This window comes from Sus scrofa, chromosome 4 (genome assembly GCF_000003025.6).
Source record: "Sus scrofa isolate TJ Tabasco breed Duroc chromosome 4, Sscrofa11.1, whole genome shotgun sequence".
Classification (NCBI taxonomy): domain Eukaryota; kingdom Metazoa; phylum Chordata; class Mammalia; order Artiodactyla; family Suidae; genus Sus; species Sus scrofa.
The window spans coordinates 89,353,413-89,494,365 of NC_010446.5; the positions used below are offsets into that span (position 1 = coordinate 89,353,413).

At 47.1% G+C, this 140,953-nt stretch overlaps 5 protein-coding genes, 1 long non-coding RNA gene and 1 pseudogene across 33 annotated transcripts; 6 read left to right on the forward strand and 1 right to left on the reverse strand.

The window, feature by feature from the left end:
• On the forward strand, positions 3,523-20,946 carry NECTIN4 (nectin cell adhesion molecule 4). Of its 5 annotated transcripts, none has more exons than XM_021089538.1 (9): positions 3,525-3,906; positions 12,971-13,330; positions 14,887-15,177; positions 16,132-16,252; positions 17,309-17,457; positions 17,704-17,863; positions 18,298-18,373; positions 18,755-18,829; positions 19,174-20,946. In XM_021089538.1, the coding sequence occupies exons 1-9, from the start codon at positions 3,831-3,833 to the stop codon at positions 19,396-19,398; spliced, it is 1,533 nt and encodes a 510-aa protein (XP_020945197.1). In that variant the 5' UTR covers positions 3,525-3,830; the 3' UTR covers positions 19,399-20,946. The 5 variants fall into 5 exon arrangements, with proteins under 5 accessions (XP_020945196.1, XP_020945195.1, XP_020945197.1 ...); XM_013996829.2 differs by having other exon boundaries at positions 3,526-3,906; positions 17,707-17,863; XM_021089536.1 differs by having other exon boundaries at positions 3,524-3,906; positions 17,309-17,863.
• Positions 22,074-40,778, forward strand: ARHGAP30 (Rho GTPase activating protein 30). 10 transcript variants are annotated; one of them, XM_021089539.1, is made up of 12 exons: positions 22,077-22,513; positions 28,618-28,720; positions 31,865-32,009; positions 33,957-34,039; positions 34,209-34,316; positions 34,853-34,980; positions 35,910-36,081; positions 36,161-36,264; positions 36,340-36,417; positions 36,709-37,110; positions 38,045-38,310; positions 38,404-40,778. In XM_021089539.1, the coding sequence occupies exons 1-12, from the start codon at positions 22,417-22,419 to the stop codon at positions 40,015-40,017; spliced, it is 3,300 nt and encodes a 1,099-aa protein (XP_020945198.1). In that variant the 5' UTR covers positions 22,077-22,416; the 3' UTR covers positions 40,018-40,778. The 10 variants fall into 10 exon arrangements, with proteins under 10 accessions (XP_020945204.1, XP_020945198.1, XP_020945203.1 ...); XM_021089544.1 differs by having other exon boundaries at positions 22,087-22,513; positions 31,869-32,009; XM_021089541.1 differs by having other exon boundaries at positions 22,088-22,513; positions 38,045-38,139.
• USF1 (upstream transcription factor 1) lies at positions 41,721-47,636 on the forward strand. 14 transcript variants are annotated; one of them, XM_013996844.2, is made up of 11 exons: positions 41,721-41,873; positions 43,892-43,999; positions 44,348-44,397; positions 44,555-44,670; positions 44,972-45,073; positions 45,315-45,510; positions 45,760-45,847; positions 45,983-46,041; positions 46,195-46,289; positions 46,539-46,667; positions 46,860-47,626. In XM_013996844.2, exons 5-11 carry the CDS (start codon positions 44,975-44,977, stop codon positions 46,947-46,949), a joined length of 756 nt encoding a protein of 251 aa, XP_013852298.1. In that variant the 5' UTR covers positions 41,721-41,873; positions 43,892-43,999; positions 44,348-44,397; positions 44,555-44,670; positions 44,972-44,974; the 3' UTR covers positions 46,950-47,626.
• Positions 47,804-58,234, reverse strand: LOC106510114. Its single transcript, XR_001308310.2, has 3 exons — positions 57,754-58,234; positions 52,992-53,105; positions 47,804-48,030 (listed from the first exon to the last, which is right to left on the reverse strand). It is a non-coding gene; the product is annotated as an uncharacterized LOC106510114 (long non-coding RNA).
• Positions 47,908-49,329, forward strand: TSTD1 (thiosulfate sulfurtransferase like domain containing 1). 2 transcript variants are annotated; one of them, XM_001928159.4, is made up of 4 exons: positions 47,908-48,026; positions 48,240-48,362; positions 48,880-49,042; positions 49,132-49,329. In XM_001928159.4, exons 1-4 carry the CDS (start codon positions 47,951-47,953, stop codon positions 49,181-49,183), a joined length of 414 nt encoding a protein of 137 aa, XP_001928194.1. In that variant the 5' UTR covers positions 47,908-47,950; the 3' UTR covers positions 49,184-49,329. The 2 variants fall into 2 exon arrangements, with proteins under 2 accessions (XP_001928194.1, XP_020945206.1); XM_021089547.1 differs by having other exon boundaries at positions 47,930-48,092.
• On the forward strand, positions 71,689-94,477 carry F11R (F11 receptor). The gene is made up of 10 exons (NM_001128444.1): positions 71,689-71,777; positions 91,968-92,036; positions 92,209-92,316; positions 92,532-92,678; positions 92,974-93,176; positions 93,353-93,455; positions 93,592-93,699; positions 93,917-93,929; positions 94,228-94,276; positions 94,416-94,477. The coding sequence occupies exons 1-10, from the start codon at positions 71,717-71,719 to the stop codon at positions 94,449-94,451; spliced, it is 897 nt and encodes a 298-aa protein (NP_001121916.1). The 5' UTR covers positions 71,689-71,716; the 3' UTR covers positions 94,452-94,477.
• Positions 109,007-126,902, forward strand: LOC102166082 (annotated as a pseudogene).

Sequence of the window (140,953 nt, forward strand, 5' to 3'; positions counted from 1 at the left end):
AGATACAGGATTGAGGGCACAAGAGGCCAGAGAGAGATATTTGCTAAATGCAGGCTAGAAAGATCCCTACCTCGGTCAGAGGTCTGGAGGGGTTGCCTGGCCCAAGTGCTCCCTTCCAGGCCCAGGGGTACCCTTAGCTCTCCCTTCAAGGCCACCTCTAGTGTTTACTAGGACATGAACATACTCGTGAAAAAGTATTTGGCACAGCCTGGCCTTAACACCTCTGGAAAGTCCAGCCTCCCTTCAGTGCTCCATATGTAGATAGGTGAGTGATGGTCCCAACCAGGGGCTCGAAGGTTTCCCAGTTGGCAGCACTGTGGATGTATTGGGAATAGAGAGACTGAAGGAGGAGTTCCCTGGTGGCCTAGCAGTTAAGGATCCAGCAGCATCACTGCTGTGGCTTGGGTCACTGCTGTGGCTTGGGTTTGCTCTCTGGCCCTGGGAATTTTTGAATGCCGAGGGTGCAACCCCCCAAAAAAGAGAAAGACTCAAAGAAAAATAAGAACTGGATACCCACCTGTGACTGAACTGTGCTCCCACTACCGTGCCTCAGTTTCTCCTATGGTTTCTTGGACCAGGAGGGGTAAATCCGTGGGAAGGAAAGGAGCTCCTCTGAAATCATGCGATAGGATCCAAGGTGTAATAATTATAATTATAACACAGGATGCTCCCCCCCTCCCATTCCCCCTGGCTCTACCCCACCCCTGCCGCAGTGGATCTCAAAGCAGCATCGGGGTGGGGCTGCTCCCCTGGCACAGGTGGGGATGTGAGTCCCTAAGAGGGGAAGGGGTTCCCCAAGGCGGAGGCGGAGAGAAATGGGAGTTCTGGCATTCTGCCTGACCCTCGAGGCTACTCCTGACCTGTGGGAAATAGCTCTCAAAAAGGAGGTTGATTCCATGGGCATGGCTGAGATTTGGGGATCTAGAGCCAGAGCTGGGGTCATTGTCCAGAGGAAGAGTTAAAGTCTGGGTCACTAACCAGGTCCAGGGGAGTCAGGATCTCCACTTTGCTGACCCTCCCTGGCCATCTTTTCTTTCTTTCTTTCTTTCTTTTCTTTCTTTTTTTTTTTTTTTTTTTTTTTTGCTTTTTAGGGCCTCACTCTTGGCATATGAGGTTCCCAGGCTAGGGGTCGAATGGGAACTACCACTGCCAGCCTATACCACAGCCACAGCAATATCAGATCCGAGCTGAGTCTGTGATCTACACCACAGCTCACGGCAATGCCCAATTCTTAATCCACTGAGGGAGGCCAGGGATCGAACCTGCGACCCCATGATTCCTAGTTGGATTCGTTTCTGCTGCACCACAACGGGAACTCCCTGACCACATTTTCCATTCATAACCTCGTGCCTTCAGTGAAAATGTATTCCCTCTCCATTAAGCTCTGTGGACTGTCCTAGCCCAGATGACAGAGACAAGATTGTAAAACAAGGAGTTCCTGTCGTGGCGCAGTGGTTAACGAATCTGACTAGTAACCATGAGGTTGCGGGTTCGATCCCTGGCCTTGCTCAGTGGGTTAAGGATCCAGCGTTGCCATGAGCTGTGGTTAGGTTGCAGACGTGGCTCGGATCCCGCATTGCTATGGCTCTGGCGTAGGCCGGTGGCTACAGCTCTGATTCGACCCCTAGCCTGGGAACCTCCATATGCCGCAGGAGTGGCCCAAGAAATGGCAAAAAGACAAAAAAAAAAAAAAAAAAAAAAAAAAAAAAAAAAAAAAAAAAAAAAAAGATTGTAAAACAAGCCCCACTTTCCAGAAGTTCACAGACTCCAGCTCTTGTTCTGTCCCTCAGCTGAACGCATTAACTGAATCCTTGGCACACAGCAGGATTCAATCGATGTCTCTCGAACTGAAGCTAACAATTTAGTTAAGGAGATAAGATGTGCACAAATTATGAGGACACAAGCTATAATAAAGGGACTAGCAGAGGCTGAGGAAGAACAGAAGGGAGAAAGATTAATTTTAGGTGGGAGGAGTTGGGAAGGCTTCATGGAATATGTGGCATGTGAGGTCAGCTTTGAAAGATGAGTAAGATTTTGACAAGCAGAGTAGGGGCGGGGGCGGGGGGGGCGGTGCGTGGAAAATATTCCATATGAAACGACCCCCTCTTACATACAGTTCTTAACCCTTCCTTCCTGACCCTCTCCAGACAAGAGGATCTTGCTGCAATATTTTAACCCTTATGTATTTTTTCTTCTCTCGTGTCGACCTGTGTATTTATTTATTTATTGCTTTTTAGGGCTCAACCGGTGGCATATAGAAGTTCCCAAGCTAGGGGATTCGACCTAGGGGATTCCTCGAATTGGAGCTACAGCTGCTGACCCACACCACAGCCACAGCAACACTGGATCTGAGCCACATCTGAGACCTACACCACAGCTCATGGCAACGCCAGACCCTTAACCCACTGAGCAAGGCCAGGGATCGAACCCGCAACCTCATGGTTCCTAGTCGGATTCATTTCTGCTGTGCCACAACAGGAACTCCTACCTGTGTATTTTTTTTAAGCTCCAGTGTCTCAGTGATCCTGTCCCTCTCCTTCCCTCGGTTCTCAGGGAGTTCAGAGTCTGCCTGCCTCCCCTGGCTCTCTCAGATAGGCTGGTAAGGTTTTGTGTAACTTGGTGGTTACATTATATGCATCCAACACAAAGTCTTCAGGTTTGGGTATACCTATAGGAATACAGGGACAGGCTATTTGAAATCAAGTTTGTCCTTGCAAAGTCCAGATATGTGGCCTTGTCCAATGACCATGAGATAGTGGAAAGGAACCCCTTTCTTCTCAAGTAGTGCTGATGCACTGTTGGGACTCCCGATCAGTAATGAGAATGTCGTTGACCCAGAGGGAGGGCCCTGCTGTTGAGGCCAGGAATCAGTGGGGTTAATTCCTTGGTCAGTCCCTTGGTGGCTTCTCTATAGAGGAGGGGGGGTGGTTGGGGAGTGGGTTGTTTTAAGCTCCTTCCCAGTCTTTGAGCTAACTCCCTGCCTCAGGGTTAGAGAGGTCTGAGCAAACCAGGACACTACCCAAGCTGTGTGTCCTCCAGCAAGCCCCTTCCCACTCTGGGCCTCTGTTTTGTCACCTGATGCATGAGGTGTTTGGACCAGTACTGACCTCAGTGTTGGCCTTCTCTGATTCGTGGCCCTGAAGCTGAGCCCCTCCAGGAGATTGAGGAGCTCAGCAAGGTCCCAGGGGAGGGGGGAAGGCAGCAAGGCTGGGCTGGGGTGTGAGATGTTTGGGTTCCTTTTCACCCACAAGGCCTTGCCCCTGTTCCTCCTGGCCTGAAGCCTCCCTCTTTGAGCCCCTGGGGGCCTTCTTCTACCCAGCCCCCACCCTGCTCTTGCCTCTCTCCATAGCGTCACAGCCCCTTCTACACACTGCCAGGTAAAGCCTGGAACTGACGATGGGATTCCCCCCCCCAACCCCCCAGGTCTTTCCCTCCTTCCCTCCCTCCCTGGCGCCTATTAGCCAGCCCAGGCCGTGGGGGCGGCGGCTGCCAAGTCTCCGTGCCAGGCCCAGCCCCCAGAGACGCACCTGTTCTGACCTGCTGAGCAGGTTCCCAAGTTTCTGCCGTCGTTGTTGGCCACGGCGTGGGAAGCAGCTCTGGGGGAGCTCGGAGCTCCCGAGCACGGCTTCTTGGGGGTAGCCACAGCTGGGTGGGTGGAACGGGGCCTGGTCCCCCCGTGGAGACCCCAGTGGGATAGGCAGGTGTGTCAGTGCCTGAGGACTCTGTGACTTCCTGCCTTCTGGGTCAGTTGCCCTATCCAGCTCTAAAGCCGGCTCCCAGGGAGAACTCAGCGGAACTTCAGAAACACGGGTAGCTCTGCCTTTTGACCAATGCCTCTGTCCCTGGGAGCCGAGATGTGGGGGCCTGAAGCCTGGCTGCTGCTACTGCTCCTGGCATCATTTACAGGTAGGACTTGCTTCATGAGCTTTGAAGCCCAAGCGGGCACACACACACACACACACACACACACACACTCATGCATTTACATTCCCTTTCCTTGAAACAGAGGAATGAATCTCTCTCTCCCACTTCCAGCTGCCAGCACTGTCCCCAGAACAGCCACTGTAGCTCTTCTGTTTCATTGCCCTTCCAGCTCTTGGCCAGGTTGCTAGGTCTGGGGTCCCCAACTACCTCAGCCAAAGCCTTGCCTGGGCTGGAGCAGCCTCTGGGGGAAGAGGTATGGTGACCCAATGTAGGTAGGCAGGGAGGTGGAACTGGTGGGGACCCAGGGTTTCCTGGAGGTTCTCTCACCTAGCCCCTGGGCTCCAGAATTGCTGACTGGGGCTGCGGCTGACTCAGGGCTGAGCTGGTTTCCATAGTCATCAGGGTGTAGGAAGCCTGATGCCCCAAGAGTGGACGGGGTCTTTCTATCTCCTTCTCTTCTCTCCACGATGTCCTAGAATACCAGGACTGGGGCACCTGTTAGGGGACTAGAGGGGAGCTGGAAGCTCTTTTCACCCTGGCCCCCTCTTTCCCTGGGCACACTGTGCGGTGCCACGGTGGAAATAAGGTGCCTACTTAGATGAGTGGGGGTCTTTTAGATATTGTGTGGTCCCCTTTTGTTTATACCCTGTCCCCCCATTTTCTCAACTAGATGCCTTGTATTACTCCTGTCTAATGTATAAATAGCAGATATAAATTATAGGAATCTATAATTTTTAGAGTGGGGGAGAGAACGTGTGTGTGTGTGTGTGTGCATGTGTGTGTGTGTGTGTGTGTGTGTGCACGCACTCGTGTTTGAGTGCACACGATGAGACCGTGGTCGATTCCATAGGCTGTTCCCAGGGTAATGGGCAACTGAGAAATCTTTCTCCTCAGAAAGATAGGACCTTATCTCCATAGGACAGTTTGATGCCCAGTCCCAGAGACTCAGTGGTCAAGCAGGCCCAGCAGAGCTTTCCCCCAAACTCCATCCCCAGCTGAAGCCATGAGGAGGAGAGTGAGGCTCAGATGTATGGACCTGTGGGGGCTGCTCTTCTCTGATCTTATAATGGAAGAATCATTGGCCCAGCCTCCAATCCCAGGATACTGAACTCCAACCCCGGCCATCTCCGCTTCCCCCTACATCTTAGTCCCCATCTTCCAGACAGCCCTTCTCACTTGTTTAGGCCAAGAGGGTGGGGCCTGGTTGCTGGGGCCAAGGAACTTGGGAGTCACTTTCCTGTAGGAACTACCCACACCTAAAGAATGGAGCCATGATGTCTCGGGACTCAGAAATGACCAAAGAGATCACCGTTCCAACTCCCTCATTTTACAGATGGGAAAATGGAAAGAAACAGATAGGTAAGGGAGATCTCAAGATTAGTCAGTATTAGAAGCATAACTGGGGTTAGCGTCTTGGTCTTCCAACTCCTGTTTCATGAAAGCATAGCACTTTTGAGTAGAGCCAGGGCACTAGATGTTGGAGAGGCAGTGGTGAACAAGACCCTGTCCCTGCCTTCTTTTTCCATGACACAAAGCTGTTCTTTCTCAAAGAAGCCCAGGGAAGGGGAGAGGAGACTAGCTCAAGTGAGACATCCCCCCCCCAACCTTGCCCAGGGCCTGATGAACAGCTGCTGTGGGGAGGCAGCCTGGCTGCAGAATGGCCCCAAGAAGCAGGTGCCCAGGGGGCCACAGTCTGCTGCTATAACCTGCACTGGGTGCTCTGAGGGCCGGAACTCAAACCCCAGGTTCCCAGACCAAGGATCAGAAGGGCCCATCTCACTGCCACCCCCTTTCTGGCTCCTCTGTGTGTAGGCATCTCCTCAGTGGCCCCCAGGAAGCTGGAATGTTTCTTGTCTCTGAAAAAGCCTTGAGCTGGGAAGTCAGGAGACTCGGGTTCTGGCCCCATTTCTACAATTAATTTGCTATGTGACCTTAGGCAACTAAGAAGCTAGACTTCAGTAGACCAAGAGGTAGCACCAGATGATCTCTAAAGGCCTTCCATCTCCAAAAGCTTGTGGCTGAGTGAAAGTCCATCCTCTGGCCAAAGGAGGGAGCTGGGTGCTGGAAGAGGTGGTCTGTCTGGCTGCAGTGACACAAGGAGGAAATGTCCTGACCACATACATCTCTCAGCGGGGCCAAGGGTAGCTTTACCCTGAATGCTGCCTTCTGCCCCTGCATTGCTGCAAATTAGGGCCCCCACCAAATCCTGGGCCATTAGAGCTCTGAGCCCCAGGGCCCTGCCCCACCCGTGACAGGGAGAGGAGCCCAGGCTGGGGAGGCACCTCAGCACCACAGCTCTTTGTCTCTCCCTAATGGGATGAGTTTCCGGGTGAGGTCCCTTCCCTTCTCCCTCCCATCTCCTGCCCTGGGGCTGAGGGCCCCAAATCTACAGACACCCCTTCAACAGGACCCCAGTTCCTCAATCTTTGCTTGGGTGCAACTGAGCCCCTGCAGGACCAGAGAGTGTGGGGTTCTTTGAATGTTGAGGTCTGTCCCTTGAGGGTTAGGACCAGCTTTCTGTCTGAAGTTAGTTTCCTAGAACGGGAGAGGCCCCATCCCTACTTTTCTAGTCCTGTTTACAGAGGGGGGGCAAACCCTTTCCTGTAGGACCTACCCAAAGCCAGGGAAGCCAGAAAGGGAGGCTAGCTTGGCCTCCCAAGCGAGGGAAAATAGGAGACTCTCAGGGGATCCCTGTGGCCCCAGTGACCTTGGTCCCACCCCAGTGTTTCAGGGAGCTGGGCTAAGGGACCCCAGCCACAAGGCTGTGAGAAGCTCATAGTAGAGACCAAGTCCCAGCCTCTAGACCCCAGCTTCAGGATCCTCCAGGGGTCCTCCAGACAAAGTGAAGAGGGCCTAGCCCCCATGGAGAACAGGCCTAGTGAGGAGAGATGCCTGGGCTTTCTGGCCTTCCAAACTTGCCCCAGTGCTGACCAAAATCTAGGCAGAGCAAAGGGATGGGGGTGGGGTGGGGAGCTGAGTCAGGAGGGAAGGGAGGAGAGCAGCCTAGAGATGGATCTGGGAACGGAATCAAAAATGCAAAGGTCAAGTTCAGACCCAGGGTCAGCCACCAAGCCTCTTGGGGGAGGGCTGTGCAGGGGATGGTCAGGATCACTCTCTCTCGCTGGACCAGGGAGCCTCTGACCTCAGAAGATTTCCCCTTGGTTTTCAAGCCACCCTCCTCCCCCCTTGCCTTTGAAACTGAATGGCGAGTCCTGAGAGCTGGGTTGAGGCTGTGATTTGGGGTGGGGCAAAGCTGGCCACACTTGCAGGGTTGTGAGGGGGTGGATGTGGGGGCTTGGTTGTCAGGACTGGAGGGGAGGGTTAGGATCTCAGGAGTTTGGGAGAAGCTGAATTCTGGGTCTCCCACCCACAGTGTGGCTGTTGTGGTGACTCAGCCAGGCTCAGACTCTGGCTCCGGGGGGTTTAGGGGACTTATCTGTGCTGGGAGCTGTGTCTGGGCCAGAGCTGGGGCTGCCTCAAGGCCTGTCCTCCCCCATTGTTCTCACCTCCTTTTGTGATTGGTGTGGCCCCCCTCCCCAGCCACTAATCTGTGGTGGGCGCTTTGCCCAGGGTTGGGAAGCTCTCACTAAGCTGGGGGGCTTAGGACAATGGGGGGTAAGCAAGGGAGGTGGATGAAGACAGAGGGAAAATCTGCCGGTTTTCAAAGTTCCTTAGCACTCCAAGACCAAGGTTACTAGGGGGAAGGATGGAAGAAAAAAATGTGCTGGGTTGTTTATGTCACCTGTCCTGAATGGTGGGGGCTTCAGGGCTCCCCTCCCCTCCTTTCTTACCCCAAGCTTGCCTGAGTATTCCAGCTCTCTCTGATGGAAGCTGTAGCTGTGGGGTGAGGGGAGGCAAGAGTTAATAAACAAAGGAGAATGAGACCCTAGACAGCTTGGACCCCTCCCTCTAGCCCCAGGCAGGCTTCCCCCCCACCCCAAACCTACACCAGACAACCCTCACCCCAGACCTGGAGCTAGAGCTGGTTTTTCTGGTGGTGGCAGCAGCAGAGGTCTGACAGAGATTCCCAGGGAGAGGCCTCCTTGGGGGGCCAAAGGAGTTGGGGGGCCCTAGGGCGTGGCTAGGGGGTGAAAAGGGTGGGGGTGGGGGTCCTTCTAGTAGGAACCTGAGGAGCAAGGATAGAGAGAGCTTTTGTTTTGTTCTGCTGGGGAGTCCTTGATGGCAATTTCCCATCACCCGGAGGGACAGTGACCTCATCTCTGGGTACCTCCACCTGAGATGAATCTGCCCTTAAGTCTGAGGTAGGGAAGGGGGGAGGGATGCCCGGGCGACACTCCAGACAGGCGCAGAGGCAAAGGCGCAGAGCCACACACCGCTGACCAAAGGCAGCTGAGGCAGACAGCCATGCGGAAGCCAAGAGAAACCGACATCAAAATATTTACTATGTGTGCACATTCGCGCACACACACCATTCCATAGCTCCTTCTGGATGCAGACGAGACACGCACGCTGCTGAAGATGAGACAGGAACACATATGTGTGCAAAACATCTGCAAGTTCATGCAAAGAGCCTCTCAAGCATGGCAACCAGCACTGAGACTCACCAGGCCCCCCCTCACCCAAAGATGTACATTCAGACACAAAAGGCTCATGCTTATTCCCTTCCTCCTCCTCAGAGGCCCGTCTCTAAGAACCCCTTCCTGTACCCCTATAGGCACTAATGCTGATGGAGAAAGACCCCTCAGAAAGAAAAGCCTCCTTCCCTGGAGTGTGTGTGTGTGTGTGGGGGGGTGTTTGTGTGTGTGCGCTTTTTAGGGCTGCACGTGCAGCATATGGAAGACATGGAAGTTCCCAGGCTAGGGGACAAATCGGAGCTGCAGCTGCCAGCCTACACCACAGCCACAGCAATGCCAGATCCTTAACCCACTGAGCGAGGCCAGGGATCGAACCTGCATCCTCATGTTTACTAGTCAGGTTCGTTACCACTGAGCCATAACCGGAACTCCCCGGAGAGGCTTTTATTGGCACCTGCCAGCCTCAGTTTCCCCTCCTGAGCTCAGAGGCTGGGCCTCATGCAGATAGGAAAGTTAGGACCCAGGCACAGGGCGGGGAGCAGGCAGCCAGCCCAAGCCAGAAACGGAGGGCCTGTCTGGGAGCAGGCGGGGTACACAGAGGGCAGGGCCCCAAAGAGGCCCATGGGGGCCTGGCCAGGGGTGGGGGAGGCTGAGGGCAGGGATCCCGTCCGGCCAGTTAGGCCTGTTCTCTCCCTTGCGCAAGGTGGTGGCTGGTGGCGGCTGTGGCTAGGCCTGCTGTGCAGCAGGGGCTGAATCACCAAGCCTCCTGACCAGCGTTCTGGTGCTCCCAGGAGGAGGGTTGGGGAGGGTCAGAGGGAGGAACACCCAGCCAGCCGAGTCCACCAGCCTCAGCAAACAATTTGCAGCAGAAGGGTCTGTGGGCCTGGCCTGGCCACTACATGCCCGCAGGGTGACCTCACCAGGCAGGCGGTGTGTCTCCTTGGCTCTGGTGACATCATCATGCTGACGCCGGGCGGGCACTGGGTGGGGGAGAGAAGGAGGAGGCAGTCCTGGCCTGCCCTACCCTGGGAGTCTGAGCTTCTGGGTCCAGGGAGCCCAGGACAGGGATTCTAGAGCCCAAGTTCTCTTTTCCTTCTCTTGCAGTGTGTGTGTGTGTGTGTGTGTGTGTGTGTGTGTGTGTGTGTGTGTAACTGAAGGAGGAGATTGCTCAAGCTGAGAAGCTCCCACTAAATAGTGGATTTAGGACAATGGGGGGCTGGGGGAGGGACCCAGGAGGGACTTTCCTGTTTTACTTGGGTTCCTCATCCTGCAAAGCTTGGCCTTATCATTTGGGACAACAGGGATCTTGGACCCACAGGTAGGGATGAGGAGGATTGGATGCCCTGAGAAGGTACATTTCGGGGGGCAATGTAGGCAATCAGTGGTGGGAAGGGGCCCGCTGGTTGGCCAGAGTAGGGATGGGGATGGAAACTATGCCATCTGACATTGTCCCAGAAGTAGTCTTTGGAAGGGTTTGAGTGTCCCAGGGGAGCAGGGCTTGGGCTCCCTCTGGCCTGCATGGATGCTAGTGTTTGAAGCAGAGGATCAACCAGGAAGCCCCTATCTCAAGCCCACCTACAGCCCTTCCTTGGCAGCCCTGCTCCCTCCAGTGCCAGGAGGAGGTGCCTGGGAGGGGTGCGGGTGGTTAGCTGGACTCCCAGGCTGGGCAGGGTGGGACCAACATCAGCTTAGGCAGGTCAGGGCCCTGGTATCTGGCCCTGCAGGTCTGTCCCGTCCTGTTTGGGCCCTCCCAGCTCTCAACAGCATCCTCCCTTCCTCCTCCCCTGCCAGCAGGGCCATGGGACCCCCTTCCTCTGCCTCATGCTCTGCCTCACTGGAACTACCTGGTCCACTCTAGTGGGGTTTGCTTTCTCCCCCCATGCCTGCCCCCCTTCATCCCCTTCCTTCTCCCTGTGTCCAGTCTGGAGGTACACACATTGGCAGAGAACCCTACTAGCCAGCCTATCCTGTTTCCACCCCTCCGGTTGCTATGCCAACCCCCTCCCTGCCCAGCCCAACTCGACTGCTTATTCCTCCTCGATCTACACTTTCTTTCTTCCGTCTGTCTCATTCATTCATTCACCCACTCATTCACAGATTTGGTCAGTCAATAAACATTAATTGAGTGTCGATTATATGCCAGGAAGGCACACACTGAGCACAACCCCAGAAACCATGTTTCGCTATGTGATGTGAGACCCAGTTTCTATACCTAAGGTTCTCAGTCTGGTGGAAGAGGCAGACAAGAAAACAGCAACTACAATCTGTGGTTGTAAATTCCTATGATGGGTCAAAGCAGGGTGCTAGAAGAGAGCAGATCCTGTGATGGGTCAAAGCAGGGTGCTAGAAGAGAACAGCGGACAGGCACCTAACCTTGCCTTAGGTGGGGGTGGGGAGAGGGAGGACTCCAGGAGGAACTGATGTCTAAGCGGAGTCTTCAGAGATGAGTAGGAGTTATCCAGACAGTGATGAGTAGGAGCTACCAGACATAGGGAGGAGGGTGTTCCGGGCAGGAGCACAGTGTGAGCGAGGGGAGGGCCAGCAGGGCGTGTGAAGTGCTGGTCTCAGGCAGGAGCTTTGAACTCTTGCGAGTTGCTGGATATGCCTTCCAAGGCAAGGAGCTCTCGCCATCCAAAAGAGCTTTCACTCTGTCCCCAGCCTCCCGCCGTCAGCCCTATGTTTCCCAGGCTTTTTTTCCCACAACTCCATATTTCTTTCTTCCTAGCTAGGAACTTCCCTGGCCCTGCTTCCCTCATCCTAGAAACCTAAGAGTTGTCTTGGGTCTTTCCTCTCTCTTTCTGGGCAAGGTCCAAATCCTGCCTAGTTTCCTGCAGGAACTGTCCCCTCCTCTCAGCCCCAGCAGCACCACAGGATGGCAGCTGCATGTTCCTCTTGAGTCTCCTGTCCCTAGTGTCACCACTTTCTAGTTGGAGGGCACATGCCTACTGGCTTCATGCTCTAGGGACTCCCTATTTTCTCTTGGCCAAATCTGAATTTCTTTCTTTTTTTTATTTGGTATTTTTAGGGCCGCACCTGTGGCATATGGAAGTTCCCAGGCTAGGGGTCAAATCAGAGCTGTAGCTGCCGGCCTATGCCACAGCCAGAGCAACGCGGGATCCAAGCTGTGTCTGCGACCTATACCACAGCTCATGGCAATGCAGGATCCTTAATCCACTGCGTGAAGGGATCAAACCAAAGTCCTCATGGATACTAGTTGGGTTCATTACATCGTGGGAGCCACAGCAGGAACTTCCCAAATTTGAATTCTTTTACCTGGTATGGAAGGTCGTGGGTGATTTCGCTCCAACCATATGTTCCACTCCTGCTTAACACACTTCCCCTGGCTTAGTTGTGTCCTCTCCTCTCTGCTTCCTGAACCAGCCTCTCCTCCTCCTTGGGGTTTGCCTACTCTGGTCCCTTATCGGGGACCCCTTTCCACATTTCACTCTTTCCTGACTCTACCCAATTCATGCAAGAGGCCCTCCCACATGACTTGGGACCACCGTGACTGTCCCATTCCACGACTAACTTGTCAGACACCAGCAAGCACTAAGTCAGCAACCATCACAGGTGTTTCCATATAAGTCTCCATATGCATCTCTTCCTCTAGAAGAGATCTCTACGAGTGCAGGAAGAGGGCTCTGAGTGCAGAAAATGCCTTCTTCTTTGCGGATAAGGCTACATGACAGGTCCCCCTGAGTGCTTCCTACTGTTCCCTGTCAGTGCACGTAACACTTGTCCTTCGTTGCTGGTCCCCATCTCTGGTCCTCTGATTGGTTCATGGTTCTCCCCCCTGTCACTGTCTGTACTGACCTCATCTCTCTGGGCCTCTGACCTGGGGCATTTCTGTCTCTAGTGACTTGCTTACTCCTGCCTCTGAGCCTCGGTTCGTGCCATTCCTCCCACATGGAATACCTTCTTCTCTCTGGGAATCTAGGTCTCTCATCTTCAAGCCATGAAAAGAATGTTCTGGATGGACCTTTCCTACTCTACATGCCCCTTCCCAGACACCAACTGTCCTCAACCCTTGCCTTGGCTCCCAGCCACACTTCCTGAAAGCCTTCACTTTCCCCTCCTTGGTAGGTTGAGCCTTCTGTGAAAGTTTGTCCACAGTTTTCCCTGTCTTTGTGCTCATAAAATTGATTTCCCTGAGCTCCCTGAGGGCAGAGACTGGGTCTCTCCTCCTGTTACAAGCCTCCCACCGCACAACTGCTCAGGATAAAATCCTGGGCTGGGAGAGGGTGTGACTCTTCCACATGCCATCTGTGTGGCCTTAGGCAAGTCACTTCCTTTCTCTGGGTCTCAGTTTCCTCATCTGCTAAATGGCAATAATCATGCCTACCTCTTGGGAATGTTTTGTGGATCTAATGAGGTAATGGACTGAACGCGCTTCGCAAGCACAAAATGCTCCAGGAGTTCCAGGCTGCCTTTGCTGTCATTATCATTATGAATAAGTGTTCCCGGCTCTGGCATCGACCCTGATCCTGGCTGCTTCTGTCTGCTCCCTGCAGGCCTGTACTCGGCAGGGGAGCTGGAAACCACGGACCTGGTGACAGTGGTGCTGGGCCAGGACGCAAAGCTGCCCTGCTTCTACCGAGGGGACCCTGGCGAGCAGGTGGAGCAGGTGGCATGGGCTCGCGTGGACATGAGCGAGGGTGCCCGGGAGCTGGCGCTGCTAAACTCCAAATACGGGCTGCACGTGAGCTCGGCCTATGAGGGCCGCGTGGAACAGCCACCACCCCCACGAAACCCCCTGGACGGCGCCGTGCTCCTGCGCAACGCGGTGCAGGCGGATGAAGGCGAGTACGAGTGTCGCGTCAGCACCTTTCCTGCCGGCAGCTTTCAGGCGCGCCTGCGGCTCCGAGTGCTGGGTAAGTGGGGCCCCGGCTGGGCATGGTTGGTTGCGGGTGTTGTGTGTGCAGACGCACCAGGTCCTCAGGCCCTGGGTTTTGGAGGGCAGAAGCCGGAGGCAGGGGGAGATGCAGAGATGGGGGACCGCAGCGACGATGGGGCGGAGGCAGAACAGGGAGAAGAGATGGGGTAGTGTAGGATGAGGGAGCCTCCTTCAGCCCATCCACCCACCCAATCCCGAAATTCTCTCCAGGTGTCTCCAAAAGCTGGATACAACTCGGTCAGCCTTGGGGCAGAATCAATTTATTACATAGTTCTTCCTTCTGCAGAACTGAAATCTCTCTCTCTGTTACTTTCACCCTCTCCAGCACCACCTCCTAGGCTTATTCTCTGGGTGTTGTACAGAAGCCTTTCAAAGAGCTGAGGACCTCTGTCAGGCCCCGCCGTAATTTCCTCTTCTTGAAGCTAAACTTAATGTTTTCTGCAACAGCTCTACCAAAGACATTCAGAGCCTCCCTTGCCACCCTGGGCTTCATGGGTTACAAAAGGTGGGGGCCTAGGGTGGACATGCAGGCCCAGCCATGACTAGTGGGGCTAATACCCTCCTTGACCTGGTTCTTCAGTGAATGTGGTTGAAAACCACAGTCACCTCCTAAACCACCCTTTTGCACTGTGGACACTCGTGGTCAACGGATGCCCTAGACTTATGGTCAAGTTAGGTCTTTTGGGGAGTTCCCGTCATAGCTCAGCAGAAACGAATCTGACTAGCATCCATGAGGAGGCAGGTTCGATCCCTGGCCTTGCTCGGTGGGTTAAGGATCCGGCATTGCCATGAGCTGTGGGGTAGGTTGCAGATGTGGCTCGGATCTGGCGTTGCTGTGGTTGTGGTGTAGGCCGGTGGCCACAGATCCATTTCAGCCCCTAGCCTAGGAATTTCCACATGCCATGGGTGTGGTCCTAAAAAGACCAAAAGAAAAAAAAAAAGTTAGATCTTTTCCATTCTGTGCTTGGACTGTTAATGTTATGAAGAGAAAAAGAAGTAAAGGCCTTTAGAGTTTCCTTTTATCTACACGGAGGTTAGTCAGTCTTGGTAGAAAAACCCAAGTGTGAATCTTGGCTTCACCACCTAATAGCTAATGATCTGGAACAAATCATTGAAACCCCCTGAGCTTCAGTTTCTTTAGCTCTAAAATAGGGATAATAATACCTCTTTCATGTTTGTTTTTAGGATTAAAAGAGATAATGTTTCTAAAGTGTTTAGTACAATACTTGGCACATAGTAAGTGCTTAATAAATGGTGGCTATTATTGTCATCTAGATGTTATCTGGTTAGTTTTTTAATTACTTCATTATTTTTATTAAAAAAATACCCATACTCATTATAAAAAATTCAAACAATAGAGAAAGGTATAAAGTCAGCTGAAATTCTGCCACGCATCTGGCATCTTTGTTGGTGAAATCCAAGAAGAAAAAGGGGCCTGAAACTTTGCACCTGTGCAAGACTGAACTGGAATGGGGCGGGGCCTCCTGACAGGGGTTGTAAAGATTGTGACCCCTCACCTCCCCCCATCTGCAGTGCCTCCCCTGCCCTCGCTGAATCCTGGTCCAGCGCTAGAAGAGGGCCAGGGCCTGACACTGGCAGCCTCCTGCACAGCAGAGGGCAGCCCGGCCCCCAGCGTGACCTGGGACACAGAGGTCAAGGGCACGACATCCAGCCGCTCCTTCACGCATTCCCGCTCATCCGCTGTCACTTCAGAGTTCCATCTGGTGCCCAGCCGCAGCATGAATGGGCAGCCACTTACCTGTGTGGTATCTCACCCTGGCCTGCTCCAGGACCAAAGGATCACCCACATCCTTCAAGTGGCCTGTGAGTACTCGGATCTTGTGCAGGGCTCCCCCATGGGCTCCAAGAGGTTTGGTGATATACTGAGCCATACCAGTCTGGCCAGCCTGGGTCCTGGAGGCCACCTCGTGTGGCCAAGACAGCCCTAGCCCAAAAGTAGAAGACCTGGAGCCCATCCCAGATGACCTTGGCCAATCGCTTAGACCTCTGACCTTCAGGGTCCTCTTGTTTACAAAGGTGCTTGCCCTGCCTCATGGCTGGTTGGGAGAATCAGTTATTAACATGGGATTGAAAGTATTTTGTAAAATAGTTTAGGATTTGAAGACAGACTTGGGATGAGCCCTAGCTCTGTTATTTACTTGCTGTTATTCAATCTTGTTAAGATTCGTTTGCTCCATCAGCAGAAGGAGTATAATTATATCAACTTTACAGGGTTCTGCCGGGAATTAGAAACCATGAATGCAAAGCCTCTCGCACACTGCTTAGTGCGTAGAAGGTGCTCGGTCTGCGGTGGATATTGTTTTCCCAGCATTAGACTTTGAGCCTCTGTGGGGGATGGGGATGTTTTCTACTCATACTAACAGAATTTGGCACAAAGTAGCTCCTCAGCCAATGTTGTGAAAGAAATGAATGAACTAGTAGGATGATTAAGCCTTTGAAGCATCAAGGAAGGTTTACTGAGCACCTGTCCTGTGGCTAACCCTATGTTAGGGACCACAGGGGATTCAGAAAAGGTATGACACATCGCTATGCGGAGGGACTTGTAGGCCCATTGCACAGGTAAACCAACGTGGACTCTTTGAGCTCAGAGAGGGGAGGGAGCTGTCAGCAAGGTGGGGCTGGGCTAGGTTTGGCCACAGATGAATAGGATGGAGGAAGACAGGGGAGGCTATTCCAGGCAGGGTGGAGCCTGGGGTGGGGGCCTTCAAGGAAGAGCACGATTGAGAGCATTCTTTCTCCTTCCACCTCCCATTCCAGTCCTTGCTGAGGCCTCTGTGAGGGGCCTTGAAGACCGAAAGCTGTGGCAAGTTGGCAGAGAAGGAGCTATGCTCAAGTGCCTGAGTGAAGGGCAGCCCCCTCCCTCGTTCAACTGGACACGGTAAGGGCCTGACTTGGGACCAGGCACCTTACCTCTCTGGACCAGCACATACTCATCATGGGATGAGACAATATATTCCGAACGCCCCCCAAATCGGGGCACACATTCAGATCAATACAAGAATATGCATGGTCAGCAAACTTTATTATTGGCTTATATCAGAGACTACAGGATACATGGTGATTGGTAGGGAATTAGCTAAGTCCCTGGCCTTTTCCCTTAACTTTATTTATTTATTCATTTATTTTGCTTTTTAGGGCCATACCCAAGGCATATGGAAGTTTTCAGGTCAGGGGTCAAATCAGAGCGACAGCTGCTGGCCTACACTATAGCCACAGCAATGCGGGATCCTAGCCGAGTCTATGACCTACGCCACAGCTCATGGCAACACCGGATCCCCGACCCACTGAGGGAGGCCAGGGTTCAAACCCGCATCTTCATGGATACTAGTCGGATTCATTTCTGCTGCGCCACAATGGGCTCTCCCTACCTTAACTTTAAAATTATGAAATGTAGGAGTTCCCACCGTGGCGCAGTGTGTTAAGTATCTGCAGTGGCTCAGGTCATTGCAGAGGTGCAGGTTTGGTCCCCAGCCCAGCACAGTGGGTTAAAGGATCTGGTGTTGCCGTGGCTGTGGCGTAGGTTGCAGCTGCAGCTTGGATTCAGTACCTGGCCCAGGGAACTTCCATATGCCACGGGTGTGGTCGTAAAAAAATTTGTGAAATATAATACAGTATTGAAATGTCAATACTTTACATATTTATGTAAGTGCCTAAAGTGGATAAGACAAAAAGATTCAGCTGACAGTGACTGTTGTTAAGATGGCATGCGTGCGAATCTTTCCTGAGTGTGTGTGGGGGTGCCCGGGTCAGGCTGGGCGGCAGGGAGAAGGGGCCTCTGCCTAGACCTGCCTAGGGGAGGGAGGGGCACCGTGGGAACAGCCGGTGGCTCTGGGTGACGTCATGGGGGAGGGAGGTGGAGAGCTGCCTGGGCACGTTGGGTGATGGCAGCCTCAGCCCGCCCCAGCCAGCACCCATCAGCTTTCCTGTCCTCCAGGCTGGACGGGCCTCTGCCCAGTGGGGTACGAGCAGAAGGAGACACCCTGGGCTTCCCCCCACTGACCACTGAGCACAGTGGCACCTACGTCTGCCACGTCAGCAATGAGCTCTCCTCGAGGGATTCTCAGGTGGTTGTGGATATTCTTGGTAAGCACTGGGGCAGGGACTGGGACCTGGGCCAAGGGCCTTGTGGGGGCAACAGGAAGCCAGGCAGAGAGGGTGAATTCAAAGAGTATTTATTTGGAGGAGGTTGGACTGCCTATATTTTGCAGAGGGTCTGGCTGATGGGGTGGTTTTGGACGTGTTTTGTGAGGGCAGTGGGGGGGGATGCTGTGGCATCTTGGAGCTGGTCAGGGATCTGGGGATCGGCCTCAGTCAGCGGCTTGTCTCCAGCAGACCCTCAGGATACCCCAGGGAAGCAGGTGGACCTGGTGTCGGCCTCCGTGGTGGTGGTGGGTGTGATCGCCGCGCTATTGTTCTGCCTTCTGGTGGTGGTGGTGGTGCTCATGTCCCGATACCATCGGCGCAAGGCCCAGCAGATGACCCAGAAATAGTGAGTACGGGCCACCCCTGGGTGGGTTGAGCTGAGTTGGGAACAAAGAGGAGGCGAGCGAGAGGTGGGCCAGGATGGAGGAGTGAGAGGTGACTGGGTGGCCTGACATCTGGGGTGCTGGTGGGCCAGAGGTAGGCAGCGTCTTTCAGGAGGTGAGAAGGGCCGTGGGGTCAGGACCATCGCTGGCTGATGGGTACCATGTTGCCTGAGTGAGGGTCAGACCCATAGGCTTGGGTATCACCAAGCTCACACATGCCACAAGGTGCTCACATGCTCTGTAGCCACACCGCCCCCCTGCAGCCACTCACGCACACTTGCAGGGCCAGCCCAGCACCCACACCCTCCAGCCCCGGCTCACATAGGCTCGGCCAGGCTAGGTTCACCTGGGGAGGCCACCACTACCCCCAGCTCCTGACAAGGGGGTGTCTTCCCAGTGAGGAGGAGCTGACCCTGACCAGGGAGAACTCTATCCGGAGGCTGCATTCCCATCACTCGGATCCCAGGAACCAGGTGGGTGCCAAGGTTGGGTGCATTTGTGGGGCCGGGGGTGGGGGGGGCCCTCTGCAGACGAGGAGTGCAGCCTGGTGGCTGACTCATAGCTGGAGGGTGGAGCTGGGGGTGGGGTTGCACTGGGCACAGTTATTCTGGGTCTCCTGGGCTCGTTCAGAAGCCTCCCTTCAGCACCAGCCTAGGGGTTGCTCAGGGAAGCCACTCTTAACACCGGTTTCAGGGTGGGCTTGGGGTGGGGTGGGGGAGATGAAGACGTTTACATCAAGGAGAGAATGGACACTCGGAGGTGGGGGAGAGGTAATTAGGGAGGAGGCCGGGGGAGGACAGTGGTGACCAGGCTGAGCCTTGTTCTGACTCCTCCCCCATGTCCGGGCCCTGCAGCCGGAGGAGAGTGTAGGGCTGAGAGCCGAGGGCCACCCTGATAGTCTCAAGGACAACAGTAGCTGCTCTGTGATGGTGAGGCCCCCGGCCCCACCGGTGTCCCCACCACTCTCCTCAGGCCCCTCTCCTGGTCCCAGATGTGGTGCGTCAGCAGCCCCCTCACCAGTCCCTCTTGCCTCAGACTCATGCTGCCCAGCCCTCCCCACCCCCTTTGCTGAGCCTGTGTTCTCCCGTCTCCCCTTCCCCACACCTAACATTCATTCCTGCCCCCTGATCTCTGAGCCCCACTGCCTCTGAGACGACCCGAACCCTCACCCCTGCTGGTGCCTGACCTCTGACCCCACCCTGCCCCACCCTGCCCCCTCATCCCTGGCTGCCCAGCCTCGGTTCCTGACTTGCCCTCTGCCCTTGGTCTCCAGAGCGAAGAGCCAGAGGGCCGCAGTTACTCCACGCTGACCACCGTGCGGGAGATTGAAACACAGACTGAACTGCTGTGTCCAGGTTCTGGGCGGGCTGAGGAGGAGGAAGATCGGGATGAAGGCATCAAACAGGCCATGAACCATTTTGTTCAGGAGAATGGGACCCTGCGGGCCAAGCCCACGGGCAACGGCATCTACATCAATGGGCGGGGGCACCTGGTCTGACCCAGGCTTGCCTCCCTCCCCTAAGCCTGGCTCCCTCTGCTGACGTGGAAGAGTTCAGCTTATCCCCAGGGGAGCCTCCCTAAACACTCCTTTCTCGAGTAAGATGCTCCCCATCCCACTGACTGCTCGACCTTTTCCTCCAGCCCTTCTGTTAGATGATGGAAGGGCTCTCCTGGTTGAGTCTCTCCCACAGTGCGTGCAGGTCACTGTGTGTGTGTCTGTGCTTGTGTGAATATTCTCTGACTGTGTATGTGAGTGTGCAGGAGGATATGTATGCCTGTGGTGTGCATCATGCTGTCACGTCAGAGTCCACGTGAACTGTGGTGTATGTGCCACAGGATTCCGTGGCTGCATGGAGAACGCCATAGGGGATTGGTTTGTGTGTCGTGTGGCTGTGTGACCTTTGCCTGTAAAACAGGTGTTCTCCTCAGACCCCAGAGCAGTATTAATGATGCAGAGGTTGGAGGCGGGAGGTGGAGACTGTGGGCCAGATCCAGGTGTGCGGGCATAGCTGGAGCTGGAATCTGGCCTCCTGAGTCAGGGAGCCGGGCTCCCATCACTTGGGAGCCGTTGGGGCAAGTGTGAAGCAGCAGGCCTAGGGGGTCTGCCAGGGGCTCAAACTGTTACAGAAGAAGGCCTCTGCCCTCTGGTGGCCTCTGGGTCTGCTGCATGTACATATTTTCTGTAAATAAACCTGCACAGGGGAGCTTCTTTAAGGAATACTGCCCCCAGTCCCCTAATAAGAGAAGAGACTTTAAAAAAAAAACAAAAACATTCGATTCACCTGGATGTTTATTATTACAAGAATCGCTTAAAGTGACATCAGCCTACACAGGAATTCAGCAAAGCTAGATCTTGCTCAGGCCTCACCTCAGGGGGTTAATTCCTGTGGTTCTGAACAGTGCCCCCTCTAAGGCATCTTAATCTAGGCAGACTCTTGGGAGGGAACTAAAGAGCTGGAGGGGTTTGAAGGAGGGGCGCGCGCCCCACTGTTATTGGCTGTGGGTGGGCAGGTAGTGTCCGTAGCCCTCGTGGCTCCTTGGCTCTTCCCCTAGCCTCAAGTTTTCTTAGTTGTAGCCATGGTTGTTTGCGGTCCCTTGTTGAGGGGGTGGCTGGGACTTGGTGACAGTCCCTGGTTCAGTCGCGGGAGAGGGGAGAGAGAATAGGGATTCTAGACCAAGGGAGGGTGGGAGGTCAGGTGAGGTGAAGGAGCTGCTGAGGCAAGGATGTCTCCTTTCCTTGGGGTCTCGGGCTCACTAACTTGGGGCTCTTCCAGCCGTTTCTCTGGGGAGCAGGCTGGGGTTAGAGAAGTCCCACCAAATACATTTAACCAGAATATCTAGATGTAGTGCCCAAACCCTGCTCGGCCTGAACACTGCTGGATTTCTGGACCAAAGGAGAGCCTCCCATCCCCTGCTCCCCAAGCCATCCCAGGATTTTGGATGTGGAACTAGAAGGTACAGAATTCTAGTATGTACATTTTGTGTAAATATGTGCATATGTGTACATAAAATGATATTCTGTTTTTAAATAAACAGATAAAACCTGTTCTTTCTGGTTCCTGTCTTGCTCCCTGAACTGTGCAAGTCCTGAAAGTCTGTACTCTCTGCCTCGGTACCATCCTTCCAGTGGTCCAAATAAGGGAGGAGTTAGGATGCCTGGAACAGGGATGAACAGGGGAGAGAAGGGGCCTCCACAAGACCTTCAGCCATCTCTCAGAGTCCCTAGGTAGGAGCTAGGACTCCTTCCAAGATAAGCAGTGCCTTAGTTGGCAGTATTTTACATCCTGTATTGCACTGGAGTCTGTGACAGGCCTGGAAAGTAGACAGCAGTATATACTTTTTTACAGGCAAAGAACCAGAAACTCAAATGAGTTCCACAGAAAGCTAGAATTGGGAACACATTTATTTATTTATTTTTGTTTCTGCTTGTCTCTCAGGGCTGCACCCAAGGCATATGGAAGTTCCCAGGCTAGGGGTCGAATTGGAGCTGCAGCTACACCACAGCCATCGCAATGCCAGATCTGAACCACATCTTCAACCTAGCTACACCACAGCTTATGGCAACGCTGGATGCTTTAACACACTAAGTGGGGCCAGGGATCGAACCCGAATCCTTGTGGATACTAGTCAAGTTTGTTACTGCTGAGCCACAACGGGAACTCCCAGAATTGGAAGGATTTAAAGATCATCTAGTTCACTCTCTTCATTTTTTACTTTTGGCCATGGCTGAGACATGCAGATGTTCCTGGGCCAGGGATCAAATCCTGCCACAGCTGCCACGCGAGCCACACCAGCGACAATGTTAGATCCTCAACCCACTGAGCCACCAGGGAATTCCACTGTCTTCCTATTTTAAATATGTGTGGAAACTGAGGCTCAGCGGAGTAACGTGACTTGACTGAGACTACAGGCCATCAGGTGCAGAGCCTGGGCATCCTGCCTCCTGGGTGTGCCCTGAACAGCCCTGTGTTGCTCTGCTCCTAAGCAAGTCTCTGGTCTCCACCTCAGACCCTAGAATTCTGATCTCCAAGGGTGTCAGTCACCTGCTCACGCTCCAGGCGCTACCACCCCACCCTAGGGCTCTGACATCACGTCCTCTTGACCAATGAGCGAAGGCCCAGCAATGGGTGAGGATGTGAATGTCAGCTACCTCCCCCACCCCAGCCCTGTGGTTGCAAAGATGCTCTAACAGGAAGTGGGTTTAAGGAGCTGCACAGCTTCCTGCCCCTCCAGGGCTGAGTGGGGCGAGAAGGGCGAGTGCCAGGCCCGGCCACGAGACACAGCTTTTTGCCAGGGTCCTGGCAGCTTCCTCTTCCACAGCTACTTCCGTGTGGCCGGGGCCCCAGAGGCAGGAGCTGCTGTCCGTTGCCCAGGCCACCCTCCACCCCCCAGTTCGGAGCCCTGCCCCCTGGGGCCGGGCCAAGCCCAGAGGCTGGCTTGGGATCCCATGGGGGACCAGTAGGGCAAAGGTCTTGGGGGACAGAGGTGGCTGGGCCAGAGCCCTGGGGCTCCGGCCATGAAGTCTCGGCAGAAAGGAAAGAAGAAGGGCAGCTCGAAGGAGCGGGTGTTTGGGTGTGACTTGCAGGAGCACCTGCAGAACTCAGGCCAGGAGGGTAAGGAGGCCAACCCGGAGCTGCTGTTGGGTGGATGGGGAGGCACGGAGCTTCTCCAGCCTGATCCAGTCTGAGGGTACAGAAACAGTGCCCAGAAGTTCACGGAGAAGGGGCAGGGGCTTGGGGTTACCCCCAGGAGACTGATTAACGGGCGAGGCAGGAAATGTGGCTCAGTGAAGAAGGCGCAGTAGCTCCCTTGTGTGACTAACTGGGGGTGAAGACTCTGAGGGACTCAGAGTGAGAACGGGGACACCAAGGCACCACTGAGAGGCGGGTATGGAGACACTGGAAACCCAGGAGAGGTCGAAGAAACGGAGGTGAGAGGGTGACAGCTGGGGACAGGAGAAGGAAGCTGAGATGACAGGGTCAGGAGATGAGAGGCGGAAGGGAGGGCAATGGAGGGTCCTTGGGTCTGAATGAAAGGAGGCGGGAGAAGGGCCTCTGGAGAGTCAGAGGATGGCACATGGGGACCACGGGGGTTTCTTGGTTAGAGGAGACGAAGTTAGGAGGCTCTGGTTCCTCTGCAGCCTTGCTGGGCCCCGGGTGAAGCTGTGGGGTGGGATAGTCCCCTCCCCCAGTCTCTCTGATTCTCTGGTTCTCCCTGAGCAAAGGAGAAACAGGTTCAAAGTGGAGGGTGAGGGAAGAAGCTGCTAAAATGGGGAAGAGCCGAAGAGTAGGAGAGACGGCCTGGGGCCCGGTTTGAAGGTGGGGGTGGAGGGCACAAGGAAAGGAGGATGGGTGTGGGGACTGCCTGTGGAGCTTGCCCAGCATCCTTCCTGAGTTACCTCGGAGGGGGCTTAGAAACCAGCAGGACCAGGGACATCTGCTCCACTGTGCTTGGTGTGGAGCAGACACTCAAAAACATTTCTTGATTTGATTTGGCACTGAACACAGGTATCCTGGCTGCCCACTCCAGCTTGTTTTTGGTACTTCGAGCTCCTCCCAAAGATGGGCACGATTTCCGCCCCCCCCACCGCACCCCCACCCCACCCCAATCTGTCATTTCCTCTTTGTCCTCTTCTCAGCTCTGGGCTGTGGCTCCCGGCAGTGGAGGGAGGGCGATGGTGGTTCCCAGCTCATTTCCTGCTCTTAGCCCCGCCCCTATGTCCCCAGACACCTCCTTCCCCTTTTCTCCCCCCCACCCCCAGAGGCCCCCATCCCCACTGGCCTCAGTTAAGGCAAAGGCCAGCCCCAACAAAGGGTGTTAGACAGCTGAAGTGGCTTCTCAGTGCCTTTCTTTTCTTCTGGGGCAGAGCCCAGCGGCTAGCCCAGGGCTGACACCTTTGCAAGGGATTCCTCTTGAAAGACAACTCTTGATCAAGGGCCACATGATTTAATTGGGGCTGATGTTCTTCCAGGTGTCTGCAAACCCTCAGTTCAGCCTCCTCATTCTGGTGTTGTCCTTTCCTGTGGCCCCCCTGCCAACCTCATTTTCAAACACTGAACTCATAGCTAGCCTAGATTCCAATCCTGCAACCCTTCCTGGGCTCTGTCCACATTCCTAGAAGGTGAAAGTCGTGTTCTCTGGAAGGGATAGACATCTGTTTCTGGGCCTGAATCCTGGTGAATCCCAGAGAGAGACAGAAGCACCTCCTACCCTTCACCAGAACCTCACTTGAGCCCAAGGGTGGAGGGGTATCCTGGGCAGCAGAGCAGCAGCGGCAGCCTTGCCCAGTTCCCCGTGACACAGACAGGTGGAAAGTGGAAGGACAGAGAGAGGCTGGTGATGGTTTCTCTCTTTAAGCCAAGACCCAGCAAAAATGAAAGCCCAGGAGTTCCCTCTGTGGGTTAAGGCTCTGACTGCAGTGGGTGGCTGTGAAGGTGCAGCGTGCAACAAAAAAAAAAAAAAAAAAAAGAAAGAGAAAGAAAGAAAGAAAGAAAGAAAGAAAGAAAACAAGTAAAGAGAAAAAAGAAGGAAGGATGGATGAGAGAAAGAAAGCAAGCCCAGGCCAGTGGGGAGTTGTATTTCTGGTTAATTCATCCTCCTTGATTTTTTTGGTTCCCCATCCCTGCAGCCCCACTCCATCTCAGCGCCTTCTCCTAGCTCTTTATCCTAGATGCGTCTTTTCTTCCCCAAGCACTTACATGTATGAAGTCCGTCTTTTTCCTAATCTTTGTCTCTTTGATACCTTGTTCAGGTTTCTGATTCTCTAGGTTCCTAAGCTTCAGGCCCTCCTCCGGAAATTACACTGATTTCCTTGTGTCTCTATCCCTTTGACTCTGCCACCCTAACTCTGTCTCTAACTTTTATCTCTGACCCCATTTCTCTGATCTCTATTTCCTTGACTTCTCCATCTCTCTGAGCCTGTTATCTCTTCTCCCATCTCTTTGATCCATTTCATCTCTGGCTCTGACTCCTTAGGCTCTCGAAGGCCTTTTTAAAAGGCATTCTGTGGAGATTCACAATCAACAGAGAAAGATGGGGTGAGGACTATCTGGTTTGGTTGCATTTCGTGTGAAAAGAACCTGGGGTTTAGGTGGCAGTGAACTATTTATGAATCAACAGAGTGGTGGCCTAAGGAGCTGGGGTAGCATTAGTCACTCAGAGAAGAGCAACAGCTTGAATGAGGAGAGTCTGCCCCATCTCTGCATTCAGTAGGGGGAACCCGAGGTCAGGGGGACCCTGGCAACTGGGCACAGGTCCTGAAGGGATAGATGGTGAACGTAAGGCTAGGACTAAAGTGAAGCAAGAGAGGTGACTAGGGTGCAAAATTTAAGGAAGATTTCCCTCTTAGGGCTGGTCAAGTAACCTAGGTGCTTCTTTCTTAAGGAGGCATTGACTCACAAGATCGTGCATGTGCTCAGCGGGCACTTGCGCAACCCTAAGAGTGAGTGTTTCCTTAAATTTTTGCACTATCGATGCTTTCCGTTTCTCACCCAAGTCTTGGCTTGGGGTGCAGGAGGGTAAAGGGTGTGGACATCAAGTCATATAAGGAGGGTTTAAAATAGTGGTTGATGGGTTTATTGACTTCCTTCAGTCTGTATTTCTATCTTACTTAATTCCACAAAGAGCTTGGGATGGATGACTCCCCAAACCCAAGCCTTTACACAAAGAACCAATAACTGGAGGAACTGAGTTGAAGGGAAAACAAGATGGGTAAGATCTGTACACAGTACCCAGAAATGCATCCTAGGTCGACTATATGGCTCCTATAGGGATGGGGGTCTGAGCTTTCCAGTAGTTAAGTAAAGAGGTAAACCTAATCAATTATAAAATCCAGAAAGCCATAGGAAAAAACAGGTGGCTTAAGAGAATCACAGCTTTCTCTGACACGATCTCATGACAGGGATTTCTCCGGTGAGTCTCAGTTAATTGGACTCAATGTTTTGTCTTAGGCAATATTCTCTATAAGATCTTCAGTTCATTGACTAATTCATTGAGTAATTTGATAAACATCTGTTGAGCACCTGTTCTGTTTCAACACTGTGCTAGATGCTGAAGAGGATGTTACTGTTTGTCAGAAGGTATAGATACGAAATACACTAATCATAACAAAATACACTAAGCGGTATAGTATAGATATAAACAAAGGACTGTGGGAACTATAACACACATAAAAGCACAGAGTTCAGAATTGGAGGTAATGTTTGAGGAATATATAGGAGTTCACCAAGCGGAGCCAGAGAGGAGTGCATTTCCAGGCAAGGGAATAACATGAGTGATGGTACCAAATCTTGTCCACGGAGTAACGAAGGATCATGGGATTTCTTGGGGGAACTGGCTGGAGCTAAGGCTGGAATGGCAGCTAGACTTGCATTGTGAAGAGTCTCATACAACATACCAGGTTGAGCAGTTAATATTTCATTCTGTGTCTGTAAAGTAAGCGTTGAAGATTAGGGTGTGGCAGAGCATGTTTGTAGCAAAGCATGGAAAGACTTTAGAAAGATGGGGCCTTGGGAGTTTTCTCATCATGGCACAGTGGAAATGAATCAGACTGGGAACCATGAGGTTGTGGGTTCGATCCCTGGCCTCGCCCTGCGGATTAAGGATCTGGTATTGCCGTAAGTTGTGGTGTAGGCTGAAGATGCAGCTCAGGTCTGGCGTTGCTGTGGCTCTGGCATAGGCCAGTGGCAACAGCTCCGATTAGACCCCTAGCCTGGGAACCTCCATATGCTGCGGGTGTGGCCCTAAAAAAGACAAAAGGCCGAAAAAAAAAAAAAAAAAAAAAAAACAGAGAAAGAAAAAAGAAATATGTGGCCTTATGGAGATGAGATTCAACACATGGTATCTGAGGATAAACCATGGCAGATAATAGAAGAAACAGTAAAATGGGTCATACTTTGTCCTTGTCCTTAAGGAGTTTACAATCTAGTAACTGGGGAGGGGTCTGAAGTAGGAAGAGATAATACAGCTTTTTGTATTTGAATCCTGGCTCTAGCTGGGTGACACCAGGCACTCATTACTTCTTCTTCTTCTTCTTCTTCTTTTTTTTTTTTTGTCTTTTTGTCTTTCTGTCTTTTCTAGGGCCACACCCAAGGCATATAGAGGTTCCCAGGCTAGAGGTCCAATCGGAGTTGTAGCTGCCTACACCAGAGCCACAGCAGTGCAGGATCTGAGCCACGTCTGCGACCTACACCACAGCTCACTGGCAACACCAGATCCTTAACCCACTGAGCGAGGCCAGGGATTGAACCCCAACCTCATGGTTCCTGGTCAGATTCGTTAACCACTGAACCATGGCGGGAACTGCTACTTCTTTGATCCTTACTTTTCTTGTCTAATGCACAGTGCTTGGCAACACCAGCACTTCTCTCCTGAACTGACCTGTCTGAAGGTCTGTCACAATTTTGTGTACCTTCCTATGACAGACCTAACATCTATGCACTTGCTTACTGGAGGAGGTGCTTCACAGTAGTGCCCATCAATTCTGTCTCATTTTGGTTGGAAAAGCTAATGTTCCTTTATCTTATGTAGAGTAAGAGTTAAAAGCAGTTTCAAGACCAATCCTTTACCCGGACTCCTCTTCCAAGCAGACTGGTGCCTCTTTAAAATTGCTGTAGTAGCAGCTAGTAATTACAGGGAGACACATTTCAGGTCAACAAAGGCAGAACTTTCTAACAGGAATGGGCAGTATGGAGGGGCAGGGGCAGGGGTTATGCCAAGACTCTAAACCCAGGGAGTTCCTATTGTGGCGCAGCAAAAACGAATCCCACTAGTATCCATGAGGATGCGGGTTCCATCCCTGGCCTCTCTCAATGGGTTGGGGATCCTGTGTTGCTGCGGCTGTGGCTGTCAGCTATAGCTCTGACTCTAATCCTAGCCTAGGAACTTCCATATGCTGTGGGTGCCACCCTAAAAAGCACACAAACAAACAAAACCCAAAAGACTCTAGACCCAATGGGCAGAGAGATTTTATTTTATTGTCTTTTTTTTTTTTTTTTTTTTTTTTGCTTTTTTCTCCATATGCTTCACCTGTGGCATATGGAGGTTCCCAGGCTAGGGGTCTAATTGGAGCTGTAGCCACCGGCCTACGCCAGAGCCACAGCAATTTGGGATCCAAGCCGCATCTGCAACCTATACCACAGGTCACGGCAATGTTGGATCCTTAATCCACTGAGCAAGGCCAAAACCTCATGGTTCCTAATTGGATTCGTTAACCACTGAGCCACAAGGGGAACTCCGGCAGAGAGATTTTAATAGGTTGGTAGGTTGGAGCTGATGTCCTGTAAAAATCTTTCTGACAAAAAAAAAAAAAAATCTTTCTGACAACTTTTTTTTTTTTTTTGCCTTTTTAGGGCCACACCCACAACATATGGGAGTTCCCAGGCTAGGGGTCAAATAGAAGCTGTAGCTGCCGGCCTGCACCACAGCCACAGCAACACCAGATTCGAGCCGCATCTGTGACCTACACCATAGCTCACGGCAATGCCAGATCCTTAAACCACTGAGTGAGGCCAGAGATCGAACCCACGTCCTCATGGATCCTAGTCAGGTTCATTACCTCTGAGCCACGATGGGAACTCCCTGACAACTTTTTGTTCCAAGAGGTTTGCCTTCAATCTCCCTTAATTCCCTTGCCTGATGTGTCCATTTCTCAGACGCCCATAGCTTCTGACCTTCCAGTCCTTCTGATTTTTCTTTATTTGCCTCCTCTGTGTCCCAGTACCCCAGGTGCTAAGGAGCTGTGCAGAGTTTGTGGAGGAATATGGAGTGGTGGATGGGATCTACCGCCTCTCAGGGGTCTCTTCCAACATCCAGAAGCTTCGGTGAGTCAGGCAGTGAGGGGAGGGCTCTATGACCAGGAGGCTAGGGAGCCAGAGGGGTGAGGGGAAGTGCGGAGAAGGAAACATAGATGAGAGGTCAGTACCAAGGGAGGAGCTCCAGTCTCCTCAGGAAAGGTTAAGACCATGCCCCACACTCCTCACAGGCTAGCCTGTGTGCATGCATGTGCACACATGTGCACACACACATATCTCCACTCCCACAGGCGTCCGCTCAGCTTTTAAAAAGAAAAAAATTAGATATGATTCACATGCCATAAAATGCATCATTTAAAAGTTACAATTCAAACTGAATCACTTTAGTTGTACAGCAGAAATTATCACAGTATTGTAAATCAACTATACTTCAATAAAACTTTAAAAATGTACAGTTCAGTGGTTTTCAGTATATTTACAAGGTTGTGCGACCACCATTACTATCTAATTGCAGAACATTTCATCAACCCCCAAAGAAACCTGTACCCATCAGCAAGTCACTCCACACTTCTCTCTCCCAGGCCCTGGCAACCATGAGTCCACCTTCTGTCTCTATGGATTTGCCTATTCTGGACATTTCATATAAATGGAATCATATAATTGTAATTTTCTGTACCTGGCTTTTTTTGCTTAGCATGTTTTCGGGGTTCACAAATATTGCATGTACCAATATTCATTTCTTCCCTCCTTCCATCCTCCCTCCCTTCCTTCCTTTCTTTTTGTCTTTTTAGGGCTGTACTCGCAGCATTTGGAGGTTCCCAGGCTAGAGGTTGAATCGGAGCTGTAGCTGCCAGCCTACACCACAGCCACTGCAACGCAGGATCCAAGCTGCAGCTGCAACCTACACAGCAGCTCACGGCAATGCCGGATCCTTAGCCCACTGAACGAGGCCAGGGATCAAACCTGAGTCCTCATGGATACCAGTCATATTCATTTCCACTGAGCCACAACAGGAACGCCTCATTTCTTTTTTGGCTGAATAATATTCCATTGTGTGGTGTTACCACATTTTGTTTATCCATTCATCCATTGGTAGCTATTTGGATTGTTTCCACCTTTTGGCTATTATGAATAATGCTGATATAAACGTTCATGAACACATATTTTGTATAAACATGGTTTCAATAATTTATATTCATATCAATACGGTGTCAATTCTCTTGAGTATATACCTAGGATTGAAATTGCTGGGTCATGTGGTAACTCTTATGTTGAATTTTTTAAACAACTGCCAAATTGTTTTCCATAGAAATTGCATCATTTAGAGTTCCCGTCGTGGCGCAGTGGTTAACGAATCTGACTAGGAACCATGAGGTTGCGGGTTCGATCCCTGGCCTTGCCCAGTGGGTTAAGGATCCGGCATTGCTGTGAGCTGTGGTGTAGGTTGCAGACGCGGCTCGGATCCCAAGTTGCTGTGGCTCTGGCGTAGGCCGGTGGCTACAGCTCCGATTGGACCCCTAGCCTGGGAACCTCCATATGCCGCGGGAGCGGCCCAAGAAATAGCAACAACAACAACAAAAAGACAAAAGACAAAAAAAAGAAAAAGAAATTGCATCATTTTACATTTCTACCAGCAATATAGGAGCGTTCCAATTTCTCCATATCCCTGCCAGTATTTGTAATTCTGTGTGGTTTTGACTATAGCTGCCCTAATGGGTATGAGGGGATATTTTATCTCTATTTGCATTTCTCTAGTAGCTAATGATGTTGAACACCTTCTGTGTGCTTAGTAGCTATTTGTGTATCTTCTTTGGGGAAATGTCTATTCAAAATTTTTGTGCATTTTAGGGATTTTCCTGCTGGCCTAGTGAGTTAAGAATCTGGCATTGTCACTGCTGTGGCTCTGGTTACAGCTGTGGAACTGGTTTGATCCCTGGCCAGGAAACTCCCACATGCCACGGCCGCAGCCAAAGAAAAAAAAAATAGTTTAGGAGTTCCTGTTGTGGCTCAGAGGAAAAGAATCCGACTAGGAATCATGAGGTTGCGGGTTGGATCCCTGGCCTTGCTCAGTGGCTTAAGGATCCGGCGTTGCCGTGAGTTGTGTTGTAGGTCGCAGACACCGCTCGGATCTGACATTGCTGTGGCTGCAGTGTAGGCCGGCAGCTACAGCTCCGATTGGACCCCTAGCCTGGGAACCTACATATGCCTTGGGTGCAGCCCTAGAAAATACAAAAAGACAAAAAAAAAAAAAAAATAGTTTAAATTTTTTAAAAAGAATAAAAATAAAATAAACCATAAAATTAGGTTATTTGTCTCTTTTGAGTTGTAAGAGTTGTTATATATCCTGAATATTAGCCACTTATTAAATCTATGATCTGTAAATATGTTCTCCCATTCTGTGGGTTGTCTTCATTTTCTCAAAACTGTCCTTTCTAACACAATAGTTTGTAATTTTGATATTAAATTTATCTTTTTTTCCTTTGGTTTCTGGTGCTTTTGGTGTCATATCCAAGAAACTGTTGCCTGATCCAAGGTCATGTAAATTTACACTTAGTTTCCTTCTAAGAGTTACACTCAGCAATCTTTTTTTATTATTACTATTTTTTTGTCTTTTGTCTATTTAGGGCTGCACCCCGGCACATGGAGGTTCCCAGGCTAGGGGTCAAAATGGAGCTATAGCTGCCAGCCTACACCACAGCCACAGCAAAGCAGGATCCGAGCCACATCTTCGGCCTACACCACAGCTCACGGCAACACCAGATCCTTAACCCACTGAGTGAGGCCAGGGATTGAACCTGCATTCTCACAGATGCTAGTCAGATTCATTTCTGCTGAGCCATGACGGGAACCCCTACACTCAGCCATCTTTACACAGACCCAGAAACACACATTTAGTCTTCCCCCACCCCACTTCTCCGACTCCTACAGACCCCTCCATTGCTACTCACACCTACAGCTACATCCTGACATTTACCCCTGTTCATGCATAAACCCACCTACCCATCCACTTACCCACCCTCACATCCACTTTGCATGTTGACAGATACAACGCCTTATACCTGCTTTCTCATGTATATACACAACCCAATGGCTTCGGTCCAAGTTTCATACATGTTGACCCTCGAGCATGCCTGGACTCCACCTCTATAGCTCCCCCCTCTCCCCACAACCCCCCATACCCCCACCACTCCTGACCACTCTCCACCTCCCCAGGCAGGAGTTTGAGGCTGAGCGGAAGCCAGACCTGCGGCGAGATGTTTACCTTCAGGACATTCACTGCGTCTCTTCGCTGTGCAAGGCCTATTTCAGAGAGCTGCCAGACCCCCTGCTGACTTATCGGCTCTATGACAAGTTTGCTGTGAGTTGAGAGGCAGCGGGGTGGAACAGAAGGCTGAGGGTGGCTGCTCTGGTTCTGACATCCCAGGTGCGTCCAATGCCAGACAGAGCCTAGGGATTCTGAATGACAGAGACCACAGGAAGATGAAAAGACCCCTCCCCTTCAAATCTCCTAGCCCTGCTATCTTCTTCACTGTCTTTCCTTTTCCTAAGGTCTGCAAACTGCACACAGTGCAGGGCAAGACTTGGGGAGAGTAGAGGCCAGGCAGAGAGTAGAAGCTGGAAAGTCCTTGGAAATCACCTAGACCGGAGCTTCCCTATATTTAAGAGAATGAGAAACCTTTTAGAAAGTCAAAAAATTTTTAAGCATGCCTCTCCATGAACTGTGATTATATGGTGAACATCTTTTTTGTTTTGTTTTGTTTTGTTTTGTTTGTTTTTGGCTGCACCTGCATGGCACATGGAAGTTCCCGGGCCGGGGGATCAAATCCAAGCCACATCTGTGACCTACACCACAGCTGTGGCAAAGCTGGATCCTTAACCCATTGTGCTAGGCCGAGATGGAATCTGGCAATGCCACAGAGACCAGCTGGATCATTACCCACTGCACCACAGCAGAAACTCTAGAGTTGAACACCTTTTGAATAAGAAAATATATGACAAAAGTGCTATCTTTTGGGAGTTCCTGTTGTGGCGCAGCGGAAAGGAATCCAAGTAGTATATAATGAAGATGTGGGTTTGATCCCTGGCCTTGTTCAGTGGATCGGGGATTCGGCATTGCCATGAGCTATGGTGTAGGTTGGAGACACAGCTCAGATCCCGTGTTGCTGTGGCTGTGGTGTAGGCCGGCAGCTGTAGCTCCAATTCTACCCCTAGCCTGGGAATTTCCATATGCTGCATGTGCGGCCCTAAAAAGAAAAAAGAAAAAAAAAAAAGTACTATCTTTTTTTTTTTAATGATTTTTATTTTTTCCATTATAGTTCATTTACAGTTTCTTTCTTTTTTTAAGCCTCACCTGGGGCATATGGAAGTTCCTGAGCCAGGGGTAGAATTGGGGCTGCAGCTGCCAGCCTACACCACAGCCACAGCAACACCAGATCCAAGCCACATCTGAGACCTGTGCAGCAGCTTGCAGCAACATGGGATCCTTAATCCACTGAGGGAGGCCAGGGATGGAAACTGTATCCTCACAGACACTGTGTTTTGCTCTTAACCCCCACTGAGCCACAAAGGAACTCCAAAAGTGCTGTCTTAATTGAGTAACACTTTTAAATTAAGTTGCATTTTATTGAACACAACATCATTTAATGGTTCCAAACAGCAGGGCATGCCATTCAGCCCATATAGGCCAGACTGGGTGGGCATAGGCCTTCCTGGACACCTTGAAGGAATTCCTTGGCTCCTGGGGCACCCGAAGGGTGGACCCACTGATGCATTCCAGTACCAGAACATTATAACTCTGTCTTTTTGTTTTTAGGGCTGCGTCTTCGGCATATGGAAGTTCCCAGGCTAGGGGTCAAATGGGAGCTCCAGCTGCCAGCCTACACCACAGCCACAGCAACGCCAGATCCAAGCCACACCTGCGACCTACACCACAGCTCACGGCAACGCTGGATCCTTAATCCACTGAGTGAGGCCAGGGAATCAAATTTGTGTCCTCATGGGTACTGGTCAGGTTCATTACTGCTGAGCCACAAGGGGAATGCCACCAGAGCATTATTGATAAGGATGCTAAAGCAGAGAGTGGCAGTGAATTACTCAAGGTCACGAAGCATAGCCAAGATTCAGCTGCAGGTCTTGTGGGTCCCATATTCTGTCTGCTACGTGACTGGGTTTTGAAGATCCAGGGCATGGGAGAGCGTGGGTACAGCACAGTTTGTTCTGAGAGTTTGGCTCAGAGCTCTGGGGAGTGAGCCAGGGCAGCCCTAGGTCCCTGACTCCTGCTTCTTGAACCCTTCCTCCCAACCAGGAAGCTGTGGCAGTGCAGTTGGAACCTGAGCGCTTGGTCAAGATTCTAGAAGTGCTTCGAGAACTCCCTGTCGCAAACTACAGGTGTGTGGAGCCCCTCCCCACCCAGAGTCTCAACTCCCCTCTCTCAGCCCAAGCTCTCTCTCCACCTGGGGCCTTGGCTTGTCACTTCTCTTTTCTCCCACACCTCAATCCTACCCCAGCCTGTGTGTTCCCCATGTGACCTCTGCCCCTTGCGGCCCCCTTTCTGCAGGACACTGGAGTTCCTCATGCGGCACTTGGTTCACATGGCCTCATTCAGTGCCCAGACCAACATGCATGCCCGCAACCTGGCCATCGTATGGGCCCCCAACCTGCTGAGGTGGGCACATGTGTGGGGATCTTGGCGTGGTGACCCGAGGTGGAGCCTAGGCTGCTCGAGGATGGGGTGTGGCTGTGTGGGTGCACTGGAGAGGGGTCTCACAGAAGCCAGTGAGAAACAGGAAGGTTCAGGATTACCCATGTGAGCTCCTTCTCTGAGCTTGAGTAAAGTCCCTAAGGGCAGGACCTTTGTATTTTCTTACAAAGTGTCACTGAGCTCAGGAACTGGAGCAGGACAGGGGTCCCCATTAAATGTTTGTTGAGCAGATGGAGAAATGGCCTGCATGTCACTCCGTGTGGTGCAAGGTAAATTATGAGAAGTCCTGAGATTTATTATACACCTGGCATCCTGGTGTGCAGAGGAGGTAGAGGTGAGGAGGGTGTCTAAGAAGGCTTCCTGGAGGAAGTGGTATTTGAAACTTGAATCATGCGTGTAGAACAATGACATGCAGGAGAAAGGGTATAAGGTAGTTCTAGGGAGAATTCAGATGGGGAAGTGTGGCGGGGCTAGGGAAGAATAACTCCACATCTCCACAGGTCTAAGGATATAGAGGCTTCAGGGTTCAACGGGACAGCAGCGTTCATGGAAGTGCGTGTGCAGTCCATTGTCGTGGAATTCATCCTCACGCATGTGGACCAGCTCTTTGGGGGTGCTGCTCTCTCTGGTCAGTGTCCTTCCTATCCACCTCATCACCATTCTCTATCTGGGAAGTCATGTCAGAGTATAGAGGGCTCTGAGATCATCTAATTCAGTCTCCCTGCTTTGCAGATGATAGAACTGAGTCTCATAAAGTGATGCTTCTCATGGTCATGGGGAGAAGGCTTTGGAGAGATAATGGCACAGTCAGGACCTGAGCAGGCCTCTTTTGCTCTCAAGCCAGGGCACACTTTCTTAATCATTATCTCAGTGTTTTTTTTGTTTTGTTTTGTTTTTGTTTTTTTTGTCTTTTTTTGTCATCATAGGGCCACACCCATGACATATGGAGGTTCCCAGGCTAGGGGTCTAATCTGTGCTGTTGCCGCTGGCCTATGCCACAGCCACAGCAACACTAGGTCCGAGCCATGTCTGCAACCTACACCACAGCTCATGGCAACGCCTGATCCTTAACCCATTGAGCGAGGCCAGGGATTGAATCCGCAACCTCATGATTCCTACTTGGATTCGTTTCTGCTGCGCCACGACAGGAACTCCAGTTTTTTGTTTTTGTTTTTTTAATTTTTGGGGGGCCATGCCCATGGCTTGTGAAATTTCCTGGGCCAGGGATCAAACCTGTGCCACAGCAGTAACCCAAGCCACAGTAGTGACAGCACCAGATCCCTAACTCACTAGGCCACCAGGGAACTCCAATTGTCCCAGTTCTTAAGGCTAGTGACTGATCATTTCTACCCCTGGCCCTATGGGACAATGTTCTGGGAGCTCCTGGCCCTCTTTGTCCCTGAGGACTCCCTCTTGAGGAGCTAGACACAGAGAGTCTGCCTCCAGGGGCCTGAGCGTACCCCTAGCCTGGTAGTTGATAAGTGGGAGGGTGCAGTGAGGAGTTGGTTACCCAAAGCTCCTCTGTTCCTGGCTGGCTGATTCCTCTTCTCTTCCTAGGTGGTGAGGTGGAAAGTGGATGGCGACCACTTCCTGGGGCCCGGGTGTTAGGCAGCCCTGAGGACCTTATGCCAAGATCCCTACCCTACCACCTGCCCAACATCCTGCAGGCTGGTGATGGACCTCCACAGATGCGGCCCTATCACACTATCATAGAGATTGCGGAGCACAAGTAAGGCCTCCTTCCTGGGCCCTTCTGCCCTGCACTGACCACCAGGCTCTGACCCCAGTGATTTCTCCACTCCCTCCAGGAGGAAGGGGTCTTTGAAGGTCAGGAAGTGGAGATCCATCTTCAATCTGGGTCGCTCTGGTCATGAAACCAAGCGTAAATTTCCACGGGGTGCTGAGGACAGGGGTAAGTCTGGGGAGATGTACAGGGAGCTCTGAGGGTGTGCTGGGCACTGGCTCTACACACATCACTGTCTTGCAGAAGACAAATCCGATAAGGGGACTCTGCGGCCAGCCAAGAGCATGGACTCACTGAGTGCTGTGGCTGGAGCCAATGATGGTGAGTATGGGTGTACACTACTGTGTGTGTGTCGGGGGGGTTATTTGGGGGAAGGTAGGTAGTGATGGCCAGTGACTGTGTCTGCAGGGAGAGAAGGGGGTTCCTAAGTATGTGCAGGTGGGGTGGCCTTTGATCTGCTGACTATGAAGAGTTTGCAGTAGTGGCTAAGGGAAGTTGGGCCTGGTGCTTTCCAGGTTAGAGAAAACAATGGGCACTCTTCAGAGCCTTTCTGAGGTGTCCAGGCCCCTTGCAGCCCAGGCTATTGCCTGCCTACTGCTGTCTCCTCCACAGAGCCAGAGGGATTGGTGGGATCCGGAAGTCCCCGGCCAAGCCCGCTGCTGCCAGAGAGCTTGGAGAATGATTCTGCAGAAGCAGCAGAGGGTGAACAGGAGCCTGAGGCAGAGGCGCTGGGTGGCACGAGCTCTGAGCCAGGCACACCACGAACGGGGCGGTCAGCAATCCGTGCTGGGGGCAACAGCCATGCAGAGCGCCGTGCTGGAGTCCACATCTCAGAGCCCTATGATGTCAACCTCCCACCACACATCAGCTCTATGCTCAACATATCCCCACACATCATCTCTAACATCTCCTTGGCTGGGTTCACCCGTGGCCTTGAGTACCCCGCCCTACAGCCCCGGCCAAGCCCTGCCTCCGGCCCTGGCCCTGGCCCTGGCCTGGGCCCTGGCCCCCCAGGTGAGAACTCAGGGATTGCCCAGGACTGGAACAGGGGACTAGAACTCTAGGCTGAGGCTCTGATGTTGCGGATCTGCCGTGGGCTTTGGGTGGTTAGCTTCACCTGCCTCTTTGGATTCAAGATTGGAGGAATCCGGTAATATTTTCAAGTTGTGTGAAATTCACATGGGGAGGATCCTTGGAAGCCTTAGATCACTGAAAGGTGCAAGAATGGGGATCTGTGCCAGATATATACAGCAGGAATTACTAAATACAAAGTGGGAATATAGACTAGATCACAGTAATAATAATAATATTAATACTAATAGCTAACATTTGTCAAGAGCTTACGATGTGCTTTGTTAAGGACTTTGAAGGCATTAGCTCATCTCCTTTTCTCATAATGTTGACACAGGTCTTGTTGTTATCCTTATGTTACAGCAGTGGGACCTGAGACTTAGGTTTAGCAGTTTGGTAAGAGGAGGCAGAGCCAGGATCTGATCTTTGCTCTGACTCCAGTTCCTGAAGTGTCGATGATGAGAAAGTACTGAAGCAGCATAGGATACTGCGTAAGGACAAGGTGTACAGAGTTAAGCAGCCTTGGATTCAAACTTTGGCTGTGCCACTTATTGCATGTGTGACCTCTGGACATATCTGTCTCAGTTTCCTCATATGTACAATGGGGATAAATACCCTACATTATGGGGTTGTTTTGTGGAGAAAATAGGATAATGCATCATAAAATGTACAGCACAGTGCTTGGCACCTGGCAGGAGCTCAATAAACATGGCTATAAGCCAAGAGTTGGGAATACTGGTCTGAGAGATCAGCCACATGGGGTATCTATGCTGGGAATGCTGGGCCCATACTGCAGCAATGCTGGGAAGACTCATACTGGAAAGGGTCAGGGCTGGTCTTGACCTTTGTACTCCTGCAACTATCTCTTTCCCAACAGATGAGAACTTGGAGGCAAGTCCAGCCCCAGGTCCCCTGGCTGACTCAAGCCCAGTGGATGTGGCCCCTGCCCTGGAGGACTGCCTGTCCCAGGAGGTGCAGGATTCCTTCTCCTTCCTAGAGGACTCAAGCAGCTCAGAGCCCGAGTGGGTGGGGGTGGAGGATGGGGAGGTGGCCAAGGCAGAACCAGCAGGAGCAGCCTTCTCCCCTGGGGAGGACGACCCTGGGATGGGCTACCTGGAGGAGCTCCTGGGAGTTGGGCCTCAGGTAAGGAGGCGCTGTGCTGCGTTTGGGGGTGGTAAGGAATCCCGAGGTTTGGACAGGGCCACCTGGTCCTGAGCCACAATACGGTGTTTACAGGTGGAGGAATTCTCTGTGGAACCACCCTTGGATGACCTGTCTCTGGATGAGGCGCAGTTTGTCCTGGCTCCCAGCTGCTGCTCCCTGGACTCTCCTGAACCCAGGCCTGAAGCAGAGGAAGAAAGTGGGGAAGAAGTCTTCCTGAGTGCCTATGATGACCTAAGTCCCCTTCTGGGGCCCAAACCCCTGACCTGGGAGGGTCCAGGCAGTCTAGAGGAAAAGGTAGCAGGGTGTGGAAGACAGGAGGCTCCAGGACAGGGTGACGGAGAGCAGGCATTCCAGGAAGATAGGGAGGGCAAGGAGGCTGAGCCTGGAAGCAGATGGGACATCAGGGAGGAGGCTGAGAGGAGACCAAAGACCGAGGTGGAGGGTGAAGAGGCCAGTGAGGAAGGAGTGGAGCCTGAGGGAAGCCAAAAGGTGATTGACAGTTTGAGGGAAGGAGGTGGAGAAGAGACAGAGGACACAGAGGCCAAGGAAGAAGAGTCCAAAGGTCAGGAGGAGGATGAGAGTAAGGAGGAAGTTAAAGGTGTGGAGGAAACAGGAGTAGAGCAGGGTAAGGACAAGGAGAAGGAAAGAAATACTGAGAGAGAGGACGAAGCTGAGGAAGGAGATGAAGCTCAAGTAGAAGCCAGAAGGGAGCCAGAGCATGGCGCCCAGGAAAAGCAAATTGCTGGGGAGAGCTGGGAGGTTGTACACAAAGAAGAGGCTGAAAGAGAAGATGAGGTCAAAGGACAGAGGGGGAATGAGGACCAAGAGACAAGAGAAGATCAAGGAGATGGTGAAGACAGCAGAATCCCAGAAGCAGCAGCTGAAGGAAGAGCAGGGGAGGTCAGTCAGGAACAGGAGACTGGAGATGGAGAAGCTGAGGGAGACCAGAGGGCTGCAAGTGACCATTTAGAAGAGGGCTCCCTCCCTGACGGGTCAGATATAGAGTCTTTGGAGGTTGACAGTGCCAGAGAGGGCAGTGCCCAGTCCACTGAGACAGACCAGGCAGCCCCACAGCCACCCCAGTCAGAGGAGATGGAGCCTGAGGGGCAGCCGAGTCCCCTTGGCGCGGCTGGTGGTGTGGGCATGCGCCTGGCTTCCACCCTGGTTCAGGTCCAACAGGTCCGCTCTGTGCCTGTGGTGCCTCCCAAACCACAGTTTGCCAGAATGCCCACTGCAATGTGTGGCAAGATCCACGTGGCACCAGCAAACCCATGCCCGAGGCCTGGCCGGCTTGATGGGACTCCTGGGGAAAGGGCCTGGGGTACCAGAGCTTCCCGCTCCTCTTGGAGGAATGGGGGCAGTCTTTCCTTTGATGCTGCTGTTGCCCTGGCCCGGGACCGCCAGAGGACTGAAGTTCAGAGCGTTCGGCGGACCCAGACCTGTACTGGGGCTGGGGACTACAGCCTCATCCCTAAAACCTCCCCCTATAGCACGATCCCTGCCCATTCTTCTAGGCCCCTTAGCTGCCTGGAGCTCCCAGCTGAAGGCACAGAAGGGTCTGGATCCCGGAGTCGGCTTAGTCTGCCCCCTAAAGAACCTCAGCTCCCTGACCCCCTTGCGCCTCCCCAGCGCCGATCATATGCATTTGAAACACAGGCTAACTCTGGGAAAGGGAAGGGACTGTGATTAGGACCAGACCACAGGGCAAAGAGGACAGTAGTTGTCTTGAAACTCCGTGGTTTCTGAAGCTGTCTCTTCTGCAGCCTGAGTAGCTGTAGTGCCCAACCCTATAGGTTTTGGCCCTCCAGTTTCTCTTTGACTGTGAGAGGCACTATCTCTGTTTACTTGAGCTTGTCTCAGACACAAAGCACTTATCCCTTAGGAGATTCCAGAAAGAGTCACCAAGATCCTGTTCCCAGAGAGTGGGGTCATTGGCCAAAGGGAACAAAGAGTAGGTAGAAAAACTTACAGGTTTCTCAAAGTGAAGAATGACGGGGGAACTCCAGCCAAGTTCCTGCCATCCTCTGAGGCAATGAACTTCTCTTCATGGAAGTCCAGGGTAAAGGCAGAGGTCAGGGCCATATCGGAGCTTATTATACACAAACACTTCTAGAGTTACCCATCCTTGTTCTACTTTGGGGCTGTTAAACGCCTCCTGCTCCTCAGCTTAGGAGGAACATGTCCAAGAAACTTTTTGAACCCTGTAGTATTTGTTGGAGGGACAGGCTCCCTTCCTAGCTCCCCTACTTTCTGCCTCCCTGCATCTCAAGACAGAGAGGTCTTGTACAGATCTCTCTGCCCTCTTCTTTTCCCTTCGGAATAACTTCCTATTTCAGGGAAGGGGAATGATGTCACTTACACCCTGGGACTACTTGTCTGGATAGGCTGGGGGCCACGAATCCCAAGGGGCAATGTCTCATAATAAAAGTTGTATTTTTACACGTAAATAGTGTGGAGTTTCATTACTCTTATTAAAGTCTTGAGTGACAGGTATCATATTTTCAAATATTTGACCATTCGTTGTCTTTTCTGCTTTTATTGTTTGGGTGCTCTTCCTCAGTTGTTGCCATAGAGACCTGCGGCTGGAAACTAGAGCTGGGTTCATGGTGGTCAGGAAATGCGGAAGAGAAACTTATATTTGCATAATGCTCATTATGTGCCAGTAAAGGCTAGGTATTCTATGTGCACATAGTCTATGCTCCTGATTTTTCTGAATCCACTTAATAATTCTAAAAGGTTGGTACAGGTAAATCCATTTCACAGATGAGGAAACTAAATTAAGTCAAAAGGTTTGCCAAAGGTTTCAGAGCCAAGAAGTGGCAGAGTTAGGTCTGAGACCCGAGTTTGTCTGGCTCCAGGCTCTGAACTCGTCTCATTACCGCCCCCGCAACTTGAGGGTAGGTCTTGACTGAAAAAGAATGGGAATCAAGATGCCTCTCCCAGAAACTGTGAGCCTCTCAAAAACTGGAAGCCCTGGAGGGTCTTTAGGTGCCTTCTAACCCTAATACAAATAAGTATATCCAGATCTATTTATACCAGCTATGTCCTAATGTCTAATAAGCAACCACAAACAGGTATACTGATCCAAGATGGCCTCCCAAAGAGCCCTTGTTAAAGATGGCGCCTCCATCCGATGTCCCTCGCTTGATCCAAGCTGGCCTCTCTCACGCCCTTCTCCTGGAGCTAAAAAGGCCCTGTCCAGCAGAAAAATAGTAGCACCAAGTTAGTCGTCTTTCTTCCGTCCTTGCTAGAGCGACTAGGACTTCAGTGTCATTCTCCAAGGATCCCCGGTCGTGGCTTCTTCCCCACCCCAGCAACACCTCCAACACGCTCGCATCCTTCAGCCCCCGGCAAGATGGAGCGAACGGAAGTGGGGCAGCACAGAGGCTGTGTAGGCTGGGCGGACGGGAGGAGACACTTCCGCCCCTCACCAACATGGCTGTGAGCCGGTAGTGCGCATGATCAGCTGTCCAAGGAGCTACCCGAGTCGAGAGAGGGAGAACTCGGTCCAGGGAAATAGGAGCCTGCGGCGGCCTTGGCTGGTGAGTGCAGGACCCGACGAGAGTCTGGAGACTGGGTGGGCAGGCGGGGGAGAGCAGCTTCGATTTTATTTCCGTTTTTTAGGTCCAGAAACTCCTGGGGCGGAAGCTTTTGTTTGGAGGGAGGGGGCCGTGCCTGATCTTTATCTCCTACCCCCTTTTGTGGGCCGAACTCACTCCCCGCCCCCGGGCGCGCTCTCCTTCGATGGCAGCCGCGGGCCGCGGGGCCAAGACCACGGGATCCGCTGAACCCCCGGCCTCAATTCCTGCCTCTGCGGAGCAGCGGGGTCTCGGGATGTGACGGGCCGGGCTGGACGGGTCACGGCGCGGGCTCCTGGGCTCGCGCCCGACCGGCGCTCAGCTCTTAAGCGCCTACTGCTTGATGGGCCTGCAGGGAGACGCCGCATTCTCAGGCAAGGTCTAGGCGCCAGCCTTCTTTGGGGACTTGATTATTTTCCCTTTGTGTCCAGACTTAGCCAGGGCTCTCCCCCCCCCCCCTTTGCCTGAGCGTGCACGCTACGACATCCTATCCCACTTTCCTGTCGCATACCCCTAACGCTCAGGAAATGCTTCTGGATGCCCTACTAAGATTTGAATAAGTATCTTGACCCCGTTGCTGGGCGTCCTCAGAGGCTGCCCCGGCTGACAGCTGTGGGCCATAGAGACGCCTCCTCTGCCCTGCCCTCTTGTTTCATTGCTTCCTTCTGCTGTCAGCGCAGCAAGCTTCAGAGGGGCACTTCCTCCGTACGTTCGAGGATGGAGAGGTAGGTGGTCCCGAAATACTGGTGCTACTTCCCCCTTAGGGACCGGATCTTAATTGCAGCGCTACTTGCTCCGGACAGTTTCATTTTCAGTTCCTTTTTTTTTCTTTTTTGTGAACACTTTGGATATGGGCTTTCCATGACTTAACCGCTGAAGATAAAGGTTTGGGAGACCCTTACAGGTAGAGAACTTAAAAAAATCTTACCCCTTTCCTGTCGGGATTACTTATTGCTTTGTACTATATTGCTATTTCTTTCTAGAGGCATCTGTCTTCTCAGCCCTTTGTTTTTCCTGCCGCCGCCACCCTCACTTACCCCCACTGGGTGTCAGGGTCTTTTTTTTTTTTTTTTTTTTTTTTCTTTTGGCCTAGCAGGGGGTGGGGGCGGGCATGTGGAAGTTCCCAGGACGGGAGTTGAACCCGCACCGCAGCAGCAGCCCAGGCCACTGCAGTGACAACTGCTGCTGGATCCTTACCGCTGTGCCGCAAGAGAACTTCAGTGTCAGGGTTGTAAGGCAGGCACCTCTTAGATGGATTCTTCCTCCATTATCTCTTCTTCCAAACCCTGAACCTGGAGTTTCCCTCTTCTTGCTGAGGCTTGGTTGATTTGGAGTTGTCATGGCAACATTTTAGCAACTGTGTTGTTCTACAGGAAGGCTTAGTGAATAAAATAGAAGGGGCTTGAAGAGGATACACTTGGGCTTTAGGGTCTTTAATGAATGAGGTAAATCTGGACTCCCAAAACAAGAGCCCTGTCAGTAGAATGATGCCCAAGGGCCAAATCTGGTCTTTTATGGTTCTGGAGGTTCTCCAGTGGGTTCAGGTTTCCCTTTCTTAGATTTGAGGACAGGAATTTCTTGATGTACAATATATGCTTGAGAAGTGGGAAGAAGCATCAACATCCAAGACCTTGTGTTTTTTGATAGCTGTGGTCTAAACATGGTCCTTCTAATCTCCATGTCATGGCAGATCATGATAGCTTTAATAATAATCCATCCAGAAATACGTTATTTCTTAGTCTTTCAGTATAATTATCTCTTCTCCATCAGGAGTTGGAGTGATAATTGGAGGGGCGAGAAACACTATTCATATAATTGCTCTTTCAGTCACTGTAGACAGTCTTCAGCATCAGAATGGAGAAAGCTGATTGTCCCCTGCAGATGATTGGTTTATGTTCCTGGATGTGTCTTCATGGAGCCTAGTTCTAGAAAGAGGAGACTTCCAGTTTCTTAGACTCACTAGACTTCCTGATTTCTACCAGGACTTAGCACTCAGGCCTGTGAGGCAGGAGATACGAAGACTTCCAAAGAAGGACCAGTTCCTCGGATGTGCCCCCTCACAGAGAGATGAAGGGGTGAGTGAAGAAGAGGTAGGGTCTGGTTTGGGAGGCCTGGGAGAATGCAAAATGGCTAAGAGCACTGATTCTGGAGTCAGGCAGACCTAGATTTAGGTCCCAGCTCCATCACCTAGCTATGTGATCTGGTTTCCTGTTTATAAAATGCAGGCAGTGCTACCTACCACACAGTGCTGTTCTTAGTACTAAGTAAGATATTGCCTGTTAAGTGCTTAGCTCAGCACTAAATAAATACTAGCTCTTGTTATTCTGACCTAACCGAGCATCTGCTGGGAGTGCCAGTGAGTTTGGGAGCCATATGTTATTGGGCCAGTGAGCTTTTCATTCACTTTTTCCCATATTTTTTTGTCCCCTCACAAACAGGCAGCAGAAAACAGCTGAAACGGAAGAGGGGACAGTGCAGATTCAGGAAGGTAAGTGGGAGAAACAGAACTGAGCTAAGACCAAGAGCCCACTGGGGCCTCTCCCCCACCCCATGGGCCCATCACTTGTGTAACCTTCTTCTAAATGACACGTAGGTGGAACAGAGAGGAAAAGGCAGTAACTCACAGACTTTTCCTTTTAATTCAGGTGCGGTGGCAACTGGGGAGGACCCAACCAGTGTGGCAATTGCCAGCATCCAGTCAGCTGCCACTTTCCCTGACCCCAACGTCAAGTACGTCTTCCGAACTGAAAATGGGGGCCAGGTAAGGGAGGGGGCCAGGTGGCTGCAGGTGTTATCTGGGATTGGGAATGGGGGAGGTAACTGAACCTGTCACATGGGGAGACCTGGATTGGAGGATGAGGTGAAGATGTGGACTGTCTGGAAGGTGGGGGGTGGAGTAGAGATTGGTGTGGGGTAGGGGTTATGCTGAAACCTCTATATGGGGAAAGGCAAGGGAATGGCTAACTGTATGTTTCTGAAGGATTCTTGTTTGGGGACCCTGTCCCTGGCACTTACTCTCTTGTTCTCCCTTCCCCTTCTTCCCTTTTCCTCCTTGCCTCTAGGTGATGTACAGGGTGATCCAGGTGTCTGAGGGGCAGCTGGATGGCCAGACTGAGGGGACTGGCGCCATCAGTGGCTACCCTGCCACTCAATCCATGACCCAGGTACAGGCGTATGGACTGGGGAGGGGACTGGAGCTCTGAGTATGGAGACGAAGAAGGGAACCAATAGGATGGGGGTGTGGCACGGGATGGTGAGGCAGCTATAGCTGCCTTGACCCAAAGCTCTAGGCTCTCCCTTTCTGGATGTTTCTACTTCCCTCCTCCCTAGGGATAGAAGTAGTAGAGTAATGCACTGAAAGTATCTGACTGTCACTTCTCTCTTTTCTTCTGCTCCCTTTCCCAGGCCGTGATCCAGGGTGCGTTCACGAGTGATGATGCAGTTGACACAGAGGGGACAGCTGCTGAGACGCACTATACTTACTTCCCCAGCACTGCAGTGGGAGATGGGGCAGGGGGTACCACATCGGGGAGTACAGCAGCTGTTGTTACTACCCAGGGCTCAGAGGCACTACTGGGGCAGGCGACCCCTCCTGGCACTGGTGAGATATTGTGTGAGGATGCTGGCTGGAGGGTCTAGGATAGACTGTGGGACACAACCGGTGGGCAGTGGGCCTTTATTCATGATCCCTTAATGATCACTAAGACCTGGGTAGGCAGTGAGTCCGGGGCTGCCCTTCCAGCAGGAGGAAGGATGTTCTTTTTAGAGGAGGGTCCCAGGGCTTTGGCCTTAGAGCTTGGTGAGGTTCCTAGTCCCATGTCCTGACAGCACCTCCCCTACATCTTCACAGGTCAGTTCTTTGTGATGATGTCACCACAAGAAGTGTTACAAGGTGGCAGCCAGCGCTCTATTGCTCCCAGGACCCACCCTTATTCCCCGTGAGTGACCCTTGTTTCATCTCAGTTACTGGGAATGGTCTTGATTCTTTCCAGATTTGATGTCCTCCCTTACCCAATCTCCAATCTTATTTCTTGACGTTCCCTCACTCTGGCTACCCTGGGCTCTGTTGTTAGGAAGTCAGAAGCTCCTCGGACAACTCGGGATGAGAAACGCAGGGCTCAGCATAATGAAGGTGGGTGTGATCTGAGTGTGAAGCTTGGAGCTGTCTGGTCGGGCTGGGGACAGCAGTGACACTGGGGGGAAAGGTTAAGAAATGTTACCACCTTGGGGCCTTTGGTGAGTTCTCTTCAAGTCACCTTGTCCTCTGCTCCCCCTGCCCCCACAGTGGAACGCCGCCGTCGAGACAAGATTAACAACTGGATTGTACAGCTGTCCAAGATCATCCCAGACTGCTCCATGGAGAGCACCAAGTCTGGCCAGGTCATGGAAAGACCCTGGTAGTGGGCAGGATGCCTGAATTCTGTCTCCTGGTATTGTTTCCAGAAATGGAAGAGAGTGGGCACACATGGCAGTAGTCTTTTCTTATCTTTCTCTGATGTTCCTGAATCCCTGGGAGATGTTATTCCAACACCCTGAAGGGAAAATGAGTTCCAAAGCCTGAACATGCTTTTGGAAAGCAACCTAAGTATCTCACCTCCTAGTCCTCATTGTGTTGGCTTTTTCTTACAGAGTAAAGGTGGAATTCTGTCCAAAGCCTGTGATTATATCCAGGAGCTTCGGCAGAGTAACCACCGGTTGTCTGAAGAACTGCAGGGGCTTGACCAACTGCAGTTGGATAATGATGTGCTTCGACAGCAGGTTAGACCCCCACCTTCAGTACAGCCGTCCTCAACCTCCATAGCACTAACCCAATTTGGGACTCCTTACTTTGCTTTCCAGAGAGAGGGCTTTATCTTTTTCTCCTCGCCAGTGGATGTCCCAGTAAGCCCAGGAACTTGGCTGTACCAACTTTTCTACTTAACTCCCCTTACTGCCTCTTTCCTATGTCAGGTGGAAGATCTTAAAAACAAGAATCTGCTGCTACGAGCTCAGTTGCGGCACCATGGAGTAGAGGTCGTCATCAAGAATGACAGCAACTAACTCTGGGGATTCAGGGGCTTTGGGCCCTACAGCCCCTTTCTGAGAACTGCAGATAGCCCAGGAGCAACAGGCTAACCCCGTGCCCCTTTCCCTCACTGCCCACTTCTGGCGTGGGACTGGGGGAAGTCCAGAAGGTGTGTCTCTGAACTGAGGCCCTGTGACACAGCAGCCTGCAGTGGTGTGAAACACACATGTGGATGTGCACTGACAGCCTTGCCCAACCCCACCATGCAGCCCCTGGGCCCTTGTGCTCCTCTCGCACAATGCATGTGCTGTCTCCATGCTGGATACGGGACACACTAAACTGGGGGGCTTGCCCTGTGCTTGCTTAGAGTGCCAGCAGAGGGTCTGCTGACAAGCAGTGCTCTGTCTTGCCCCAGGACTCTGGCGCTTCCACTGGTTCTTCCTTTCCTTGGAGCTCAGATGTGCACCTGAGGACTCTGGGGAACAGGCTTTAGCAAAAAGTGGGGATAGGATGCTTAGCAGTGGCTGCTGCCCCAGGAAGAGGGGATTGGCCAGTGAGCAGCTAAGGCCTATGCAGAAGTCTCTGGAACGAGGGAGAACAACAGGCAGGGGCCCACTGGGGGCCTAACCCCCTTGTGGGGATGGTTTTTTTTTTTTTTTTTTTTCCCTTTCCTTTCCTTCTTTTTTTTTTTTTTTTTTTTTAAGATAAAATGTTCAGAGCCACAATTGTCTCCTGTTCTTCCTTTTGTGGGCCCCAGGGTGGAAGGGAGGGAACACACTGCGCTTTGACCAATTAGGGTTGGGCCAAGATTAGGGTGGGGTACTGCTCCTATACTACTTACTCTTGAGTCCCACTACCTGGGACAGGGCAGTGCGTGGTTGCCCACCCATGCCTGGCAATCGCGAGGGTTTCTTTATCTGGTGTGTATTGAGGGCACCAGGAATAGGTGCCTCGGGGGCGGTGCGGGAGGCGGTGCCTTCGCTTCCGGTTCCGGTCTCGACTTGGCTCCGGCTCCAGCTTCGGGAGGGCGGGAGAGATGCTGCGGGCACCGAGGGGGCGGTCCGGGGCCACATTCCTGAAGCTCGCTTTTGCGGCGCGCACCATGGCTGGAGGTACCTGCAGGGGGAGACCTGGGATCTCCATGTGGCCCTCGGAGCACGTGAAGCCCCCGGGTGGAGGTGTCCGCGGCGGGAGGCGCGAAGGGGCGTGCGGAGGGGTCCTCACGCAACCCCCGCGGGGTTGGGGAACTGCCAGGTGAGGGGTCGCCGGGGTAGCCTGGCCTCGCGGTCCTGCGCCTCTCAAGGCTCTCGTGCCTCCTTCCTCAGAGCCCACGGTCTCGCTCTCTGAACTCCGTTCGCTGCTAGCCTCAGGCCGGGCCCGGCTCATCGACGTGCGATCTAGGGAGGAGGCGGCCGCTGGGACCATCCCTGGGGCGCTCAACATCCCGGGTATGGGATTGTGAGGGGATGCCCCTGTGGTGGAGTGAGACAGACCTGGAGGCTCCTAGCCGATGGGACCTCACTTAAGATAGTGTGGGAAAGACCCTGATTAGGGGGGCCCTGTATTCCCTGTAGCCCCACCAACCCGCACTTCCCTTTGATTGGAGGCGGATTCTGGCAGCAGAACTTGCCCTTCCAGTTTGAGGGAATAACAGGCAATGAGGAAGGGGCAGGTCAGCCTTTCTCTACATGCTGGACCTCCCCAAGGCTGGATTCCTGAGTCCGCCTGGTCCTTAAAACTAGGGAAGTGGCTTCCACTTAAAGCTTATTTGGCTGTCTTCATGTGCAAGTAGACTAATCTTGTTCTTGAGGTGGGGGTGGGGGTGGGGGTGTGGTCACCATGTGTTGTTTTGGAGCCCCCTGGAGATTTGTTCCACCACAGGACCGGTCCTTCCAGGCCCAACCTCTGATCTTGAGATTGCCTAACTGCCGGCTTTCCATTCTGTCCTCTGACGCGTCCTCCCAGTGTCAGAGTTGGAAAGTGCCCTGCAGATGGAGCCAGCTGCTTTCAAGGCTTTGTACTCTGCCGAGAAGCCAAAGCTGGAAGAAGAGAACCTCATTTTCTTCTGTCAGATGGGCAAGAGGGGCTTGCAGGCCACACAGTTGGCACAGGGCCTTGGATACAAAGGGTATGGGGACAATGTGGATTGCTACCGGGGGAGTGACTGGGGACTGCCTCCTGGGCACGTCCTTCCCTCACGCCTCTTTTTCTCCACAGGGCTCGGAACTACGAAGGGGCCTATAGAGAATGGTTCCAGAAAGAAGGCTAGGTAGAAGGTGGTTTACTGAATGCTCCCTCCCCCTGTCCATGGCCACCTTTACTAAGAGTGATGATGGCGCTGACTTGTTGGGTTGGGTAACTTCTTATAGTGCTGTGCACGCAAAAGCATCAAATAAAGAGCATTTAATTAAAGTACTGGAAGCGCTTAATTTGTCAGGTGGACTGAAAACAATTCTACATCTAGACCTCACTTCAGCCCTAGGTCCTTCTTCCAACATTCATCTACCTCCCCACCCTTCACACACACAAACAAAAACACTTAGCACTTTGTCAAGAGACTATAATTCTAGAACAGTTGTTTTAAGTCCAGGATTCACATCAGAATCTCTTGATACTTTATTAAAAAAAAAAAAAAAAAAAGCTTGGGCTCCATCTCAGATTTGGAATCTCGAGCTTGGGACCTGGGCATTAATGGTTTTATGAGCCCCTCAAGTGATTCTAATATGCATTCAGGAACCAGAACCCCTGCTCTAGATCAGAGGTCAACAAACTATGGCCCCATTTGGTTTTTCTGCCATGACCATTTGTTTACATATTATCTATGGCTACTTTTGTGCAAAAATGGCAGAAGAGTTGCAAGAGAGACTATATATTTTTCTTTTTTTTTTCTTTTTGTTTTTTTGTCTTTTTTTTAGGGCCGCACCCACAGCATATGGAGGTTCCCAGGCTAGGGGTCTAATCCTAGCTGTTGCTGCTGGCCTACACCACAGCCACAGCAACGCCAGATCCAAGCCTCATCTGCGACCTACACCATAGCTCATAGTAATGCTGGATCCTTAACCCACCAAGTGAGTCCAGGGATCGAACCTGAGTCCTCATGGATACTAGTTGGGTTTGTTAACCACTGAACCACGATGGGGACTCCTATATGTTTTTCAACGCCTTACATTTTTATGTATTCAGACCTTTATAGAAAAAGTTTGGGAGTTCCCTGATGGCTCAGTGGTTAAGGATCCAGCATTGTCGCTGCTGTGGCTCAGGTTCAATCCCTAGCCCAGGAACTTTTGCATGCTACAGGCATGGCCAAAAAAAAAATTTGCCTGTCCTTGCATTAGATCTTCAAGTTGGGTTCCCAGCCCCAACTTTACTTTCCTGAGGTTTTGTCACTGTGTTGAGGAGACGGAAAGGGCTGTCCCAGGCAGTTGGGTGAAGGAATGGCTACCACCCTTAATCCCATGTACACATGTGTACATGTGTCAAACACAGATTACAAGTGCGAGGAGCTCCCCCTATGCCATCAGAAACAGATCCCAGTTTTTATCAACACTGTTCTCTGATCCCACAATAGATTTAACAATATTTAATTAAAAATTAAAAAAAAAAAAAAGTCCTTACCGCTGTGGCACAGTGGGTTAAGAATCTGACTGCAAGGAGTTCCCGTCGTGGCTCAGCGGAAATGAATCCGACTAGGAACCATGAGATTTCGGGTTCGATCCCTGGCCTTCTTCAGTGGGTTAAGGATTCGGCATTGCCTTGACCTGTGGTGTAGGTCACAGACATGGCTTGGATCCTGCATTGCTGTGGCTGTGGTGTAGGCTGGCAGCTGTTGCTCTGATTCAACCCCTAGCCTGGGAGCCTCCATAAGCGATGGGTATGGCTCTAAAAAGCCAAAAAAAGAAAAAAAAAAAAGAAAGAAAAGAAAGAATCTGACTGCTGCGGCTTGAGTCACTGTAGAGGCGTGGGTTCCAGTGTAGTGGGTTAAAGGATCTGAGTATAGTGGGTTAAAGGATCTGGTGTTGCTGCAGTTTCAGCTCAGATTCAATGCCTGGCCCAGGAACATCTGTATGCCCAGGGTGTGGCCATTAAATAAACAAACAAAAAAAGGATTTTCCTTGTGGGGAATTTCATATGCACTCGAAACAGAATTCAACATTATGCAGCAGGTATGTAACTTCCTTCTGGTAAGCTGCATAGTTTCACGCATATCCCTCCAGACCTTTTAAATACTTCCATGGCGCAGTTGACTTTTACATTTGATTTTTAAGAAGTTTATTCCTTAATTTATGAAAGAAAAGATCAAGTCAGAGATGGACCCAGTAGTCTGATTTTTCAAATTTCTGAAGACATCCCTTCAGACTTGTCCTGCATTTCTCGACTTTCTCTTACCGCTACTTTTCACTTTGCCTTCGGGACTGTACCCAGCCCTCCTACATCTTTTACCTCACAGTCTACACTGCACGCTGTATACAGTCTTCATTTGTCTGGGCTCGCCACCTTCCACAGACTAATTTCACTCATTTCCTATCACGGTACTGTCTGAACTTAGCTGGACATCGTTGGGTCTGGAGATAAATTTGAAATATGTAAAGGAGTCTAGTCTAGGGTCTGGCAAATGATAGGTGTCATTTACTCTTTCTCCAAATACTCAAATTGCTTCGGTTCTCAGGCTGGTTGGGAAATTTTTCCTGGGGTCTAGTTTCCCACTTTGAGTCTTAACTGTTTTGGTCTTCTCTTTTTCCCTCCTCAAGCTTTAGAACTTAATTATGGCATTTCTTTCTTTCTTTCCTTCCTTTCTTTCTTTCCTTCCTTTCTTTCTTTCTTTCTTTCTTGCATAATCTACCTACAATAAAATGCACAGTCCTTAAGTGTTTAGTTTGAGGAGTTTCGACAATTGCATGCTTACTGGTAACAAGCATCCTAAGCAAGAACAAGAACAATGAAATCCCCAGAATTTCTCTGGGGCCCTTTTCTAGTCAATTCCATCCCCCATCTCTTTCGAGGCAACCATTTTCCATCTTATATCACCTAAACTAGTTTTCTAGTTTCCTTCCTGGTCTGCCAACCTATACTGTTTGCTTTCTTCAGTTTAGCTGATGAAGGTTAGAGAGGCTCCTGGAAGTAAACTGAGCTGGTCCACTCTGCGACCATGCCCTCTGGCTTGATCATTGTTAAGGGAACATTCCTCTTTCTTCCTCATTAACTTTAAGTTTCATAATCTTCATAGGCTGTTCCAACCCATTACCTTGCCCTTTAACATTCCCTTTTCATTTCCTCATAGCTAACTAGTTCAGCGGGTGAGGCCGAAGAGCTAGTTTACCAGCTCTGTGTCTTTCCCTTTCCTTCTGCCTTTCCAGGCTGTAACAGACTTCTCTCTCTCACCATACTTTACCCTAGGTTTGTGTTGACCATGCCATCGTATCCACTACATTACATTTTTGTTGGTTATCTTCTCTCAGTTGTTTGCGAATTCCTCAGAGGAGGAACTGGCTTTCATTTCCTTACCTCTAGTGTCTCAGACGTGACTTCTTCCTTTTTTTTTTTTTTTTTTTTTTTTTTGTCTTTTTGCCTTTTCTAGGGCTGCTCCCGCGGCATATGGAGGTTCCCAGGCTAGGGGTTGAATCGGAGCTGCAGCTGCTGGCCTACACCACAGCCATAGCAACCTGGGATCTGAGCCACATCTGTGACCTACACCGTAGTTCACGGCAGTGCCAGATCCTTAACCCACTGAGTGAGGCCAGGGATCGAACCCCCAACCTCATGGTTCCTGGTTGGATTTGTTTCCACTGCACCCTAGGGGAACTCCCAGAATCTTCTAAAGTCAGTCTTTCTGACACATCACTGCCTGAGGAATTTTAAAGTAACATTTTAATCTTATCAGTCAGAGTTGATATTTTACAATAGGTCCTTGTTGCCTAGTGGCTCAAGTATGTGTCTTGGCCTGGCCTTTCCAGCTGTTTCTAGTCTGGATCTGGCATCACCCTGGCTTTTCAAACATATCTTTCAGGGCCAGCTCCCATCGGGCTGGTTTCTTTAATGGGCTAAGTAGACCCTACTACTTGACCCTGACCTTTACTCACCATTCCTCCTGTTTGGGACGCTTCCAGCCTCTTTTCTACCACTCTGAATTTCACAAGAATTAGAAGAATGTATTTGGCAGAACACTCACTGTCTTCATCCAGAGAGCTTTTATGCTGAAGGCAAATGGAGAAAAATAACCAGATAAGATTACGTAACTGATTCATGAAGGACAAAAGAAACATGAAAACAGTAAATAAAGTACACATCTCTATGTAGCACTATCACACTGTAATATAACTTGTGTAGTTCTTCCCCTTTGGACTGAACTATTTAAGGGGAGGGACTGTTTATTTCACTTTTGTATGGCTAACAATTAAACCAGAACCGAGGGAGTTCCTTGGTGGCCTAGCAGGTTAAGGATCTGGCATCGCTGCAGCAGGTTGGGTCACTACTGTGATGTGGGTTCAACCGATCCCTGGCCTAAGAACTTCCACATGCCCTGGGTACAACCAAAACAAAAAACCCAGAACCCAGTATAAAGGAGGTACTCAATCAATGTTGAATTTTGTTGAAGTGTTTAATAATTCCTAGGCAGGGACATTCAAGTAGGTGGGGGGGGGGGGAGTTGGGAATAATACCACAAGTGGTAGGTAGTATGTTATTATATAAAGAGCAAAAGCCATGAATCAGAATTCTGAGGTCCAGTTCTGACTCAGCACTACTTGGTGGTCATTGCAAGTTACTTTTTAACTATTCCAATTCTAACTTATCTGTAAAATCAGGGTTAAAAGACTTATCTCTGTAGATGGTTGTGAAAGTTTACTGGGATAATAACATATGTAAAGTGCCTATCATATAAAACCTGTGAGATGTATATATGAGTAAACACAAGAAGGTAAATAAAATAACATAGATATTATTGAAACTTGATGGAAGGGAACTAACGACTGGCAGTGGAAAAGTGCATTTTTAAAAAGAAAATACAGGAGTTCCCGTCATGGTGCAGAGGAAATGAATCTGACTAGGAACCATGAAGTTTCAGGTTCGATCCCTGGCCTCGCTCAGTGGGTTAAGGATCCAGCGTTGCCAATGAGCTGTGGTGTAGGTCACAGACTCGGCTTGGATCTGGCATTGCTGTGGCTCTGGTGTAGGCTGGCAGCTGCAGCTCCGATGAGACCCCTAGCCTGGGAACCTCCATATGCTGCAGGTGTGGCCCTAAAAACTCAAAAGACAAAAAAAAAAAAAAAAAAAAAAAAAAAAGAAAAAGAAAAAGAAAATACGTGTAATAGAAGAGTCAGGGGAATTCTTGCAACAGGCTTAGGATCTGGCATAGTCACTGAAGCACTTCTGGTCACTGCTGTGGCACAGGTTCTATCCCTGGCCCAGGAAGTTCCACATGCCACAGGTGCAGCAGAAGAAGGAGGAGAAGAAGAAGAAAGAGAGTCAGCATAGGAATTGCCATCGTGGCTCAGCGTTAATGAACTTGACTAGTATCCATAAGGAAGTGGGTTTGATCCCTGACCTCACTCAGTGGGTTAAGGATCCTGTGTTACTGCGGCTGTGGTGTAGGCTGGCAGCTACAGCTCTAATTCTACCCCTAGCCTGGGAACTTCCATATGCCCCAGGTGTGGCCCTAAAAAGAAAAAAAAAAAAAAAAGAAGAGTCAGCCTAAGTGTGTAGTTTGATGACTTTTTACACACTCATTTAACCACTGCTGTGGTCAGAAAACAAACACTGTGTGATGTGCATCTTTTAAACCATGTCAAGACTTGCTTTATAGCTAAGTGTATGGTCAGTTTTTGTATATGATCCATGAACACTTGAAAAGAGGGTATATTCTGCAGTTTGGGGGTGCACTGTACTATATGTCAGGCACGGTTTAATTATTTTGTTCAAATCTATAGCTCTTAATGATTTTTTTCCTCTGCTTACTATTATTATTATTATACATATTTTTGTCTTTTTTGCCATTTCTAGGGCCGCTCTCACGGCATATGGAGGTTCCCAGGCTAGGGGTCTAATTGGAGCTGTAGCTGCCGGCCTACGCCAGAGCCACAGCAACGTGGGATCTGAGCCACGTCTGCAACCTACACCACAGCTCACGGCAATGCTGGATCCTTAACCCACTGAGCAAGGCCAGGGATCGAACCCACAACCTCATGGTTCCTAGTCGGATTCGTTAACCACTGAGCCACGACGGGAACTCCTCTTTACTTATTCTTATAGAGGTATGTTTAATCTCTCGCCATGTCTTTCCTCCCTTTTTTTTTTGGCATTTTTACTTGTATACTTGGAGACTATGTCATTTGATGTTACAGATTTTAAATTGTTATGCTTCCTCCAGAATGGATCCTTTTCTCATTATGTCCTTCTTTATTTCTGGTGATGCTTCCTATCTTAAAGTCTATTCTGTCTGCTGTTATTACAACTACACCCGTTTCATTTCAGTTAGTGTTTACATGATTAATAATAGACCAAGTCTCCCGGAATTCATATTAACCAAACAAGAAAACTCTAAGCACATTTAGACACAGGAATTGGACTATAGAAAAACAGATTATTCATTATTATTATTATTATTATTATTTTTAGGGCTGCACCATGGCATATGGAGGTTCCCAGACTAGGGGTACAATGTGAGCTGTAGTTGCCAGCCTCTGCCACAGCCACAGCAATGCAGGATCCAAGCTGCATCTGTGACCTACATCACAGCTCATGGCAACACGGGATACTTAACCCACTGAGCGAGACCAGGGATTGCACCTGCATCCTAACAGATACTACTCAGATTTGTTTCTGCTGAGCCACGATGGGAATGACCTATTTACATTAATTTATTATTATTACTATTATTTAGCTTTTTAGGGCCGCACTTGGCAGCCTATGGAATTTCCCAGGCTAGGGGTTGAATAGGAGCTGCAGCTGCTGGCCACAGCCACAGCAACAACAGATCCAAGCCACACCTGCAAACTATACCACAGCTCACAACAATGCCAGATCCCCAACCCACTGAGTGAGGCCAGGGATCGAACCCTCATCCTCATGGATACTAGTTGGATTCGTTTCTACTGTGCCACAACAGGAACTCCCTAAAAATAGTGTAGGAGTTCCCTATACTATTGGGGCAGTGGGTTAAGAAGCCGATTGCAACAGCTGGGGCTTGCTGTGGAGGGGCACGTTTGATCCCTGCCAGGTACAGTGGGTAAAAGGATCTGGCATTTCCACAGCTACAGTGTAGTTTGCAGCTGCAGCTTGGATTCAGTTCCTGGCCTGGAAACTTCCATATGCTGGTGTGGCCATTAAAAAAAAAAAAATAGGCGTTCCCACTGTGGCTCAGTGGTAACAAACCTGACTAGTAACCGTGAGGATGCAGGTTTGATCCCTAGTCCTGCTCAGTGTGTTGAGGATCTGGCATTGCCATGAGCTGCAGTGAAGGTCACAGATGTGGCCTGGATCTGGCATTGCTGTGGCTGTGGCTGTGGTGTAGGCCGGCAGCTGCAGCTCCAATTTGACCTCTAGCCTGGGAACTTCTGTATGCCTCTAGTGTGGTCCTAAAAAGGCCAAAAAAAAAAAAAAAAAAAAAAAGTGAAAATGAACTTAAAAAACAAAAACAGACTCAGAGACATACAAAACGGGGAGGTGGTGGGATAAATTAAAGGGGAAGGATAAATTAAATTAGGAGTATGAGATTAAGAGATTCACACTATATGCATAAAATAGATAACAAGGATTTACTGTATAGGACAGGAAACTATATTCAATAGCCTGTAATAACCTATAATGGGAAAGAATAAAAAAAAGAGGCATTCCTGTCATGGCTCAGTGGTTAACAAAAGCAACTAGGATCCATGAAGACTCAGGTTTTATCCTTGGCCTTGCTTAGTGGGTTAAGGATCCAGCGTTGCTGCAAGCTATGGTTTAGGTCACAGACACAGCTCAGATCCTGCGTTACTGTGGCTGTGGCGTAGGCCCGCAGCTGTAGCTCTGATTCAACCCCTAGCCCAGGAACTTCCATATGCTGTGGGTGCAGCCCTAAAAAGACAAAAAAAGAGAATATATGTATGTATAACCAAATCACTTTGCTATACACCTGAAACTAACAAATATTGTGAATCAACTATACTTCAACTTAAAAAAAAAAAAAGGAGAGTTCTCATGTTCTCATCATGGCTCAGCAGAAACAAATCTGACTAGTATGCATGAGGATGCAGGTTTGATCCCTGGCCTCGCTCAGTGGGTTAAGGATCTGGCATTGCTGTGAGCAAAGGTACAGCTCACAGACTCGGGTTGGATCCTGAGTTGCTGTGGCTGTGGTGTAGGCCAGCAGCTGTAAGTTCCATTAGACCCCTAGCCTGGGAATCTCCATATGCTGCAGGTGTGGCCCTAAAAAGAAGAAAGAAAGAAAGAAAGAAAAAAAAAAAGATTTCTGCACAGCAAAGGAAACCCTAAAGAACATAAAAAGACAACCCACAGAATGGGAGAAAATCTTTGCAAGTGAATCGACTGACAAAGGATTAATCTCCAAAATTTATAAACAACTTCTGCAGCTCCATACCCCAAAAACAAACAACTTCATCAAAAAATGGGCAGAAGATCTAAACAGACAGTTCTCCAAAGAAGACATACAGATGGCCGAGAAACACATGAAAAGATGTTCAACATCACTCATTATTAGAGAGATGTAAATCAAAATCTCTCTGAGGTACCACCTTACACCAGCCAGAATGGCCATCATCCAAAAGTCTACAAACACTGAAAGGCCAGTCGAGTGAAAATCCCTCTCGTCCTGACTCGGAAGAGGCGACACCCCAAATTACTCACGAGACGCGGTCTTGATGTAAACAGCAAGAGGATTTTTATTCCGAGCGCGCTGGGGCCCACAGTCGTACGCCACGCAGGGGTAGAGGACTGCGGCCCCGAGTGTGGAGTCGGGACAGCTTTTATGGGGTTCACAACAAAGCCCACGCTTTTATAAACTAATCATTTTAAAATATTGTCAACCAGTCAATTTAAAACTTCGAGAGCCCGTGCTTTGTGGACCAATTAATTTTAAGTTGTTCTGGAGTTACATGTTTGTGCTTGTCTCTGGGTGGGGGAGACATATTGTCACCAAGATATATTTATCAGGATTTTCAACATTTTGTGGCACGCCCGATCTTACTGGGGTCGGTTAGGCGATTGACTTCTCTTTTTATCTTATGCAAGCAGGTTTACAGAAGCCAAACAAGCAGTTAGGAGCAGTTTCAAGAAGTTTCAAGCATAGAGGCACATACTCAGGGGCCTGTTTTTCCCTTTCCACAAAGTTTTGTACAGAGCAGAAAGCAAGCCCTAAAACAGCAAAAAGTATGATCTTTTACCTATAGGGAACAGGGTCTGGAATTCGAGGGCATTTAGAGCTTCTTATTAACTTCCTGGGTTCTGGGAGAGTCAGGTTGCATTTTCATCCTTTCAACACTAAGTGCTGGAGAGGGTGTGGAGAAAAAGGAACCCTAGTACACTGTTGGTGGGATTGTAAATTGGTGCAACCACTGTGGAAAGCAGGATGGAGATGCCTCAGAAAACTAAACATAGAACTACCATTTGATCCAGCAATCCCACTCCTGGGCATCTAGCCAGAGAAAACCACGACTCGCAAAGACACATGTACTCCAATGTTCATTGCAGCACTATTTACAATAGCCAAGACATGGAAACAACCTAAATGTCCATCGACAGAGGAGTGGATCCAGAAGATGTGGTACCTATACACAATGGAATATTACTCAGCCATTAAAAAGAACGAAATACCAGCATTTTTTGCAACATGGATGGACCTAGAAACTAACATGCTAAGTGAAGTCAGCCATACAATGAGACACCAACATCAAATGCTTTCACTGTCATGTGGAATCTGAAAAAAGGACAGACTGAACTTCTTTGCAGAACAGATGCTGACTCACAGATATTAAAAAACTTATGGTCTCCGGAGGAGACAGTTTGGGGGGTGGGGGGATGTGTTTGGGCTGTGGGATGGAAATCCTGTGAAATCAGATTGTTATGATCAATCTGATGTGATAAATTCATTTGAGTAATAAAAAAATAAAGAGAATCAGAGGAAGGAAAATAAAAAGAAAAAAACAAAAAGAAACTATCAAGCATGACATATTTTTCCCCCCTTTTTTGGCTTCACTCGCAGCATATGAAAATTCCCAGCCCAGGGATCAAATCTGAGCCATATTTGTGGCCTATGGCACAGTTGCTGTAACACCAGATCTGTAACCCACTGTGCCAGGCTCAGAATCAATTCAGAGACAAGCTGTTAAGCCACTGTACCACAGCAGGAACTCCCTAGAATTCTTCTTCTTTCTTTTTCATCTTTTTAAAGTTCTACCCTTGGCATATGGAGGTTCCCAGGATAGGGACTGACTCTGTTCTGTAGCTACTGGCCTATGCCACAGCCACAGCAGCATCAGATCCAAGTCTCATCTGTGACCTATATCACAGCTCACTGGCAATGCTGGATCCTTAACCCACTAAACGAGGCCAAGGGGCCAACCTGTGTCCTCATGGATACTAGTCAGATTCGTTTCTGCTGAGACACTATGGGAACTCCTCCCTAGAATTAAAATGGGGTAGATACCTTGATTTTTTTTTTTTTTTTTTTTTGGTCTTTTTAAGGCCTCACCCGAGGCATATGGAGGTTCCCAGGATTGAATCCAAACTGTAGCTGCCAGCCTAAACCACAGCCACAGCAACACCAGATCCGAGCCATGTCTGCAACCTACACTGCAGCTCATGGCAATGCCAGATCCTTAATCCACTGAGTGAGGCCAGGGATCGTATCTGCAGTCTTGTTGTTCCTAGTTGGATTTGTTTCTGCTGTGCCACGACGGGAACTCCCTAGATATCTCGATTTTAAGTCAGAATTTAGAAGCCATAGGAGTTCCCGTCTTGGCGCAGTGGTTAACGAATCCGACTAGGAACCATGAGGTTGCGGGTTCGGTCCCTGCCCCTTGCTCAGTGGGTTAACGATCCGGCGTTGCCGTGAGCTGTGGTGTAGGTTGCAGACACGGCTCGGATCCCGAGTTGCTGTGGCTCTGGCGTAGGCTGGTGGCTACAGCTCCGATTCAACCCATAGCCTGGGAACCTCCATATGCCGCGGGAGCGGCCCAAGAAATAGCAACAACAACAACAACAAAAGACAAAAAGACAAAAGACCAAAAAAAAAAAAAAAAAAAAAAAAGAATTTAGAAGCCATAAAAGACTGATAAAGTACAAAACAAGCAACAAAATCTCTCCCTGGCAAACAAACAAACACAAGCAAAAACAAATAACCATCACATAAATCATTCAAAAGACAAACGACAAAATAGGGGGGAAATTCAACTCATAGCACTCACAAAGGGCTAATTCCTGAAATATATGAAGAGTCTTTACAAATGGATAAGAAAAATACAACTACTCTGATAGAGAAATGAGCAAAGCAAATGAAGAGACAGTTCACAGAATACACGACTCTTAAACCTCTGTTCACTCATAAGAGATAAGCAAATTAAAACTAAACTGAGGTTAGAGTTCCCGGCGTGGCTCAGTGGTTAACGAATCCAACTAGGAACCATGAGGTTGCGGGTTCGATCCCTGCCGTTGCTCAGTGGGTTAATGATCCGGCGTTGCCATGAGCTGTGGTGTAGGTTGCAGACGCGGCTCGGATCCTGCGTTGCTGTGGCTCTGGCGTAGGCTGGTGGCTACAGCTCCGATTAGACCACTAGCCTGGGAACCTCCATATGTCTCAGGTGCGACCCTAGAAAAGACAAAAAAAAAAAAAAAGCTAAACTGAGATTTCAATTTAAATTTGTCAGCTTAGTAAAAAATCAAATGTTTTATGAAACACTTTTGTTGGAAGTTCTCAGGATGGTTCAGCAGGTTAAGATTCCAACTAGTATTCATGAGGATAGGGGTTCGATCCCTGGCCTCATGTAGTGGCTTAAAGTATCCAGTGTTGCCGCAAGCTTCAGTGTAGTTCATAGATGAGGCTCAGATCTGGTATTGCTATGGCTGTAACGCTACATGGCAACATAAGTGCAATAGATATGCTAATAGATTCTGTAAATATAACTTGGTACAGCCTCTATGGAGGGCAATTTGTCTTTATCAGTCAAACTAATAACCACATATACCTTTGGACCTAGCATTCATATTTCTGAAGATTTATCATACAGGAGTTACCGTTGTGGCGCAGTGGTTAACGAATCTGACTAGGAACCATGAGGTTGCAGATTTGGTCCCTGCCCTTGCTCAGTGGGTTAACCATCCAGCGTTGCCGTGAGCTGTGGTGTAGGTTGTAGACGCGGCTCAGATCCCACATTGCTGTGGCTCTGGCGTAGACTGGAGGCTACAGCTCCGATTCGACCCCTAGCCTTGGAACCTCCATGTGCCGCGGGAGCAGCCCTAGAAATGGCAAAAAGACAAAAAAAAAAAAAAAAAAAAAAAAAAAAGATTTATCATGCAAATAAGCTTGTATTCATATGAAATGATATATGTATGTGTTTATTCGTTACCTTATTTATATTAGCAAAATACTGGAAGCAATCCAGGTGTCTCTAAGTTAAAACTGACTAAATAAACATTATAAACATACAATAGAATATTATGTAGCTATAAAAAAAAGAATGAGGAGGAGTTCCCATTGTGCCTCAGTGGGTTAAGAACCTGACTAGTATCCATGAGGATGTGGGTTGGATCCCTGGCCTGGCTTAGCGGATAAGGATCCAGTGTTGCTGAAAGCTCTGGTGTAGGTTGCAGGTGTGGTTTAGATCCAGCATTGCTTTGGCTATGGCATAGGCCAGCAGTTGTAGCTCCGATTCTACTGTTAGCCTGGGAATTTCTATGTGCCTCGGGGGTGGCCCTAGGAAAAAAAAAAAAGAGGAAACTCTCAGCGTACTTCTGAAAGATCTCCAAAACACACTGTTAGGTGAAAAAAAAAATGTAGTATGGGAGTTCCCTTGTGGTGCAATGGTTTAAGGATCTGGCATTGTCACTACTGTTACACAGATTCAAACCCTGGCCCAGGAAATTTGAGTACCATAGGTGTGGCCAAAACAATTTAGTGTGCTATATTTTGTGTTAAAAAAAGTAACATGATAATTGTTTATAATTGTTTGTATGTTTCTAATCATTCATACCAGCAAAAATAAACTCTGGAAGGACACAGAGAATTAGTAAAAAGCCACTCTCTGAACACCTATTTAACATCCTTGCTGCTTTCTCCATCCCCTTGCTTGGGAAAATCCCAACTCTAGTCAAACCAAAATAACCACTTACTCTTTCCTTTCAGTCAAACAGCTGGAGTAAAATTCACACCAACTTGACTAAGTCTGCCTTTAAATGTATGCCCAAAATATCTAGGAGGCAGTTAATACTGCTCAGTCCACACTAGTACAGTTCCCTAGTGTGTTCAGTTTCTGTCACCACTTCTCCTCATTCTTCAATCTAAACTTCCCTTTTTCATCTTTAAACTAATGACTTTACCTCATACTCTAGAGAACAGAAGTCAGACTAAATTTTTATCATTTCCCACCAGCAAATACACCAACTGTACCATACACTTCCCTCTTGTCATAGTGGATGGCAGTCTATGCTCCCTTTTGGCCCTCACCTTGAGCTCTGGATCCCATCTCCTCTCTTCTCAAGACCTTGGTACTGCAACTATCCCCTCTTCATCATATATCATTAATTTTTTTTCCTTTCTACTGGATCATTGCCATTAGCAAACCATCATTTCCATGTAAACAAAATAGGTACTCTGTCTTCATCCACCATGCTTCCAGCTGCTGTTCCTTTTTTTCTGCTGCCTTTTTTAGTAAAATCTCCCTTGAACTGTCTGTAGCCACAGTGTATGTTTCCTTGATTTACATTCTCTCCTTGGCCTACTCCATGCAGGTTTTATTGCCAACTGCACTATTCCACTGAAACTTTTTACAAGGTGACCCCTGAAGGCTATACACACACGAGTCATTAGATATAGGTGACTCTGGGAAGGGGGTGTGACTTTGGCATAGGTCTCTTTGGTGGAGGCAATTCCCAAAGAGGCCAAGAGCTGGGGAAATAGCTCTTCGTTTCTGAAGGGGAGTCTGGGTAGCACTTCACAGCACCCACTAAAGTATATTTGTGCACAGAAAACCCTACATTCCAAAAGGATAGAAGAAAAAAAAAAACAAAACATCAGGGCTAAGGGAAAACTGAATAGCACAGTCAGATGAAGTCAGGATAAGTCAGATGAAATGAGGAATGCATGTCAATTTTTGGATTCGAAATGCAAATTTAAGTTTGGTCTTCCTAGAGGCTAAAGCAAAATGACTAACAAGATTCATTATAGGAGTTCCTGTTGTGACTCAGCGGGTTGAGAACCTGACTAGTATCCATAAGGATATGGGTTTGATCCCTTGCCCTGCTCAGTGGGTTAAGGATCTGGTGTTGCCACAAGGTGCGGTGTAGGTCTCAGACCTGGCTTGGATCCCTCATTGCTGTGGCTATGGTGTAGACTGGTAGCTACTGTTCGGATTTGACCCCTAGCCTTGGAACTTCCATATGCCACAGCCCTACAAAGACAAGGAAAAAAAAAAGATTGATTATAAAATTTAAGGTAGCTATGCAACCAGTAAATGACAGAAACATAGCATCTCTCAACAGGAACCTCTAGAAATATCATTACCTAGAGTGCTATTAAATAAGGCCAGCTTATTAACTTAATGGATTGGATCATAGACAACATGTTTATGAAACTTGGATAAAGCGCAAATTCAGGTATAGCTGCTAATATACTAGATAACAGAATCAAAATTTATGTTTAATATTCCCTTCCAGAATTTTCTGCTTTGCAGACAAACTCATTAGTCTGAAGTTTACAAAATCTGCTTTTTAAAAAGGACTACAGGGAGTTCCCATCATGGGGCAGCAGAAATGAATCCGACTAGGAACCATGAGGTTGCGGGTTTGATCCCTGACCTCACTCAGTGGGTTAAGGATCCAGCGTTGCCGTGGGCTGTGGTGTAGGTTTGCAGACATGGCTCAGATCCTGAGTTGCTGTAACTGTGGTGTAGGCCAGCGGCTATGGCTCTGATTCGACCCCTAGCCTGGGAACCTCCATATGCCATAGGTGCGGCCCTAAAAAGACAGAAAGACAAAAACAAACAAACAAACAAAACACTTGTGTAGGAGTTCCCATTGTGGTGCAATGGAAAAAAAAATCCAACTATTATTCATGACGACGTAGATTCGATCCCTGGCCTCGGTCAGCGGGGTCACGGATCCGGCATTGCCCTCAGCTGTGGTGTAGATCACAGACGGATCCCATGTTGCTGTGGTGTAGGCCAGCACCTGCACCTCTGATTCAACCCCTAGCCTGGGAACTTCCATATGCCGCAGGTGCAGCCCTAAAAAGCAAAACAAACAAATAAAAAAACAATTGTATAAATATAGTATGTGAGAGACCTGATTTAATAGTAGTCCAAGTGAGGGGTTTCCTGTTGTGGCTTAGCAGGTTCAGAACCTGACTAGTACCCATGTGGATGAAGGTTCCATCCCTGGCCTCACTCAGTGGGTTAGGTAGCTGGTGTTGCTGCAAGCTGCAGTGTAGGTCACAGATGCGGTCTGGATATGATGTTCCTATGGCTGTGGTGTAGGCTGGCAGCTGCAGCTCTGATTTGACCCTTCTCCTGGGAACTTCCATATGCTGCACTTGTACCTGTAAAAAATAATAGTAATAATAAAGTTATTACAAGATAATGGCTATTTCCCTCTGTTTGTGCAATATGTTTTTGTGCAATTATACAATATATTTGTCCATTTTATACATAGTAATTTGTATCTTTTAATCCCATACCCCTATCTTGCCCCCTATCTTGTGCCTCCCTCTTGCCCTCTCCCCACTGATATCCACTAGCTTGCTTCCTATATCTGTGAGCCTATTTCATTATATACATTTATTTTATTTTTCACATTCCATGTATAAGTGATAATGTACAATATTTGTCTTTGTCTGACTTATTTCACTAAGCATATATCTCTATGTGCATCCATGTTGTTCCTAATGGCAGAATTTCATTCTTTTTTTTTTTTTTTTGGCTTGTGGCATGTGGAAGTTCAGGGATTGAACTTGAGCCACAGTTATCACCCAAGGGCCATAGCTGTGGTAGCACTGAATTCTTAGCGCACAGCACCAGAAGGGAAATTCCCAGAATTTCATCCTTTTTCATGGCTGAGTACTATTCCATTGTGAATATGAGAGAGTGTGTGTGTGTGTGTAACATCTTCTTCATCCAGTCTACCTATTGGTGGACACAAGGTTGCTTCCATATCTTGACTAATGTAAATAATGATGCTATGAACATTGGGATTCGTGTATCTTTTCAAATTAGCATTTTTTTTTTTTCTTTTTAGGGCCATACCTGTGACATGTGTTCACAGGCTAGGGGTTGAATTGGAGCTACAGCTGCCAGCCTACACCTCAGCCCTAACAATGTGGGATCCGAGACATGTCTGCAAACTATACGGCAGCTTGTGGCAATACCAGATCCTTAACCCACTAAGTGAAGCCGGGGATCAACCCCACATCCTCATGGATATCAGTCTAGTTCTTTTGTTCCTAGCACCACACTTGAAGCATTTGGAAGTTTCCAGGCTCGAGGTCAAATTGGAGGTACAGCTGCCGGCCTTCACCACAGTCACATCAATATGGGATCCGAGCCGTTTCTGTGACCTACACCACAGCTCATGGCATCACTGGATCCCCTACTCTCAGCTGCTGAGCCACAATGGGAATTGCAGCATTTTTGTTTTCTTTGGCTATCACCCCGGAGTAGAATTGCGGGGTCATATGGTAGTTGTATTTTTACTTTTTCGAGGAACCTCCATACTGCTTTCCATAGTGGCTGCACCAATTTACATTCCTACCAACATGTACCAAAGAGTCCCCTTTCCAGCACATCCTTGTCACTATTTGTTATTGTAGGTTTTTTTTTTTTTTCTTTTTTAGAGCTGCTCCTGTGGTATATGGTAGTTCCCAGCTTAGGGGTTGAATCGGAGCTATAGCTGCTGGCCTACGCCACAACCGCAGGAACACCAGATCTGAGCTGAGTTTTTGACCTACCCTAGAGCTCATGGCAATACCAGATCCTTAACCCACTGTGTGAAGCCAGGGATCAAAACCAAATTGCCCTGGATTCTAGTCGGGTTTGTTACTACTGAGCCACAACAGGAACTCCTATTGCTGACTTTTTGATAATAGCCATTCTGACAGGTGTGGGGTGATATCTCACTGTAGTTTTGATCTGCATTTCTCTTATAATTAGTAATGTTGAGCATCTTTTCATATGCCTGTTAGCTATCTGTATGTAAAAATGTCTATAGAGGCCATTTTTTTTTTTTTTTTTTTTGCCTCACCCCTGGCATGTGGAAGTTCCCAGGACAGGGATCAAACCCACACCACAGCAGTGACAACACTGATCCTTAACCTGCTGAGACACCAGGGAACTCTCTATTCAGGCCATTTTAAAATTGGCTTGTTTCACGAATTCTCTGGTGGTCTCGTAATTAGGATTCAGCAATTTCACTGCTTCCAGTGTTCAATCTCTGGTCTGGGAATTGAGATCCCACTTTAAGCACTGCACACCTAATAAATGAATAAATAAATAAATAAATAAGATGATTTGCTTTTTTGATGTTGAGTGGTGTGAGCTATTTATATATTTTGTATATTGATCATATATTTTGCAAATATTTTCTTTCATTCAGTAGACTGTCTTTGCATTTTGTCAATGGTTTCATTTCTTGTGCAAAACTTTTAAGTTCAGTTAGGTCCTGTTTGTTTATTTTTACTTTTATTTTCTTTGCCTTAGGAGACATATCCAAAAAAATTTGTACAGTTTATATTCAAGAGTGTTCTGGGAGTTCCCTTATGATGCAGTGGGTTAAGGATCAGGCATTGTTACTGCAGTGGCCTGGGTTGCTGCTGTGACTCAGATTCAATCCCTGGCCCAGGAACTTCCAAATGCCATGGGCCTGGCCAAAAACAAACAAACAAACAAACAAACAAAATAAACAAAAAACCTCAAACAATGCCTCTTCCCAGAAAAAAGGAGTGTTCTGCCTATATTCTATTCTAGGACTCTTACGGTTTTAGGTTTTACATTTAGGTCTTTAATCCATTTTGAGTTTATATTGAAATATGGTGTGAGGAAATTTTTTTTTTTTTTTTTTTTTTTTTTTTTTGTCTTAGCACTGAAACTGAGGCATATGGAAGTTCCCAGGCTAAGGGTTGAGTCAGAGCTACAGCTGCTGGCCACAGCCACAGCAGCGCTGGCTCCCTGACACACTAGGTGAGGCCAGGGGTCAAATCTGTTTCCTCATGGATACTAATCATGTTCGTTACCCCTGAGCCCTGACAGGAACTCCTAATCTCATTCTTTTACATGTAGCTGTCCCATTTCCTGAGCATTGCTTATTGGAGAGATTGTTTTTCTCCATTGTATATTCTTATCTCCTTTGTCAGATTAATTGACGGTAAGTGCATTGTTTGCAAATGAATTCTTAGATTGTAAATAAGAATGACAAAAACAGCTACTGCTTCAGTACTTAAAATGTACCGGCTCTGTGCTAAGCATAGTACATCAACTGTATTATTTATTCCTTATTTTGCCATAAGGTTAAGTCATATTACCATCATAATAACTACTTTCTGCATGGAGAAAATTGTAGAGATGTGTAGCAGCCAAGAACAGATAGCTAGATTGGGGAACTGGGTTTGAAACTGAGATCTGTTCTTCCCATAGAGAGATAGTTCCTCCTGTGCCTGGTTCAGTTCTTGTTACAGTAATAAACAGAGGAGTGAAATTAATTGGAATGAGGAGTATGTAAAACTGTGCCATATGAAGACTATCTGTGGGATGGAAATCCTGTGGTATCAGATTGTTATGATCATTATACAACTACAGATGTGATAAATTCATTTGAGTAATAAAAAAAAAGACTATCTGAAGGATATAAAAATGTTTAGCTTGGAGAAGGAAAAGAGACTTATAATTAGTATCTTAAAATCCTCGAAGGAAAGTCTGTCATTGGTAAAGAATAATGAGGCATTTTGGGTAACTCCGGAGAGTAGTGCCTGGAAGTTACCAGGAAGCAGATTACTTTTTTTTTTTTTTTTTTTTTTTTTTTTTGGCTGCAGTGAGCAGAAATGTGACATGGAATCTCAGTTCCCAGGGATTGAATCCAGGCCTCAGCAGTGAAAGCATCAAATCCCAACCACTAGACCACCAGGGAACTCCCCAGATTCCAATTTTGTCGAAAGGTATTTAACAATTAAGAGGTTTTTTGTTTTTTGTTTTTTTGTCTTTTTGCCTTTTCTAGGGCCGCTCTCACAGAGTATGGATGTTCCCAGGCTAGGGGTCGAATCAGAGCTGTAGCCACCGGCCTACGCCAGAGCCACAGCAACTTGGGGTCCGAGCTGTGTCTGCCACCTACACCATAGCTCACGGCAACGCCAGATCCTTAACCCACTGAGAAAGGGCAGGGACCAAACCCGCAACCTCATGGTTCCTAGTCAGATTTGTTAACCACTGAGCCACGACGGGAACTCCTTTTTTTTTCTTTTTTTCTTTTTTTTTTTTTTTTTTAAAGCAGAATGGTCTGCCTTGAGAATTTTTAGAAGACTTTAACTAGAGGATGTATAAACTCCTGGTGGTTGTATGAAATAAAATATATTTTATGGCAAGAGAAGACATTTTTATTTATTTTATTTGGTAATTTATTTTTTTGGTCATGCCTGCATCATGCAGAAGTTCTGAGGCCAGGGATCAAACCTGTACCACAGCAATTACCTGAGCCACAGCAGTGACAATGCCAGATCCCTAACCCACTTCACCACCAGGGAACTCCCAAGAAAATTTTAAACATAAAAATTCTTCTCTGCTTTTGGTCTTCTCTCTCCCCACACTGCATTTTATACACAGGCTGATGCAGTGAAAATGCTCTAACCTTAACCTGCTGAGCCACAAGGGAACTCCCTCAAGTGACATATTATTCGCAATTAACATAATCCAGATCTACTAGTCATCCTTGTAGGTCATGTGACCCTTCGTTATAAGATCAAGAAGGAATGCTGCTTTTTTTCTCTCTCTCTTTTTTGGCCGCCCCAAGGCAAATGGAGTTCCTGGGCCAGGGATCAGATCCTACCATTGCTGCAGCTGTGGCAGCACCTGATCCTTTAACCCACTGTGCTAGGCCAGGGATTGAACCTGTGTCCTGGTGCTGCAGAAATACCACTGATCCCTTGCACCACAGGGGTAACTCCAGGAACGTTATCTTTTATACAGTCACCTTGTTGATACTGGGAGAATGCTGCTCATTATTGTTGAGCAGGTATCTCTGCTGATGGGAGAGGTTTGGTGGGTGCATAATGCAGAATCTGAGCCTCTCTTTTAATCCTCAAATTTGGCTCAAATAAAATTCTCCAATTCTTTCTTGGATTAACTGATTAATTTTCATCAACAGTTATATTGGCCTTTTGTGAAAGGTGAGAGGATGACCTAAATGACCGCTAAAATGACACTTCTACTTGAAGATTAAGTCATAAGAGTTTTTTTTCTTTTTTCTTTTTATGGCTGCACCTGTGACATATGAAAGTTTCTGGACCAGGGGTCAAATCGGAGTTGCAGCTGCTGGCCTATACCACAGCCACAGCAATGCTGGCTCCCTAACCCACTGAGCAAGGCTGGGGTTCACACTTGCATCCTCACTGACATTGTGTCAGGTTCTTAACCCACTGAGCCACAATGGGGAACTCCAGTCTTGGGGTTCTTTTAAACCCCTGCTCAAATTTCTCCATCTTAAAATTTTCTCCAACAGGAGTTCCTGTAGTGTTGCGGTGGTAAACAAATCCGACTAGGAACCATGAGGTTGCGGGTTCGATCCCTGGCTTTGCTCAGTGGGTTAAGGATCCGTTGTGGCCATGAGCTGTGGTGTAGGTCGCAGACACGGCTTGGATCCCAAGTTGCTGTGGCTCTGGTGTAGGCTGGTGGCTACAGCTCCGATTAGACCCCTAGCCTGGGAACTTCCATATGCCATGGGAAGCGGCCCTAGAAAAGGCAAAAAGCCAAAAAAAAAAATTTTTTTTCTCCAACAATCACAGCCCAGAGTGACTGGTCCCTTCTCTTAACTCTTCTCTCTGCTCCTCTTTAATACTGCACTCATGTGTTCCTCTCTCCAACACTAAATTCCCTTGAGGGTAAAGAACAGAGTTTTGCATATGGCAGGCACCCAAATATTTGTTTCAATTTAGTAATACAAAATTTCTCTTTTGGTAACATATTGTCCTATTTCTTTTGTTAGTCTTGGAAGTAGATTGTAGACCATTTGAAGTCAGGGATTGTGGTTTATATTTATTTGTATTCCCCATAGCACCCAATAGGTGCTTCGTAAACACTGCTTTAACTTGAGTGGAACCAGAAGTAAACCTTTGGACCAAAGAAATGAGAACAAAGGTGAAAGAAGTGAAAGGTCTAAGAATACCACTGTTTTGGAAACAAGTGTGTCCTTACAATCAATGAGATAAGATTCAGGAAGTTTTCCCACAGGCAAGCTGGATATACCAGGATCACTGAAAATTAAATCATTATGAAATAGCAACTAGAAAGGGTAAAGGTGTTGAACACTGAGTTTCAATTAAAAATGATTTAACATTTTCGTTGGAGTTCACTGGTGGCACAGGGGGTTAAGGATTCCATGTTGTCTCTGCTATAGCTGAGATTCCATCCCTGGCCCGGGAACTTCCACAAGCCGCCAGCCGGCTTCGCCCTGTTCCCCCTCCAAAAACCCTTAAAAAAATAAAAATGACGTAACAATGTAAATATTAACAGAAAGCTTGGGTATCAACATAGCCTGTAGAAAGAAGGCTTAACACAACTATTAGTCACAGTGAGAAGATAAGAGAAGATACGCAGTCACAGGGTTCTGCTGACTGATCAAACGTGTGAAGGACATATGCAGTCACTCACAGTGATGTTTATGGAGCATCTGTATGTCAGTTGCTTTTCCTACTACGGAATTGATCCCTTTCCCCTTTCTTTTCCCTTTCCTCCTCTCTGCGTGGCCCTGAATGCTGCGTATGGAGTGGACAGCGGAACAGTTTAGGAATACTGTCAAAGTATCACTCCACTTCTCTCCGGGTCCTCTCCCCCGACCCTAGCATATTAATATATGTGGTTTTCACTTGCTAAAGGATGGAACCAAGGTTTCTGCAGCACTCAGCATTTTACATTTGAACAAACAAAACCAGACCTGTCTCCCCCTCGAGTCCCCAGAACTAATACCTTCCCTACCACCTTCTTTAAGGTATTCCTTTAATCTTCCAGCTCCAACTCAGAACCCAGCCAGTCAGAAAGTCCCTACTTCAGGAACCTTGCCCAATCAGAGTGTCTTCACCTGCGCGGAAGGTGAGGCTTGTGTCTCCTTACGTGACCGTCTCCGGGGCCAACCAGCGGCGGCTCGGGCTTGGAAAGGCGCCAATCCGCCCCAGTGGGGAGTAGTGGGAGGAGTTGCACCTGGCTGACGGTGAATCACTCAATGGAGCGGCGGTTCTCTCCACCAATTGGAATGTGCAGAGGCGGGGCGCCAACCAATCGGGCGTGAAGGGACGGGCAGGGCGGGGCTCGACCTAGCTACTGGAGTTCAGTCCCGGTGCTGCTGTGGGCGAAGCTGTGTCTGTTCCGTGGGCTCCGGCCGTCGCTGTCGTATCGGGATCTTGACCGTGATGGGGACAAAGGCGAAAGTCGGGAGGAAACAATTACTTCTCTTCACATCAGTGATCTTGTGTAAGTTCCTGTTGTTTTTGGAGGAACCCATGGATCTAGTCGAAGCTTGGAGGGCGTCGCTCCCCACACCTCCGGCCCGCGAGAGGGGAAGGGTTCGGAAACCAGCTCGCCTCACCCTCCTAATTCCCCCAGCTCGTTCCTCTTCTTTCTCCTTCTTCCGCTGATGAGTGGCTGGCTCCCCTCCCCCCACGGGTGAAGCGTGACTCCTTCTTTGTCACTCACTGGGAGGGAGCTGCCTGTTTCGCACATTAACCAAAAATAACGGAGAGAGGCTAGTTCGCCCTTCTCCAATCCTTGCTTACTGGTGAGGGCTGGTGGGCGCGAAGGCCCTGCCCACATATATCTACCTAGCCGGGATCACGCACCTGGGAATGGCTATCCCTCACACCATCACGCATCCAACGTCTGCGAACAACCGAGAGAAATAGGGAGACTTTCATTCGCTGAATCCCTTAAGGAAGTTCTGCTCCTTAAGGATTCTCAGAGAAGATCTAATAGACGTGGGGTGGAAGTTTCTTTCCCAGCTCTTGCTGAAGGGCCTCTTTAGCTTTCCCCTCTATCTTTGGGTTGTTGTGGTTGCTCTGGTAAAAGTGCTTGGCTCAAAAATCTGGAAAAAAAGGAAATACAAGTGAAATCTGAAGTTTCGCAGAGCACAGCACTCAAAGTTCCTTGCTCGAATAACTACTTCAAAAGTCCTTAATAAATGTTGTTGACTGATTGACTATTCCCTGGGGGAGGTCCTGTCTTTTGGTTGGTTGGAGCCTTTTCAGCCTGAACTCTGCCCTCCCTCTGGCCATGTTTGAGAGTTTTTGTTTCCTTTGTAAACTCCCTTTCCTGTGGAACAATGAAGCTCACTTGCTGGGGCATGCCTCTATCTATAGATATGTTTGTCCCCAGCTGAGTGTATGGTTTGTGCCTTGGTCTACCTGTGTCAGCACCTGTACATTTAACCGTGTGATTCTTGCGTGCCTATATGTGTGCTTCTGTGGATAGTTGTGTCAGTAGGGGACCTGTAAGAGTCTCCATTTTCCCCTCAACATCCGAGTTTTAGGACATGTAAAAGAAATGAACAATTACAATCAATATTGTGGTTATAAGGTAATTACTTTGCTTAATTTGAAAGGTGCCCTTAGAACAGATGGATTGACTACCCCTTTGTCCCTTATCACAGAAATTTAACCCTTGGGGTGGACTGGACTAGTGAAAAGTCAATTCCTCTCCCTATTGTAGAGATGAGGAAACAGGTACAAAGAGGGGAAATGACTTTTCCAGACTGACAAAAGGAACTGGGAATACCAAAGTCTCCTGACTCACTTCTCCTTTTTCCACTCCTGGGTCCAGCATCTCAGGTACTCTGTGGTACAGGAACCAGGATATCAAACATCCAGTGCCCCAATTTTTCTTTTTTTTCAATTCTTCTTTTCTGCTAAATTCTTTCTTTTTTCATTCTACTCCTATATTTCTCTTTCATTCTCTCCTGTATTTCCTTTTTTTTCCCCTTCAAGTTCCATTCTTTTTCTCCCCGTTTACTTCTGTCTGTATCTTAGAACTGCTAATGACACCCATATTCTTTTTTTTTTTTTTGGTTCTGCATGGTACTTGGTACTAAAGATTTTGCCAACCCTTGTTGCTGTACAATACCCACCCACCCCCTGCCCCAAACCTAGAAGTTTCTGAGTCAGTAACTATTTGTGACAGTATTCATCAGGCTTATAAGCTTCCTAGAGCTGCATCCTTCTCCCTTTCTCTTTTTTCTTTCTTTTTCTTTCTTTCTTGCTTTCTTGCTTGCTTGCTTTCTCGCTTGCTTTCTTGCTTTCCTTCCTTCTTGCTTTCTTGCTTTTTCTTTCTTTCTTGCCAAAGATGTGGCATATGGAAGTTCCCAGGTTAGGGGTCAAATCTGAGCCACAGCCACAGCAATGCCAGGTCCGAGTCTCTCGTCTGCAACCTATACCACAGCTTCCAGCAATGCGGGATCCTTAACCCACTCAGCCACAATGGGAACTCCTCTCTTCTTTCTTTTCTCTCCCTTTCTTTTCTGTAATAATCACATCCTGACACTGAACCCTTCTGAGCTTGGGAATGTCCTCTACTCTGTTCAGGGAATTGAGAAACAGTGGTCTAGGAGTTCCCACTGTGGCACAACAGGTTAAGGATCCAGTGTTGTCTCTGTGGCAGCATGGGTTGGATCCCCAGCCCCACAAAGTGGGTTAAGGATCCCTCACTGTCGCATCTGCGACTCAGATTTGACCCCTGGCCTGGGAACTTCCTGTATGCCATTGTACAACCAAAAAAGGGGGGGAGGGAGAAATAGTGGTTTAGAGGGAGCTTGGGATGGTTGCATTAGCTTGACAGCAGATCCAATCCGTGTCTGAGACCTGCACCATAGCTCATGGCAACACCAGATCCTTAACCCACTGAGTGAGGCCAGGGATCAAACCTACGTCCTCATGGATGCTAGTCAGATTCGTTTCCCCTGAGCCACGATGTGAACTCCTGACCTTGTCACATTTAAATAGGGCTAGACCCTGTGTGTGTTGGTGTGTGTGTGATTTGATTAGCACAGTGAAGATGGAAATAGCACCCAGGCTACCTTACCTTTCCACCTTATATATGATCTTAGGCTACTAACTCAGTCTTTAAATCTGTAAAACAGAAGTAATAATACTTGTCCTAACCTTGTCCTAGGATCAACTAGGATAATAGCTACATTACATATACATGAAGGGATTATTACTTGGTAGCTATTATCCCCCTTGGATTTTTTGAGGATGAAACAATGCTGCCCATAGCAGAGCAGGTCAAAGAAGCAGGGAGAGGCCTGGCTAGATTCCAGAAGGCAAGAGTGAAAAAGTAGGGGTTCTTTCTTGGGCATCTAGTCTGTCTTCTCCCTCTGGGATATTGGAAGCATGTATAGGATGCACGCTTCAAGTGGGCTCTGCCACTGGGGAGGAAGAAGAAAGGATCCAGCAAAGGCCCAACCCCCGCTGGGGGAAGCTAGCGGAGAGGAAGGGACAGGGTTGGAGAAGAAACACTGGGAGAACCCTGCTTGGGAAAAGCAAAGCTGGTGGCTCAGAGTACTAGCCTCCCTTTGCCTAGAACACCTGTGCTTAGGAACATTTCCAGCTGTCTCCCAGGAAGGAAGAGGCATTTCTGTTTAGCAGGGTGGTACGTGCATAGGATGACTTTTGGTGTAACCACAGGGGAGAAAGAGGAAATCTGCTTTTGCATACCCTCGATTACCTGAGTGTAGTGTCCCCACAGAGGCATTCCAGAAGGGAGGACTGCTGCCCGGTTCTGGGTCAGTCCATGAGTCCTGGTGTTTTCTACTGATGTTCCAGACTCCAGCCTTTCTAGTTTTGCTGTTCACGGTTAGACTTACCTCACACTGTGGCTTGGTGAGTCACTCCTCTTTCCCCCTCCCTCTGCTGGGGGTTCAGTTTTACTCCCAGGAAATTGTTCCCTTGAAACCAGAACCTAGAAACTAGTGAAGCAATAATTTGGAACTAGGAAGTGAATGGTAGTGGAATTCCAGTGACTTAATCTCATCCCCCCTGGCTCCAGAACTCTTTCACTTTATGACGTTTCTCTTCAGTTTCTTTGTGATCTGGGCTTGCCTGGGGTCTCCAGCCCAGTTTTGTTTTGGGATGGATCTGCTGTAATTTATTATTTATTTGTAAGGTTTTTCTATTTTTTTCTAGGGCCACATCCGTGGCATGTGGAATTTCCCACTCTAGGGAGTGAATTGGAGCTGCACCTGCCAGCCTATGCCACAGCCACAGCAACACCAGACCTGAGCCACGTCTGTGACCTACACCACAGCTCATGGCAACACTGGATCCTTAACCCACTGAGCGAGGCCAGGGATCAAACCCTCATCCTCATGAATACTAGTTGGATTCATTTCTGCTGAGCCAAGATGGGAACTCCTATTTTTTCTATTATAGTTGATTTACAATGTTCTGTTAAAATTTCTGCTATGCAGAAAAGTGACCCAGTCATATACCCACACACACGTTCTTTTTCTCACATTATCCTCCATTACAGGATGATCTGCTGTAATTTAAAACAACAATAATGTTTATTTATTTAGAATAGGTTAATACATTAACATGGTTTGAGAAAATGATATTAAAGGAGTTGGGGGTACTCCATACCTCCCCTAGTTTCCTATGTATCTTTCCAGTGTTTTTTTCTGCAGTCGTCAGTATATATTACTATACATTTCTTTCTTTTTCCTTTTTTTTTCTTTTTTTAAATTTTTATTTATTTATTTATTTCTATTTTCCCACTGTACAGCAAGGGGGTCAGGTTATCCTTACATGTATACATTACAATTACATTTTTTCCCCTTTTTCTTTTTTTTAATTTATTATTATTTTTTTTTATCTTTTCTCTTTTCTTACATAAAAACACAGTATATACTACTGCTTCCTACATATTGTTTATTTCACTTAACATACTTTTTTCATGTTGGTGTTGTGACCTCGTCCGAAATATTCCACCCCCCCCTGCCCTCCTCCCCAAGTCCTCTGGGTCAAGGGGGCATCTGTGGATTCAGAAATGGCCGACCTTCCTGTTCAAAGATTTAGAAGTTACGCACATTTTATGTGTTAGCTTAGGAAATAACGGGGCTTGTTTTTCACATCTGTTATTATTGAGTAGAGACCTTGGGGATCTCTAAACTCAGACCTGCTTCCTTTTTAGAGGTTCAGGAAAGACCTGGATGGCCGTTTGACAAAATGCAATTGAGGACTGAGGTTTCGGTGTTGTCAGGGGTTGTAAGAAGCAATGGGAATGGATACATACTGGGGTTTTCCAGGCATTGAAAATTCAGAGTTCATTTGCCTGGAACTCCCTGATAAGCAGGGTTTCTGTCTAAAGTCCGCCTGGTGTCATTTGTTTTACAATGTGGGGTAGGACAGGAGGAAGCAGCTGGTTGGCAGGAATTTTGATGCCAGGCCCCTGGAGTGAGCCCTGGGCAGGCGCAACCTCCCCTTGTAATGGGGAGATGGGTGGGGAGGAGAGTAAGCAGGTAGAACTGGAAATTCTGCTGAGAGAGGGCCTGAGGGAGCAATGGAGTGAAAGCTCTCCTGGCCCGCACTGCCACCACCACTTTCTGCCATCCTCAGAGGGCCGTGCCAGCTGACCAACGTCACTGAAAGTACAGCCAAGCCTGGCCCTTTAGATAGACTTAGCCCAGCCTGTCACTGGGCTCACAAAGCCTTCCTCTTGCCCACACATTCCTTATCTGTCCCACCCCAACCTCCAGGAGTGAGTTCAGTCTCTACAGGATGAGCTGTGGGAAGGAAAGGGCAAAGGGGAGGGGGTTGGTGTTGGTGGAAGCCCTGGGTCCGAGTTCTACTTGTATTGCCATGTCCAATTCATTGGTTAATCCAATAAACATTGGTGTCTACTCTGTTCTGAGTGTTGTGCAAGAGATTAGGGATAAGAAAATAAATAGCATCTGCTATCAAGAAGACCTGAGGCAGTGGGTGGGGACAAACTAAGGCGAGCCAGAGGTATTGTAACTATCAGCAAAAACAAGTTCGGTAAACTGGGTGGCAGCAGGCTCAAGCTGGGGGCTCTCCGAGGCTATGGCTTATCCTTCCTTATAGGTGGAAGGTCCTATGAGGCTCATCTGCCTAGAGGGGAAGTTTGGATAAATTCTCAGAGAAAACCAGTGAGACCGGCTAGCTGCCTTCCCTCTCCTTTTCCTTTGTTTTTTTTTTGTTTTGTTTTGTTTTTTTAATGAATTACAACAAATTCATTGCATGAAAGTAACTTAAGGAGAATTCTAATGATTAACAGGATGCATAGAGAAAACAATGGTTTCTTAATAAAGCAGCAGAAGGAAGTAACTTCTGCTGTGGGTTTGATCTGCATACACAAGGGAGGGTTGTTGGTGGGTTCTGTCAGGGGTCTGGGCACCTCCACCCTCTGTGACCACCTTCTTTTTTTAAATTTTTTTTTACTTTTTTTATATTTGTGTGACCACCTTCTTATCACAGCTTTGCTTCAAAGTGGCAAAGCACAGTGCTAGAAGCAGGGAGAGGATACAAACGTAGCTTGGTTTCTGTACCCCAGGAACTACAGACATATACTGACTAAATAGAATAGAGCACAGTACGTACGCCAAGGGCTCTCCGCAAAGTACACAATGTTTGGGGAGCATAGAAGGAAAGAGTTACTTTCTCAGATGATTTTTTTTTTTTTTTTTTTTTTGTCTTTTGAGGGCTGCACTCGCGGCATATGGAGTTTCCCAGGCTTGGGGTCCAATTGGAGCTGTTGCCGCCGGCCTACACCACAGCCACAGCAACACCAGATCCCAGCCACCTCTGTGACCTACACCACAGCTCAAGGGAATGCCAGATCCTTAAGTGAGACCAGGGGTTGAACCCGCAACCTCATAGTTCCTAGTCAGATTTGTTTCCGCTACGCCATGACGGGAACTCCTTAGACAGTAATTTTTAAAGAAATAGTATATGTTCAATGTGGAGAAGGGGGAAAACACAGAAGGATGTAGAGAAAATAGAATCATATTGTATTTAGAGTTAAATACTGATGGTTAGTCTTTCCTTTGTGAATAAATGTGTGGTATATATGACCAGTGCAAAATGTATCAGGAAAAATCAAGTGGCTGTTTGATGTCGTTGACTTTTCCTTAAGCCTTGACTTTGTGGGTAAACATTGATTAGGGTACAATGTCACACCAGCTCAACAGAAATTCATAGATATTGATGTTTAACCAAACCTATGTACTAAATACTGCTTTGAGCTGTGGCTAATTTGTCAGATTAGGTAGGAATCCCAGTGGGAAAAAAACAAAACTGTGTTTTAGTTACTTTCTCATTTAGATTATTAGTTAACGACCCAGTGCTGTTTTTTTTTTTTTTCTTTTTGTCTTTTTGCCATTTCTTGGGCCGCTCCCGCGGCATATGGAGGTTCCCAGGCTAGGGGTCGAATCAGAGCTGTAGCCGCCGGCCTACGCCAGAGTCACAGCAGCGGGATCCGAGCCGAGTCTGCAACCTACACCACAGCTCACGGCAACGCTGGATCCTTAACCCACTGAGCAAGGGCAGGGATCGAACCCGCAACCTCATGGTTCCTAGTTGGATTCGTTAACCACTGCGCCATGATGGGAACTCCTGGTTTTTTTTCTTTTTTGCTTTTTAGGGCTCAACCTGAGGCCTATGGAGGTTCATTAACCACTGAGCCATGATGGGAACTCCACATTAAGTTGTCCTTGAACTTGTATCTCTAAGTTTACCTTTGACTGTTTTCTCAGGCTATATTCCTAGAAGTTAGGGAGAGATGAGGGTTTGTTTTTTTTTTTTTTTTTTGTCTTTTTTTGTCATTTCTTGGGCCGCTCCTGCGGCATATGGAGGTTCCCAGGCTAGGGGTCCAATCGGAGCTGTAGCTGCCAGCCTACGCCAGAGCCACAGCAACATGCGATCCGAGCCGCGTCTGCGACCCACACCACAGCTCACGGCAACGCCAGATCGTTAACCCACTGAGCAAGGGCAGGGATTGAACCCACAACTTCATGGTTCCTAGTCGGATTCGTTAACCACTGCGTCACGATGGGAACTCCAGGGTTTGTTTTTTGTCTTTTGTCTTTTTAGTTTTGTACCCATGGCACATAGAGGTTCCCAGGCTAGGTGTCATATTGGAGCTGTAGCTGCTGGCCTATACCACAGCCACAGCCATGAGCGATCCCAGCCACGTCTGCCACCTACACCACAGCTCACAGCAATGCCAACTCCTTAATCCACTGAGCAAGGGCAGGGATCCAACCTCTGTCCTCATGGATGCTAGTCAGATTCGTTTCTGCTGAGCCCCGAAGGGAACTCTGAGATAATCAGTTTTGACTTGGGAAAGGTGTAATGGATCAGGGGACAAGATCTTGAAGGATGAGTGGGATTTCCTTGCTTGTCTGATGGAGATGCTGTATAGCCCAGTAGCTTTGGAGACTCCGAATTAGACTTGTATTAAGACTCCCATCTTGTTGTTTGTAGCTGTGTGATTTGGGGCAACTGTGCTAAGCCTCAACATCCTCGTCTATAAAATGGGATGATGATAACAACAGTATTTGTCTCTGGGGTTTTTGAGAGATTTAATGAGACAACTGATGTGCTCTCGTTTCTTCCCGCTCTTATCCTCTCTTTGAAATTTATCAGACTGACGTACACTCTCCAGGATCTGGATGAGGTAGTATTCTCCTATTTTTTACTCATCTGTTACTTCATTTCACCTTTAAAGTTTTATTTAATCATTCTGTGCTTCCTGGTGTGTCAGTATTTGGATATTTCCTGTGATTCTTTATCATTGTTTGTTTTGCCTCTCCTTTCTGGCTTTATTTTCTTTCCTTCTTGTTCTCTATATGATTTTTTTTCCGCTTTCTATTCCCCTTTCCCACTCTTTTTTTGTTAAATTAAAACGCTTTATATATACTTGGTGATTACACAAATGTAGAACATAGAAAAGAAAAGCTGCCTGTATTTCTCATCTCTCAGAAGAGTACCTGAACATGATATTTAAGAAATGTTAGCTGCTATTATTGTTTTATTCATTTGATCATGCTTAGTAATATGTGTCTAGAATTTGGATATAACTAATTAAAAGTATAGGACAAATCTTGCAAAGGTCTTCAAGAGTTCTGTTTTTTTGTTGTTGTTGTTTTAGGTTTGTTTTTTTTGGTATGTAGGATGGCATTTTACTTCGGCATACCCACAGGCAGAACACGGATACATAGATGAATTGAGCAAATCTGATCATTGGTTTCCGTCTGATTTTGTTGTATTTATTTAATTAACTTTCTAAGTTCACCAAAAACATTTCACACCTATCTTGTTTTTTGCTTTGCTTTTTTTTTTTTTTTTTGGTATTTTTAGGGCTGTACCTGTGACATATGGAAGTTCCCAGGCTAGGGGTTGAATTGGAGCTACAGCTGCCAGCCTACACCACAGCCATAGCAACACCATATCCCAGCTGTGTCTTTGACCTACACCACAGCTCACAGTGACACTGGATTCTTCACCCACTGAGTGAGGCCAGGGATTGGATCTGCATCCTCATGGATACTAGTTGGGTTTACAACCTGCTAGGCCACAAAGGAACTCCACCACTATTTCTCCCTTTTTTCCCAGTTTCTTCATTTAAGGGACTGGATATTTTTATTTTGTTAAAAATTATTATAAACCAATAATAGTGCTTGAATTTCACTTTTCCATGTAATTCTAATTCTGAAGTTTTAAAAAAATTATCTGAAGGAGACTGGCAGCATTACTATATAGTTGTACTGTTAATTAACATTCAATTATTTGTAGGCACATAAGAAAAAACCCTTCTCACATACATGAAAGAAAGCAGGTCAATGAAATGTGTACTCTGTTGACTTAAAAAAAACCCCCAAACTTTATTGAGGTATATTTTGCACACATTTTAGTTTCAGATATACCATATAATAGTTTGATATTTATGTTTATGAAAGAATGATTACCACAGTAAGTCTGCATTCACCACCATACATAATTACAGAATTTTTTTTCTAGTGAGTAGAACTTTTAAGATTTACTTTCTTAGCAACTTTTAAATATGCAGCACAGTATTATTTCACTATAGGCATCATGCTGTACATTACATCTCCATGATTTATTTATTTTATAACTGGAATTTGTTTGTTTTTGATCTCACATAGAAGTGAGATCAAATGGCTTTGACTTGCTCTGACTTAATTCACTTAGCGTAATGCCCTTAATGTCCATCCATCTTGGTACAAATGGCAAGGTTTCATTCTTTTTAATGGCTGAATAATATTCCATCGTATGTGCATGTATTTTATATATAAACATGGGGGTACCTGTATCATTTTGAGTTGGGGTTTTCATTTTCTTTGGATAAATACCCATAAATGGAATTGCTGGATCATATGATAGTTATATGTTTATTGATTGATTTTGGCCATGCCTGTGGCATGTGGAAGTTTCCAGGCCAGGGATCAAATCTGTGGCACAACAGTGACAACACTGGATCTTTAACCTGCTGTGCCACAAGGGAACTCCTACATTTAATTTTTTGAGGAACTTCCATACAGTTTTCCATAGTGGTTGTAACAATTTACATTCCTACCAGCAGGAGGTTTTCATGAGGGTTCCTTTTTCTCCACATCCTCACCAAAATTTGCTATTTCTTATCTTTTTGATAATAGCCATTCTAACAGGTATGAAATGATAGCTCACTGAGGTTTTGATTTGGATTCTCCTGATAATTAGTGATAATGAGCATCTTTTCATGTACCTGTTAGCCATCTGTATATCTTTTTTAAAAAAATGTCTATGCAGATACTCTGACAACTTTCTTTTTTTTTAATGGCCAAACCTGAGGCATATGGAAGTTCCCAGGCTAGGGGTTGAATCTGAGTTACAGCTGCTGGCCTACACCACAGCCAAAGCAACACAGGATCTAAGCTGAGTCTGTGACCTATGCCACAGCTCTCGGCAATGGCAGATCCTTAACCCACTGAGCGAGGCCAGGGATCTAACCTGCATCCTCATGGATACTGGTGGGGTTCTTATCCTGCTGAGCCACAATGGGAACTCCCTTTGACAGCTTTCAAAACAGATTGTTGAGGGTTTTTTTGCTATTGAGTTCTTTATATACTCTATCAGATAAATGACTTGCAAATATTTTCTCCCATTCTGTACATTGCCTTTTCATTTTGATAGTGGTTTCCTTTGCTGTGCAGAAATGTCATCATGTGTAAACTTGAGTCAAGGCAGTAGTGACTAGGGATTCAACCAGCCCTGCTGATGCCGTTTAAACCTTTGTGTTGGTCTGCTTGGGCTTTTATTGGATGGGCTTAAACAACAGTAATTTATATTCTCACAATTCTGGAGCCCAGAGGTCCAAGATCATGCTGCTGGTAGGGAAGGTTTGCTCTGAAGCCTCTCCTTGGCTTACAATGGCTGCCCTCTTGCTACCTCTTCACATGGTCATTTGTCCCTTGGTGTCTCTTTGAGAAGGACATCAGTCAGATTGGATTAGGGCATATCCCAAGGGCCTCTTTTTAGCTTAATTACATTGTTAAGGACCCTATCTCCAAATACAGTCACATTCTTTTTTTTTTTTTTTGTCTTTTCTGGGGCCTGCTCCCAAGGCATATGGAGATTACCAGTCTAGGGGTCTAATCGGAGCTGTAGCCACCGGCCTATGCCAGAGCCACAGCAATGCCGGATCAAGCTGCATCTGTGAACTACACCACAGCTCACGGCAACGCCAGATCCTTAACCCACTGAGGGAGGCCGGGGATTGAACCTGCAACCTCATGGTTCCTAGTCGGATTCATTAACCACTGAGCCATGATGGGAACCCCTACAGTCACATTCTACAGTATTGGGAGTTAGGGCTCTCACATGAATTTTGAGGGAATATAATTCAATCCATAAAAGCCATAACTATTCTGAAGCTTACCTCTGCAGAAAGGCTATGATCTAGCCAGGAGTCTCCTCAGATGACTTGAGCCTACTAGGAGTCCTAGGTTACTCATGTGATGATGAAAGTAAATTTTTTTTTTTTTTTTTTTTAATGGCTTCCCCCATGGCATATGGAAGTTCCTGGGCCAAGAATTGAATCCAAGTCACAGCTGCAACCTACACCACAGCTGCAGTAATGCTAGATTCTTAACCCACTGTGCCAGGCCAGGGGTTGAACCCACAGCAAACTGAGCCATTCCAGTCAGAGTCTTAACCCACTGCACCACTGTAGGGACTCTGGACTATTTTAAATGGATTCACATGTTTCCCTATTTTCTGCTGCTATTTTAGACTTGCTTTAGGAAACTTCCTGGTGCTTCTTCCACTTTTGGCTCTGCACAATTCCGCTGGATGTGGGAACCAGCCTCCACCATTGTGCATGCAGACACCTTCAGACACGGCAGCCCAGGAGCAGGAATCAGTCCCTTTTGCAAAATGGCAGGTGGAAATCACTCATGTGCAAAAGTACTTTATTTATTTATTATTAATTATAGTTGATTTACAATGTTCTGTCAATTTCTGCTGTACAGCAAAGTGATCCGGTCATCATGTATGTGTGTGTATATATTTATATATATACACACACATATTCTTTTTGTCAAAATACTTTAATTCTTAGCAAAATACTTTAATTCTTTCAGAACTATGAAGTAATTAAAAAACCAGTTTTTAATTTTGTAAAGCTAAATTGAATAAAGATTAATAGAATACACCTTTTTTTCTGAGAACTAAACAGTTAAAACAAAACCCCTTTGCTAGTATTAAAATTTTTTAGGAATTCTCATTGTGGTGCATCAGAAATAATCCGACTAGGAACCATGAGGTTGTGGGTTCGATCCCTGGCCTTGATCAGTGGGTTAAGGATCTGGCATTGCCATGAGATGTGGTGTAGGTTGCAGACTGGGCTTGGATCCTGCCTTGCTGTGGCTGTGGTTTAGGCTGGCAGCTGTAGTTCCTATTTGACCCCTAGCCTGGGGACCTCCATGTGCCTTGGGTGTGGCCATAAACAAACCAAAAAAAAAAAAAAATGGTTTTGAATCAAGTTTGTTTTTTCTTCATTTGGGTGTATCCCATGTTCTTATTTGAAAAATGGACTTATCTTTGTAGATAAACCTTAACAAGTAGATGTTACCGTGAATGATCTGCTTATGACCTGATTTGTTAAGGCTCTATGTTGTTCGATTTCAGCTTGTACCAGGCATTATGCTAAGTGCTGAGAACTCGGAATGGTAGCTTAAACTCCCAGGGAGCAGGGGGACCGAGTATTAATCTATCATTCTGAGTTTACCATTTGATGGGTGCATCAATAATGTCATTTTAACATGGGAAGTGCTTTGACAGTGTTTTGCTTGGGCTGGTGGAAACCTAAGAAAGAGACCCTACCTTGGCTCTGCTGAGTATTGGGGGTAAGGCAAGTCAATTCCCCAGAAAATAATGTGGATGAATAGCTGCTGGCCAGGTGGAGAAAGAGGAGAAAGGGTGCCCCACATAACAGGAAGAGCATGAGCAAAGGCAGAGGTATGAAACAGTACATCTTTGCTGGGAATTCTAAGTAGTTTTGTATAACTGGAGGGTAAATTGCAAGAGTAGAGAGAGTGATGAAGATGATAACCTCACCACCCGGTCAGGTGGCGCTAGAACTCTTGCCTTGCTAAAGAATTTGGATTTTATCTTAGAGGCAGTACGGAATCTTTGGAAGCTTGAAGCAAGTGCTAAATTTGTACTTTTTAGAAGGCTGGAATTAGACTGCCTTGATATGTTCTTTCTTTCTCCAGCAGTGCGGTGGAGGATGGATGTGATGATGTCAAGGATAGACAAGGCAGAGAGGCATTCCCTGGTGGCTCGCTGGTTAAGGATCCAGCGTTGTTAATGTTGTGTTGAGGGGTTCCCGTCGTGGCGCAGTGGAAACAAATCTGACTAGGAATCATGAGGATGCAGGTTTGACCCCTGCCCTTGCTCAGTGGGTTAAGGATCTGGTGTTGCTCTGAGCTGTGGTGTAGGTCACAGACGTGGCTCAGATCTGACGTTGCTATGGCTGTGGTGTAGGCTGGCAGCTGTAGCTCCGATTGGACCCCTAGGCTCCCTATGCCACAGGTGCAGCCCTAAAAAGGAAAAAAAAAAAAAAAAGCCGTGTCTCTGGTTTGATCCCTAGCCCAAATGCAAGTGTTTAGGTGATATTGGTACTAAGAAACGGCAGTGGGTTTGGAGAGGGCAGCTGAATTTGAGACAGGTTTGGGAGATGACATTTTAATGCTTGGTGTTTGATTGACCAGAGCAAAGGAAAGATGGTGGCGATGCCTTGAAAGCTTCTGGAGTGAGTGACAAAATAATGGTGACACCACCAACCTGGAGGGAGGAGCAGGAAGAGAGAGGCAGTGGGAGATGATGAGCAGTGGGAGATGATGAGCGGTGTGAGATTGCAGGAGATGGTGTATGAAGTCCCAGCTAGAGATGTTGGGAGGCATAGCATTAGGATCCTGCAGCTCAGGTGAGAGTAGCTGGAGCTGGCCATACCTGGGTGTAGATGAACTGTATGTGAAATTGAAATTTCCTAGAGAGAATATAGAGAGGAGACAAGGCACAGGGTGGAATGCTGGGGATTACTATTATTAAGGGACGGACAGAGGAGGTAAAGTTCAAGGAGGAGAATAAGGCAAAACTGAGGTAGGACTTCCTACTATGGTGCGGCGGGTTAAGAATCTGACCTCAGCAGCTTCGATCGCTGCAAAGGTGCAGGTTCAATCCCCTGCCCAGTTCAGTAGGTTAAAGGATCCGGCGTTGCTGCAGCTGTGGTGTAGGTTGCAGCTATGACTTGGATTCAATCCCTGGCCCAAGAAGTTTCATATTCAGTGTTTGCAGCTATAAAGGAAAAAAAAAGAAAAAAAAAAAAAAAAAGACAAAATTGAGGTTGGAGGAGGGCCAGAAAGGCTGTACACAGTAATCAAGGGGGTAGGGAGTTCCCGTTGTGGCGCAGTGGAAACAAATCCGACCAGGAACCATGAGGTTACGGTGAGCTGTGGCATAGGTCGAAGGCATGGCTCAGATCTGATTTGGTTGTGGCTGTGGCTGTGGCCTAGGCCGGTGGCTACAGCTTCGATTAGACCCCCTAGCCTGGTAACCTCCATATGCCGTGGTGCAGTGCTAAAAAGACCAGAAAAAGAAAAAAGAAATCAGTGGGGTGGAGTGGCTTCTGAGGAGGGGCGTGATCAGCAGGGTTACACCTCTTACAAAGGCTACAGAAGGTAATTGAAAAAGCAAATACTGAATATCTTCAATGTCTTGGAAATTGGAATAAGATTTATAGCCTGTATATATATTTAATATAATTTTCCCCCAAGAAGCTACTATTAAATCAATGTTATATCTTATAATCAGGGTATCTTAGAATTGAGGAATACAATGATTGATGACCTAGGTAAAAGCAATTCATTTCAAGGTGAGGGCCAAAGGGGTACTGCAGTGAGATGATCAGTGGATGCATATGTTGGGCTCAAAACAGTGTATGGACTACTTCTTTAAGAAGTTTGGAGAGTTCCCCTCATGGCTCAGGGAAAACAAATCCGATTATTAGGAACCATGAGAATGCAGCTTTGATCCCTGGTCTCACTAAGTTGGTTAAGGATCCGGCGTTGCCGTGCGCTGTGGTGTAGGTCGCAGACACGGCTCAGATCTGGCTTTGCTGTGGCTGTGGCAGCAACAGCTCCGATTAGACCCCTAGCTTGGGAAACATATGCCATGGGTGTGGCCCTAAAAGGACAAAAGACAAAAAAAAAAAAAAAAGAAGTTTGGAGAAGAAGGAAGGAAAAGATTTTAACTTGAGAAGGGTGCAAGATTAAGTAAAGGTTTTCTGTATGTGAAAGGGCCAAAAATCTATCTATGTCTTTGATTTTGTGGCTTTTCTTTTTTCTCTTTTTTTGGCTTTTTAGCACTGCACCCTCAGCATATGGAAGTTCCCAGGCGGGGGGGTCGAATCAGAGCTGTAGCCGACGGCCTATGCCACAGCCACAGTAATGTGAGACCTGAGCCGTGTCTGCGACCTACACCACAGCACACGGCAACGCCAGATCCTTAACCCACTGAGCGAGGCCGGGGATCAAAACTGCATTCTCATGGATCCTAGTCAGATTCGATTCCTCTGAGCCACGACGGGAACTCTGATTGTGTGGCTTCTCTTGCTGTAAACTTGAGTAAATTAAATATCACAATGGAAAGGATGAAATTTCCTTCTATTTCAGTTTATTGTGTTAATTAGTAGGACAGTTATATGCATGCACAGTATGCCAAGTTTAGGTCAAAGGTTAAGTGCAAAAGCGGGGGCCATGATGAAACAGGAGAAAATATAAAACATGAGGAGAATGGGTAGGGAAATTGGGTGTTGTGATGTAGATGGAATACGGTGAGGGAAAGCTCTCAGCTCTGCTGGTTTATATATGTGGATTCTAGAAAATAGGTAGCCTTTTCTAGAGGAGAGGTGGTTTGGTGAGCTGAAATGTAAGCATTTTCCAGGGAGTATTGATATTTATCTGTCTTACTGAAGAAAACTTTGAAGTCAGAAAAAGAAGTATGTGCAGAAGGACCTATGGGCAGACGATTGTAATAACAGGGCATGATACTTATTTGATGCTTCCTGTTGGTCAGACACCATTGTAAGTATTTTATTTGTATTATTTGTATTACCTTGTTTAACTCTCAACAACAGCCCTTTGATGTAGAAACTGTTATTATCCCCATTTTACAAATGGACAAACTGAGGCTCAAAGTGACTAAGTGGCTAACCTGGGTCACAGAAATTATAAATAACTGAGCTGGGATTTGAATGCCGAGTTCCAGAGGTTTGTTCAGGAATGAGAAGGGACCGTGGATCAGGGTGGTTAAGGTGCTCTGTGATGACTAGGAAGGAAGGACAGGGTGTCAAGGCTGGACTTGACTCATGATATGATCCGCAGTCACAGTAGCATTGTGACTGGTGGAGTGCAGCCACCACGAGCAGACATCAGCACTCCTGCATCAGAGGGAGGGGGAGAAGGCGTTGAGGGGAAGGGCCCTATATTTTAAACAAGAGAAGAGAAACCTCGATGAGGTAATAGCAGTCAGAATTAATGAGAAGGGGAAGGTGTTGCCTCACATGTTTGCGTCTATATGTGGTGGTGTCATTCCTGAACTTGTTTCAGATCTGATGACCTGAGAGGACTCAAAAGAGAACTTCAGCTAAAGTTAGACGTGATGCAGAAATAGTCACCCAATTCATAGGCTGTGGTTGATTGATTTATTTTCTTTTCAGTGGCCCTTTATTTCAAAGGCTAGTTTTTAGCTTAATTAGAAGCTGTTCTTTATTTGGGTGGTGTCATAGGTTGGGTTCTTGGGAAGCTGACTCTAAGATGTTAGTGACTGTACCAAGACATTAATTAGGAAGTGCTCTTGGGAGCCACACCTATGGAAAGGAAGCAGAGGGAGAAGCCGAGTTGCATTGTAGTCCTAACGAGGCCTCAGCCTGCTCCACAAGGAGCTTTGAAGCAGGAATAGCCCTTCAGTGTTATCCCAGGCTGGGGAGTTAGGGCGATAGAGCTGGGGCTTTATATGTCTCCGCTTCTCTCACTGATCAGGCATTAGAGGCTGGTGCCCTGCCCCTGCCCCTTCTTGGTAGGAGGGGTGCCCCTGGGCAAGGCTGTGTTCTGGGTATCCTCAAAGACTGCTGATAGCTGAGGGCTTTCTTCTGGAAGCAGTCCTAGCACCTGGGACATGGCTTTCATTCCTGAAGAGACATCTGGTTTGAGGGTCTTGGTTCACATCATAGGTGGCAAATTGTAAAATTCAAGAATCTTTAAAAATTTTTTTTATTTATTAAAGTATAATTGATTTACAATGTTGAATCAATTTCTGCTGTATAGCAAAGTGACCCAGTCATATATATACATACACACACACACACATTCTTTTTCTCATATTATCTTCCTTTATGTTCTATCCCAAGATAGACTGGATATATAGATCCCTGTGTTATACAGCAGGACCTCATTGCTTATCTATTCTAAATGTAATAATTTGCATCTAGTAATCCCAGACTCCCTGTCCAACCTGCTCCCTCCCCAAGAATCTTATTTGGTAGCCTTCCAGTCTATTTTGTTGATGGTTGTTCAGCACTTCGCTGTAATTTTGGTGGTTTTCATAAGAGGAGGTTAGCTTGAGTCCTTCTACTCTGCCATCTTGCCTCTTGCTCTAAAGTTCCATCATCAAAGCAAAGAAAGCTGACTTGGGCAAAAAAAAATCAAAGCATTTCATTACCAGTAATTTTTTTTTTTTTTGGTTGAACCCACAACACATGGAAGTTCCCGAGCCAGGGATTGAATCCGAGCCACAGCTGCAGCCTTTAACTCACTGTGCCAGGCTGGGGATTGGATCCACTGAGGTTGGATTCTTAACCCACGGCCCCCTGATGGGAACTCCAGGGCCTGACTTTTATTTATTTATTTTTTATTTTTTTAATTTTTTGTCTTTTTAGGCCGTACCTGCGGCATATGGAGGTTTGGAGCAGTAGCCAGTGGCCTACTCCACAGCCACAGGAACTTGGGATCCGAGCCACTTCTGTGACCTACACCACAGCTCATGGCAATGCTGGATCCTTAACCCACTGAGTGAGGCCAGGGGTTGAACCTGTGTCCTCATAGATACAAACCAGATTTGTTTTACACTGAGCTAAGACAGGAACTCCTAGGACCTGATTTCTTAAAAGAATGACATTTAGTTACACGGTTTGCTAAACTAGTGGCTTTTCTAAGAAGTAGCATGGTGTATACAAATATAAGGAAAAAGGGGAGTAGCCTGTATGCTAATCTCAGCTCTGCCATTTGCCAGCTGTGAAAACTTGGATCAGCCATTTAAATTTATTTATTTATTTATTTATTTATTTATTTTGTCTTTTTGACATTTCTTGGGCTGCTCCTTCGGCATATGGAGGTTCCCAGGCTAGGGGTCAAATCGGAGCTGTAGTCACTGGCCTACGCCAGAGCCACAGCAACTCGGGATCCGAGCCACGTCTGCAACCTACACCACAGCTCATGGCAACGCTGGATCGTTAACCCACTGAGCAAGGGCAGGGATCGCACCCGCAACCTCATGGTTCCTAATTGGATTCGTTAACCACTGAGCCACGATGGGAACTCCCATTTAACTTTTTAGACACTCAATTTTCTCATCTGTAAAACATACCCTGACAAATTCAGTGCTGTCGTATGAAATTGAAATAAATGTATGTAAAAGCACTCTCTAAATATTTAGGCCAAAAGAGGAAAACAAACCAACCAGAAAAGAAAAAGAAAGAACCTAAAGGATCACAGAGAACATCTAGTTCAAACCTTTTATGTTTCAGATGAGAAAACAGTCTCAGGGGTCAAGAGACCTATTCAGTTATGTGAGTAATTTAATAAAGGAAAAATGTACTTGCGTTGAACAGATGTGCTTGCACTTATCTAAGGAAGGCAGGACTTTGACGTAAAGCTGTAAATAAAGCATCTTTCGTGAGTGTGAGCTTTGAAAACATGAATGAGAGTAATTGTGTCAGTGCGGGTTGGTGATTATCTCACCATCCCAGAATCCTCACGGCTGCTTATTTTGGAGTGTGTGGGGCCTCCTGTGGACCCTGCTGCCTTCTTCCTATTGTGTTATTTAATTAGCCTGGCCTCTTCTCACCTCCTCTCTCCACCCCCACTACCCACTGCCTTCTCCTTCCCTTCTCCATTGGGCAGGAGGAGATTCTAATGAGCGGATCTGAGCCCACTTCTGGACCAGAACCAGCTGTGTGATCTTAGATACGTTTCTGTGCTTCGGTTCCTCATGTAAAATTGGGGTGGTAATACTTGTCCTGCTGATCTGTCCTGCTTCCTTCAAGGATCAAATGATACGGTGTATATGAAAACACAAAGCACAAAATGCCCCACAAATGTCGAGTGTTATTATTATCCTATTGTCGCTCCGCCCTTTCCTTCCCTCCCTTGCCTCCAGCTCTGCTGGCCTCCTGCCAGGATTGTCTGACAAGTGACTGCAATTATTTGTTGAGAAGCTTTCTCTGAACCATGAAATGTCATTTGGGAAGCTGCCTTTGGACTTGTAGGACTCTAATTAGGTTATTGGGGGTTCAGAGGGAAAAATGTTAAAGAATGAAAGAAATCACATTTGAAAGAAATAGGTTATTTCCATTGATAAAGGAAGTATTGGCAATTAGAGCAAAAAGCATTTAAAGAGAATATGCAGGAATCTCCTGTTGTGGCTCAGCGAGTATCCATGAGGATGTGGGTTTAATCCCTGGCCTCGCTCAGTGGGTTAAGGAGGCCAAGGATCCAGTGTTGCTGTGAGCTGTGGTGTAGCTCGCAGATTCAGCTAGGATCCCACATTGCTGTGGCTGTGGTGTAGGTTGGCAGCTGCAGCTCCAATTCAATCCCTAGCCTGTGAACCTTCCATATGCCACAGGTATGACCATAACAAGCAGAAAAGAGAGAGAGAGAGAGAGAGAATATTTAGAATATTGATGAGAAGTATTATAGAGAGAGAGGAGCTTGAATCTCTTGAATCCCTTGATCTTGGGGTCTCAGCCCTAGATGCCCCATCAGCTGGGACTGCTCTTCCCTCTGTCAACTCCTAATGGGCCCACTCGTCTTCTTCTCAGGCTCCCTGACGTTGGGCAGGGGTGCAGTGTACACTTCTGAACCAGAAGTCAGAGTTGCTGAGAACAAACGTGAGTTGGGAGAGGGTCTGTGGAGGGTGGTGGGGGGTTGGGGGAAGGGAGGTGAGCACCTGCAGAGAGACCCCTGGGGAACATCCAGCCCAGGCTGTGGACTGGGGCCATTTCCCCATCTTCTCCATTTCTGGCTGTTCCTTCTTCGCCTTCACCTTGGTCCTGTCTGCAGCTGCCAAGCTGTCCTGCTCCTACTCCGGGTTCTCCTCTCCCCGTGTGGAGTGGAAATTTACCCATGGCGACATCACCAGCCTCGTCTGCTATAACAACAAGATCACAGGTGAGTTGCTCACCTCTTTGCTGCCTGCCTGGGCAGTAGAGGGATTGATTGATTGTGCCTGGATTCCAGGGGAAGGTTATGCTCAAGTCCCATGGCCTCCCGATCGCCCTTCCTGGGGGAAGGAGAGGGCCCCTTGTGCCTTGGGGGCCGCCGGCACCTGTGTCTCTTAGCTCTTCAGCTCACTGCCCCCGGCCCTGCTTCCTCTCTCCTGGTAGCTTCCTATGAGAACCGAGTTACCTTCTCGGCTAGTGGCATCACCTTCCATTCTGTGACCAGGAAAGACACAGGGACGTATACTTGTATGGTCTCTGACGAAGGCGGCAACACCTACGGGGAAGTCACTGTTAACCTCATTGTGCTTGGTACGTGCCATAGGTCTTCTATGTGGGCTTGCAGTCTGTCCCTTCCCTAAACTCTTAGCAAGCTCTGCTAAGCTTTGGAGCTCACTGATGGTGAGAATGCTCATGGGTGGGAGGATTCAGGGTCCAGGGCTGTCGGAGAAGGGGGATAAGCCCCTGGTTGGGACGGGGGGGAACAAAGGGCATAGTAAGGGAGGGAGGCTAGAGCTGGTGGATGGGGGTGTCATGCTAGTCAATGACTTCACCTTCGGGCAGCCCTCCTGCCCTTGTTGTGATCAGTACCTTGTCTCCCTCCCAGTGCCTCCATCGAAGCCTACAATCAGTGTTCCCTCCTCTGCTACCATCGGGAACCGGGCTGTGCTGACCTGCTCAGAGAAAGATGGTTCCCCACCCTCTGAATACTTCTGGTTCAAGGATGGGGTATTGATGCCTACAGAGCCCAAGAGCAACCGTGCCTTCATCAACTCTTCCTATAGCCTGAATCCGAAGACAGGGGAGCTGGTATGGATGGGAATGGGGTAAAAGGTGTGTGGTCTGGGAGGCAGAGGGTTATAGAACCCCTGATGGTGGGAAAGAAGAGCAGGCAACAAGGTGAGCTTGGCATTAGGGTCAGGAGGTGTGAAAGACAGGTACTTGGCTTCTTTAAGCAGAAAGCTGATTCCCCTTCTGCATTCCAGATCTTTGATCCTGTGTCGGCCTCTGATGCTGGAGATTACACTTGTGAGGCACAGAATGGGTATGGGTCACCCATGAGATCAGATACTGTGCACATGGAAGCTGGTGAGTGAGGGCATGGCCAGGGCTTGTGCTCAGACCCGGGATGGGGACTGGGGTCTCCTTTCCATCCTGGCTTTAACAGTGTTGTCGGGACCATGGGTGAGCATTCAGGGCCTGACGTCTCATTTGTGTCTCATAGCGGAACTGAATGTGGGCGGCATCGTGGCAGCTGTCCTTGTCACACTCATTCTCCTCGGAGTGTTGATTTTTGGCATCTGGTTCGCCTACAGCCGCGGCTACTTTGACAGTAAGTATTTGCCCTCAAAGGCTCTCCCTCCCAGGGCCTGGCTCTTGGTGCCACCTGAGTACTGACTTGATGCTGAACCCGTGTGTGGTGGGGTTACCTCCCAGGGATCACCAGTCACCCATATCTCAGGGCCGCAACACTAGGTCCCCCTTCTTCCTGTGTGCCATGCTGTCTTCTACCCTGCAGACACTCATGGTCCCATTTCCTCTCTTTTCAGGAGCAAAGAAAGGGTGAGTGAGCTGCTGTCCTGGGGCTCTCTGAGGTTGAGAACATGGATGTGTACGGTTTGGAGCTCAGATGGCCAGGGAAAGGGGTTGGAGGTGAAGGCAACCAGCCTGGTAGGAAAGACACTGGTGTTCCCTGACCACTGTGCCCTGTGTCTGTCCCCTCTCCCTCCACCCAACCCCCCCCCTACTGAGAACTCAGTGCTTCTGTGAAGTTCTCAGTCCTGGCCTTGAACGTTAGCAAGCAGAGATTGAGGACAGAGACAAGGGGACTGAGTGTCTCCATCTTCTGGCTTGTCTATAGGACTTCCAGTAAGAAGGTGATTTACAGCCAACCCACTGCTCGAAGTGAAGTGAGTATGCCCCCCCTGGGGCAGGGGTTGGGGGGCCTCCCAGCCAAAGTGAGGGGTTTCTAACCTGTGTTTATACATATCCGGGGGCTCATCAGCTCAAGAAGAATGTAGAGTTGATTTGGATGTTTTCTTTCTTCAGGGGGAATTCAGACAGACCTCATCATTCTTGGTGTGACCCTGGTCCATGCATCGCCTGTCTCCTCTGTGCTTGCCTTACTCAGGTGCTACCAGACTCTGGCCCCTGATGTCTGTAGTTTCACAGGATGCCTTATTTGTGTTCTAGCCCCCACAAGGCCCCCCACTTTTATCTTAGAATGTTGTTTTTAATAATGTCAGCCCTGTGCCCCTTCCTCCTTCCCTTCCCTGCCCACCACTGCTGAGTGGCCTAGGACTTTTTAAAGCTTTCTTTTCCCATCCCTGTGAGGGATCACACAGATGTCCTGAGTGATGCCTGAAGACTTCCCTTCCAACTAGACCGCAAGAGTGGCGGGGCTCCCTCCCCCTGCATGTAGCAGTCCTCAGACAGAGCTCTGGATCCTGGTTCCTTGACTTTTTCTTCTTGTTGAGACGAAAGGTACCAGTACCTTTGAGGACTGGTACTGGCTGTTCTGGAGTGGAGACTGGAGACCGGAGCAGCTGCAGTGGTTGTTGGGTGATGACATCAAGTCTCTTCCACCTCTGCGGCCCACTCTCTTCTGTCTTCCCAAGGAAGTGCCACTGGGATCCTCCTGCTCCGTCCTCTTCCTAAACACATGCTGACTGACAGCAACCACACATCTGTAGGGAAAACAAGAGCCTTTGTTGTGGAGAACATAGTAAGCTTTCAGGGGACCGGGAGCAGAAGAATTACAGAAGAGAAAGCTGGAACTGGTAGCTCAAGCCATCACCCTTCCGCTGGCTGGAACAACTGGACTGACCCTTTTAAGATGTGTTTGCAGGGTGGTGGGAACATGGATAGTTGTCAGCTTTGCAGAGCGCACGTGTGTGCGTGCATGTGTGTGTGTGCGCGCGCTTGCGCGAGAGTGTGTGGTCTCTATGCTGAAGTCAAGTGTGTGTTGGAGGACTACTTATCTCTTTGGTGAGACTAGTTTTGTTGTGGGGACGGGAGAAATGAGGTTCCTGTGCTCCTTCTTAGTACAAACAGGAAAATCCCCAAAGCCCTGCTCTCCAGCAACCTGGGCTGGTCCCTGGCTCCCTGTGCCACTTCTGGTTCCTGCCTTACACTGGAGCTTCTGGACATTGGACCCTCATTCCAGAGTCCTCTTGTCACAGGAGGAGGGCACCCTGGGTAAAGCTGGTGCTGTGCTCCCAGTTATACTGGGTCTGATCCTCTCGGGGAGAGGAAGAGCACCCACCCTCCCACCTCGGCCAGCCCTCCCACCTGGGCCAACCAGATGCACAAGGAGGCTTCCCCCAGGCTGCAGGGAAAGCTGCTCCAGAGCCTGCGACAGGATGTCTCCCATCACTTGGAGAATCACTTCTTTAGTAGTAAAGTAGTGCTCCTGCTTTATTTGGTGGTGTAGGTGTGCGTGAGAGCAGCAATGAGCAAGGACGACCTGCCTGTCACTACGTCCCTCTCCCTACACAGACCCCTCTTTGCCCTCACATCTGTTTCTCCCTCTCCCCAGCACCCCTAGCCTATTTATTAACTGGCAAGAGGGCAAATAAGGGGTCTTCTAGGGTTGACTTTGCTTATGTCGGTGGAGGATACCAAGCGCCACTTTGCCATCATCTGCTCCCTTATCTGGAAATTCCTCGCAGAACTGAGCTTTCTTTGCATCAAGGATCCAGAAAGAAAAACAAAAACCAAATCAAACCGTCACACACCAATAAAAAGTAAACTTTCCAGATGGAGGTAATATCTAATTAGGCAATAAAAGTAGAGACTGTGACACGGTTCAGTAAGAATGAGATTTTTGAAGTATGTTTCAGTTTTGTATGGTGGCTGGGAGACGGGGTGGGAGGGATGTGAAAGAAAGAGCACAGGGAAGCAGAGGTGAATCATTGCTCCTGTATGTCTGAGGCGAATGGTCCCTCCCTCCCTAGGTCACTGTGAGGAGTATGAGTCAGTTGTTACCAGCCTTGGAATTTACCTCCCCAGCTTGCAACAGCCCCTATGAGTTGAAAAACACCTTGTCTGCTTTCATTTTAGAATGTTAAAACTAATTTTTTTGTAATAAATGTTTATTTTTCACATTGAGTTTGTTGAAATCCTGAAGTTCTATATTAAAAGAATTGGGACTTTCAGAGTGACTTTGGACATTCAAAAATCTTACCTGTAGGAGTTCCCGTCGTGGCGCAGTGGTTAACGAATCCAACTAGGAACCATGAGGTTGCGGGTTCGGTCCCTGGCCTTGCTCAGTGGGTTAAGGATCTGGCGTTGCCGTGAGCTGTGGTGTAGGTTACAGACACGGCTCGGATCCCGCGTTGCTGTGGCTCTGGCGTAGGCTGGTGGCTACAGCTCCGATTCAACCCCTAGCCTGGGAACCTCCATATGCCGCGGGAGCGGCCCAAGAAATAGCAACAACAACAAAAGACAAAGGCCAAAAAAAAAAAAAAAAAAAAAAAAAATCTTACCTATAGTCTTTTTTTTTTTTTTTTTTTTTTGATCTTTTTAGGGCCATACCTGAGGCATATGGAGGTTTCCAGGCTAGGGGTCAAATCAGAGCTGCAGCTGCCAGCATATGCCACAGTCTCAGCCACAGCCACAACAACTCGGGATCTGAGCCACCTCTTCAACCTATACTGTAGTTCACACCAACACCAGATCCTTAACCCACTGAGTGAGGCCAAGGGTCAAACTCATATCCTATGGACACTAGTTGGGTTTGTTAACCACTGAGCCACGAAGGGAACACTCCCTGTAGTCTTAGAGATGACCTACAGAGTCTCGAAGTGACATTTCAACTGAACTTACTATCAGCCTGTACTTGGGATGATTCAAATGGACATTTCCTACATTAAAGGGAAGCCTGGGGGTTGGGGAATGAGGCAATTCCATAGAAATTAGTGTTTTAGACATGAACCCACCCTGATCAGGGATAAAATGATGGCATATTAAGAGTGTGTTTGTTGTCCCTGTCTTTTTTTTTTTTTTTTTTGCTTTTGCTTTTTAGGGCCACATATGGTAGGACACATGGAAGTTCCTAGGCTAGGGGTCAAATCGGACCTGCTACTGCAGGTAGCCTATGCCACAGCAACACAGGATATGAGCCGAGTCTGCAACCTACACTGCAGCTCACAGCAATACTGTTCCTTAAGCCACTGAGCAAGGCCAGGGATCCAACCCACGTCCTCATGGATACCAGTCAGATTTGCTACTGCTGAGCCCCAATAGGAACTCCGAGTTTCTTTTTTTTTTTTTTTTTTGTCCCTGTCTTAAGATCTGTGGATCAAGGCCAAGGGAGGGGAAAAATGGGAAGTAGGGTTGGTCCATTTGTGAATGAGGGGATGGTATGTTCTATGGGGCAAGGGGACAGCTTAGTAAAGGAGATAAATGAAGAAGTACAGCTTGCACTTAAAGAAATTTCTGGAGTTCCCGCTGTGGCACAACAGGATGGGCAGTGTCTTGGTAGCGCTGGGGCAAGGGACTCAGGTTTAATCCCTGGCCCGGCACAGTGGGTTAAAGATCCAGCATGGCCACTGTTGCTGCTTAGATTACAACCGCAGCTCTGATCTGATCCCTGACCCTTGAACTCCATATGCTGTGGGGCAGCCAAAAAAGAAGAAACAAAGAAAAACTTCTGTGTACCTCTTCCTATTATCCCTTTTTTGGTTGTGGTGGTGGTGAGGGTAACTTTTTGAATAATTACTATCATCCACTACCTTATTTATTGGGTATTCACAGGGAGAAGAGGCACAGAAATGCTAAGGAGCCAGCCCATGTTTACCCAGTCAGGACTAGGCAAGTGGTAGATCTGGGGTTCAAGAAGACCTCTGGGGAGAGGTTGTCCTGCTCACAGTGACCCTGAATGGAAGAGCGCAGGAGGAGGAGCCGGAGACAGATTAGTTAACTTTCTCTGTAGAGGTGGGTTTGTAGGAATGAGGAGAGAGAACATGGAAAGTAATCGTGTCCCCCTGGGATAGTTCCTCGGAACGGTGACTATGCCAACGACATAGGGAGGACAGGTCAGAGGGAGTTGGTAAAATGGAAGGCCTGTGAATGCCACCTTCTGGAATGGAGGATAAACCACTGTGTTTTGCCAGTGACTGATGAAAAACAAAGTAGGCATGCCATGTTTGTGGATGGCAAGGGGTTAGAAGAGGAACTTGCAGGGTGAAAATTCAAAAAAACCTCATTAGGCAGAAATGATAAACTCCATCTAACCGTGAAATTCAGCAGTAAGTGTAAGACTCTGCCTCTGTGTCCAAAAAGCTAATTAACTCTTCATGTATGCAGTTGGAAAGATGGAGGATGTCTAGAAGGAGAGAGGTACTCAAGATTACAGACAAACTAGAATATATTTGTAGAGAGTGATCTGGATGATGAAGGGACTTAAAACTGCAAAACAACAACAAAACTATGCCACAGAGACATTTCTAAAACAATCAAAGTCAAGCCTAGAAAATCAAAGACTCAGGCAAGACCAAGTTACAGTCTTTAGATAGTTGAAGATTATTGCATGGATGGTCTCAAGGGAGAAAATTAGGACCAATGGGGGATGTCAAGGAAGACTGGTTATAATTGAGAAGGTGCTCTCCAGAACTTTAAGCAGGGGTGTTGTATAGTGGAAAGAAAGACTGCTTTGGAGTCAGGAAGATTCCAGCCTTTCCTGTGACACTGGCAAAGTTTTCTCTTTTGGTCTCTGATGTCGTCTAAAACATGGTGATGGTATTGACCCTATGAAATTTTTAGAAGTAAATGAGATTTTACATTACTTGACATTGTAAGAGTTGTCTATGGTTGCTTTCAAACTAGAGGCAACAGGAGTTGGCTAACTTTGAGTAAATGGCCAGAGAATTTTTTTTTTTGACTATTATAAGTTTTTTTTTTTCTGTTTAAGGGCCACACTCACGGCATATGGAAATCCAGGCTAGGGATTGGTTTAGAGCTGCAGCTGCCAGCCTACACCACAGCCACAGCAATGTGGGATCCAAGCTTCACCTGTGACCTACACCACAGCTCATGGCAATGCTAGATCCTTAACCCACTGAGCAAGGCTAGGGATTGAATCTGCATCCTCCTGGATACTAGTTGGGTTTGTTACCAGTGAGCCATGATGGGAACTCCCACGAAGGTATTTTTAAGAAGAAAGTTTGGGAAGTTCCTGCTGTGCTGCAGTGGGTTAGTGATCCAGCTTGTCTCTGTGGAGGTACCAGTTCCATCCCTGGCCCAGTGTTGCTGAAGCTATGGCTCCGATTCAATCCCTGGCCCAGGAACTTTTATATGCCATAGGGGTGGCCAAAAAAGAAAAGCAAAACAAAGTTTGATAAAGTGTACACAACCCGATTTTTTAATTTTTATTTTTGTCTTTTTAGGGCCGCACACGTGGCATATGGAGGTTCCCAGGCTGGGGGTCGAATTGGAGCTATATCCTCTGGCCTACACCACATCCACAGCAATGCCAGATCCCAGCCTTGTCTGTAATCTACACCATAGCTCGCAGCAACGCTGGATCCTTAACCCACTAAGTGAGGCCAGGGGTTGAACCTGCGTCCTCATGGATACTAATCAGATTCATGTCCACTGAGCCATGATGAGAACTCTGCAATTAGTACTTTTTATTCACAGTTGAAGTTAAAAGAAAGCAACTAACCACATTTGGCTTCGAATGCAGAATTTAAGATTCCTTTGGTCCAGGTCTGTAACATCTCTGGGGAAAAAGAAACTCAGTGACAGAGTGAGTGGGAGCTGCTGGATAGGAATATAGGCTAAATCATTGGAGCTAGTAGGAGAGAAAGGAGTGAATGGAAAACCAGAGGTCAGTGAGAAGTGTTGGGGGAGGAGGGTATAACTGTAGGGGAGACTCTTCCCCACTATGCTGGTTGTTTTTTTTTTTTTTTTTTTTTTTTTTTTTTGGCCATGTCCAGGGCATGCACAAGTTCCCAGGTCAGGGATTTAGCCCGTGCTACAACTGCAACCTGAGCGGCTGCGGTGACCACACCAGATCCTTAACCCACTGTGCCACAGAGGAACTCCACCACTATTTTATTTTATTTTTTTAATCTTTTGCCCTTTTAGGGCTGCACCTTCGGTGTATGGGGGCTCCTAGGGTGGGGACCCAATCAGAGCTGTAGCCACTGCCCTACACCACAGTCACAACAACTCGAGATCCGAGCCACCTCTGCAACCACATCTGGCAACGCCAGATCCTTAACCCACTGAGTGAGGCCAGGGATCGAACTCAAGTCCTCATGGATGCTAGTCAGATTCATTTCCGCTGAGCCACAACGGGAACTCCCCCACTACTTTAGAACAAAACATAGATCTAGTTTCTCTTTCTAGCTGATTCTTAAACTGCATGGAAAATTAAGTCATTTTCAGTAATGATTATAGCTCCTTGACTGATGTCACCAACTTCTTTGAGGGTGGAGAACTTGTCATTGTATGTGCCTGGTGTCTGGTGCATCATTCCAAGCAATAAATGGTGACTGGGGAGTTTCCCTTGTGGCTTAGCGGGTTACGAACTCTACTAGTATATATGAGGACTGGGGTTTGATCCCTGGTCTCACTCAGTGGTTTAAGGATCTGTTGTTGCCCTGAGCTGTGGTGTAGGTCGCAGATGTGGCTTGGATCTGGCATTGCTCTGGCTGTGGCTTAGGCCAGCAGCTGCAGCTCCAATTTGATCCCTAACCTGTGAATTTCCATATGCCAGAAGTGTGGACCCAAAAAAGGACAAGGAAAAAAAAAATGGTGAATAGGTATATGTCCCCAAATCTGAATAAGTCAAGATAACTGAGGAACTGCTATGTCAGCTGTCACCAGCCGTATTACCTCTTGTTTTGTTTGTTTTTGTTTTTGCTCTTTAGGGCCTCACCCATGGCATATGGAAGTTCCCAGGCTAGGGATAGAACTGGAGCTACAGCTGCCAGCCTTTGCCGCAGCCACAGCAACGTCACATCCTTAACTCACTGAGCAAGGCCAGGGATCGAACACGTGTCCTCGTGGATACTAGTCAGGTTCATTATTGCTGAACCATGACAGGAACTGGATTTTTAAATGTTGGTACCACAAGCATTTTGTTCCTGGGCTGTGGGCAGTGGAGACAGTGGAGCAGGGTATATCACCCACCGAGAAGAGAATGAAGTAGCCTCATTTACTCCCCTCTGGAGTTCTTAGTCCTTTCCAGGGGGCTGGACTCCCTGGTTCAGTTCTCTTCCTACCTCTGAACCCAGCTCAGGGTTTAAGGAATTGAGTGGCCAAGGAGGAGTATTGACACCTTCCTCAGAGAGACATTGCCCTACACAGTAAAGGCTGACTGCCAAGAAAGAGTTCCCTTTTTTTATTTTGTCTTTTTGCCATTTCTTGGGCCATTTCCGTGGCATATGGAGGTTCCTAGGCTAGGGGTCTAATTGGAGCTGTAGCCGCCAGCCTACGCCAGAGCCACAGCAACGTGGGATCCGAGCCGCATCTGCAATCTACACCACAGCTCACGGCAACACTGGATCCTTAACCCACTGAGCAAGGCCAGGGATCGAGCCCGCAAACCTCATGGTTCCTAGCCAGATTTCATTAACCACTGAGCCATGACAGGAACTCCAAGAATGAGTTCCCTTTGTCCCGCTGTGAATGCTTGGCACTTGCCATCAACCTCTACATGGATTAAATTATGAGCCACTGCAGCTGCCAACCCATGACAGCCCCTGAGCAGAGCTCAGGGTGAACAGCAGGAGCAAGGCATTCTGCTCTGGGAAAACTGGAAGAACATTTTTAGGAGATTTCATGTGCCCAGTTCTTGCATCTCCTCATATCTAGAAAAACACTAAAATCCTTCAGGGTGACATCTGCTTGTGACTGGTAGTAAACTTCAGGAGACCAGCAACAAATTTTTGTAAGATGTGTGTATGCTGCATACACCTCCCCCTCACCTTTATCAGATCCTGATATTTCCCCCTTTGCACCTTGGGTGGTATTTCAGCCCAGTCTGAATACCCCCCAAGTATATACCGTCATCTGTGAATGCAGTCACCTACCAGGGTGAGAGCCGGTGAGTCCTGCAGGCTGTGAAAACTCAGGATGCTGGCCCTGACAGCGGAGGTGCATATCAAAGGAATGATTTCAGTGAGCCCAGGGCTCTTTTGTTCCTGTTCCCAGCCCTTTGTTGCAAAAACTCCTATGTATCCTAGCTCCTACCTTAGCTCCTCGGAACAGTTTCTCTGGGCTAACTCCCAGGCTTAAATCCTAATTTTACCCCAAATAAAATTTAACTCTCAACTTTCAGGTTGTGTCTCTTTTAGTTGACACCGCCCTGGAAGGAGTTTGGCAAGGGCAGTGTGGCTGGGGAATAAAGGAGGAGCAAAGACAACGTCTCAGATCCCAGGCTTCTCTCTTTCTCTCACCTTTTCCCACCTATGTTTTGGCAACATTCCTAGGAATCTGTGATCTCTAATTCTGCAGGCCCTTAACTGCTTCCTGCCTCAATTCCTCACCTAAAATGGCACACAGAACACCCGAAGTCTGTTGTAGGAGGAAAAAAACACATTTTCCCCACTACCCTTCTAGGTTCTCCTGCTGAGACTCTGTACATGAGACTGACAAAAGACAGATTAACAAGGGACAGAGAGGATTTCCCGTGGTGACCCAACATTGGGTCCTTAAACCTGCTGAGCCGCAGCAGGAACTCCAGTAAAGTCTTGTTAATGTAGACTTCACATTAAATTCAGGTTAGTGTAAACAATAAACTATGTGGGTGCGGGTTGTTTTAGTATTCATTTAACTCAGAAAGTTCGGAGAATGGCACATGCTGTAGTCAGTACAAAAGAGGTTAGAATGTAGGTTTTTCACATTAGGGAGGAAGGGGCAGGAAATTTAAGAGAGAAGCAAAAGTGCAAAGGCACAAAAAGCCCTGAAGAAAAGGGACTTTTCCTGCAACTAGATATGCTACCACCAGGTGGAGCCAGACCCTGCGGCCATGGCTCTTCCTATCGTGATACGATGTTACAAGCATGATTTCCTGGAACTAGAGTTAAGCACTGGGAATTAAAAGTAGTTAACTTGATTCATCAGATTGGCGAAATTTAAACAAAGCTTGTATAAGGTAGAAAAAAAATTTACTTATACCATTGCAAGTTCTTGGATGAAGACACACCCACACTGCCAACAATAAAAAGATTAACAGGCAAAAAACACAGAAGTTTAATAACATGTATACCTTCAGTGCCCCTGGAAAGTCATCCAGGAAAACTGAGTGACTCCCCAAAGTGGTCGAAGCACCGTCCTTAAATACTATCTCTAGCTAAAGACATAAAATGTTAGGAGGTTGTGGTGGGGGAGAGAGAGTTATTAGAAGTTTTCTAGCAAAGCACAGTAAGGTTCTTATTCGGATTTAAGCCCATGCCTTCTCCATTGATAAGAAGTTTTTAGAGATTTGGTCATAATGTTGCTGAAATTCGGCCTCTGTCCACTGGTACCGAATAGAAACTTGGAGACAAGAGTTTTGGGTGAAGGAGGAAAAAAAAAAAAAGCTTTATTCATTTGCCGGGCAAAGGAGGGTCACAGCAGGCTAATGCCCTAAAAACTGTGCCCTGTTTCCCCCCACCCCTCATCTTGGGAGAGAATAGGAGATGGTTTTATAATTTGGGATTGACAAATAGGGCCACAGATGAGGATCAGGTAGATGCAAGTTTCACAGTTTTTCAAAGCTGGTGTTAAGTGGTACCAAGACCGGTTCTGGGGGTCCTTCTTCCTGGAATGAAGAATGCTTCATTAACAACTTCCATTTGTTGGGGGGTTTAGTGCTGCAGAAGAACTCAAAAATATTGTTATGTATATTCCTTGAGGAGGGACCAGGACCCTGCCCCAAGGCTGTACTATTGTCTCTTGACTGCTCCTCCCCGGTTTCTACATCCCCCTCCCTTCCCTGATTAGCAACTGTTTGAATTCAGGCAAGATCCAGGAGATTGAATGAGACCTATTTCCTAAAAAGCAGTGGGGGACATAGGTTTTTGTGCCCAGGAACCCCAGAGGGCCCTGCCCGGTTTCAATACTCCTCTTCCTGGTACCGAGAGGAAGACATCCTTCCAAGTGGAGATTTCCTTGATACATGTAAATTCTTACAAAGGGTAACTTCTATTTGGTTTTCTGAGCTTTTCCAGTATCTGCTGTTTTAAAAAAGTAACTAGCTCAAAATTATCCTTACATCATCATTTCCCCTTGTGATGCTGCCAAAACGAATCCTACTAGTATCCTCGAGGATGCAGGTTCGATTCCAAGTCTTGCTCGTGGGTTGAGGATCCAGTTTTGCCTTGAGCTGTGGTGTAGGTTGCAGACATGGCTTGGATCCTGCCTTGTTGTGGCTGTGGTGCAGGCCGGCAGCTGCAGTTCTGATTTGAACCCTAGTCTGGGAACTTTCATATGCCTCAGGTACAGCCCTAAACAAAACAAAACAAAAACCAACAACAAAAAACTGACCTGGCAATCCTGTGACCAAACCAAACTCGGGTCTGCTCACCTGCCATGCAGCAAAGCCTACTGACACCAGGTGGTGGTGAAGGAAAGTTCAACATTTATTGCAAAGAGCCAGGCAAGGACAGTGGGTAGCCTGAGCTCAAAAGACCTGAACTCTCCAATGGCTTTGAGGGAAAAGATTTAAGGCAAAATTTAGGGTGAGAGTTGCAGTTCATGAACTTTTTACATTTTCTTTCTTTCTTTCTTTTTTTTTTGTCTTTTTTTTTTTTGTCTTTTTGCCTTTTCTAGGGCCACTCCCTCGGCATATGGAGGTTCCCAGGCTAGGGGTCTAATTGGAGCTGTAGTCACCGGCATACACCACAGCTCACAGCAACATGGGATTCACGGAATTTTTTCTGATGGGTTGGTGGTGGGCTAATAGGGTGATGCTTCAGAAATCTTAGTCATCAACCTTCTACACGCTAGTGGTCAAGATGTAGTTACCATCCTCCTCCGATCTTAGTTTCTGCAGAATGACTCAAAGATATGCATCATATTTGTTTGGAGTTCCCATGGTGGTGCAGTGGAAACAAATCCGACTAGGAACCATGAAGTTGCTGGTTCAATCCCTGGCTTCACTCAGTGGGTTAAGGATCCTGCATTGCCATGACCTGTGGTGTAGGTCGCAGATGCGATTTGCATCCCGCGTTGCTGTGGCTGTGGCATAGGCCAGTGGCTACAGCTCCGATTCGATGCCTAGCCTGGGAACCTCCATATGCCGTGATAATCCCTTGAAAAGGAAATAAGACTTTCTTATTATGGCTGAAATATTGTTTAAGCTATCACTACACTTCTTGGCTTGCTTGCTTTTCCTTGTTTCTGGATTCTGTCACATCCCTAATTAGTAACTACTTGAGTCTGCTCCTTGGAATTCGGGGAAGGCCTAGGAGACTAAAACCTTTTTCTATGAACAAGAAACAGGGACCATGGCAGGGCTTTTGTACCTGGGAAGTTCTTGCAGGGTCCTGCTCATTTTTTCAATCCCCTCTTTTCTTTGATAATCCTCAATCCTGAGAGGAACAGGAGTGGGACAAGAAAGGAAATAAATTTTTGGATAGAAAGATTAATCATAAACTCAGCAGGGGAACTCGGTTTTAGGTGACTTGGTTTCAATCCCATGTCTAGGAATTTACCCTGAAGATACACCTCTAACAATATTAAAATACATGTAGGCCAAATTATTATTATTAGCCACAATTGCAGCATGTGGAAGTTCCAGGACCAGGGATGGAACCTGTGTCACAGTGGCAACTTGCACCACAGCTGTGGCAATGCTGGTTCCATAACCCACTGTGCCACACAGGAACTTCTACACAAAATCACTATTTGTAATTGTAATATATTTGGAAATTGCCTCCAAATGCTGAAATATAAAAAATTGGCTCGGAATTCCCGTCGTGGCTCAGCAGTAATGAACCTGACTATAGGGTCCATGAGGATACAGGTTCGATCCATGGCCTTGCACAGTGGGTTAAGGATCTGGTGTTGCTGTGAGCTGTGGTGTAGATCTCAGACAAGGCTTGCTTCCACATTGCTGTGACTATGGCGAAGGGTAACAGCTGTAGCTCTGATGTGACCCCTGGCCTGGGAAATTCCATATGTCTCTGGTTCTGCCCTAAAAAGCAAAAAAAAAAAAGTTCCTAGGTTAAAGATTTTATTTTTATCAAATGGGAGAATCAGGCAACTATTATATCCAGTTCAAAAGAGAATTGAAAAAACACAAGTTTATATAGAGTAAAAGAATGTTGAAGTAAATTGCAAATGGAGACAAAATTGATTTTTTTTTTTCTTTTTTTGGCCATGTCTGAGGCGTGAGGAAGTCCCCAGGCCAAGGATGGAACGCAGGCCACAGTAGTGACAATGCCAGATCTAGGCCACAAGGGAACTCTGAAAAATAGATGTTTTTTGAGGGGAAGGAAGTCATAAAATTTATACAGATCCCAGAATTACATGTGGCTTACACATTACCTCCAATTTCAAATACCTCATTGTATAGAAAGCTAATGTTACCAGACACTGTCAGACCTAAAGTAAAGCCAAACAAACTGAAATGCTGGAGTTTAGAAGAAAGAAAGAGAGAAAGGAAAAAAAAAAAAACATATATTTTAGATTTTTAGGGCTGCACTTGTGGCATATGGAGAGTCCCAGGCTAGGGGTCAAACTGGAATGGTAGCTGTCAGCCTATGCCACAGCCACAGCAACACCATATCTGAGCCATGTCTGCAAACTACACCACAGCTCATGGCAATGCCAGATCCTTAACCCACTGAGCAAGGCCAGGGATCGATCCTGCGTCCTCATGGATGCTAGTCAGATTCGTTTCTGCTGAGCCACGACTGGAACTCCTTGTTTTGTTTTTTTGGTCACACTGGAGGCATATGGAAGTTCTCCAGCCAGGGATCAAATCTGTCAACTTAAAAAATATGCACATATTAGGAGTTCCCATCGTGGCGTAGCGGAAACAAATCTGACTAGGAACCATGAGGTTTTGGGTTCAATCCCCAGCCTCGATCAGTGGGTGAAGGATCCAGTGTTGCAGTGAGCTGTGGTGTAGGTTGTAGATGCGGCTTGGATCTACAAGCTGTAGACCAGCAGCTACAGCTCTGATTAACCCCCTAGCCTGGGAACCTCCATATACCGCAGGTGCAGCCCTATACATACAAAAGACATAAACAAACAAAAAAACAACAACAAAAAAAACACAACCTAGAAGTTGAGAGTTAAGTTTTATTTGGTACAAAATGAAGATTATAGCCCTGGAGACAGCATTTCAGAGGGCTCTGAAATACCATTCCAAAGAGGTAGGGGAATGTCAGTATATATGTGATTTTGGTGAAAAGGAATGGTATATGCAAGAAAGCACACATTTTTACAGGAGATTGCTGCCAGTCTCGTGAAGGTTAATACTAGTCACAAGGGGAGTTCCTGTCCTGGCTCAGTGGTAAACGAATCCAACTAAGAACCATGAGGTTGTGGGTTCGATCCCTGACCTTACTCAGTGGGTTAAGGATCCGGCGTTGCTGTGAGCTGTGGTGTAGTTCGCAGACAAGGCTTGGATCTGGCATTGCTGTGGTTCTGGTGTAGGCTTGGCAGCTACAGCTCTGATTGGACCCCTAGCCTGGGAACCTCCATATGCCATGGGTGCGGCCCTAGAAAAGGAAAAAAAACAAAAAACAAAAAAAAATTAGTAGTCACAAGGAACAGATGTCACCCTGAATGGTTTCTGCTTTTCTAGATATGAGAAGATGTAAGAATTTGGTTCATAAAATTGTCTCCTGAATATATCTGTCTGAAGACCTGTTCTGCCAGTTTTTCCAGGGCACAGGGTGCCTCACTCCTGATCTCCACCCTGAGCTCCTCTCAGGGGGTGTTAAGGGTCCAGCAACTGGACCTGGTTCAAGATTCAATCTGTCAAGAGGCAGATGGCAAGCGCTGATCCCCAGTTCACAAATCTGAGCCACAACTTCGACCTATGCCAAAGCTGCAGCCTTGCTGGATCCTTAACCCACTGTGCCAGGCTGGGGATCGAACCCGTGCCACCAAAGAGACAACCTCCCATACCACATTCCCTTCTTAGGCATTCCCTTCCTCTTTTTTCTTTCTTCTGCTCTTCCTCCTCCTCCCTCTCCTTTCTTCTTCTTTTATCTAAAAGACAAATCATAGCTGTAGCCACTGGCCTACACCACAGCCACAGCAATTCAGGATTCAAGCCATGTCTGTGAACTACACCACAGCTCATGACAACACTGGATCCCACTGAGAAAGGCCAAGAATCGAACCTGTGTCCTTACTGATGCTAGTCAGATTTGTTTCAGTTGTGTTATGATGGGAACACCCCTCCCTCCCTTTTCTGATGAGCAACTGTTTGAATACGCCCTTTGGTTCTAGGAGGGGGAATGAAGCCTATTTCCTTACAAACAGGCAATGGGGGACACAAAGGATTTGTGCTGAGGAGAGCCCTGCAGGGTCCTGCTGTGTTTCCCTAGGCTCTGATAACCTGGAAATATAGAGAGAATATAGTCTTCAATGTATCATTGCCACCCCCACCCCACCTCCATCAACCCTCCCCACCAAGTCTTTTGGGATCTTTGAGAGATGCAGGCCTGACTTGATCCCCCTCAAAGATGAAGCATCCACCCAGTGAGGTCCCTGACAGTGAATTCAAGGAAGTTCTTCGGACTCCACTGGGGCCCCCTCTCGTGGAGCCAGCCAAGAGCTCAGACTCGAGTCCTCGTGCTTTAATTTGCTTCCACAGGGGCCCAGCGGGCTGCTGGGGAACTGCTGTGGCCAGGAAGCCAGTCAATGTGAGGCAGGATATTAACTCAGGTAGTCAGCGTAGGAGCATGGGCTTCGATGCATTCTTCGATATGGCCATTGATTAACATTTGTGGCTTAAGGGCTCCAGAGAGTAAGGGCTCCAGGGGGTAACATCTCCACAGGACTTGTTTTATTACAAGAAATGCTCATTCCCCACAGACTTTTTTTTTACTATAGAAAATGGGAATCTCTAGCCCACTCCTCACCTGATAAAAAAGGAATGAGAGGAATGGTGAAAGAAAAGGACAAAAAACAAAAACAAAAACAAACGCATAGAACTTTTGGGACATTTCCAACCTCAAAAGCCCTATTGGACAAGGACTGATATAGATAATTGAACAAGGCCAATGGGAGAAATTCACATCTTTCTGGATCCCACGTCGCTGCCCCTCCCCACGTTTAAGGAATAAAATCCCCTATAGGACAATAAAGAAGGGGGCTCGTCTCCTCCCTCCCAGCTGTCCTGGGAGCTATCTGCTTTCCTTTAATTAAGACTGCTTGCTTGCTTCCTGCCTGTGTTCTTGGAATTCATTCTTTGACTGCCATGAACAAGAACCCGGATTCCAGTGTCGTCTTTCCGGGATCAGTTGGATCCCCAGTTGGGGATGAGTGACTACCAGAACTTTGGGTATGTGAGCTGGAGTTTGGCACTTGCCATCAGCCTCTACATAGATTAAATCTACGTGGTGCTGGCCAGGGCCCTCCTGAACAGAGCTCCGGGTGGAAATCAGGAATGAAGCACTCTGTGCTCTGGGAAAACTGGAAGAACAGGTCTTCAGATAGTCAGGTATTTTTAGGAGATTTTATATGCCCAATTCTTGCACCTCCTCATATCTAGAAAAACACTAAAATCCTTCAGGGTGATGTCTGCTGCTTGTGACTAGTAGTAACCTTCACGAGACCAGGAACAGACACTTGTAAAATGTGGGCTTGGCTGCAGGTACCTCCCCCTCACCTCTGTCATTTACATGGATATGTCCCCCTGCCTCTTTGGAGCAGTATTTCAGAGCCATCGGAAATACCACAGCCCGGTAATTCAGTGGACAAAACAAAAGTTGTCCCAGTCGAATGCAAATGCAGCCACCTCCAAGAGTCAGCCCGTGAGCCCCTTGGGCTGTGGAAACTGGCCCTGAGGTGCATATCAAAGGAATGATTTCGGGGATCCCAGGTCTCTTTTGTTCCTGCTCCCTGCCCTTTGTTGCAAAAACTCCTATGTATCCTAGCTCCTTGGACGCTGTCTCCCAGGCTTAAGTCCTAATTTTGCCTCAAATAAAACTTAACTCTCAACGTTCAGGTTGCGCTTTTTTTTTGTCGACAGGTGCCAGCTGAGCCCTGCATATCTGTGGATGTGGCAGCGGGGGCCATCTAGTGGCTGCCTTTCCCCTTGTTTTGTTTGTCTTGGGATGCAGATGACAGTAATCTTGGAGGAAATTATTGAGCAGGCCCTGTGGATCCTACCAAGGTTCACAACTTTGTGGTCCGTGGGAGTTCTCTTTTCTTTCTTTTTTCTTTTTCTTGTCCTTTTAGGGCCGCAGCTGCAGGATATGGAGGATCCCAGGCTAGGGGATCTAATCGGAGCTGTAGCTGCCAGCCTGCACCACAGCCACAGCGACATCAGATCCAAGCCGCGTCTGCGACCATACACTATAGCTCACAGCAACGCAGGATCCTTAACCCACTGAGCAAGGCCAGGGATTGCACCCGCAAGCTCATGGTTCCTAGTCGGAGTCGTTTCCGCTGGGCCACAACGGGAACTCCCTATGGGAGTTTATTTATTTATTTATTTATTTATTTTTTGTCTTGGGCCGCTCCCGCGGCATATGGAGGTTCCCAGGCTAGGGGTCCAGTCGGACCTATAGCCACCGGCCTACGCCAGAGCCAAGTCTGCAACCTACACCACAGCTCACGACAACGCCGGATCGTCAACCCACTGAGCAAGGGACCAAACCCGCAACCTCATGATTCCTAGTCGGATTCGTTAACCACTGCGCCATGACGTGAACTCCTCCCTATGGGAGTTTTAAAGTGAGGGCGGAAACCCTGCCTTGGTGGTAGGAAGGGAGGGAGGTGAGGCAGCGCACAGTGCGGAGGGATACCAAGCGTCTCTTTGGGGGTTCCCGAGGGGATCTCGAAGGTGCGAGGTGGAGTAAATGCAAGTGCATAATTATTGTTCACTTCTCCAGTCACTTTGCCCTGCAGGGGAAAACAGCGTGATTTCCTCCAGCGTGTCTGACACCTGACTCCACCTTCAGTCCTACCTCCCTTCTGCAAAGAGTAAATCCTGGCCAGACCGGTTCTGAACTTTTGTGATGCAGAGTTAGTGAAAGGGTTGAACTAGAAAGACAGGGAGAGGCAAGCATAAGGCACTTTCTGCAAAGTCTACTAAAAATAGTATAGTCAGGGTTGGGAAGCAGCCCTGAACGTGGGCGTAGAGGCAATTTTCTGTGGTTTGGGAGTGAGATGGGAGGAAGGGTATTATAAAGAGTTAATGAGATTAATGATTTACCCCATTTCAATGTCCTTTGGGGGACGATGTAAAGAAGGATTTTTTTTGTTGTTGTTGTTCGTTTTTTGCTTTTTGGTCTTTTAAGGGCTGCACCTGCGGCTTACGGAAGTTCCCAGGCTAGGGGTCGAATGGGAGCAGCAGCTGCTGGCTTATGCCACAGCTGCAGCAACACCAGATCCGAGCCGTGTCTGTGACCTACACCACAGCTCATGGCAATGCCAGATCATTAACCCACTGAGCAAGGCCAGGGATCAAGCCCGAGTCCTCATGGATACTAGCTGGGTTCATTACCGCTGAGCCACAACGGAAATACAAGAGAGATTTTTTTCCCCCAAATATTTTGTATTGAAGGGGGGCAGAATTTGTAACCCCAAAATATCACTTGGCCTGAGGATTACTTAGAGCTAAACATAATCAAAATCCAGCAGAGTCAGGAAAAGTTCTTTACCTCTCCCTCAACTGCTTAAATTTATATTAGAAAGCTGGCCTGTACCAGGAAGAGAGCTATTACCAGAGCCGCCTAAAACTTATTTAAATAACAGGACAACCTTTGTTTTCCAAATACCTCTGCCTTCTTGCGAATGGCTTTCCTCCCCTTTGCCTAAGAAGAATGCACAACGTGAGAGTTGCAAGTTTAAGATTTAGTCATCACTTAAACTTTGAATGAAAATTTGTGTGTCTTATGCACAGTATGGCCAAACAAACTAAAATGTTGGAATTTGGAGCAGAGAAAGATTTATTTTTGGGGTGAGCATGGAGAAGGGGTGGCTTGTGCTCAAAACCCCAAACTCCCAGAAGAGTTTCAGCAAAGCTTTTTTTTTTTTTTTCCTTCTTTTCTTGGCTATACTAGCAGCATGCAGAAGTTCCTGGGTCAGGGATGGAACCCCTGCCACAGCAGTGACCTGAACCACAGCAGTGACAATGCTGGATCCTTAACCTGCTTAGCCACTAGGGAACTCCTTCAGCTAAGGTTTTTTTTTTCCCCCTAGGGGTGCACAAGTGGCATATGGAAATTTCCAGGCTAGGGGTCGAATTGGAGCTGCAGCTGCTGGCCTATACCACAGACACGGCAACGCCAGATCTGAGCCTCGTCTTTGACCTACACCATAGCTCACAGCAATGCTGGATCCTTAACCCACTGAGCAAGGCCAGGGATGGAACCTGCGTCCTCATGGATACTAGTCAGATTCGTTTCCACTGAGCCACGACCGGAACTCCGTGCCTCTCAGTAGTTCTGAAGAGGTATATATAGGAGGAGCCAGTATATATGTGATGTTTTTTGGCTAGGGAATTTGCAGACAAGCATACTTCTTGGTAAAAAATTACTGCTAATCACAAAGAACAGACACTGTAGTGCTTTTCTCTGGGGAAGAAGCAAGAATTGAAATTATTCCTAAGATGTGCATGAAAATATCTGTGGGGCTATTTAATCAAAGCATGGAGATCCCCTTCTTGTTTTTCATCCTGAATTTCTCTCAGGTTGCACTAGCGGGGGCTTGGGGGGGGGACTGCATTGGGTTTTAGCTTAACCCTTGTAGGACTGGGTGGTAAGCAATACTCTTCTGTTCTTTGTTTTTGTTGTTGTCTTTTTTTTTCTTTGTTTTGCTTTTTAGGGCCACACCCGCGGCATATGGAGGCTCCTAGGCTAGGGGTTGATTTGGAGCTATAGCCACCAGCCTACGCCAGAGCCACAGTAACACCAGATCTGAGCTGTGTCTGTGACCTACACCACAGCTCAGGGCAATGCCCAATCCTTAACCCACTGAGAGGGGCCAGGGATCGAACCTGCAACCTCATGGTTCCTAGTCAGATTCGTTAACCACTGCGCCAGGAAGGGAACTCCAATTTTTAAATTTCTTTTGGTCACACCCATGTCATGTGCAAATTCCCAGGCCAGGAATCAAACTCTCAGCCAGAGCAGTGATCCAAGCCACTGCAGTGACAACGCCAGATCCTTAACCTGTTGTGCCATAAGAGATCTCTGAGTCATGAGAGTTTTTAAAGGGAAAAATGGAGCTGGAAGAACCTCCGTGAATCATTGAGGAAGGAGGTTGGGTTCTGCATCATTTTCCATTGAGTGCAGACTGGCTGACTCTTCAGATGTTATCTTGCCTATGTGATCTCCCTGCAGGATTGCTAAGAGGGCTGATGGGTGTAGAAAGTTAGTCTTAATTCTTCATTTTTACTTTTTTTTTTTTTTTTACTTTTCTTTTTTTATTGGCCTCACCTGTGGCATATGGAAATTCCCAGGCTAGGGGTCAAATCAGAGCTGTAGCTGGCCTATGCCACAGCCATGAAAACACAGGATCTGTGTTGTATCTTTGATCTATGGCAATTTATGCCTGCATCTTGCGGCAACTTGGGATTCTGCACCCACTGAGTCAGGCCAGGGATCAAACCCCCATCCTCAGGGAGACAACATCATGTCCTTAAACCGCCCGGATTCACAATGGGAACTCATACTTCTTATCTAAGAAAAAACAGATTAGACAAGGCATGGAGTACAGTCAGGAGTTAGTTTCAATTGCTTAGTGATCTCATTCCTATAATTAGGTTCTCTTAAGGTTAGAGGGGAGCAGAAATGGGCAACAAAGAAAGCAGCAAAAGAGCTGATTTCAATTCTCCACTACCGAACATTGTTCCGGGAGTTCCTTTGTGGCACAGTGGGTTAAGGATCTGGTGTTGTCACTGCAGTAGCTTGGGTCACTGCTGTGGTGCAGGTTCGATCCCTGGCCCGGGAACTTCCATATGATATGGGTGTGGCCAGAAAAAAAAATCATTCCATTTCTATGGGATTAGGGTCAAAGGTCTATCTTCTCTTTGTTTGTTTGTTGTTTTTTCCTCACATGCAGCATATGGAAGTTCCTGGGCTAGGAGTTGAATTAGAGCTGCAGCTACTGGCCTATGCCACAGCCACAGCCACACAGTATCCAAGTCACGTCTGTGACCTACACCACAGCACTTGGCACTGCTGGATACTTAACCCATGGAGTGAGGCCAGGGATCAAACCTGCATCCTCATGGATACTGGTTGGGTTTGTTGCCACCAAGCCACAACAGGAACTCTCAAGGTTTATCTTCTGTAACTTCATGCTGACACAGGGCTCTGTATTCTTAGAGTGGAAGATGTCGACATGGGTCTGCAGGATCTTTTTGCTGACAGTTTTAATTGCCTGCTTACGTATACGGGCAGAGCAAGCTACAATTCTTTTGATGCTTAGAAAGATATAGATTATTATGAGCAATAGTATTATTCCCGTTCTCTTGAGGCCAATTCTTGGAATTGTGCTAGCTATAGATTCAGTACTGCTCAAGATGGAGCCCTATGTCATGGCTACAGTCTGGTCATCATAAAGGAGTTAGCTTTTTCCTCTAGTGGCAGTTACAGCATCTGTAAAATAACTCAGGAATGGATATCAGACTACAACTCTATTGTCCTAATCATTAAAACTTGGTTTTGTACTTGGGGTGGGGGGAGCCCTGCAAGGTGCTGCTTGGTTCTAGTATTTTCAGACCTTTACGTCATTTTCTAGCTAAGGATGTTATATAAGCTTTGGTTACCTGGCTGCCTTGAGTCTTCATATTTTTATGTGACTCCTGTTAGTATATACTTTTGTTTGTTTTTCCCCTGTTAATCTGCCTTATATCAGTTTAATGATTAGGCCAAAGAACATAAAAGAGAAGATGGGAAAAATTTTCTGCCTCTACAGTGCTTATTTGAATTGTGGTTTCTAAGCACCATCCCTCTAGGGGCTTTAACCTTACTAGCTTTTTGTTTTTTGGCTGTGCCCGTGGCATAGGGAAGTTCCTGGGCCAGGGATCGAACCTGCATCAGAGCAGTGACCTGAGCCACAGCAGTGACAACACCAGATCCTTTATCACTACACCACCAGGGAACTGCAACTTTATTGTTTTCAAACTTTCGTTTCTACAAATTGTAACACTACTGTTATAGGCTTAATTGTGTTCCTCTGCCCCCACCTTCCCATCCAATTCATAAATTGAAATTCTAACCCCTGAGACCCTTAGACTATGAGTATATTTGCAGATAAGACCTTTAAAGGGGTGATTATAAAATCGAGCAGGACCCTGCAGGGCCGTCTTAGGGAACAAATCCTTCCCATGTCCCTTGTTTCCTGTTTGTAGGAAAGAGGCTTCAGCCTCCTAGATCTTCTTGGAGTATCAAAGGGTAGATTCAAACAGTTTCTTAAAAAAAAAAAAAAAAAAAAAAAGACAATAAAAAGGGAAGGGGGGGTGGTCCTGCTGCAGTGAAAGTGGATCAGTGGCCTCTCCAGAGCATTGGAATGTGGGTTCAATCCCCTCCCTGCCCAGCACAGTGGGTTAAGGATCCAGCGCTGCTGCAGAGGTAGAAGGGATTAAATCCCTGACTGGGGAACCTCCATATGCCACAGATATTGCCATAAAAAAAAGAAAAACAAAACGAAACAAAACAAAAAAAGGAGCCAACAGTTGCTAATCAAAAAAAGTGAGGAAACTCAGAAACAAAGGAGGAAAAATCAAGAAAAAATAGTGCAGGATTTCCTGTCTTGGCTCAGCGGAAATGAATCCAACTAGGAACCATGAGGTTGTGGGTTTGATCCCAGGCTCTGCTCAGTGGGTTAAGGATCTGGCATTGCCGTGAGCTGTGGTGTAGATTGCAGACTCGGCTTGGATATCACATGGCTGTGGTGTAGGCCGGCAGCTGTAGCTCTGATTCGACCCTTAGCCTGGGAACCTCCATATGCCTCCAGTGCAGCCCTAAAAAGCAGAAAAAGAAAAAAAGAAAAGAAAAAGAAACAATAGTGCAGTGATAAAGCAAGGTCTTGGCTCCTCCTCAAGGGACATACATCATAGTATCTTTGAGGGCTTCTGAAGTTACCATCCGGTTGGGGGATGGAAACTGCAGGGTGAGCACAAGATTCCTGTAACACCACCCAGGAACCTTACCACCAACCAGTTAAAAGAAAATCTGTACACAGTGAAAGATAACAGAGACTCTGACGCCCCTCCACAATGATTCACTGTGATTAACTTCCCCTTTCTCCTTCTTAAAATTTTCCTGGTCAAGCAGAATCTTCTTGGACGTGAGTCTGCCTTCTTGGGCTCATATGGATCCTTGGACATGCGTTTGCCTTCTCCCCAGGTGGCACTAACAGTTGTCTCTGGAGTATTGGCTTTTGAGTGCTAAGCAGCTGAATCTGAGTTTAATAACAGTTATCGTTAAATGAAGTCTTTAGGGTAGATCTCAATTCAATGGGACTGGTGTCCTGATAAAAGGGATTAGGACACATGCAGATCAAGTGTTGGCCAAATGATAACACAGCTAAACGGGGGCCTCAGTAGAAATCAAACCTGTCAAGACCTGGTGATCTTCGACTTACAGCCTCTCGGAACTGTAAGCAAATAAATTTCTGTTGTTTAAATCACCAAGTTTGAGGTATTTTGTTATGACAGCTTTAGCAAACGAATATGGCTGGATTTAAGGATGATGCCTATTAAGCCCGTTCTTAACTTCTAAAGGGAAAAACAATCTTGGCATTATTCTATGTTTCCATTTATCCTTGCCAGTTTTACTCATAACTCAATCTGACTTCTCCTATACACTCTGGTGTCATTCCTTTCTTGCTCCAAACCTGTATTTTGGAGTCAGATCCTGCTGGAGCTTTCGGGGGAGCAAAATTTGCCCCACCCCAATATATGTCTTTAGCATAAGGATTATCTGCATGTATAAGGGAAATCTCTATTTGTAAAAGTATCTCCCTCTCTGTGCCTGGAAGAGGAGAATGATCAAATCTCTGGAAACCTCTTTTCAATGGAGAAGGCATGGACTTAAATCTGCATAACAGCCTTATCCTTGTTGACTTTCCTTTGTGCAAACACCTCCCATAAGTGGCTCACCCCACCCCTATCATCTTATGTCTTTAGCTGGAGATGGTATTTAAGGGGAGGGCTTGGGCCATTTCTAGGAGTTACTCTGTTTTCCTGGTCTCTCTCATGTACATATGATATTAAATATTTGTTTTTCTCCTATTAATCTGTCTTATATAATTTTTTTTTTTCTTTTTTGGCTATTTCATGGCATATGGAGTTCCCAGGCCATGGATCAGATTTTGGCCACAGTCATGATTTATGCTGTAGCTGCTGCAACCCCAGATCCTTTAACCCACCATGTGGGGCCAGGGATCAAACTTGCGTCCTGGCGCTGCAGAGATGCCGCAGGTCTGGTTGTGCCACAGCAAGAACTCCTATCATTTTTTCTTTTTAATAAAATTTTTTTTTTATTATAGTTGATTTACAATGTTCTGGAAATTTCTGATGTATGACAAAGTGACCCAGTCATACACACACACACACACACACACACACACCTTTTTCTCATTTTATCTTCCATCACCTTCTATTAAAAGTGACTGGAGGAGTTCCCATAGTGGCGCAGTGGAAACGAGTCTGACTAGGAACCATGAGATTGAGAGTTTGGTCCCTGGTCTCACTAAGTGGGTTAAGGATCCGGCAGTGCCCTGAACTGTGCTGTAAGTCGCAGACGCGGCTTGGATCCCGAGTTGCTGTGGCTGTGATGTAGGCCGGGAGCTGAAGCTCTGATTAGACCCCTAGCTTGTGAACCTTTATATGCTGTGGGTACAGCCCTAAAAAAGACAAAAAAGATTAAAAAAAAAAAAAAAGTGACTGGATACAGTTCCCGGTGTTACACAGTAGAACATCATTGCTTATCCATTCTAAATGTAATAGTTTGCATTTACTAACCTCAAACTCCCCGTTAATCCCATTTGCTCCCCCTTACCCCTTGACAACCGCAAGTCTGTTCTCTGTGAGTTGGTTTCTGTTCTGTAGATAGGTTCATCTGTGCCATATTTTAGATTCCACATATAAGTGATATCATATGGCATTTGTCTTTCTCTTTCTGATTTACTTCACTGAGTATGAGAATCTCTAGTTCCATCCATGTTGCTGCAAATGTCATTGTTTTGGTCTTTTTTATGGCTAAATAGTATTCCATGGTATATATGTACCACATCTTTTTAATCCATTCATCTGTTGATGGACATTTAGATTGAATAATTCCTCTCATATCAATTTAATTATTGGACCACCCAAACAACTGATTAGAAGACAAGTTTCCATCTCTATAGGCTCATACATCTCTCTACAACTACAAGGCTTTGTTTCCTGTCAAAAACTTATGCAGGAGTTCCCATCATGGCTCAGTGGTTAAGGAATCTGACTGGGAATCATGTGGTTGGGGGTTCGATCCCTGGCCTCACTCAGTAGGTTAAAGATCTGGCATTGCCGTGAGCTGTGGTGTAGGTTGCAGACGTGGTTCGGATCCCGAGTTGCTGTGGCTGTGGTGTAGGCTGGTGGCTACAGCTCTGATTAGACCCCTAGCCTGGGAATCTCCATATGCCACAGGGGTGGCCCAAGAAATGGCAAAAAGACAAGACAAAACAAAACAAAACAAAACAAAACTTCTGCAGCTCACATTTCTACTAGGTTGGCCTCAGGCAACTGAGAGCTATGTAGTAGGTCCATTTTAAGAGTCACTCTTGGAGTTCTCTTATGGCACAACGGGTTAAGGATCTGGTGTTGTCACTGCAGCGGCTCTCACTGCTGTGGTGTGGGTTCGATCCCTGGCTTGGGAACTTCCATTTGATACAGGTGTGGCCAAAGAAAGAAAGAGAAAAAGAGAATCATTCTCACGTTAGGTGTCCCCAGAATGCCTGCTTTTCTTTTGGGCAAAACAGAAAGAAAACAGGAAATTATAAGCAGCATTTAAATTCAGAACCTGTTTTACATGAATTAATTTATAGTAAAAACCAAAAAAAAAAAAAAAAAAAGGCAAAAATATATTCTTTCACCAAAGCAGGGGCCTTTTGGGAAACTGGTAAGTTAATGGACTATTGGTGGTGATATAAATGGCTACAGACTTTTCTGGATGCATCACAGCAGCACATTTCAATGGCCATAAAATTGTTCACACCCTGAAGTTCAGTAATCCCTTTCATGGGAATCTGCCCTAAGGAAGTAATTAAATAGATGCAAAAGGTCATGTATATACATTTATATGAAAGGCATTCATTGTAGCATGATTTATAAGAGTAAAAATTGGAAAGAAACCAAATTCTCAACAATAAGCAAATTGTTAAGTTAGAGCACAAAGGCCAATGAAGTATTATGCAGCTATTAAAAATGATAATTACGAAGCACATGCAGAAACATGAAGAATCTTTATGATTTTCACACATAGGCCTATTGAAAATGCAAAATAGCACCTCTTATAATTACACCTACGTGAAAAATGTCATATATGCAAAAATTGCTAGATAATAAAATGAATGCAAACAATTTTCTTTGGGTAGCAGGGTTGTGAATTTTTTTTTTTTTTTTTTTTGTCTTTTTGCCATTTCTAGGGCTGCTCCTGAGGCATATGGAGGTTCCCAGGCTAGGGGTCCAATCGGAGCTGTAGCCACCGGCCTATGCCACAGCCACAGCAACGCAGGATCCGAGCCACGTCTGCGACCTACACCACAGCTCAAGGCAATGCCGGATCCTTAACCCACTGAACAAGACCAGGGATCAAACCCGAACCTGCAACCTCGTGGTTCCTAGTTGGATTCGTTAACCATTGAGCCATGACGGGAACTCTGTGAATTTTTTCTTTTAGAAATTTTATTTGGGAGTTCCCATCATGGCGCAGTGGTTAACAAATCCGATTAGGAACCATGAGGTTGCGGGTTTGATCCCTGCCCTGGCTCAGTGGGTTGACGATCCGGCGTTGCCATGAGCTGTGGTGTAGGTCGCAGACATGGCTCGGATCCTGCGTTGCTGTGGCTCTGGCGTAGGCTGGCAGCTACAGCTCCGATTAGACCCCTAGCCTGAGAACCTCCATATGCCTCGGGAGCAGCCCAAGAAATGTCAAAAAGACAAAAAAAAAAAAAAAAAGAAAAAAAGAAATTTTATTTGGGAGTTCCGGTCATGGCACAGTGGAGACGAAACTGACTAGTATCCAGGAGGATGCAGGTTTAATCCCTGGCCTCGCTCAGTGGGTTAAGGATCTGGTGTTACCATGAGCTATGGTGTAGGTGGAAGACACAGCTCAGATCTGGCATTGCTGTGTTTGCGGTGTAGGCCAGTGGTTACAGCTACTATTTGACCCCAGCCTGGGAACATCCATATGCCTTGGGTGCGGCCCTAAAAAGATAAATAAATAAATAAATAAATATAAGTTTTATTTGAACTATATATTATAATCCTTTTTTCTTTTTTGGCCACCCCATGGTATATGGAAGTTCCTGATCCAGTGATCAGATCTGAGCTGTAGTTGAGACCTAAGCTGCAGCTGTGGGAACGTCAGATCCTTAAACCCATTGTGCCAGGCTGGGGATTGAACCTGTGTCTCAGTGCCCCCAAAATGCCACGGATCCCATTGTGCCACAGCAGGAACACCTATATTATAATTTTTCCTGTTAAAGAAGAAATCTGATTATGTAGGACCATGCCAGTGGACTCTGCCAAAATGTAATTTTAAAAAAGTTGAAAATATGACTCATACAATTATAATGTGAACATGTGTCAAGTGTTTATTTAACTCATTAGTGAGGGATCCCTTGGATCTGGTGGATAGTAAAGCTGATTCAAAAAGCATTTGTAGAATAGAGACTTATAGTAGACAGAGAGGGCATCCTGGAATAAATCAACTAAGTTAGAAAGAAGGAGCTTCTGTTGTGGCTCAGCGGAAACGAATCTGATCAGCATCCGTGAGGATACAGGTTCAATTCCTGGCCCTGATCAGTGGGTTAAGGATCCGGTGTTGCAGTGAGCTGTGGTGTAGGTCCCAGACTCGGCTCGGATCCTGTGTTGCTGTGGCTGTGTTTTGGGCCCGCAGCAGCCTGGAAACCTCCACATGCTGAGCATGCAGCCCTAACCCCTCCCTCCCCTCCCACACACACAAAAGAAAAAGAGAAAATAAATAAACTAGGCACTAAAACTTTGGGCTACTAGGCAAAAATTTACAAGTTAATGTGTAACTTCAGGGTTTAGCCCTGATTAATTGTAAATAGCAAAGCAAAAGTATATACCTCAGAGCAGCATTGTCCAAAAGAAACATAATGTGAGCTGTGCAGATAATTTAAAATTTTCTATTGACCCTATAAAAAAAGTTAAAAAAAACCCAAGTGAAATTAATATGTGTATATATTATCATTTCAATGTGTATTCAATGTAAAAAAAATTCTTTTTTTGCTTAGTCTTCAAAATTCAGTGTGTGCTTAACACACATATACAGCTCAGCTTAATTTGTTTGCTACATATTCATCAGAAATTGTTGACCTGCATTTAGATTTTCATAGAATTTACAGTTAAAAAGTTGTTTCACGGAGTTACTGTCATGGCTCAGTGGTTAACGAACCCGACTAGCATCCATGAGGATGTGGGTTCTATCCTTGGCCTTGCTCAATGGGTTAAGGATCTGGCGTTGTTATGAGCAGCGGTGCGAGTTGCAGACGAGATTGATCCCGAGTTGCTGTGACTGTGGCAGTGGCATAGACCAGCAGCTACAGTTCTGATTCGATCCCTAGCTGGGAACCTTCATATGCTGAGGGTGGGGCCTAAAAAGACAAAGAAAAAAAAAAGTTATTCCAAGCATAATTAAAAATATACTTAAAAATTTCCTAATAAATAAAAGAGTTTTAAAATTAAAATTGATTAAAATTAAATGAAATTAAATGTTTGGTTGTCCTAGATGCATTTTAGGTGCTCAGGAGATACCCATGGCTCTTGTAGTTAAGGCACTGGACAACCCAGAAAGAGACAATGACATAATCCTTCGGGGAGTATCTTGGACCATGCTTCTGTGTGACATTGAAATCACATACAGTTATCCTTTTGCTTTATTTGCAAGTTTTGGATAATTTTTTTTTTTTTTTGGCCATGCTGAGGCATATGGAAGTTCCATGGCTAGGGCTTGAACAGTGCTGCAGTGACAACACTGGATCCTCAACTGGCTAGGCTGCCAGGGAACTGCTGGATAATTGTGTTAAGAGTTCTGAGGGTATATCAAATAACTTTATTTTATTATTATTATTATTACTTTTTGTCTTTTTCAGGGCTGCACCCATGGCATATGGAGGTTCCCAGGCTAGGGGTCTAATTGGAGCTGTAGCCGCTGGCCTACACCACAGCCACAGCAACGCCAGATCCTTAACCCACTGATCAAGGCCAGGGATCGAACCCGAAACCTCATGGTTCCTAGTTGGATTCGTTAACCACTGAGCCATGATGGAAACTCCATCAAATACCTTGATTTTAAAATACAGCTTAACTGGAATGTAATTCACATGCCATATAATTCACTGCTTCAAAAGTACATAGTTTGGGAGTTCCCGTCTTGGCACAGCGGAAACGAATCTGACTAAGAACCAAGAGGTTTTGTGTTCCATCCTTGGCCTCGCTCGGTGGGTTAAGGATCTGGTGTTGCCGTGAGCTATGGTGTAGGCTGCAGATGTGGCTCGGATCTGTGTTGCTGTGGCTGTGGCGTAGGTTGGCAGCTGTAGCTCCTAATCGACTCCTAGCCTGGGAACCTCCATGTGCCAAGGGTGCGGCCCTAGAAAGCAAAAAAAAAAAAGTGTACAGTTTGAATTTTTTTAGAGTGTGTTCACAGAAGTGTGTAATCATCACCACAATCAAGTTTAGAACTTTTTCATCACCCCCGAAGAAACCCCATACCCATTGCAGCTATATCCCAACTCCCCCAAGCCCCTCAGTCCCAGGCAAACACTAATGTACTTTCTCTTTCTGTAGATTTATCTATTCAGAATATTTCATATACATGGTTCATCCACTTTATAGCATGATCAATACTTCCTTTTCATCACCAAAAAATATTCTATTCTATGGACTTGTCTTATTTATCCACTTAGTTCATAGATAGACTTTTAGGTTATTTCTCCGGATTCTGTTTGGTGACTGAGAGATGGATATTGTCAGCTAGGCTCACTTATGGGGCTGCATTCAGCTGGGAAGCTGGCAGGGGCTCCTTGGTTTTCCTCCATGCCCCTCTCTCCATGACCCTTCTCTCTCCAACAGAATAGTTTGAACTTCCTTATCCATGGAGGCTGAATTCCAAGGGAGCAAAAACAGAAGATGCCACTTCTTCTTCTTCTTCTTCTTCTTTTTTTTAGGGTTCCCAGGCTAGCTGTCAAATCAGAGCTACAGCTGCCGGCCTACACCACAACCATAGCAATACCAGATCTGAGCTGTGTCTGCAACCTATACCACAGCTCAGGGCAATGCCGGCTCCTTAACCACTGAGCGAGGCCAGGGATCAAACCCTCAACCTCATGTTTCCTAGTCAGATTCATTTCCTCTGAGCCATGATGGGAACTCCAGATGCCGCTTCTTAAGGGCTAGACTATACTGACATGATTTCCGCTACATTCTATTGGTCAAGGAGGTGACAATGTCAGCCCAGATTTAAAGAGGGGGAAACAGGCTGCACCCCTTGATGGGTGGAGTGATGTGAGTGTAATGGATGGGGCAGGAATAGGGCTGATAGCTTTAAATTCTGTCTACCACACCCACATTTACCAGTCGTTTTCGAATTAGATGGGGCTATTTGACTAGTGCACAATGCACTGTGAGCAAAAGCGATTTTTTTTTTTAGGACTGCACCTGTGGAAGTTCCCAGGCTAGGGGTCGAAGAGTTGAATTGGAGCTATAGGTGCTGGTCTACGTCACAGCCACAGCAACTCGGGATCCGAGCAGCATCTGCAGCCTACTCCACAGCTCCTGTCAATGCCAGATCCCCGACCCACAGAGCAAGGCCAGGATTGGAAACCACATCCTCATGGAGGGCTAGTCAGATTCGTTTCCGCTGCGCCACAACAGGAACTCCCCAAAATGACATGTTTTAATCCAGATAGGCTTAGGGAATTTCTGTTGTGGCTCAGCAGTAACAAACCCCACTAATATCCATGAGGATGAGGTTTGATCCTTGGCTCCTGCTCTGCAGGTTTAGTGTCCAGGGTGAGGCCCTAAAAGGCAAAAGAAAAAAAAAAAAAAAAGAAAAAGAATCGTGCTGAACTTTAGAGCACCCAGTTAATGTTGGAGACCTGCTTGGCAGTGAGGGGAAAATCCCCTCTTCCCCATTAGAACTGGGTGTAGAGTTCTTAAAGCAGAGGGGAGAGGTTGAAAAAAGGGTGATCCATTAAGGAAATGGTAGTGTAATTGTTACTGCCAAAGCCAGTAATTAAATTTATATAATATTTTATAGCTGAACTTTCATTTAGATCATTCCTTGTTAATCCTCCTAATTCTATAAGGTAGACATTGTTCTCTGTGCAGCTGGCAAATCAAGGCTTGGAGATGCTGGCGATTTGCAGTTACCAATAGGCAAAGCCAGTAATTTAATTTCATTCATCAATTCATTCACACAATTTTATTTAATTCAAATCCCTTTTTGAAATTCTGCTAGGTCAGTGCTTCCAAACCTTTGCATCCTGCACGCAGAGAAAATTATAATATTTGCATGGTATTCCTGGGGGAGGCCCTCCTTAGCAGTGCAATAGAGAACACTATGGTGGTGAGAATTATGCCTAAAGTCTTTTGCTAAGATAATAACTGAATTGGGAGTTCCCTTTGTGGCTCAGTAGAAACCAATCCAACTAGGAACCATGAGGTTGCGGGTTTGATCCCCGGCCTCGCTCAGTGAGTTGAGGATCTGGCATTGCCGTGAGCTGTGGTATGGGTCACAGACTCGACCCAGATCCTGCGTGGCTGTGGTTGTGGCTTAGGCCAGCAGCTGCAGCTCTGATTTGACCCCTGGCTTGGGAACCTCTATATGCCACAGATGCGGCCCTAAAAAGAAAAGAAGGAGTTCCTGTCGTGGCGCAGTGGTTAACGAATCCGACTAGGAATCATGAGGTTTCGGGTTTGATCCCTGGCCTCAATCAGTGGGTTAAGGATCTGGCGTTGCCGTGAGCTGTGGTGTAGGTTGCAGACTCGGCTTGGATTCTGCATTGCTGTGGCTGTGGCTGTGGCGTAGACCAGTGGCTATAGCTCCGATTCAACCTCTAGCCTGGGAACCTCCATATGCCGCGGGAAGCGGCCCTAGAAAAGGCAAAACAAAAGACAAAATAAGCAAAGAAAAAATGGCGGCAGAAGAGCCCTTTCCTTTAATTTTCGGGTGCTTTGATTTCTTGGGGCCTTAGTTGCCCAGGAGGGCCTACGCCTTTCAGGGTTAGCTAATTGCGAGGGGTAGCAAACATCTTGCCTATTACTGTGCAAACCAACCAGTCCAGAGCCCCTACCCTCAACCACCTGTCCGCTGGGCTCTCACGCTCATTATCCACCTGCCCTAAACACCCAGGGCCAGGAACCAGACAGCTTGGGACGGCCCCTGTGCCTTAGAGCCCACTGAAATTATTCAGACCAGCCAACCTTAAACCTACTTATCGTGCCTGGCCTCTTCCTGTGAAACCACAGTAAAGGCTCTTACCTACATTTTCCCCTCACTCCTTCTGCCTCCTAACTGTCCTTGGTTCTTCCCTGTATGGCAACCCCGACCCCTGTGGAATGGCTCCCCCAATCCAGAACTGTGAGTATAGCTCTCTCTCTCTCTTTTGTGTGTGTGTCTTTTTAGGGCTGAACCTAAAAAGCATTATTTTTTTCCTTGGGGCTGCACCCGTGGCATATCAAATTTCCCAGGCGAGTCGTGGCAACTCCCCGGAGGCTCAGTGTTGTGTTCTCTGCGGTGCCTCAGGAGGAGGAGCTCTGGTCCTCCGAACCTCAGTGGTCAGATCTGCTCATGTCTCAACATTTCCCCTGGACCGACCTACCCCAGTACAGCACATTCACCTATCACCCAGCCACCAGTCTTGTTCCAAGGCTGCATCTCTCCCCTGGGCTGGTGAGAGGGTTGTCACTGTTTTGCTCCTGGGCCTACTTCCAGCTGCTTATTTGAATCCTTGCTGTACGATGGACTACTCTCTGGCCGCAGCCCTCACTCTCCATAGTCACTGGGGCATTGGACAAGTCGTTACCATGTTTGAGGGGATGCACTGCAGAAAGCTGCCAAGGCAGGCCTTTTGGCGCTCTCGGCTTTCACCTTTGCTGGGCTTTGTTATTTCAACTAGTATGAGGTGGGCATCTGCAAAGCTCTTGCCATGCTGTGGAAACTGAGATTTTAGACCTAATATCTTGAGTTTTTTTATTTTTTTTTGCCAGCATAAAAATGCCAGCATTTTTTGCAGCATATGGCAGTTCCCAGGCTAGGGGTCTAATAAGAGCTGTAGCCCCCGGCCTACACCAGAGCCACAGCAATGCCAGATCCGAGCCGCCTCTGCGACCTACACCACAGCTCATGGCAACGACAGATCCTTAACCCACTGAGCAAGGCCAGGGATCGAACCCACAACCTCATGGTTCCTAGTCAGATTCGTTAACCACTGCGCCACAATGGGAACTCCTAATACCTTGAGAATTGATTGTACACCTTCTTGCCTCTGCTCTGTCATGCCATTCAGCTCACAATAAGAAGGAAATGACAGACAAGTCCATTGGTGAGACAAACCTCTTCTCCTAATCAGTGGGTTATATTTGAATTTAATCTTAGGAAAGATTTGGGAGGAATTGTATCCAAGAAATTGTGAGACTGAGCTCTCATGGAACTCAGTGTACCTAAGCAGTACACATGAGCTTTTGCCTTTTCATTTATTAAACTCTTAAAGGGAATTCAGCTTTAACTCTCAGTATCTGCTCACACTTCTGTATTTGTCCTAGGATGATGGAGAAAGGGAAAGACTGTTAATTCCTAAGGAAAGACTTTGTGGAAAATTAGGTAGTGTTTAGTTTTTACAGCCTTCCCCTCTCTGTTCAGTTGATACTAGTTACTGATGGTTACATGTCCTAGGGAAATCAGAACATTAGAAATGCTGATATTTCATATTACTGATTTCTAAATCCCAGGAAGAAGAACCTGGAGAGTTTCTGAATATAGAGAAGTTCCATGTAGGGAAGAGGTCTCATTATAGTTGTTTCAAATTGTTACATATTCTAAACTGAGACTTAATCCACACATGTGTTTATTTTACTTGTTCGAAAATAATCTGTCCACAAATATAAAATTATAAGTAATAGGTAGTTGTTTTCCTGCTGTGGGGATTTCTAATGTGAAAATGTATTCTATGAAGATAAAGTTTTTTTAAAAAAATAAAGTGCTGTATAATTAAAATAAAATGAAAAAAATTCCCAGGCTAGGGGTTGAATTGTAGCTATAGCTGATGGCCTACTCCACTGCTGCAGCAACGCCAGATTCGATCTGTGTCTGCAACCTACACCACAGTTCACAGCAATGCCAGGTCCTTAACCCACTGAGTGAGGCCAGGGATCGAAACCTCATCCTTATGGATGCTAGTTGATTTGTTACCACTGAGCCACAATGGGAACTCCTCTTTTCCTAAAAAAAACTGAGATACAGTTGACATAGAGCAGTGTACAAGTTTAAGGTGTACAGCGTAATAATTCAATTTATATGCATCATGAAGTGATTATTGCAATAAGTTTAGCAAATATCATCTGATACACATACAAAATTAAAGAAATGGAAAAAAGAATAAAATTTGTTTTCTTGTGTTAAGAACTCTGAGCAAATTTCATAGATAACAAACGGCAATGTTAAATACTGTTTAAAAATTTTATTTATTATATTTGATTTACCATGTTCTGGCAATTTCTGCTGCACAATAAAGTGACCCAATTATACACACACACACACACACACACACACACACACATATATATGAATATACATATATATACACTTTCTTTTTCTCACATTATCCTCCATCACATTCCATCACAAGTGACTCGATATATTTCCCGTGCCATACAGTAGGATCTTATTGCTTATCCACTCCAAATTCAATAGTTTGCATCTACTAAGCCCAAACTCCCAGTCCACCCCACTTCCTCCCCCTCCCCCTTGGCAGCCACAAGTATGTTCTCCAAGTCCATGAGCTTGTTTCTTTTCTGTAGATAGGTCCGTGTGTGCCATAGCAGTGTTAATTATATTTATCATGTTGTATGTTACATCCCTAGTACTTCTTTGAGAATAGCCATCTCTCTGATGACAGTTGTTTCCTGATCTATTTACCTTGACATACCTAAATAGTAATAAAACCTACATACATACATATATATATATATATTTTTTTTTTTTTTTGGTCTTTTGTATTCTTCGGGCCACAGCTGCAGCATATGGAGGTTCCTGGGCTAGGGGTCACATCGGAGCTATAGCTGCCAGCCTATGCCACAGCCACAACAACTTGAGATCTGAGCTGCGTCTGCACCTACACCACAGCTCACAACAACGCCAGATCCTTAACCCCTTGAGTGAGGCTAGGGATTGAACCCGAGGCCTCATGGATGCTAGACAGGTTCTTAACTGCTGAGCCATGACAGGAATTCTAAAACCTGTATTTTGAAACAGGGTCTGGTGTTTCTTTTTTCTTTTTCATTTTAAAATTATAATTGATTTACAATGTTGAGTCAATTTCTGCTGTATAGCTAAGTGACCCAGTCACACACATATATGTGTGTGTGTGTGTGTGTGTGTGTGTGTGTGTGTATAGACATTCTTTTTCCCATATTATCTTCCATCATGTTCTATCACAAGAGATTGGATATAGGAAGTTCCCATTGTGGCTCAGTGGTAATGAGCTCAACTAGTACCCATGAGGATGGAGGTTTGATTCCTGGCCTTGCTCAGTGGGTTAAGGATCTGGCGTTGCTGTGAATGGTGGTGTACGTCACAGATGTGGCTCAGATCCCGAGTTGCTCTGGCTTGGTTGTGGCAGAGACCGGCAGGTGCAACTCCAACTCGACCCCTAGAGAGAGAACTTTCCGTATGCTGCAGGTGCGGCCCTAGAAAGCAAAAAACAAACAAACAAAAAAAGATATTCGATATAGTTCCCTGTGTTATTCAGCAGGACTTCATTGCTTATCCACTCCAAAGGCAATAGTTTGCAGCTACTAACCTCAGACTCCCTGTCCATTCCACTCCCTTCCCCTAGGACTGGTGTTTCTTGTTGACTTTTCTGGTTATAGACACTGAAAAAGAGATTGAGGTGCAAGATGTTTTTTGGAATCCTTACCTGTGAAGGAAAGGAAGAGCAATAATAGCAGGGAATGAGAAGGGCAAGGTTTAAGACTTTCAGTGATATTTAGAAGGCAGAATCAGCAGGATTCGAACCTGGGTCTTCCAACTCAGCTTGAGCGGATGGTTAGTACTGCTTTAGACCCAGACAAGGGGGCTCTTGTTCAGGGTCCTATGCTTTAGAGGGTACCACACTAGTCTCCCTGGCTGTGCCCTCTGTGCCTCTCCATTTTCCCTCCCATAGTAGACAGCCTGTTTGCAGAAGCAAAGATTGAGTAAATGAAGCAAAAAGAAGATAGAGTGGCCTAGCGTTCCCGTCATGGTGCAGCAGAAATGATTCCAACTAGGAACCACAAAGTTGCAGGTTCAATCCCTGGCCTTGCTCAGTGGGTTAAGGATACGGTTTGCTGTGAGCTGTGGTGTAGGTGGCAGACTCGGCTTGGATCCTGCATGGCTGTGGCTGTGGTGTAGGCCGGCAGCTGTAGCTCCGATAGGACCCCTAGCCTGAGAAACTCCATATGCCTCAGATGTGGCCCTTAAAAGCAAAACAAACAAACACACAAAGATAGAGCAGCCTGATGACCTCATCTGAACCTGCACTTACCCTATCATGCCCCTGACTCCACCTCCAGATCTCCCAGTCCACATAGCTGATAAATTGCACATTTTTGCTTATGGTGGTTTGAGGTAGATTTATGTCACTTGGAATTAAAAGATTCCTAACCCTGACACCTATGGTCAATTAATCTTTGACAAGGGAGGCAAGAACATAAAATGGGAAAAAGAAAGTCTATTCAGCAAGCATTGCTGGGAAACCTGGACAGCTGCATGCAAAGCAATGAAACTAGAACACACCCTCACGCCATGCACAAAAATAAACTCCAAATGGCTGAAAGACTTAAATATACGACAGGACACCATCAAACTCCTAGAAGAAAACATAGGCAAAACACTCTCTGACATCAACATCATGAATATTTTCTCAGGTCAGTCTCCCAAAGCAATAGAAATTAGAGCGAAAATAAACCCATGGGACCTCATCAAACTGAAAAGCTTTTGCACAGCAAAGGAAATCCAAAAGAAAACAAAAAGACAACTTACAGAATGGGAGAAATAGTTTCAAATGATGCAACCGACAAGGGCTTAATCTCTAGAATATATAAACAACTTATACAACCCAACAGCAAAAAAGCCAATCAATCAATGGAAAAATGGGCAAAAGACCTGAATAGACATTTCTCCAAAGAAGATATACAGATGGCCAACAAACACATGAAAAAATGCTCACCATCGCTGATTATAAGAGAAATGCAAATCAAAACTACCATGAGATACCACCTCACACCAGTCAGAATGGCCATCATTAATAAATCCACAAATAACAAGTGCTGGAGGGGCTGTGGAGAAAAGGGAACCCTCCTGCACTGCTGGTGGGAATGTAAACTGGTACAGCCACTATGGAGAACAGTTTGGAGCTACCTTAGAAATCTATACATAGAACTTCCATATGACCCCGCAATCCCACTCTTGGGCATCTATCCAGACGAAACTCTACTTAAAAGAGACACGGGCACCCGCATGTTCATTGCAGCACTATTCACAATAGCCAGGACATGGAAACAACCCAAATGTCCATCGACTGATGATTGGATTCGGAAGAGGTGGTATATATACACAATGGAATACTACTCAGCCATAAAAAAGAATGACATAATGCCATTTGCAGCAGCATGGATGGAACTAGAGACTCTCATACAGGGTGAAATGAGCCAGAAAGACAAAGACAAATACCATATGATATCACTTATAACTGGAATCTAAGATCCAGCACAAATGAACATCTCCTCAGAAAAGAAAATCATGGACTTGGAGAAGAGACTTGTGGCTGCCTGATGGGAGGGGGAGGGAGTGGGAGGGATCGGGAGCTTGGGCTTATCAGACACAACTTAGAATAGATTTACAAGGAGATCCTGCTGAATAGCATTGAGAACTTTGTCTAGATACTCGTGTTGCAACAGAAGAAAGGGTGGGGGAATAATGTAATTGTAATGTATACATGTAAGGATAACCTGACCCCCTTTCTGTACAGTGGGAAAATAAAAAAATTATAAATAAATAAATAAAAGATTCTTGACTCCTATTAACAGAGTGCAACATGTTGAAGCAGAGCATGAGATTTATTTCATTTAAAGGTAGGTAGACAGCTGTGTCATGAAAACTAGATGCTGAGGTTAAGAAGTGACAAATGAGCCTCTTTCATACAGAAATCTTTTTTTTTTTTTTTTTTTTTTTTTTGCATTTTAAGGCTGCACCCGTGACCTATGGAAGTTCCCAGGCTAGGAGCCAAATCTGAGCTACAGCTGCAGGCCTATGACATAACAGCACAGATAGGAGCCTCATCTGTGATCTATACTACAACTCATGGCAGTGCCGTGTCCCTGACCCACTGAGTTAGGCCAGGGATCAAACCTGCATCCTCATGGATATTAATCAGATTCATTTCCGCTGCTCCCCAACAGGAACTCCAGAAATCATATTTTATTCATCTTTATATCCTGGTACCTATTAGGACACCTGGCTCATAGAAGACAGTAAATGCTCTTGTACAGAGCATGGCCTAGCAGAGGTGTAAACTCTTGGATTAGGAAAAACATTAAAATAGGCAACTTTGGTTGTGAAAGCTTAGCCTAGACAGGAGATGGTTCAACAAAAAGAATTAGGCTTCTCCCATATAAGATAGCATTGGGAAGTTGGCAGCTGATTGACCTGGGAGGCTAGGGAAGCCAGAGGCAGGGTCATTCTTCTGGGGAGGAAATTCAGCCAGTGGGAAATTGTTTGTTTGCAGAATGCTGAGGAGCATTATACAGAGATGTCTAATATCCCATTTTTATTTATTTTTGGGCTGAGAGATAATTCTTCTCTGTTCTCTGAAATCTGCAGCAGGAATCTACACAACTGTCTCAGATTGGTGATGTTTTGCAGATGAAAGAGGTGGCTCCAGGAGTGCCCTTGTGGCTCAGCAGGTTAGGGATCTGGTGTTGTCACTGCTGTGGCTCTGGTTCGTTTCCTGGCCAGGGAACTTAAACATGCTGCAGGTGTGGCAAAAAGAAAGAAAGGAAGAAGAAAGAAAGAAAGAAGAAAGAAAGAAAGAAAAAAAAAAAAAAGAAAGAAAGGAAGGAAGAAAGAAAGAAAAAGAAAAAAAGAACTGGCTCCATACTTGATCCTACATACAGTGGAGGAAAGACAACAGCTGTGGGAGGGGAGACCTGAGAGAATTCAGCTAGAACAGAGTCAGACCGAGAGCCAGAGGTGACCATGAAGAGCCCCCAGGAATCCCTTGACATCTCAGAGGATACTGGGTTTTTCCATTGTACGGAGGGCAGGAAATTGAGCCAATAGCGTGTGTTTTTTTCTTTCAGTTTTATTTATTTATTTTTAAAAATTTAATTAATTTTTGTCTTTTTGCCTTTTCTAGGGCTGCTTCCGCAGCATATGGAGTTTCCCAGGCTAGGGATAGAATTGGAACTGTAGCCAGCCGGCGGCCTACACTACAGCCACAGCAAAGTGGGATCAGATTCCCATCTCCGACATACACCAGAGCTCAGGGCAACACCGGATCCTTAACCCATTGGGCAAGTCCAAGGATCGAACCCGAAACCTCATGGTTCCTAGTCGGATTTGTTAACCACTGAGCCACTACAGGAACTCCTTTCAGTTTTAGATGGAAGAGTATCCAATGAAGGTGGGAAAATTTGGGTTTAGGGACATCTTGCAAGAGATATTTGGCTTACATATTCATTTATTAAAGCATTCCTTTTAATTTTTTTTTTTTTTTTTTTTTTTTTTTTGCTTTTCAGGGCCGAATCTGCAGCATATGGAAGTTTCCAGGCTAGGTTTTTTGTTGTTGTTGTTGACTCACAAGGTTGTAAAAATTAAATGTGTGTTTCAATTGAATTTGTATTGTTTCTATAGTTATAAAAACTTTTTTTTTTTTTTTTGGTCTTTTGTCATTTTAGGGCTGCACCCATGGCATGTGGAGGTTCCCAGGTTAGGGGTCAAAGCAGAGCTGCAGCTGCAGGCCTACACCACAGCCACAGCAACTCGGAATCCAAGCCGAATCTTTGACCTACACCACACCTCATGGCAATGACAGATCCTTAACCCACCAAGCAAGTCCAGGGATCGAACCTGCTTCCTCATGGATGCTAGTCAGATTTGTTTCTGCTGAGCCATGACGGGAACTCCTAAAAACATTTTAATTTTGAGAAATATTTAAAAAATCTGGGAGTTCCCTTGTGGCACAGTGGGTTAAGGATCTGGCATTGTCACCACACCTGCCCAGGGGAGGATTTGATCCCTGCACTGGGAAGTTCCACATGCCATGGGCAAGGACAAAAAGAAAAAAAAAAAAAAAAAAGAAAGAAAAAGTTCTGTTCCAGAGAGACCCTGAAATATTTCCTCCCAGCCCTAATCTTGGAGAGAGTCTAGCATGATTTGCAAACCCAAGGATCAATGAATTATTCCTGGAAACAGGGACTTTCCTGATCTATACAGACCTTAGGCCGGTGGGGGTCTGCAGATCCAGCTTCTCACCTGGGCTTCCAAAGCTGCAGATCATTTGACACCATGAGGTTTATTCAGGCAGGTTTGTGTGACTGACATCCTTTTGATGCCATCTGGGGAGCTGGCACTAGGCAGCAGATGGTGAATTCCGCAACCCTAAAGAGATTAATATTATCTAGTGTTTGTGTAGTGTTTTAACATCTATAGAGCTCTACACACACAAATCTTCCGGTTTGAGCCTCAGGACAGCCTGGGTGTGATGGGTGTTAATATCCTCCCTCTGAGGGGTGATAAGAGTTTGTTTTCCCGACCTTGCTGCTATACTGTCTTGGTCTAATTCTTGCTTCTGGGCCTTTAGTTGTGCGTCTTCCTCCTTGCTTAAGTGCCCGCTCAGAGGGATCTTTTGGATCTGGGTCTCGTTAGGCCTAGAATGGGAGCTTCAGCTCTGTGCTTCTAGCCCCTGATGCTGGGTGGAGACCTTTGGCCAGGTGGCTGCAGGCCCTGCCGTGCGGTGTGGTGGGTAGGATGGATTTTTGAGCATCTTTGGCTGAGAAATATCTCTTCTGAGTTGGAGTAAAAGCTGAACTGTGTCTTCCGAATGCACCAAGATGTTTTGAGGTGACAGTAGTTATTCCCAGGGTAACAGTGAGCACACGTACTGTCAAATTCCCGGGCACTCTGCTGTGTGTGGGTTCCACCTGCCTGCTCCTCATCTCACTAGGGTTCTCATCAAACCCCTATCGCTATTGAACAGTGAGAACAGTGATACTTAGAGAAGTGAGACGACCAGTTCTCTAATGAGCTAGAGGCAGGTATACATATGTTTCTCAAGGCTTCTCATCCTGGTCCAATCAACCACTAGGGCGTATGGCAAAGGTGAGAGGTAGAGTAAACTTTCATGGTGATTCTTGTTCTAGGGGAAATGGAATGGGTTCTGTTTCTTTCTTTCTTTCTTTCTTTTCTTTTTCTTTCTTTCTTTTTTTTTTTTTTTTTTTTGTCTTTTTGCCTTTTCTAGGGCTGCTCCCGCGGCATATAGAGATTTCCAGGCTAGGGGTCTAATCGGAGCTGTAGCCGCCCAGCCTACGCCAGGGCCACAGCAATGCAGCATCTGAGCCGCATCTGCAACCTACACCACAGCTAATGGCAACCCCGGATCATCGACCCACTGAGCAAGGCCAGGGATCGACCCTGCAACCTCATGGTTCCTAGTCGGATTCGTTAAACACTGCACCACGACGGAAACTCCTGGGTTCTGTTTCTTGAATTTTCAGGGCACATTTTGTAATTTAGTAGAACAACTCATATTTCCCAGTATGGGCCACAGAGAAATAAGTAAATAATCAATAATAGCGGGTGGTATTGACAACATAGTTACTACTAAATATAATTGAAACTTATTTGTATGCTTTAACTACTATATATATATATATATTTTTTTTTTTAACTTACGGTTCATGCAGTTGTGATCACTTTAGTTTTTACAACCATTTTATGTTACAGAACAGCTCTATGACGTCAGGCCTGTTAAACATTTCATTTTAAACATTAGATACACGTTTAGATGTTAAACATTTAGATACTAGAGAAATATCTAGAAATTTGGACTGACACCCCATGATAATTTACAGTGTGGTCAAATACAGCATTGACTTTATTTAAGTTTATTTTTTTTTTTTTTGTCTTTTGTCTTTTTGTTGTTGTTGCTATTTCTTGGTCCGCTCCCGCGGCATATGGAGGTTCCCAGGATAGGGATTGAATCGGAGCTGTAGCCACCGGCCTACGCCAGAGCCACAGCAACACGGGATCCGAGCCGCGTCTGCAGCCTACACCACAGCTCACGGCAACGCCGGATCGTTAACCCAGTGAGCAAGGACAGGGACCGAACCCGCAACCTCATGGTTCCTAGTCGGATTCGTTAACCACTGCGCCACGACGGGAACTCCTAAGTTTATTTTTATAATTTTTTTTTGGCTACACCTGTGGCATGTGGAAATCCCCAGGGCAGGGATTGAACCTGTGCCACAGCTATGCCATAAGAGAACTCCATAAAAAATTTTTTTTTTTTTTTGTCTTTTTAGGGCTGTACCTGTGGCATATGGAGGTTCCCAGGCTAGGGGTTGGATCGGAGCTGCAGCTGCTGGCCTATGCCACAGCTCAGGGCAATGCTGGATCCTTAGCCCACTGAGCAAGGCCAGGGATCGAACCCGCAACCTCATGGTTGCTAGTCGTATCTGTTTCTGCTGCGCCACGACAGGAACTCCTAAAATTTTTTCATCAAATAAACTTTTTGAAGAATAAGTCTCATATACACATATACATCCCCAGGTTGTAAGCTCACAGCTTAATAATCTTTCAGAGTGAACATGCTTGTGTACCCACCAACCATACGAAGGAAAAGAACCTTGGGGAGTGCCCTGATGGCTCAGCAGGTTAAGGTTCCAGTGTTGTCACTGGTTACTGCTGTGGCTTGGGTTTGATCCCTGGCCCAGCAATGGATGCTGGCTCTCCCACCCCCAAAAAGGAAAAGGACCCGGGCGGTCCCTCAAAGGTACCATTTGCCTCTTGCCAGTCATTAAGGCATCGACTTTAAAATCTAGAAGACCAATTGGTGATTCCTAGAAACAGGGCCATTTTGCCATATCAGAATACATCTTACACTGTGGTGGCCTCCCCAGAGCCTGTTGTCATATGGGCCCTCTCCTTTCCTCCCAAGCCCACAAGACATTAGACACAAAGGCACATGGAGGAGGGCTTTTTGAGTCTGCTTTGAGGCCATGCTCTCTGGGAAGAGGCACTAGGAAGCAGAGAGTAAGCCCAACAATGATAAGGAAGTCAGTGTTGGAGTTCCCGTTGTGTCTCAGTGGTTAGTGAACCCGACTGGCATCCACGAGGACTCGGGTTTGATCCCTGGCCTCGCTCAGTGGGTTAAGGATCTGGGGTTGCTGAGAGCTGTGGTGTAGGTCGCAGATGCGGCTCAGATCCTGCGTTGCTGTGGCTGTGGCGTGGTCTGGCAGCTGCAGTTCTGACTGGACCCCTCGCCTGGGACCCTCCATATGCTTTGGGTGCCGCCCTAAAAAGACAAAAAGGCAATAAAAAAAATTACCATTGTTTCTAAATTATTTTCTAGGTTTAGTACAGCTAGGATGAAAATTCCAAGAAGGTATCATTGTTAAACTTCAATAATAATCAAAGAAATGTAGATAATCAAATGAATGCACATAATTTAATTTTTAAATTTTTTTGCTTTTTAGGGCCACACCTGCGGCATATGGAAGTTCCTAGGCTAGGGGTCGAATCGGAGCTACAGCTGCTGGCCCACAGCCATAGCAACATGGGATTGAAGCTGCGTCTGTGACCTACACCAACTCATGGCAACACCAGGTCCTTTAACCCACTGAGCGAGGCCAGGAATGGAACCTGCATCCTCATGGATACTAGTCGGATTTGTTTCCATGGCACCACAAGGGGAATTCTAAGTTTGCCTTAAAAAAAAATTTCGGAGTTCCCGTCGTGGCACAGTGGTTAACGAATCCGACTAGGAACCATGAGGTTGCGGGTTCGGTCCCTGCCCTTGCTCAGTGGGTTAAGGATCCGGCGTTGCCGTGAGCTGTGGTGTATATATGCCATGGGAGTGGCCCAAAGAAATAGCAAAAAAAAAAAAAAAAAAAAAAAAAAATTCAAGTTGACCAAAACATGAGAAATCATAGTTTCTCATAGTTTCTAGTAGTGGATTTGGTTTCTATTTCAATCCCATCCCCTCTCCCACCCCACCCCTGTTTGTTTTAATATCACTAGCAAAACATTCAAATTCTCAGCCTCCTTTGTATCTAGTGACGGCCATGTAAAAAGTGCTGGTGAGCAGAAGTCTAATTGCTCTTTGTTCCTTCTTTTTTCTTCTTTCTCCTTAGGATACAGATATGAAGATTGGAGAGACGGTAGCCATTCTGTGATCATGAGGCTGAAAAACCACTACATACAGAGGGTGGTGACGCAGGAGCATCAGAGAAGTCAAGTACCCTCTTGACATAATTGAGACTCACATCAGTCCTGTGTTGTCTACCCTGGAATTTTTTTTTTTTTTTTTTTTTTTGGTCTTTTTGCTATTTCTTTGGGCCGCTCCCGGGGCATATGGAGGTTTCCAGGCTAGGGGTCAAATCAGAGCCCGAGCCACCGGCCTATCCCAGAGCCACAGCAACGCGGGATCCGAGCCGCGTCTGCGACCTATACCATAGCTCACGGCATCGCCGGATCGTTAACCCACTGAGCAAGGGCAGGGATCGAACCCGCAACCTCATGGTTCCTAGTCAGATTCGTTAACCACTGTGCCATGAAGGGAACTCCAACCCTGGAATATTTTTTTTCCTTTTTAGGGCTGCACCTGCGGCATATGGAGGTTCCCAGGCTAGGGGCTGAATCAGAGCTGTAGCTGCTGGTCTTCACCACAGCCACAGCAATGTCAGATCCGAGCCAAGTCTGCAACCTACACCACAGCTCACGGCAATGCCAGATCCTTAACCCACTGAGCAAGGCCAGGGTTCAAACCTGCGTCCCATTGGATGCTAGTCAGATTTGTTAACTGCTGAGCCATGACAGGAACTCTTACCCTTGGAATTTTTGTTTTGTGGCAGATAACCCACTGGACCTATTTAGGCTGCTATAACGATTTTTTTCTATTGTTTGTGGCCGAATATAATCCTTCGGTAGGGGTTCAAGAGATGGACTTCCTTAGGACTTCTTTGGGTTGCCAGAGGGGTGGGGGTTTGGGGGAACGAAAAGGGGGAAGGGGTTAAGAAGTGCAGATGTCCAGTTATAAGAAAGGTAAATCATGAGGCTATAATGTACAGCATGGGGGATAGAGTCAATCATATTGTATTAACTTTGTAAGGTAGCAGATGATAACTAGACTTAACGTGTGGTAACCACCTGCAGTGTGTAAAAATGTTGAATCACTATTTGTGCACCTAAAACTAATATAATATTGTATGTCAACTATAGTACAATAAAAAAAGAAGAAAGAAGTAGACCTTTTATTTATTTTTTTTATTGCACCTACGACATGTGGAGGTTTCGCAGGCTAAAGGTCTAACGCTTGATCCTTAACCCATTGAGCAAGACCAGCGATCGAACGTGCAACCTCATGGTTCCCAGGTGAGTTTGTTTCCGCCGCACCACGATGGGAACTTGTAAGAAGTGGACCTTTTGATTCGCTACTGATAGAAATAAAAATTGGCACAAAGTTATCTGGCAGGCTATAGAGATAACTTCAAAAATGTTTATAGATGTGTTTATTCCAATCCTGGTTTCCTAAATGTACATGGCCCTTGAAAAGTTATTCATATATCAGAGTCTCAGTTTCTTTCTTTCTATTTTTTTTTTTTTTTTTTTTTTCTTTTTGCCATTTCTTGGGCTGCCTCTGCGGCAGGACCCAAGCTGCATCTGGGACCTACACCACAGCTCATGGCAACGCTGGATGGTTAACCCACTGAGCGAGGGCAGGGACCGAACCCGCAACCTCACAGTTCCTAGTCGGATTCGTTAACCACTGCGCCACACACGGAATTCCAGAGTCTCAGTTTCTTTAACTGAATATAGATAATACAGATAATGATAGTAAAGTTCTCACATGTTGTTCTTATAAACATTAAATGGAAGAACACAGCCCTTAAAAGAGTACCTGGCTTATGGTAACTGCTCGATTCATGCTAGCTATTATTACTTTGTATTCTTTTTTTTTTTGCTTTTTAGGTCTGCGCTTGCAGCATATGGAGGTTCCCAGGCTAGGGGTCCAATTGAAGCTGTAGCCGCCAGCCTACACCACAGTCACAGCAACATCAGATCAGAGCCGTGTCTGTGACCTCATGGTTTCTAGTTGGATTTGTTTCTGCTGCGCCACAACGGGAACTCCCAGACTGTTAAAATTTATAAGGCAGAGACGGACATAATTGAAAGGAGACATACTTCCACAGTAGGCACAACACTTCTTTTTTTTTTTTTTTTTTTTTTTTTTTTTTTTTTTTTTTTTTTTTTTTTTTTTTTTTTTTGCTTTTGTCTTTTTGCTGCTGTTGTTGTTGTTGCTATTTCTTGGGCCGCTCCCGCGGCATATGGAGGTTCCCAGGCTAGGGGTCCAATCGGAGCTGTAGCCACCGGCCTACGCCAGAGCCACAGCAACGCGGGATCCGAGCCGCGTCTGCAACCTACACCACAGCTCACGGCAACGCCGGATCGTTAACCCACTGAGCAAGGGCAGGGACCGAACCCGCGACCTCATGGTTCCTAGTCGGATTCGTTAACCACTGCGCCACGACGGGAACTCCAGGCACAACACTTCTAAGGGAAAGGGATGGGAGACTTAATCACCAAACCTGAACTGCCCTGAATTCTCCTTCCAACGTGTGGAGGAGCTTTCCCCTATGTCTCTCTCCTTCCATGAGCTTCTTGGAATGAAGCATTCCTTGCTTGTTTTGAAAACATTCTGGGGGCTGCAGCTGAGACCTTTAGGAGGAAGGCCCAATGATGCCTCTG

Excerpts from the sequence above, each read along its gene's own strand:
- NECTIN4 (XM_021089536.1), top strand. The coding sequence starts at position 3,831 with ATGCCTCTGTCCCTGGGAGCCGAGATGTGGGGGCCTGAAGCCTGGCTG. Across the intron at positions 3,907-12,970 it reads GCTCCTGGCATCATTTACAG|GCCTGTACTCGGCAGGGGAG; the intron begins GTAGGACTTGCT and ends TGCTCCCTGCAG. Across the intron at positions 13,331-14,886 it reads CCTGCGGCTCCGAGTGCTGG|TGCCTCCCCTGCCCTCGCTG; the intron begins GTAAGTGGGGCC and ends CCCCATCTGCAG.
- ARHGAP30 (XM_021089539.1), top strand. The coding sequence starts at position 22,417 with ATGAAGTCTCGGCAGAAAGGAAAGAAGAAGGGCAGCTCGAAGGAGCGG. Across the intron at positions 36,265-36,339 it reads ACGGGGTGCTGAGGACAGGG|AAGACAAATCCGATAAGGGG; the intron begins GTAAGTCTGGGG and ends ACTGTCTTGCAG. Across the intron at positions 37,111-38,044 it reads CCTGGGCCCTGGCCCCCCAG|ATGAGAACTTGGAGGCAAGT; the intron begins GTGAGAACTCAG and ends CTTTCCCAACAG.
- USF1 (XM_021088586.1), top strand. Across the intron at positions 46,042-46,194 it reads CAGGGCTCAGCATAATGAAG|TGGAACGCCGCCGTCGAGAC; the intron begins GTGGGTGTGATC and ends CTGCCCCCACAG. Across the intron at positions 46,668-46,859 it reads ATGATGTGCTTCGACAGCAG|GTGGAAGATCTTAAAAACAA; the intron begins GTTAGACCCCCA and ends TTCCTATGTCAG.
- TSTD1 (XM_021089547.1), top strand. The coding sequence starts at position 47,951 with ATGCTGCGGGCACCGAGGGGGCGGTCCGGGGCCACATTCCTGAAGCTC. Across the intron at positions 48,093-48,239 it reads CGTGAAGCCCCCGGGTGGAG|AGCCCACGGTCTCGCTCTCT; the intron begins GTGTCCGCGGCG and ends CTCCTTCCTCAG. Across the intron at positions 48,363-48,879 it reads TGGGGCGCTCAACATCCCGG|TGTCAGAGTTGGAAAGTGCC; the intron begins GTATGGGATTGT and ends GCGTCCTCCCAG.
- F11R (NM_001128444.1), top strand. The coding sequence starts at position 71,717 with ATGGGGACAAAGGCGAAAGTCGGGAGGAAACAATTACTTCTCTTCACA. Across the intron at positions 92,679-92,973 it reads TGTTAACCTCATTGTGCTTG|TGCCTCCATCGAAGCCTACA; the intron begins GTACGTGCCATA and ends TCTCCCTCCCAG. Across the intron at positions 94,277-94,415 it reads AACCCACTGCTCGAAGTGAA|GGGGAATTCAGACAGACCTC; the intron begins GTGAGTATGCCC and ends TTCTTTCTTCAG.